This window comes from Canis lupus, chromosome 5, assembly GCF_048164855.1.
Source record: "Canis lupus baileyi chromosome 5, mCanLup2.hap1, whole genome shotgun sequence".
NCBI lineage: Eukaryota > Metazoa > Chordata > Mammalia > Carnivora > Canidae > Canis > Canis lupus.
The window spans coordinates 61,105,266-61,249,444 of NC_132842.1; the positions used below are offsets into that span (position 1 = coordinate 61,105,266).

The following is a 144,179-nucleotide window of genomic DNA, read 5'->3' on the forward strand; positions in this document are numbered from 1 at the left end:
ATTTCAAAGAGTAACCTATTTTTTTTTCAAATGATTATAGGAAATCACAGTGCATTTAACTAACTTAATGAAATTTAATTCCTAACTTCAAGTTCTCAGAGGAGAACAGCCTCTCTGAAGGAAATCTTTGTTACCATGGCCTAAAGAAGAGGCCTAGGCTGTAGGGATACTGATGATCATGACTGTGTTATCATACACACCCCACCAGACAAAAGTCAACTTCCATGAGAATACTAACTATTGCAACTTTGGCTAAAATTTGAGTTTTTCATTAGAGCAACATCATGCCTGACATTTCAGAAAGCTTAAATACAAACAAGAATGATTAATCGCAGTCATAAATATGCAAACACATTCAAACCACAATATTAAAAAGGTAATATTACCTTGGAGACAAAATGGTAAAACCAGAATTTTTTAATTGCCAAGAATTTCATATAGCAAGTTTGTTTATTCAATAACATAATAAAATAGGAATATTACATTGGCAGAAGTGGACTTAAGGAGCATAAAATATTATTTGAAAATGGGAAAACAAGGGAATCATTTTCAAGAGCCTCATAGAAAACTTTCAATTTACAATGCTACTTTTTCATAATTAATGGGAGTAATATGTGGCTTTTCTATGATAAAAAGCAATCATGGTACCTGAGTAGTACATACATATGCAGACACTATTATAGAGGTAACTTTTCTAATTACTTAGGCAGTTGTTTTCAGTTCATTCAATACTCTGTCTAAACAGCTTTAAGACACACAAAAAGCAAACGATCCTATACATTTAAGGATAAAACATTTTAGTAAGCAATTATCCAAATCCACTCATTAAATTAGAACACTCACAGCTTAACGTGTACAACTAGTTTGAAATGCTGACTCACCTCTCGTGACACTTCCCACCTTCACAAATGGCTTTAAAAAATGAATTTGGGGGTAATTCAGAAATACAACCAAAACAAAGAGATTGATTTCAAAGACAAAATTCAGAAATGAACCGATTATTTTTGTACACTGTATTATATAAATTGGTTCTTTGTTCAAAATTTCAAACACAGTGACATTAACAACAAATAAGTATGCTGTGTGACATCCAGTAAAAATAGCACTTGAGGGAATTATTGCCTGACCTAATGGAAAGAATGTTAAATTGCTGCCTCACCTTAATAAGGTTTTTGAGTTCTCTAGCTTTCAATACTTTGGGACCTTTTGTGTTTTCCCTGTAGATATCTCAGGCAAGCTCTAAAATTTGAGACGACACTTAACAAAATAAAACTCCCATTTGAATGGTAAAATGTATTAATTCTAATACTATATAAATGGATCAAATGTGACCCATTTGGTGGGCAAGCCCTGCCTTCCGAACTATCCAACTCAAACTAGACTCTGTGGCAAGTGATTCGTTTTCTCATTATGAAGTCAAGTTTACCTGCAATAAGGCAATTCCTACTTAGCCTTTAGTTATAGCCTTGGTCTTTAACACAAAGTTCTAAACTGTAGATCATGCAAAATGATAGTTTCCTTAGTAGGTGGGTAAGGAAATCTGCAATAAAAAGAATTTGAGTTCTAAGAAGTCTCATTGAATTAATGGGAACTCCCCCTTCCAATTCACATTTAGTGATCCAAGAAACTGAACTGGAAATGAAATAATGCATCTGTGAAGTCAGAGGCAAAGAATCCTGCAATGTTCTTATTTTCAGAATGGGAAAGTAACACTATTACTTCATTTCTTTAAAGGGAATTAGATTGAAAAGTGCACTTTTTACAACTCTTTACAGTGTTGATTAATGCTCATCAGTAAACAAGTGAGACCATTTCATTCACCATTATTTGCAAATTAAACAGATAAATCCATAAAGACATATTTATCACCGGGAAACCAATCATACAGCACACAATATAACATAATAGAAAGGGAATATTACTTAATAATATACATAGGTGAATAAAAGCATTTTGATAAGGCAATCTATCATTTTTATTTTTAAAAAGCTTTCCATTTTGAACATCATAATTACTCAGAAATCACTTGAAGAATGCTATCAATGAATCCCTTTACAGTTTCAAGGAAATGACTTTTCTGACTGTGAATATTAGACTTCAGTCATCTTTTTTGTCTGAGGTACTCTCATCATGATTTTCGGGGCTGACTTTATTACTGGCAACCGAGGGAGCTGGCTGGACTTCTTTTGGTAATGAGAACACATGGCACGTCTGGAGGTCTAAGTAGGTTGTAAATATTTTAGCATATTCTGGGTGCTTTAGGGCAAAACTTTTAAATTCCTCTAAAAGAGGGGGAAAAACACAAACAAAATTCAATAAATTGAGGCGAATCTTCTTTCAGCATAATACAGATTCATCTATGACTTTAATAATATAATTATTGCCAAATCCTATTACTTGACTCTTATAAACTGTCCAGGCACTTTGCAGGAGAGTTTTTCCATTATCTAGTAAAGCTGAGGATTCACATACTCCATGACCCATTAATTCTATCCCAGAGTATATATCCTAGAGAAATGAGTGCATGCTGTCTTCTGGAGGACATGCCTGAGAATGTTCACAGCAACATTGGTTATGACAGGTGAAAAATGGAAACCACTCAAGCTTGGTCAACAGCAGAAATAGAGACTTGTAGCATTTTCATGAGACATAATGGCTCCACGGCCATGAAGATGAAGGAACTGCTGTGTTGTAACACTGTGGACAAATCTTAAAGCCATAATGTTGAATGAAAACAGCCAGATACAAAACAACACATACTGTGGGAGTCCATTATATGAAGCTCAAAAACTCAAGCAAACCTAACACATAATATTTAAAGATTTTGTAGTGACATACTAAAAAGGAAATCAAGTAGAGATTCCTTTTAAAATCAGGTCAGCCATGCCCCACTTTAGGAGAGAGGGAGTGGCTGTTGCTGGGAATGAACACACAGATGTTTCCAGAGTTCTTAAAGAGTTCTATTTCTTGACCCGAGCAGTAGTAATGCAAAGTGCTCACTCTATGAAACCTCATTACACTTCACGTTTATGTTTCACTCAGTTTTCTATATTGCTATAATTTTTTTTGTAATACAAAGTGTTTAAAAATGCTATTACCTGTGACATTCTATTACTGGTTTTTAAAACCATTTTAACCCTTAATTCTGGTATACAAAGACACAGCCTTGAAAAGCTGAGCCCCGACTAATGATCAACAAAGGCAAGTAGAGTGTACAATATATAATAATCGTATTACAAGACCTCGGAGTAGCGGGCCTCTTTCTATCTTGGGTATTTTAGAATTAGGAATGGAGGTAGAGGTATAGAAGGCTAACTAAGTTAACCAGCGGAGTTTGAACATCAAGCCTCCAACAACCTAGAGTTTCTGAAATGTGTGGCTACCTTCCATTCTGAAATCCCTTTATCCTCTTCTGTTTGGACAGAGAAAAACTTTATTGAGCTGACACAGCATAAGGAGCCTAGACTTTGAATTAGCTACCTATTTGGTTCTATAGCAAAAGGATTTTTAACCCCATGTTCTATTTCTATTATTTTTTTTAAATCATCTGATAACCCAGAGTCTACTTCACAGCACGTTAGACCAACTAACAAGTCTTGAAGACAGAAATAGGTCTCAGTGATGAGGAAGCCACTGGACTGAGCCCGAATCATTTTTGCAACTGCAACATTATTTTACACTAATAGACCATTATATGTTTCCAAATCAGGCAAGCTATTAACATGGTCTTTGGATATTTTTTCTTGACATCCAAAATAAAGGTTCATCTGCATGAGCCAGTTCCAGGATGGAGGCACATAAGTGACTTCTATGGAAAGTAAACATGAGAGCTGATTTACTGAAACCAAGGTCTGTCTTTCAAGACTTGTGCTTTGTTCAAAAGATCAAGGTCGGGATCCCTGGGTGGCGCAGCGGTTTGGCGCCTGCCTTTGGCCCAGGGCGCGATCCTGGAGACCCGGGATCGAATCCCACATCAGGCTCCCAGTGCATGGAGCCTGCTTCTCCCTCTGCCTATGTCTCTGCCTCTCTCTCTTTCTCTCTCTGTGACTATCATAAATAAATAAAAAAAAATTAAAAAAAAAAAAAAAAAAACAAAAGATCAAGGTCTCTGCCTTCTTTGGAGAGGTTAGTGGCATTAAGAAGTGATTCATTTCAAAAAAAAAAGTAACTCATTTCTAGAAGAAGTTCTGTGAACTGGCTACTTTGTGGAATTAATTTGGCTAACAGAAAACTGAAAAGGAAAACAACTTAGATGGTCATATTCTGATACATTCCAACGGTTATCCTTTTATAAAAATCATACTTAAATACCTCCAAATATTCCTGCAAAAAAAGAAACTGACATAATATTGGGGGGGAGGGAGATATTCTGTGTATTCTATAAAGAAAAAGATTGAACTCCAAAAAAAGCAAAGCAGATTTCCCTAAAAAATCTGTTAAAATCAATGGGTAAAGTTATGACTACCTAACGAATCGTTTCTGGTATAACTTCCAATGAAATGGTTACTCTAAATAGTTGTTCCAAATTTTGCAGCTCAGAGCAATAAAGAGTCTTACTTGTGAAAGGAGAATGGTCAGAGAATTAGTACACAAAGGGTTTATGACTCATATATTTTATCTTCCCTTTTTCCCTCCCTTACTCCTTCCTCTCTTCCTTCCCTTCTTTCTTTCCTTCCTTCCTCCCTCCCTCCTTCTTTCCCTTCCTCCCTCCCTCCCTTCCATGAACTCAATAAAGTAAGTGCTGTAGGCCCTTAATTACCTAAAATGGAATAAAGGGCAGCAGAATGATAGTAATTAAAAACAGACAGTGAGAGAAGTATGTGATCTCATTCCCCTATCCCATGGAAATTAATAGCTGAAACTCTCTGAACACCATAAGGAAAGAGGCATTCCAGAGGAAACCCCATGTAGCCTGTGTGGGTGTGTGGGGGGAAGGCTGGGGAAGATAAGCCAACCTGACCTTAATGACCACATCAAAGCTAAGGCAAGGAAGCAGTCACCTAGGCCTCTCCACCCAAGTGGGTTTTTCTCAACAACTGTACTGAGAAATATGTGGAAACTGGTGTACCATCCTTCAGACAGGGGGGGTCTTGTTTTGATGTGTGGACTCAAGGCATACGGAGACAGCTTGGTCCCTGATGGATGGACCTGCTGTAGTCTTCTTCCACCATGATGGTCCCGACCTCACCGGGTGCCATCCACAGGGCAGGAGAAAATGAACCTATGTGACCTCACTGGGTGCTATCCACAGGGCAGGAGAAAACGAGCCTATGTGAAAGCTTGCCTAAGCTGCTAATGGTAAGTGTGATAATGGATGGTTTAGCTGCTGTAGTTATTGTTGGTACTTTACCTGTACCCCTCTATCCTTCAGAGTTACAACCACTTTAGTTAACTTGCTCAGTTTTGCTTGGCCACAGTGATAGCAGAAAGGAAAAGACTCTTCCAGGAGGGGCAGCAGATGAGAAATAAGGTGGGGAGGGCAGAGATCCAGGCTCTAGAACCAGACTCTTGGTTTTTGAATCCTGGCTCTGACATTCTCTAGATGATGTGACCTTAGGTAAGTTAAATTCCATGCATCTCAATAAATTAATCATTAAGAGTACTGATTAAATAGGCTTGCTGTAAAGATGTATTAAAAAGTGTTTAGAAGAGTGCTTAGCATACAAGTGCTCAGTAAGTAGCTCTTCTTATTTCACTACTGCTATTATTCCTGTCATCATCATCATCACTCCTGTTATTTCTATTGTTAATGCAATTAGTAGAGGGAAATCACATTCCTGCCTGAGGGTCTGTCTGTGGTCGGATGCCCTCCTTGCAAACTAAAGCCGAAACCAAACTGCCTACTCACCATAGGACACAGAATCCCCTTGGGCTATCTCCTTGAAAAGACCAGAAACATCCAGGTCAGGCACCCCAAGGGCTGCCTGTAAAATGGTGGAAAACTCTTCCTCTGTTATGTAGCCATCCTCATCAACATCAAACAGCTGAAAGAAAGAGTAGATAAATATAAGGATGCATGTGGGCAGAGCAATAGTGGTACAGAGAAATCTCAGAAAATAAACTCTTAAATAATTCACACATCTAGGGATCCCTGGGTGGCTCAGCGGCTGAACGTCCGCCTTCGGCCCAGGGCGTGATCCCAGAGTCCCAGGATCGAGTCCCACATTGGGCTCCCTGCAGGGAACCTGCTTCTCCCTCTGTCTATGTCTCTGCCTCTCTCTGTGTCTCTCATGAATAAATAAAATCTTAAAAAACAAAATTCACACCTCTATTGTGCCAGGGGCTAGGGAGCTGAATCTAAAGGAAGATTGGTCTCTGCCACCCTTGAGACATGTGGCTTGGTCGTGGGAAGAGAGAAAATGAAAATGGGGGCTGCAATAAGAGTAAGTCCAAAGGACGTGGGAGTCCTGTAGAGAGCAAGATGAATCCTATGAGAGAGGTCAGGGAAAGCTATACTGAGTTGACAGGTTGAGTTGGGTCTTCGAACACAAAGAACACACGAGGACTGGCAGTGATTGCCAGGGGCTCAGACCAGGAGACTGACAGACAAGCAGGAATCACGCCATGATGGCTATATGACGTCTCACCTGACCCTGTGGGATTATGGCTGTAGGGGATGTGGTGTGATTATATGTGAACTGAGAGTGTGGAGGATGGATTAGACTCAATGCTGGAAAGACTAGAAGTGGGAAAAACAATGAAGAGTATGAGATGGAGGAGCAGGGAGCATGGGAGCAGAATTTGGGAGGAAGCAAAGGCAGGGCCTGGCCAGCAATCGGGGCCTGTGGGGATGGCAAGGAGGAGTGAGAGTGGGCTACGGTGCTTGGGCACCTGGGGAGAGTGGGGTCCGTTCCCCAGAGCAATAGACCAAAAGCTGGACCTGGAGAGGTGAGACTTGAGTCAGAGGTGCCAGGGGAAGGTACGAGCCTGCAGCACCTCAGCTCAGGAGGGTGGTTGAGGCTCAAGCCATGACTTTGGGTAAGAACTGCCAAGTCTGGGGGCGCTGGAGCTTCTCTGTAGAGAATGTACAAAGTGATGAGACGCCCTGGGAATGGCATGAATTGAAGTGTGTGCAGAGAAGAGGAGCTGGCAGAGAAAGACTCGGAAGAAGGCATCAGAGAGAATGGGAAATGAGGAGTGCACCTCTTTCTGGAAAGAGGGAGACACCCTGAGAGTGGTAAGGGCCCAGGGAGTCAAACACCACAGAGAGGGCAGACAAGAAGCAAAGAGCATTGCTGGGCTTGGTAACCAGGAGATCTGGATGCCTTCGGGAAACACAGTTTGAGGGAATTGGAGGCCAGGTGGTCATGGGACACTGGGAATGAAGAGAGGTGCATGGCAGAGGCAACCAGCACGGGCTCTTTGAGAAATGTGGAATAACAGGAAGGAGGTAAACAGGGCATTGGCTAAGCACAAAAGGAAGTCGTCGCTAGGAAGGGAGACTCTGAACATGTTTATAGGCCGAAAGGAAAAGGAGGTAGGTGGGACGGGTTGAAAGTCAAGTGGCAAAACAGTGATAATTGTTAGATAATGAATATCTCATCTTCAAAATCTTCTCCTGGGCCTGGCATTAAGGTTTTTAAATGGATGCTGGCGCTGATTCCTTGCAGGCACTGATCCAGAGTGTTTGAATCACTTTCCTTGTGTTAACTGATTACTGTGCCCTCACCGTGGTCTTAGGCAGGGTAGGTGCTGTCAGTAGGTCTGTCTTCTGGATGACAAAGCTGAAGCATGAGATAGTTAGGTTCTTTTCCCAGGGCCACACAACTGGTTGGTGGTAGAGCCGGCATCCAAATCCAGGCAGGTGACATCTAGAGCTCCTGCCTTTAAGGCATCACTTCTGACCAAACACATGACCAAAACCAGAAAACCAGAGGCAGTAGATAAGGTATGATAATCATGAGCAGAACCACAAGCATAGTCTGACCAGGGTGGGAGGAGAACACTAGCCCTAAAGGTGGTTAATGTGTTGCCTCAGCTGAGGAAGCAGGGACTTTCCTATTTTTGATCACTTAGCCCCCAAGTGAAGGAGAAGACAGCCCCTGAGGAAAAAGTGGGTTAGCATTTGTTCATTTGCACAAACTGCAGCCCAGGGCTTTCTAGGGGCCTTGGACTTCTGGCAGTAACTGTGAGGAGATCCCGTCATACCCCACTCCTCACAAGTGTGAAGCTTTCTTGAGAGGCCTTCCATTCCCACACAATCCTCAGCAATTCAATGGTCATATTCGGTGCTCGGTGGCTCTCACTTCTGTGGAAATTCCCTTCACCAGGCCCAGGCTGGGTGTTTCTACTTCCTCTCTATCTGGCCTTTGTCACAACTACCCCAGGCTGTACCCCTCACTAAAACACTCACTTTTCCTCAATTACTCATCTCTCCCGATAATCTCTGTGCTACAGAGTACCCAGACCTCAGGTAAATCCCACACTCTGGACTCTGGTAGGAAGCTTAACACCCCAGTTGCTTTTGGAGGAACAATATCTGTCCACTACGTGGAATATGGTGAGACCCTGAGCCCATACATCCAGTCCTTCCAGCAAGCACATGGCTCACGACCATCTGAACACTCCCTGGAATGTGACTGTGGGCAGAGCTGGGGGTGCTCCCACTAATACAGAGCAGTCCCTGCAGTAGGGTCCTCTGGAGTCCCTGTCACCAAGTCTATTCTGGAGCCATCTCCCTGGCCTTATGGTAGATTTCTCGGCCATAGCATATGCTCATTGCTCACAGCTGAAGAACTCTACCTCTGCCGGTCTCTATGACGATGAAATGAGCTCAAGGATGGGGAGTTCACTGTGAAGTGCTTCCCAGATAAAAGGAAGCAACAGGATTCTGTGCATATAAAAGGATATGACTAAATGAAAAATAAAAGTGTGCCAAAGTATTTCCAAAAACATCAAACACTCCTGAAAAAGAATGTGGAAAAATAAGCAATGTAAAGCATGACCCCTGTCTTACTGGAAAAAGAGCTAATTATAGTTTTAGGTTCTCCTTGCTTCCCTCTTCTATACCAGACCAAGGTCTAGGCTAGAGAAAAATCTCACGACGTTTAAAAACAATAATTACTGTGACAGAGGGCCAAATTTTCTATCAGGTCTTTCATCGGTAAACCTAAAGTGACCATTTGCTCAGCTAAACTTATAATTAGGTATACAATCCCAAAACAGAAACAGAAATATCTGGATTGGAATAAGTTAGCTATGTGTATAATTTTAGGTTTTATGATGAATAAGTAAGTCTGTAAAAGCCAAACGTTTTAAACTTGGAAAAAGTTCTGGCCCTTGCTGTAGGACCATCTGCTAAGCATCAACCACTTAGGTTCTTTACAGGCCTCACAGTTAACTCAGTTTAAGCCAATCTGAAATTTAAAAAAAAAAAAAAAAAAGGTAAGCCTGGGGACTTCTCTGTAAATGACAAAATGCATGAGCATTCCTAAGGCTTGCCCTGGTGGCCTCTAAAACGTGAGAAAGGACTCTTGGAGAAACAGTCTGTCTAGATGACACAGGAGAGAGGAAATCTGTCAGAATCACAGTGGGATATTTTCAGAAACCAGGAAAAGAGAAGAGTAGGAAACAGGAATGGAGACGGTCCTCCGTCGTCATGGTGGATGGAAGCAGGGAGACCGCCAAGTGGCTGAAGGGTGAGTCAGTACATATAGAGAGCTTGATACAAAGACAAGCATGGAAATCAAGTTTTTGGTTCACTTGAGAGTAGATGACACAACTTAGAACTGGAAGTGAACATCCTACTTATTACTAATTAGATGAGGCACCTTTTATCTCTGAAAAATGAAAAACACACTTTAAGAATGGTTTCTTTCTCCTCCTCTTGGGCATGTGTGTGATAAATGGAGTCTAAGTCCTAACAGTTCAGACCTGCACTGAGTCCTGCTGGGGACGGGGCTATGGGTGTTATTCACCGGCCAACCCTCCCTCCCCCACTGCCCTTTGCCCCTATGTCACTGTGAAAATATATGCAATACTACAGGGAAAACAGACCTGGTGGGAACTTGGGACACGTATCATGATGCTCACCAGCCATCACCACAACAAAACAAATTCCATCCGGAAAAGAGCACTTAAAATATCTTTGGCACACAGAGAAAATAAGGGTAGATGGGAACTTTCCAGATGGTGAATTAGGATGGCTGGTGACAGGTGGTGTTTATTTATAAACTGTACTTTGGGGCTTCAAATGGAGAGGCTGGATAGAAATCACTTTTAAGACTAATTTGTTAAATCACCCGCTCTTCAATCTTGATGCCGTTAGCAGGGCGGCTCCCCAAGACGTCCCCTGTGCTCAAATGGGTGCTTGTGTTTTCTTTATTCTCAGTAGCAATTGCTTTAATCGCATTACCCTCATGGACACGTTACAGCAGATCTATAAATCCATGTAACAGATTTCACTGATTTTCAGATAATACACTTAGAGTTGACACTTGTTCATGAGACTGACTAGGAGGCTCTCGGTAGGGCTGACAGTACCTTAAATGCCACCTGGATGATATCCTCTGTATTGGCAGGGTTGCACAAGACAGCCAGGCCGATCACATACTCTCGGAAGTCAATACTGCCATCGTGGTTCTACGGAAGGAGGGGAGAAATCAATTAGCAGGCCCATTAATTACTATTAATTACAGCCCCAAAGGTGAAATCCAGGTACGTCACATGACTGAACATCATCATGCACTGAGCCTATTTAGAAGAAAGTTGGCACTGAGAGGGAAGAGCAAACAAAGGGCCTGCCTACCTATTCCCATTCAGGAGGAAGTAAAATATATTTGTTTAGTAATGAATATAAACATTTAATCAACAGAGGCCATTTGGTGGCTCTGTGGCACTCAGCATGGGTTCTTGAGCTCAGCCCCGGAGGAAGCCCTTCTGCGAGGCAGGATCTAGAATCTTGGTGGTGGCCCCGCCATGATGGCCAACACCAGCAGGTCACCAAAGGGGGATCAGGGTCACTAAACAACCCTATACATGTAGACAAGGGAAGGGAAGGGAAAGGGCAAACTGAGGCAGTGATTGCAGATAGATTCTTTCTTTGTTGCGGGCTCCCTCTGTAATAAACCAGGAGCAAGGGAATGAGCCTGAGCCATTTTAGTAGCGACCTGGTGATGAGAGGCCCCAGGAGATCCTGAACTTCTAAGCTTCTAACTAGTGTGATATGAGTATCTATATACCTCCCTACATATGAATTACTCTCCTAGACAGGAACACTAAGGACGAAGTGGGGAAAAGGAAAGGGAACTGTCAACAAGCCCAATGATGATGATCTCAGGTGTTAGAAGCAATTTGGCAGTAAAATCTGCAAGTGATGAATTCCCACATAAAGTGTGAACTAGGACCAACAAAGCTAGTGTGGTACTTGACAGATGAACAAACAATGTTTGGCATCAATAAGAGTGGAATTTTTAACTGTGACTAAGTATCTACATTTCAACCATTAGGAGTTCCTTTAGAGCAAGGACTGTTCTCTTTGTGTGGCGGTGTATTTCCAATGCTCAGCACACTTAGGTAGGCACTAAAAATAAATACTACCTTTTTCTCCTTGATCTTTACCTATGACACTGGGTTCACTTTAAAACTAAGGCAAGTGTTCTTCACTGGGGTTTTGTCGATGAGCTTGGGGAAAGGGGAGGCCCCTGATAGGGGGTGTGTACATTTTTGTGTGCAGTTTTGGTGTGTACATTTTTCTAGGGAAGAAAATTGCAGCTTTGATCTGCTTCTCAAAGCAACCAAGACTCCAAAGATCAAGCGTCCCTTTTACCTTACTGTTGTATCTTACCACAGGGAACTAAAAAGAGGAATAACTTCACTTCTTAACTTCAGTTTCCCACCAGAGGTGGAAGGTAGAAACAAAGATATTTTAAGATTTCCCTTTAAGGAACAAGGGTTTATGCCTAAGGCAAAACTCAGGTCATGTGACTTCCATTTTTGTTTGGTTACTTATAAAGGAGCTGTATTTCTACCATGCCCCCCTTTAAAAAAAAAGCTTTATTTATTAGAGAGAGAGAGTCAACACAGAAATGGGGGGGGGGGCAGAGGAAGAGGGAGAGAGCCTCAAGCACACACCGCACTGAGTGCAGAGCCCAACCCAGGGCTGGATCCTATGACCTGAGATCATGACCTGAGCCGAAATCAAGAGTTGGACACTTAACCCACTGAGGCACCCAGGTGCCCCTTTTCCTTTTCTTGAACCAAATTTTTTTTAAAGAAACTGATCTTTTTTTTTTTTTTTTTAAAGTATCATTTACATCCAATGAAAAGATCCATTTTAAGTGTATAGTTAATGTGTTTTGACAAATGTATGCACCAGGGTAACCACTGCCACAAATAATAGCTACAAGATTTTCATCACCCTAGAAATTTCAAAGACAGTGGAATTTTAAGTAACATGATTTCCTTCTTGTGCCACCACCATTCATTTCCTTACACATCACAGAAGGCTGTTGTTCATTAGCCTTAGAGGCCGAGCAGCTTATTGAACGATATACCTATTGCTCACTTAGGTGCATTTGTTCCTCAATTGACATTCTCTATGAAGCAACACAGAAGTCTTGAATGGAAGGTCTGAAGAACAGATAGAAGAATGAGCAGTAGACAATGAACCTACAATCATAGATTGTACAATTGGGAATATTCTTTTGAATTTATGTTGTCTCTTCATTGTGAGGCTCTAATTTTTATTTATACCACTGAACCCTATGTATAGCAGAAGTCAAGCATTATTACTCATTCTGTAGATGGAGAAAGGGAAATGTAAAGGACCTTTCATATTACCACTACTCACAAAACAAAGTAATATTCTGAACCTCTAATATTCACTAGCAGTCTTATCTCTGAATGGTTTTGGCTGACAAAAAGAAGCAGACCCTTGGTAATCAATCACACAAGAAATTATAGGTAAGTTTTCATCTTAGTAATGTGAAGGGGATAAAAAAGCAGTATGGAAATTATTCTCAGATATTTTATTATTGGATCAATAAAACATATATTGTTAAGTTTCCAAATTCAGAATAATAAAACTTTGAACTGGAAGGAATCTTTGAAGTTACCCATTCGACTAACTCATTTTGACTAAAGAGAGAAAGAGAGAGAGAGAGAGAGAACCCTATGACCCAGCGATTGCACTTGTAGGCATTTATCCAAAGGATAAAAATGTAGTGATCTGAAGGAGCACCTGCATCATAATGTTTATAGCAGCAATGTTCAGAATAGCCAAACTATGGAAAGCCTAGATGTCCATTGACAGATGAATGGATAAAGATATATATACAATGGGATATTACTCAGCATCAAAAAAATCTTGCTATTAGCAACAATGTGGATGCAACTAGAGGGTATTATGCTAAGTGAAATAAGTCAATCAAGAAAGTCAAATACATGATTTTTACTCATATGCGGAATTTAAGGAACAAAACACATGGACAAAGGAAAAGGGAGGGGAAAAATAAAATAAGACGAAATCAGAGGGGAGACAAACCATAAGAGACTCTTAACTCTGGGAAACACACTGAGGGTTGCTCGAGGGGAGGGGAGTGGTGGGACGGGGTACTGGCAGACGGGCATTAAGGAGGGTAGGTGATGTAAGGAGCACTGTGTATTATATACAACCGATGAGTCACTAAACTCTATTTCTGAAACTAATCACACACTATATGTTAATTGATTTTAAATAAAAAAATGAGACATAAACTTTATTTGAGGTCATAAAACTTGCTATTACCATTAATTACAATGAAAATTTAAGTGATCGGACTCCAAGTCATTCAAATTAAAGCAAGTAGCTTAATAAAATACATTCAAAAACAGATAATACAAAAGTATACAACAAAATGCACTCCTTTAATTTTTTAATTTCAAACCAGTTCCATGATAAAAACTGTACTTCAAATCTGTGGGGTTTTTTTCTTTAAAAATCTATTGATCTTCTCAGGAAGAATTATAAACTTAAAAATCTAGACTTGAAAATATTTCAAGGCCACATTTCAAAGGAGGAGCCCAGCTTTCTGGAAGGAGACTCTAATCCCTCCATCATCTGTCCTAATCTGGAGGCCAGGACAGTCCCAAGGAGGAACTATAGATTTGTATTGGGTTACTGCAAAAGACAGGGTGACTGAACCTGCCTGACACTCTAGATGGTGGGATCTAGTGGTGGTTGGCAGGATCAGAAAAGTGTGGAAGTGAAGGCTGGGGGTCACTGGGACCTCCTGGGGCCCTAGCACCTTGCCGTCCCCACAGTCACACAACACTGGCTTCTCAGACCAGTGGGAAGTTCCAGATCACATGTTCAAATGTGGTCCATTTAAAATTCCAGAAGGAGGGGCACCTGGGTGGCTCAGTGGTTGAGCATCTGACTTTGGCTCAGGTCATGATCCTGGGGTCCTGGGATCTAGTCCTGCATCAGGCTCCCCACAGGGAGCCTGCTTCTTCCTCTGCCTATGTCTCTGCCTCTCTCTGTGTCTCTCATGAATAAATTAAACAAAATCTTAAAAAAAAAAAAAAGAAAGAAAAATTGTCTAAAAAATAAATAAAATAAAAATCCAGAAGGAAATGAATGATGGTGTTCTTGTGTCTGATTCTCAGGTATCCATTCCCTAAGGCTTTTCCCAGTCCAATTTATTGAACATTTTTATTCCTACTGAGTTAAATGCATTTTATAACCTTTAAAATTGTAAGGATACTTTAAAACTTTAAATCTTAAAGTTTTAAGGATACTGTTCTGAATATCTTTTGAGATGGTAAACTCCCAAGGATGAGGACTATATTGTCTTTGATGTGTTATAATTTGTATCATCCCTGCAAATAAGGGATAATCAATGCCATCAAAACAATTTAGAAATGTTTATATAAAACCAGAACCTATTACGCAGCAGCCAAAGGGGAAAAGGCTTTGAGTCTTTGAAGATGCTTCATAAATCCAAAGGAGTACTATTATTAAAATACAGGAAATTCTCAGTTTTCCAGAGGAGACTGGGAAGAGGCATTCTGTTTACTCAAATATTCTTATTAAGAGCATGTTTCTACCCACATACACAATTGTATTACCAATTTTCTCAGAATTAAATTGCTTTAATCCACTTAACATTAAACACAGGCACTTTAAAGAAGTAATTCTGAAAGCACCTCAAGATTGATAGACATGTTAAATATCAGGGCCCTGCAGGTGCATCTGTGAATATTTTTTTAAGGCCCCATGATGGGTTAGTCATGCAATATTACTGACAAAATTGCTAACTTAAAAAAAAAGTTTTTAAAAATAAATGCACTACTACTCAAAAGATATTTAAAAAGTGATCTTTAAGATGATGTACCCATTCTGCATATTTTTGGAGGTCTGCTTTTCTTAGGTGTACAGCATGCGTGCAAACAGAACTACATTCTTTTTTCCTGCAGTCACAGTTTATGGAATCCAGGGGCTTGTATTAACATAAAGATGTTTTTCAAAGTCATATGGGATGTTTTGAAATTTAAAAATGTAGATGGTACAATTTCAAATGCTTTATAAGATCATTGAGTATTATTTTCAACTTACTACATCGATTGTATTGCTTAATGTTAGAACTAAAAAATCATGGGATGGAATAGGAATCATATAAAGTCTTAGCCTATAAGCAAGCTTCCACATAGAAATGGCAAAATTAAAAAAAATTACCATGTAAATATTCCCTCACACATTGAAAATGTCCCCTTAAAACATCAACTGTTAGATAAAAACTAAGAAATTCAATCATTCATTATGCTAATGGTTCCACACAATGCCAAAGTTTTGAATACTTAAAAAAAGTCCAGAGTTTAGACTGGATTTTCTAGTGTCTACGCTAGTGACTGGGGTTACCTATACAAGTTTTATACAAATCCAGAAGAGAACAGAAGAAAAATGTACGTAATTTCAGGATGTTTGCCCTGTACAGGCAGGAAGTGAATCCTAAGAGCAGATAATCCCTTGACCCTAGGAGCAAGAAAAATACTTAATATCACCTCCAGCATGAGGTAACCGTCTTAACTTTCATAAAATATTTAGAATTAACTGAGGAAAAAAAGGTAAGGCTCTGCTGCCCTTTCTACAACTGTCATATGGAAAGGTTAAATAATAAACTTAATATTCTGAGACCTTAAAAGGCATCTTGGCAGCTTTCCCCTTTCTTGGCTATATTCCTACACTCATGTCTGACATATGAATGGGTTGATTCTAAAATAAGGATCCTGATATTAATGTGTGGTTGCTGGCAGTGATCTCATTCTGATAGGACCATACCTGGTCTAAGTAGCACACCAGAGCAAACTTAAATTTACAAGTCCCTAGAGGAAGGCAGATGTGGTCTCTGTGCTTGGCTCAGTGCAGAATTATATGTGCGTGGTGTTGCATAAATATTATATGATGGTGATGATGGTGAGCGAGGAGGCCAAATGCCAACCTCTCCTGATTTCACTGGGGATTTCTCACATGCAGCTGTGGGCTGTTAACAGGAGAGTTACATCAGTTCCATAGTTAAACGCTCCTCTAAATGAGTCCAAAGAGGAAGGAAGAATTTATCTTCAAACTCAGGAGGACCCTCTAAAGTAGTCTGGGAGAGAGAAGGAATGCATTAAGAGCCAGAGAAGCAGGAGGGGCTACTTCAATAGCAGGTGGGGGAGCTGAGCACTTGCAGACGCATCCCCTCAGGCTGAATCTACTTGCTGGAGGATTCTGGATTATGCCCACCATAACCTCCTGATCAAAATGAGAGGGCCAAACCAAGGGCCATACACAAGACAGAGACCACTGCTCTGGCATGGTGACCTTACCTGCTTATTGGATCACCTGGGGATAAAATACTCATCCCTGGGCCCCACCTCTCAAGATTCTCTGTTTACCAGTTTGGGGTGGGACTTAGGTGTCAGTATTCCTAAAGAGCTCTCCCTGTGATTCTGAATTGCAGTCAGCTGTGAGAAGCACTGTAACAGTCAACAATATTTATGTATCTTTATATATCTCTATATTCCTTTATAGACTACATAATTGGTTACAATTCATGCAACCCTTCCTTTTTTTTTTTTTTCTTTTTCCTCCTTTGCTTACATTTCTTCTGTCTGCAGTTTTTCAAGAGGAACAACAACAACAAAAAAACCATTCCAAGCTCTGGGGCAGGGCAAGACATGACAAGAACCAGTCAGCCAACACGCGCCGGGCATGCCTGATTTTGTATGAAGAACATGTAAGAATGATTAAGAGCGACATTTTAGATTACGGATCCACCCTTTATTCTCCAATGCCCTAACCCTTTTTACAAACAAATCAAAGCAAAACAAGTTTGCTGCATGCTTATCTTACTAGAGAAACAGGACTAAAGAATTCTGGAATTTTAGACAGTTGCTCTACCATTAAAAATGTTTATCTACTTACCTTATGTGAAATTGCTTTTCTCATTTCTGAACCTGTTTCTATACGGTTAAATAGGTTTCCAGGAAAACACTATTTATTTATTTATTTATTTATTTATTTATTTATTTATTTATTTACATAATGGAAAGACCAGATGTGAGGAAAACAGATTTTGAACTTCTCTCCTCCTCACCTTTTTAAAGGGGGAAAAAAAATAGATCTCTTGAGGGCTTTCTTGATTTATTCCAAGATTTTTTCAAAATTTCATTCTCAGTAACAACAAATTTCCTGCTCCTTGGAATTCACTCACCAAATAAGCAATGCTCTATTAAAATCTACTCGACTGGGGCTCTGCCCCACGTTCCCCCGCCCCATCATATACATTCAGTATCTCAAAAACCTGACATACAAACCACCCGGAATATTTTTCATAAAAAAGATCTGTTTTTCATAAAAAATATCTGTTTTAATTAAGCGGTAAAGGACAGCCCCAGTTCGATGCATGCAAGCTGGTGTAGGAGCTCACAGGAAACGACAGCTCCAGGACAGCATGGCTGGGCTTTCAGGAGTCCCGTCCTCGGGGTGGGCGCTGGCTTCTCGGCACCCACTTCAGGAGTACATGGTCAGCTGCAGCCATTCTTGGATGGACACTTGAACTAGGCCATCTGCATCTCTATCCAGGGATTTGAAGACACGGAACATGGCATCCAGGCGGACCAGGCAGCTGATGAAATTGTTGAAATCCATGCTTCCATCCTCATCGGCGAATCGGCGGATGATCATTTGGTAAAGTTGCTCGTTCAGCTGGAACCCGGCTGCCTGCAGAGCCGCGCGCAGCTGAGAACTTCCTAGGGACCCAGAGCGGTCCCTGTCATACTGCTTATAAACGCACTGCCATTTCTTGATGTTGTTCCAGAGGTACTTAAATTCTTCGAAGCCCAGCTTGCCGGTCGTGTCACTGTCCATTACAGACACAATGCTCCGGCAGGTGTCAAGACTAAAGCCATCAGTCTTCAGATCCTTGTGTTTAGAAAGGACTTTGTTGAGAATATTCATCAGGTCAGTGGCACCCACCTCCATGTCCGGTCCTGCCAGCTGTGCAAACTGTTGCCGAAACCGACGAACTTCCTCACTTTCGTTGGCCTCCACATTGGTGAAATGCTGCTGAGTGGGAGGTGGTTCCGGGGTGTACTGAGCTGCTGCAGCCTCACTGATGAAATTCACAATTCCTCCAACTATCCCTCCAATATTTCTTCCTCCTCCTCCTCCTCCTCCTCCTCTTCTCTGACCACCTCCTCCAAGAAGGCCTCCAAGGGCTTCTCCAAGGCCTCGATCTGCCCCTTCCAATAAAGCCTTTGCAAGAAACATGCTTTTGGTTTAAGGAGCAAGTGTAGAAGCTGCTGATGTTTTGGAGATGGTGTGGAGAGAGCTGAGATGGAGTCTCATTAGCTTAGAGGTAGAAGAACTGGCTTTTCTGTACCTGCTTGCATGGTGCCACGCCCCATGGTGCAATGTCTTCCCTCCTACTAAAGGAGTGGGACTTCCATGAGGTCCTAGCACCTGCCAGCTTTTAGAGGGCCTCAATAAAATATTCATAAGCTACTGTGTATATGATGAATTATAAGAAATAATATTTTAAAATGTAATTTATTAAAATACTCATTTCTATATATCACTGATTTCTCCATACCTGAAAGATGATATGCATTTTCCTAACAGGAGAAGCTAAATGACTCAAAGATATCAAGAATTTCTTTTCTAAGGAATATTTATTGTTAGAGCAGAATGGAATTCTTGGCATTGGGAGACTATTTCCCTAGTCCCTCTCTTTTAGCAAAAATCCCCAAATCCAATGCTCTTACGAAAAACTTGGAAGGGAGGGTTTTAAGATGCAGGGTCCCCAGGTCCCATCCTCAGGGATTCTGATTCTGTAGTCTGCTGTCAGGCTGATGATCGACATTTTTGGAATCATTTTTTGGAGTGTAACAGGCACAGAGAAAACTGCACAAATCACAACTGTAGAGTGCAGAGAGGTTCACAAACTATACACACCCATGTCATAACAGCCAGATCAAGAGAGAGAATATTAGCATATCCTAGAAGCTCTTCCTGCTTTCTAGTTACTCTTCCCTCCCAAGGGTAACCATTATCTTGACATCGAACACTATCAACTGATGGCTGTGCTGTAAATAAACGAAATCATACAGTATATATTTCTTTGTGTCTTGTTTTTAAAATTTGAATTGAATTTCTAAAAACTGTGGTAAAATACACATGATATAGAATTTACCATCAGAACTATTTTTAAGAGTTCGGTTCAGTGGCATTAGATTCACTCACATTATCGTGCGATCATCACCACCATCTATGCCCAGAAACTTTTTCATCTTCCCAAATGGAAGCTCTGTCCCCATTAAACAGTAACTCCTCATTCCCTCCTCTTGCGAGGCCCTGGCAACCACCACTCCACTTTCCATCTCTGTGAATCTGACTGCTCCAGGGACATCACATAAGTGGAATCACAGAGGACTTGTCCTTTTGTGACCAGCTTATTTCACCTAGCATGATGTGTTCAAGGCTCAGTCGTGTTGTAGCAGGTGTCAGGATTTATTTCCTTTTTTAAAGCTGAATAATATTCCACTGCACGTATAAGACACATTTTGCTTATCCACTTATCTGCTGGTGGATGCTTAGGTTGCTTCTGTCTCTCGGCTTCTGTGAATAATGCTATGAACATGGGCATACACATATTTCTTCACATCCCTACTTTCAATTCTTTTGGATGTATACCCAGATGCAGAACTATCCGATTAAATATTAATTTGGTTTTTAATTTTTTGAAGAACTACCATACTGTTTTCCACAGTAGATATACCATTTTATATTTGTACCAACAGTGCACAAGGGTTCCAATTTTTCCACAGCCTGGTCAACACTCCTTCTTTCCCTCCTCCCCCTTTCCTCCCCTTCTCCTTCCTTTCTTCTTTTCTTCCTTCCTGACAGAGATCATCCTAATGGGCATGAGGTGGTAATAATCTCATCGTGGTTTTTATTTGCATTTCCCTAATGATTCATGATACATACAGTTGCTCATAGTACTCTCTTATATAATTTTACTTCTGTAAAATTGGAAGTACTGTTCTCCATTTCTGATTTTGTGGGGTTTTTTTTGGCTCAAAATTACATTTGTGAGGTTTGATTTTATATTTTTAAATAAGTATCTGCAGAAGTCAGTCTATGACAAGTAGTCTCAAACAATACTTTGAGAAACCAACCCAACCTTTGATACTAGATAGAGAGACAAGATACCAGTCTTTCAGAGGTTTCTGGAAGTTCTGCTGGTGAACTCAGGAAAAGGCGGCCAAGACATAACCACTAAGTCATTATATCACTTAGCATTTTGGAAATCAACTTCAAATCTGCCAAATGATGGTAATACTATCTCTCTGCCTACTTCATAATGATTCAATCTCACTAGTTAGGTATCAGGACTTGGATTCAGTATTTAGGAGACAAAGGTGAATACATCAAGATTGCTGCACTTAAGGATTGAGGGAGGACACCCACCAAAAACTAATTGTAATTATAACCTGACATCTATATTCACATTTTTACTTAATACCAAATATGACATTTGTGTGCAGCATTCTTTGGTATTTAAGTTTCATAGAATTCCTCTGAAAGACAAAGTATTTGTGATAAAGAAAGAAAAACTCAGGGAAGGCAAGCTACTGAGGAAAGGTAGTGTACTGCATTATTAAGCCCTGTGAGTGCCCAAAAGGGGAGTGCGATGAATTCTGCCAACAAGAAGATTTACCTACAGAAGATGATGTGCAGGCCAGAGTTCTCTAAAAGATGGAGGATGTGAAGGGACAACACAGTAAAAATACAGAGAAGCTAAAGGATGTGTGGTCTTTAAGCAACCATCCACTGTGATGATGGTCCACTGCTGGGCATGACAGCAGAGAGGCCAATCTGCAGAATAGACTCGGACTGGAAGGGGCTTTGAACCGCCATGTGACAATCTGTCTCACAGTGGGAACTACCCAGGCTCGAACAGGAAGTCAAAAGGAGATGAGATGTGAAATTACGCTGGGAGTTGTATAATTTCTAGAAGTGAATAACGATTGTTCTAGCTACTGTTAGGGAGAGAGCAGTAGCAGGGGACACTGTTCTGTTCAGGGCATGGGAGAAATGTCTCCTTCTGCCACACCCAGTGGTTTGGGTAAAACTCTCCAACCACTGGCTTTATGACACAATGACTCCAATAACTGGTCTCATGGGCACAATGAAATGGCCTCTGTGAACACCGAAGGCCAAATGTCTTTCTTCACCACACGGAAGAAAGAGCCACAAAAGGATTGTCTTCTTTTGAGGGGATCGCAGGGCCATCTGGCCTCAGACAGATGTAAACCCATTCATAAGAGCTTCTCTCAGAGGAAATTACATGGGCTTTGTTTTTATAATATTGCAAATTAACTTGATAGCAACCACTACCATATAAAACACGCCTCCTCATGCCCAGCTGAAGTGGTTTTCCCTGAGGTTTAAATCCAATTCCTCTCATTTATTTTCTGTGAAGATGGAGGGCATTTGGCTAACAGTTTCTCATAAGCCATCCTCGAATAAAAGACTGTTATTAGATTAGCAAGCCTTTTCTTCTCTGGACTATTGGATCCCCAGAGGCTATTTATTAGAACATTAATAGCAACTTTGGTTGCCATCTGGGGGAATTGACTGTCCAGATCAGCAGGGAAAAAGAGTAGAGGAAGATGACACATCTGATGGAAAATTTAGCCTCTATTCGAGGGGGAAAAGTCACTGAATTTAAAAAGTAGAGAAACATGATTGCTATTAGCAACATTATTCATAATGGCCCCAAAGTAGAAACAACCTGAGTGTCCGCCAATTGTTGAAAAAAAAAAATGCAATATGTTCATATAATGGAGTACTTTTTGTCATTCAAAGACGACAAAGTCCTGCTACAGCATGGATGAACTGCAAAAACATTATGCTACGTTGACAGAAGCCAGACACACGAGACCATCTACTGTATGATTCCATTCCCTGAAACGTCCAGAAAAACCAAATCCACAGAGATAGGATGTCTTTCTTCTAGACCAGGCCTAGAGTCACACCAAAGGACTGACAACTCTGTTGTGGTTGCCTAGGGCTAGGAGACAGCTGGTGACAGGAGCTAACACTTAATGCTACCAGGAGACACAGTGGGGTGTCGGAAATGTTCTTAAGCTGCTCTGTGGTGATAGTTGCACGAACTTGGCAAATTTATTAAAAAAAAAAAAATCACTGAATTGTAGGCTTGAAATGGGTGAGTGATAGGATATGTAAAAGATGCCTCAAGAAGCCCATATATATGTATATATATACAAAGTCAACAGAGACAGTTTGAAGTAAAAAGGATACTGACGAGCAGTTCTAGTCTCAGGACTGCAACTAACCAGCTGTGTAGCTTTGAGCATGTCACTCCCTCTCTCCAGCTAGCTGCCTCTGTAAAATGAGGAAGGTGGGCAGTTGGATGGGTAAGGTCCTTTTAGCTCTGGAATTCTGGGAGTCTAGATCCTCATGTGCCCTGAAATAGTGGCAGTGACATCATTCTTATCTTGCATTTCCTTTCCTTCTCAGGCCCAAGTGTTTTTATGCTATATGTTGATTTAATTTAATCTTCCTTTTTCTTGGGTCTGGTTCTACCACTTTTAAGGACATACTCACCCTTATCCCTGCTTTGACATATCATCTGGTTTTGACAAGTATTCCTGGTGGCTCCCTATCAAGTATGGTGCTCCTCCAAACAGAATGCCAAGGTGGGGGCGCTGAATCCAGAAGGACATACAGCTCCTGCTTGCAGCAAACCCTTTCTTGTCAAGGGAGGCTTTCACCTAACTGCAGCATGATCTGGACCAGACCTTTCTCATTTATTGATGAGGATGTCATATTGGATGAACTCAAAAGCCTTTCTAGAGCCCATATAGATAATATCTATTTCTTCTTTGTTATCATCTTGGACTGTCACTCTGTCATAGGAGAAAATTAAATTGGTCTGACACAATTTGCTCTTTACAAAACTCTGTTCTTTACTTCCTTATGCTCATGGGAGAGGCCCGTGATTGCTCACTTATGCTTATAAAGAAAGTTAAGCTTTAACTCATGCAGCCTCCTTTCTGTTCCTTCTAAGCATCTCCTAGGTATATTTGCACAGAGGAGCCAAAAATAAAGCTTATAATTCTCACACTTCAGTGGAGATTCCTAATGTAACAACACGCTGTGAGAGAAAATACCATCATGGATTAAGTGGAGGAGTTAAGACAATCTGAGACATGGACAGGGAAATGGTCAGGCATATAGGACCACCAAACATTTAGGCCAACTAGTACAACTGCATAGGAAAGTTATAGCCTTTTGCTGTTAATTGCATCATATAAGTTATGGGGACATGTCACATAACAAATCCTGATTAAATGAGATTGCAATCAATAGTTCTTTTCATGTGAACTATGAAATACTATATTACAAATCAAACCTGAACTGCAAATTTAAAGGATAGAAGGCTTCACTGTTGCTTAGTAGTTGCCTCTGCCATTGTAGACAAAGCAGCCACAGGCAATACATAGACCAATGGACATAGTTCGTTTCAATGAAACTTTATTAACAAAACAGGCAGCGGGCTGGATTGTGCCCACCAGCTGTTGTTTGCTGACTGTTGCTCTATTTCCTGAGCTGATGAAAACAGAGTATGTTGGTAAGGTTTAAGGACTGAGATGGGCTGCAGTTAGTGCTTCGAGTGGCCACTGTCAATTTGTAGGATACCCCACATCCGATTTACTAGCGATCACTCTGAATCTTTATTCTTGTCTGCTCTGTTTCTTACTGATACCTTCCCTCAGTTGTCCTAGTGTTGTACCATTTGTCTTTACAGATGAGAAAAACTGGTTTCTAACTCCTCAGTTATCTATCATCTAGCACGAACTCATTGCCTTTTTTTATCAACAACACTGCAAAACAGGCCATCACCCGATATAATTTAGATAGGTGGGGACACCTGGGTGTCTCAGCGGTTGAGCATCTGCCTTCGGCTCAGGGCATGATCCCAGGGTCCTGGGATTGAGTTTCACATCGGGCTCCCTGCATGGAGCCTGCTTCTCCCTCTGCCTATGTCTCTGCCTCTCTCTCTCATGAATAAATAAATAAAATCTTAAAAAAAGATTTAGATAGGTGGTTATTCTTTCCATCCTGTAAAATAATTTTGAAACTTGTCATGATTCTTCCCCTTTCGGCCTTCTAACTAGCACTTAGTTCTGACATTTACTATGTTCTTTGTTTAAATATTAGACAAGAAAAGTGTGTGTGTACTTTAGCACTTTGACAATCCAGCATTTGGGCTATTGTAAACTTCTATAGATCTTCTATTACTGCTTCACATTATGTGGAATGAATGCATCTCTTTATCCCGAGTTCTTTTCCTGTCTGCCTGGTTCTTGGTATTAGTTCCACTGTTAAATGAGGTCCAACAATAACAAGTATCTTTGCCTGCCCCTTCCTGTTGGAGAAGGTAGGGTGCTGCAGCATGCAGATTTTTTGCTCATGCTGACAGTCAGATCAGGGCACTTTTGTGGCTTAAGTGACGGCGAGTAACAGAGAAATCTTTCTGAGTGGGATAAGATGAATTTTTCTCTTTAGTTGTACAAGTTGCCCTGGAAGTTTGGGACCATACATGCTGCAAAGTAAAAAAAAAACAAAAACAAAAACAAACAACTTACTATCTGGCTCTATCAGAAAAAGTCTGCTGACCCTGAAGTAAGGCTTTGCCACTGGTGCATGTACATACTGTTATGGGGATGGGGGCTGATGAAATATTAGGCTGAGTATATCAGGAGATTCAAGAGGAGGATCGGGAGTTAGAAGAGATAGGACTTGGAGCTAGTAAGAAGTTCAAGAGGCAGATAACATGGTGCTTTGTCAAGCCAGCAACAAAGGCAAGCTGTGTCCGGCAGTATCTGAGGACTTTGTCTTATTGATACATCAGATAGTGCTGGTGGGGCAGCATATGGCTCTGCTCGGTAACACAGCTCTGAGGAAGAATGCAATGAACAGGCATGCTGTTACGGACATTCTGAGATGTTGTTATAACTGTAGAAATGACTGTGCTATGACTTTGGGTTTAGCCAGCATTGTTTCTTAATTCCATTAGGTATATTTCAATCGCTTCAGGAGTGCTGACAAAAAGTCTAGTATTTAAAACTGAATTAATGAATATCAACGATGTTGAGACACCACTGTTTTTACCCTATCATCTCAGCCTTCAACTCTGACTCATCTGGACATGTGACCAATCTGATGCAGACAGTTCAGAATATGTTTAAAAATAAAGAAGCTAAACTCAACACAAAGATGAAAAAGTTCTTTGTTCTTTTTCAGAGAGATAGGACCCCTCCAAATGACATGATCTCAAACTAGTGAACTATGCCGTGCTTTGGATGGACCTTACTCATCATCAGATACCAGAGAGTCTGAAAGGACAGGTCGGAATGTCCACAGGAGCTCAAGAGACAGTGCGATTTTTAGGGACAAACTGAGATAAGACCATTATGAAGTCTTTACAGACTAGCCAAGAATGTACATGGGAAGAAAGAGTAAGGGGATGTGAGGGAGGTCTTTCTCCCATCCCCCCAAATCCCAACACCACTTCATTAGACTTGAGGGGAGACAGAGAGGCTGAGGGCAGCTGTCTGCACTGCAAAAATGTACAGCTGCTGGAAGAACCACAGGAACACCCCCCGCCCTTTCTCGTTCCCACCCTTCCTCCTCCTACCCCCCCACCCCTCATGAAACATTGAGTTTAGCAAGATAAGCTACTCTGAGGGAAACAAACTATGGCATTACTGAACTTCTTGTCTTTCCCATGGAACATTCCCCAGCTAAATCACTTAAAGAGGTTGAGAAAACAAGCCTAGCCTGGAAGTTAAGTGGGTATGTGCATGGGGCGTGGTAACAATTGCATAATTCGCCTTCTCAAAACAAAGCAAATCTTCACAGGCGCAGACATGCAGATACATTAAAGACAGAAGAGGAAAGAAAGACAGACAAAGAAAGAGGAAAGAGGGAAAAAGGAAGGAAGGAGAGAAAGGAAGGTCATGTGCGTTAGTCCCCAGTTCTCCAGGCTCTTTTCTCTACCTTCCAGTATGTTGGAGAGCAGAAAGAAAAGTACTGGAAAGACCCTCTTACGATCTATAGTGAAAGCCAAGTCACGCTATACAAAGAAGTGACAAACACTCATGGTTGTAAGTGACGTGTGAACCAATGGAAGTGGTCCATGCGGATATGTGATTGGCCAACTTGGCTGCCAAGGCTCACTGCATCCTCTAGTTCAGAGTGAGTCAACCCCACTAACTGGGGGTTATTTTAATCCTTGTACCCTCCCTTCCCCACTTCTAAATCTTCCCATACTTAAAAGAGTGCCAGAGAAACACTGGGGATTATCAGTCACCAACAGAATGGGTGTCCTAATAATCCTGGAACTGCTAGCGATGACAGTTTGATACCTGCAAGGGAGGGCAACCTCATAGATATTAGTGCTAATCTTGATTGAAAATCCTGATGAGCACAAAGTCTAAGATGTGCTCTAAGCTTCCTCCTTGGTTCCCATTCCATGTCACTCCCCATTTTCCCATCTCCTTTCCTTAATTGTATATTCCTGCCATATTCCTTCCTGTCACCACGTTCCTATTCATAGAAGTTTCATTTAAAACTACTTGCCTGGTTCCTAGAGCCAAAGAGGGAGATGGTACATAAATCTCACAGAGAGATTGGTAATAGTACAAGTAAGAAGCTCTTCTGTTTTCCCAACTTGCACAGTTACAGCCAATAATTTACTTCTCCTTTCTCCTAAGTCTTCATTACATTTTCTAGTAGTATGACTGCAGTGACACAACACGTGATCATTTCACAGACAAAGGAAGATGATCTGTACACTGCAAGCAAGCCAAGGAAAGGGGACTGGGTACTACAGAGAGAAGAAGGTTGTTTTACTGCATCAGGTTAAAGGATGGTTCATCTTAAAGATCACAGAATGAGTCATTAGGAACATCAGAGTGCTCTGGGTAAAGAGAAAAAGAAGCCCTGTCTTGGTTTCTGTCATCAAGCTATAATTTCTTTGAAAAACATCTTTTCCCAGTGGTCAACAGAGAACCGGGACTTCTGGAGCCAGCCAGGATAGAATAAGCCCAATCGAGCCCATCTCTCCTTATGAGTACAAATTAGAAACTCTAATCGAAATATGAAAAGCAACTATCTCTGGACAAAATACCAGAGCAGGAGAATTGGTGAGGAGAGCCAAAATGAAAGAACAATCAGTAAAGCAGGATAATCATGGATGACTTCATTATTAAATTGTTGAAAGGAAGAACCCTCAACTCTCTTCTATTCACAACGATATATCCTAGGAATGAATGCGAAATAAAGTCATTCTCAGATAAGAAAATAACAAGAGCACAATCCTAAGTATGTACTTGAGTGAAATAAAAGCCTAGATTTACACAAAAACCAACACAGGAATATTCATAGTTTGTATTCATAATTGCCCCAAATTGTAAACAAGTCAAAATGCTCCTTAATTGGGGAATGGATATACACCAAGAATGGTGCGTCCATACAATGGAATACCACTCAGTAAGAAAAGGGGAAACTATTATTGATACATGCAACGACATGGCTGAATCTCAGATGCATTTTGCCAAGTGAAAGAAGCCAAACTCAAAATCAAATAGTTGATTCTATTTATATGGCAAGGGCATAGAGATGGAGTGATTGCTGGGGGTTAAGGGTAGGACAAGTATTTGACTCGCAAGGGATGGCTTGCAAGGACTTGCAAGGCAAGGGATGGTTAAAGGGGATGCTATTTTGCAACTGTTATGTGTCCTGAATGGAGTGGTAGTTCTAACCCTCAATGCATTATTACTCGTAAAACTGTAACCAAAAGAGTAAACTTTACTGTCAACGTTATATGTTAAAAAACACATTAAAATTGAGAATCTGAAATCTTGGTATATTTTTCCTACGGGAACTTCCTGACAATTCAGTTATCTAACTGCCTGTACTTACATGTTCATAAGCAGAAAATCCAATAGAATGGCCAACAGCCAAGCTTTAACTGGAATCTTTGTCTTAAAATGTTACTTGAAAATACAACCTACTTGGTTCTCATACATTTTGGGGGAAGTTGTGAACTCTTCAGGATAGAATAGTACCACCCTTGTCATCACTGATTGAATTTTGACATAAAGATTTAGATTCTTGATAGTTATGGCAACCTTTCCAATTCTATATTACAAACATGGTTTTATGGCTACAATATTTATTTCTGACCTAGTGTTTAAAATAAGTAGATACCTTCATAACTGTTGTAATACACACAGGTGCACGCATGCACACATACACAATTACATTACTACTACTACTACTACTACTTAAGGGGAAAAAACAAAATCATGAAATTAAACCATGGGCTCTGTCTTGCTTCTTCTAATAGTTACCTGCCAAGTTTTTCTAATGCCATACTGATTTATGCTCTGTAGAGACCAGCAGAGTAAAGATGTTGGTGTGTTAAAGACGTTTTAACATACCCTGTCAAAGAGTGCAAAGAGTTGTCTCAAGACATCTGAAACAGGCAGCTTCAAATACTCTGCAAATTCTTCAATTCCGATTCTTCCTCCTTTTGAAGAACTTGCAATTGTTGCATATTCATCCAAATGCTTACGAATACCATCCCAATCTAACCTGAACCAACAAAGAATCATAAATATGTGTTGTTAAACCTTTAAAATCTACACGGACGTTTTATGAATGGTGTTTTATTCATTTGTCTGAGGAAACAATATTTTAAGTGTTACATTTGAAAATGAGAATAAAATGAGTATTTTAGAGTACTTATGGAACATGTATATAGGCTTCTGAGTTTTTTAAAGTCTATTAGTAAGACTAATTTTCCCAAATTCCTGAGGGAGAGAAAAGTAGTTGAGAAGAAGAGCAATGTGATAGAATAAGAAATGATTCATGAAAAGAAAATAAGAAATCATATTTTAATCTAAATTTTACTTAGTAAGTCAATAGTACTAATTGGGTTGTGAAAAAAATATGCAATTCTTGCTTTCAAAGGAGCTTTCAGGCTGATAATGAACTAACATTGCACAAAATGTTGTGACAGGGAGATTCAGTAGGCAATACACACTTCTTCCAATATTATAAATATTATAAAACACTGAAACACCAAAACACCCGAAATGTACCATAGCTCACATCATATCCTGTCTTTGTTTTATACAATTAAACAGGTGACCTAACACATACTGCTTTCTTCTGTATCCAATTTCAGTAACTATCCAAACTTTTCAAATTTATATGAATATTATGAACATAATATCAAAACACATTTAATTAGAAGATATGAATCATATTTGCTTTATTCAGTTATCAAAATATTATCTTTAAATATTGACCTTTAGTACAATAACTAGTTGTGCAGCTTTCTCCTATGGAGGATGCCAAAGCCTACTAAATCAATACATTCTGCAAATCCCCAATGGGGCTGAAAAGAGAATGAATGGTAATAAGAAGGGAATCGAAGGTTATACCTTTCATAGCAGATGGTTCAAAGCGATTGTTCATAAAAGCACAAAGGAGTGTTTTTGCCTTAAAAAAAATCTATGCACCCAGAAGAAAAAGGAGACCTAGGGTAAGCATTTAAAATTCAGTGGATGGTCAGAAGTGCTTCTCTACAAGTCAATTCATATTTCACATGAGAAGGTCTGACTACCACATGCCGGTACCATCAAATCATGCGATCCTTCTTGCAAGAGGACAGCAGGAACACTAACTGCTCTGAAAGCTCTGTGCTGCTCCACATTTACTGTCTCTCAGGCTCCTCCTGTGACCAATACACTTGCTTCTGACTTGACAATCTTGAAAAAACACAACTAGATAAACTAAATGTGAGATAAATTCACAACTCTGGCTTCCTTAATAGACACCATGTAGATTCTAGAGCTGAGCATTAATGAAACCAGAGAAAATAAACATACAGTATTTTAGATCTCTTTGGGACGTCTTACTAAAAGTGGAGCAATTTAAAAATACACTTACTTCAATTTCCGGCTAATTTTGGTAAATTCCACCAACCCAGCTTCCATAGGCAATGTTAGCTGTCCTGCTGAAATCATCAATCTGCAGTCTTCATAGGTATGATCTGTTACTGGAATTCCCAAAGTTCTAAAGGCATTTGAAAGCAAACAAATTCCAATTTTTTTAAAGGTAATGAATTTTTCATCAGGTCTCAACTGGTCAACAAACAACAGTAAATGGGAAAGTATTTACTACTTTTTAAACCAGTAGCTTTGGCTTATTATTGCCAAAGAGACATATTTCTCCTCTGCACAGACTTCCTGTGGTTGAGTTAATCCCCTTATGTCTGCGTGCTTTGGTCAGGTGGTCATTTTGTTTTGTGTTTTAACTGTGACAGTGATACTAGCTGACTCCAATCTCCAGGAAAGCAGTATATTTGTATTTCATTCCACTGGAGTTTCTTCCCAACCACGGACCTTTCAGCTCTTAACTAAGGCTCACTGCTGTCTGTACATAGGAATAATTATTTACTACACAGCATTCTTTATTGTAAAGACAAACTAAAGAGGCCTGTGGAAGTGCCATTTGAACAGATAAATGGCATCTATTCATCATGTAAGGGAATAATCCAAATGGCTAGCTATCTATGTTTTTCATCTCTCAAAACTGGCTATCACTTCTTGCTAACAATCTTCTGAAAATACTAAAGAGAACAGAGAATAAGCTCATTATTTCTTCCAAATCTAAACATCCTCCATACTCAAAGGAGTGCATGATGTCTACTGGCTCCCTCCTGCTCAGAGGTCTAGTAATGAACTAGACTTGACAAAAATACATTATCAGTAACAACTTGAAAAACCACTGAGTACTAAGAAAAAAAGCCTGTGTAGTACATAAAATAATTTCTTAAAGATTCTTCTTCACAAAACTTTTATTCACAGGTATTCAGTGAGAATCATAGTTCTATCTTCAACTGTATCGGATTTTGTTGAATTCCGGCTGAGAATATTATATTTTCAGTGGATGTGATGAGAATAAAACATTTTTTTCCTATCTACAGCGAGGCTATTTTTGAGTAACAAATATTTTAATGTAAGAATATTTTCATTTGGAAAATAAAATTTTTAAATATTTCAGGAATTTATTATTTATGATAGAGAATAGTAGAACATGCCCATCAAGAGCTAGGACTCAGGTGGATTTGAGTGCCAGCCCAGACCATCACTACCTGCCATGATCTTGGGCAAATGACTTCCTCTGAGTCTCAGTTTCCTTGCTTGGCTCCAAGAATTGCTGTGTAGATTATGTCAGATAACCCGAGTAAATCGGCCTGGCATGGTACTTGGTATATATTCATTATAAGTCACAGTAACACCACCAGCTTGAGTCTTTACCACTTTCAAATGCTCCTGTCATATTCTTTCCTCTGTGAGACTCATGATCACCAAAACCATGAGAAAGGCAAGGCAAGGATGGTAACTACGACTTTACACACTAGGAGAAGGAGCCTCAGAGGGACTTGTCCATGGTTAGGCGGCCAATAGAGTCTTTCTTACTCTTTATCCAAGGCCCTAATACCTCCATGCCTCCAAATTCAGATAAAGTCTGCCTCATCAAACCCCTGCTCTGCTTTTAGGCACATTTTGGGAAGTCAACTATCTGGTATAAATTCCCTCAGTTCCTAAAATTTATATGAGTTTCTAGCTTCTGGTATGAAAACAGAAGGAGAAAGGGAAGAAAACTACCTCAGAGCAAATTCTGTAGCCAGTCTAGAAACTGGGAAAATCAAGTACGTGTACATACACATAGTAAAAGATTTTTTGAACTTTTGTTCTGTTGTGAAAATAAAGTTATTCTGCTGTGAAATATAAATGTATGTATATATAATCTTGCTTCTAATACTAAATTCAGCTATGAAGCTGGATTCAGATTTCTCATCTGAATTTTTGCTAGGAATACATGTTGCTGGCCTATCAGCACCAAGCCCATTACCAGAACGACACAGGAGGGTGGTGCCTGGTGTGGAGTACATACTAGGAAGGCTCTAGAGCTGCCTCGGTGGTAGGACAGCATAACACACATTCTTTCATTTATCCAATCAGAGTAATGGCCAGTTAAAACTTTCTTAAGCACAGGAAAATATCTGCCTTATGTTTGTGATTTACAAATTCTAAATTTACAGCCATCCCTTAACGAGATGTACATCTTGCATTCTCTTGCAAACTTCTCCTTTTTGTGACTATAATCATCAATGCCTTTGAAACAACCAGCCTTGGCAGCTCTATGGAGGCTGGGGCACAGAAGGTGAGCCACGAATAACTTAGAGCATCACAAGGCTTTGTCTGACAGCGACAGGCCAGCTTAGGAGAATCCACCCTGTGGAATCCGCTGGCTGGCTGGTCTCTTCTGCTTATTGAATCCTCTCTGCTCCCCATCTGGCAAAAACATATTTCCATTAGTTTAGGGCTGCATCTGGGGAAAATATTTATAGATTGTTTTACTGACCACATTTCCAGGCACATCATTTTACTTACCAAAAGGAGTTAGGGAACGAGGACCTCAGAATGAAAAAAACAAAAACAAAAACGCCTAAATTCCAAAACTATGAGAAATGTCATTGACCAATCCATTTAAAAACTATTTACTGAGTGTGATCACATAGAGATACTTACTCTGCCATTAAATTTCGGACTCTACCAGCAAAAAGGATGGGGTCGTTTTTTTCTTCATCATTTGGTACTTGAACAGGCATGAACTGAAAGACAAATATACCTTTCCATTACAACAGCTAGGCCTAAGACACGAAATGCTACATACATTAATTTATAAACTATCTATCTTTTTTTTAAAGATTTTATTTATTTATTCATGAGAGACACAGAGAGAGAGGCAGAGACACAGGCAGAGGAAGAAGCAGGCTCCATGCAGGAAGCCCCACGTGGGACTCGATCCTGGGTCTCCAGGATCACACCCTGGGCTGCAGGCAGCGCTAAATCGCTGCGCCACCGGGGCTGCCCTAAACTATCTCTTTATATTAAATCCCCCACCACCTTTCCAGCACTAGGTTACATGCTATAGTGGAAGGAACACAGCGATCTGCAACCAAGCCCTGAGTCTTCCTGTGTGTTCACTAGTATAAGCCTCAAGTTTTATTCCCTGTCACCCGGACTCTGACAAGAGGCCTACCATCACCCAATCCCCTGGTTGTGATGAGGATGAACTGAGCCAGGGCTCAGAATTCTGGAAGCTGTAGAGCTATAGGTACAGAGATCTTATTCTCCATGCTGCATTTCCTATGGCTTACGATGCTTTGTGTGAAAATGTTAGCATCAGTAGTAACTGGTCTTTTATAGTTTATCTTCTCTTCCCGCTCCTGTATCAGCTGCATTTTTATCATTTGTTCAAATGTCACGTTTTGTCATTTTTCTGGCTTTCTTTTAACTCTTAGTGTTGGCTGTTTGGCTTTTGCTGAAGAAGACTGTGTTTTCCTTTATTATTTTAAATTTTACTGTTCTCCCCCCTCCCCCCTTTGCTGTTCGGTGGTGCCTCATTTGTGCTGTCCTGGTTTTATTTATAGTTTTTGAACACTAATGAGATTTTTGGTGCTATATTTAAGTCATTACATAGTTTTGAGCACCTACTACATACCACATCCAGATTAGCAGGGCTCTATTTCTGCTCCAAAAAAGATCCCTATTTTAATAGGATAGACCAACACAGCATGTGCTAAGTATCATTGCCCTCAATGACAGGGCTTACAAGCTTCATTAGGTTAGCTTAGAGTCATACAGGTCACATGACCAGGACTCAGCCCAAGTTCTGTCAGATTCTAAAACCCTTGTTTTCCCCACTAAATCATCCTTCCTAGAGTATGAGAGTGAGGGAGAAGAAATGATTAATTTGGCCAGGGGGCAGGGAAAAGCAGCCAAAGAGGCTTTATAGAAGAGCTAATACTTGGTCTTGGCTTTTTAAGGATAAACATGATCTTGCCAATAGCTACTATTCATTGAATTTTAACTATGAACCAGGCACCATGCTAGGTGCTTTATATGCATTATTTCATTTCACCAATTCTCCCAATTTTAGTCATTAGGACTGGGGTTCACAAAGATTAATGACATACTCAAATATTCACGTACTCAATGAATTCATTCATTGAATTCACTTACATTCAATGAGTGTTGCTTATACACCTACTGAATGCCAGGCACATGACAAAGGAGCCCCTGCCCTCGGGAGCCCCCATGTGGACCTGTTTTCAAATCTCGTTAACCATGTTAAGAAGCCTTTGGGCAAGGGGATATAGAGATGAAGTCTGAGCAAGGGAGCATTGTAACCAAGTCCAAGCTTTTGAGTGGAAACCTCGGTGGTAGGGAATAGCTTAACCAAAGAGGAAAAGGCTGAGAGCAAGGAGCAGCCCTGGAGGTTACCACAATCACCCTGTGAGAGAAGGTAAGACCCTGAAGAGAGGGTGTGAGGATGCAGAGGACAGCAAGGGTGCAAGCGGCATTTTAGGATAACACGGAGAGGAATCAGAGGAGAGCGTGCTGTGTGATACGCATTGTCATTAACATTCTCTCTCAGGGGAGCAGTGGCAGGTTGCAGAAAGAGCCCTCAACCTGGTTGTGGCCTTGGCTTTGCCGAGATCCTGGAAGAGTCATTTGGCCTCAGTGGGACTTAGTCCCCTCTCTTGTCAAATGAAAAAGTTGGACTCGATGATCTCCAAGGCCCTCTCCAATGGGGATTCTGCGTCTAGCTTTTACTTAGTATCGTTATTCTTTAAGATGGAAAAATACTCCGGGTCCCGCCGGGTCCCGCCGTGCGCGCTGCAGCCCTTAGGGAGCTCGGCGCACTCTCCTGGGTGCGCAGTTGCTGTTACTGTCCTCGGGAGCCCGAGGGCATCCTCACCCTCCTGGTTCCTGCTCCAACTCCCCGCGAGCCCCTTTCCGCCCGGGAAGGTCGGTGCAGCTCCTGCGTCTCCGGGACGGGGCTCTCCTGCACCCCGATGTTTCTAGCAGCAATGGCCACTATAGCCAAACTGTGGAAGGAGCCTCGGTGTCCAACGAAAGATGAATGGATAAAGAAGATGTGGTTTATGTATACAATGGAATATTACTCAGCTATTAGAAATGACAAATACCCACCATTTGCTTCAACGTGGATGGAACTGGAGGGTATTATGCTGAGTGAAGTAAGTCAGTCGGAGAAGGACAAACATTATATGTTCTCATTCATTTGGGGAATATAAATAATAGTGAAAGGGAAAATAAGGGAAGGGAGAAGAAATGTGTGGGAAATATCAGAAAGGGAGACAGAACGTAAAGACTGCTAACTCTGGGAAACGAACTAGGGGTGGTAGAAGGGGAGGAGGGCGGGGGGTGGGAGTGAATGGGTGACGGGCACTGGGTGTTATTCTGTATGTTAGTAAATTGAACACCAATAAAAAAAAAAAAAAATAAGATGGAAAAATAAACTAAGCCACCAGAGGTCCCCACATCACTTATCTATCCAGAGCAACAGCCCTTCTTTGCAATTATTTCTTAAAATTCCCTCCATCCTATTCTAGATTTTAATCTCTTGTATTTGCTTGGTATGAAACCCAAGGTAGAAAATGGCATGTCAAAATCAGTGTTCACAAAATCTTTAACAAAATAAAATGGCATATTTTAAATTGCCATATAATTCTTCATTATTTAAGAAAGCCACATGATCATTTGTAACACACGTAATTTGTGGGTCATAAAAGCACATCCAGAAAACCTTGAAAAGAAATTTCTACTATACTGTTAGACAAACATAATGCAATGAACTGTGGGCTTAATTCCTTTTGGTGCGGGCAATATTTTCCACAAAATGATTTTTAATAACTCTCATGTTGGCACAGCCTTTTATTCTCAATGAAGAAAATTCCACTGAGAGTACAAAATAATTAAAAGCCTGTATTTGACCCTCACGGGCCTTTGAAGCCCCCCCACCATGCCTCCTGAGAAGGAATGCAATGGAAATTCTTATAAAAAGTTGTGTCTCCTTGCAGCAGACCTTGCCTTCTTTACCACATTTCTATTTTGTGTGCATTCATTCAAGACACAGCAAAAACACAGCCTCTCCTTGGGAAGGAAGATTGGCCCAAGACAGGGAAATGTGACTGCCATTGTCTGCTTATTACTGTCCCCTGACACATAGCTGATACCCCAGTGACTTCAGAACACCAAATTTTCCTTTCCACATCCATCTTCTCTCATTATCCAGAGTAGCCACACGCATGGCTCATCTGACATGTTGAACTCACAGCCTCTTCACCTGGCCACAGGTGTTCTCATCTGTGCCTTGGCCACAGTGACACACATATGATGCTAATCTCCTGTGATGAGTTCTTGTTACTTCTCTGACCTGGTCCCTTGCAGACTGTGAGAACCTGCTGGTTTCTCTTAGGGCATGCTGGTCTCCTTTCATCCACTCCCTCCCAGCAACAGCTGACTGCCTGTCTCTATGGGACTTGAGGAGTCAGCTACTTCCATGTAGACTGTCACCTAGACTGTCTTCCTTTTGCCACACCCACGGTGCCAACTGCAGACCCGTGATCACCTCTCCTTCCCCTGCCTTCCCATGCCTGCGAGAGACCATGGAGGGATGCTAGAGAAAGGTATACAAGCTCATGGGTTGAGTCTACTACAAATTCATGGTAAGCTCCATGGGGTCTTCACAGCTGTTTAAAAATTATGTTATTTTCCCAAGGTCATCACACCATCTCCAGACACAAAATAGTCCTGTTTACTTTGTTGAGCATCTTCCTTTAGCCTTTCAATCATGCAGCTGTGCCCCAACGTGTGATCTTCATATGGAGTCTGTTTCCTTAATGTCTATGTGACGGGTGAGGATCAAGTTACTGAACCGGCGGGACCTCGCTGCTGCTCAGGTATACCTTCCGGACCTGCTGCCATTGTATTTTAATGTTTCAGACATGGTTCATGCTTCTCAGGTTTCAATTCTACTTTCACCTCAATGGTACTTCACATTCAACTTTAGAAAGGAGACAGTGAAGGAGTCAAGGACAGGCTACCGCATAGTGTACCACTTCAGTATGTTGATTATTTGGAGTTAGAGGCATTTGAAGTATAGCAAATGCACAGAGAGGCTTTCTCTCAATTTTCCTTATCTACCTAAAGGCAGCTCTTCCAAAAGGAACTCAGTTGTCATAAATTCCCTCCTGTGGAGTCTCCTCAAACAGGGAAGATGGACCCTTATCAAAGGAGATGCACATGCAGGTCGGTATCACACCCACACAAATTTTATTGCACGCTATCACAGCCCCCAGTCTATTCTTCCCAGGGTCCATTTGTCATTTCTAAAAATCATTGACTTGGGGCACCTAGGTTGCTTAGTGGTTGAGCGTCTGCCTTCAGCTCAGGGCGTGATCCTGGGGTCCTGGGATCAAGTTCCGTATCAGGCTCCCCGCAAGGAGCCTGCTTCTCCCTCTGCCTATGTCTCTGCTTCTGTGTCTCTCATGAATAAATAAATAAAATCTTTTTTAAAAAAATGACTGACTCTGCCCTGAGTAGCCAACACTGTCCCTCCCCTTCCTCATTTTTTTGGGTATTCACTTTTTGTTCACTAAGATGCTCTTGTGCACATATTAAAAAGTTAATAAATCTGTATACCTTTGGCTCTATTAATTTGACCGTTGTGAGGTTATTTCACAGATCCAGCTATGGAACTTAAGTGGGTAGAGGGAAGGCTCTCCTCCCCCACAAAAGTCCACGTGAATCTCTCCAATGCTTTTCTGTTGCCCCTGAGACTGGCTCCCAGCACATTTGCCCTCCTCCCTTTCGTGTGCTCTGTTCCTTCACTTGCTGGCTCGGCACCATCCTGCCCCATATAAGAGGGCAGCTAACTGACATGCTTCCCATAGGAATGCCTCATTTACCCTTCTGGTCCCAGAGTGCCCCACCATCTTTTGGGCCACAGGCAACATAGAAGAAAAAGTCAGAATTCTTCAGTCTATTTTGCAGGCGATCTGTTATCCAGAGCCAATCCTTCACATGAATACTTGGGACCAGTGAAACTGCTTTTATTCATTGTTTCCTGACCATATCGGGCACATTCCTTTCTACTAAATAAATGATTATAAAAAGGAGAAAGACTGATGAGTGACAGTACTATGATCAGCCTTTTCTTTTTCCAAGTAACAGAAAAGGATTTTGATGAGTCAGTCTCAACAAATACACAGTTCTGGTTCTTCCCATGATTCTTCAGAAAGAGCAAATGTGAAAAAAGGAAGGTATTTATTAATTAACATTTGCTGCTTTCTTCCCAAATTCACAGAACAATTTAGATGGTAAGGGAAATGCAAGTGACTGCTTATTAAATACCTACCATGTGCTAGCACTGAAATCACCTTATTAAATGCTAGCCACCCTATAAAAGAGGTGTTAGTATCCCATTTTACCAGTGAGAACACACGCCAGGGGAGGCTTAAGTCATTTACTCAAGCACATACTGGTTGATGGTAGCAGAATTGGAACAAAATCCCAGCTAATACTCTTTTTTTTTTATATAACACTCCATTTTTCAGGGCACCTGGGTGGCTCAGTTGGTTAAGCATCTGATCTTTAATTTCAGCTCAGGTCATGATCTCAGGGTCATGAAATTGAGCCCTAGGTCAGGCTCTGTACTGGGCATGGAGCCTCTTAAGATTCTCTCTCTCCTTCTTCCACCTGGATCATGTACTCTCTCTCTCTCTTTCAAAAATATATTTATAAATAAAAGTAGATATAACACTCCATTTCTCTACTACTACTACTACGACTACTTAGAAATTTCAGAATTCTACTGAGTTCCAGAAGAAATTAGTTTTGTTAGAATAAGCACATATATGGGTTTTGTGTGTGTGTGTGCATGTGTATTCATGTGACAGAGGTTTTTTAAAAGGTCTGTTCATTTTAGATTCAAAACTACAAATCATTTGAGTATATTTGGATATTTAAGTAAACTATATAAATATATTTGGACCTTCCCTAACTAATAAACTTTTTGGAGATTTAAAAAGTTGGATCTATCTACAGGTGTTGATCATAACACTCATTATGAAAATCCTTTCCTAAATCAGAATTGTTTTTTAATGAAAAACAATCCCTTTCTACTACTTATAGGAATTAGACCCACCACAAAGTATTATAGGTCTAATGCTAGCCACTAGAAGTTCCTTTTAAGCTTTGCAAAGGAATTTTACTAAAACAAAGTATGTCTGTATGCCCTCAGATAAATCATTTGTATGCGCCTGTATTATAATGGGTGGTTCTGAATAGAAACTGAGATCTAGCCTATGAAAGAGGAAACAGACTAATGGTCACTGTGAAGGCCCTACTTCCATTCATAAACCAGCTGCTGCCCACATAATGCCTTATAGTCTAGTTTTGTGTGGATTCTCTCTCATGAGATACAACTAGTAGGCTGATGATTTATGTCACATTCTGGGATGTTTCCTACTAGCTATCTCTTTCCATATGCCCCTAAGCCACTTGCTTATAATGACATGCTTGTGAAGTAGCTGGCCAATAAAAGTAACCACTAAAAGACACTTTAAATACACCCATTATGCCACTATGATCCAGAGAATAACTTGCAGTAGAACCTCTTTGGACACACATAACATCATTGTTCAAGAATGCCAGAAGACCAATTACAGAGGGCACGTGCTTTGGGACGGATTATATTTTTAAGATTCAAGAGTCAAGAAAATAATGGCCTTTTCAAAAATAAGTCTCTGTTGAGGAAGCAGAGAGGGATTGGGGAGAAGAGACAAGAAAACACCCCTCAATATTATACACCTAGATTTTAGCTATCCAAAGATTCTGGTAACTACGGAGTTGGAAAATCATCCTCAGCGAAGGATGACTTGTAAAAGATGAAAGAATACTATGGCCTTCAACATCCTGCGATGTCCTACGACTCACCAAGGCAGAGTGTCTAAAAGACACCAAATGATCCATTCAAAGTTCATTTTAAAAAGCACAAAACTAAGACCATATACTTGAATAATATATCTTCAATTAGGCTTATCTAGTTAATATTTAAGAAGTTCTAAAAACATATGTAAAAAAAATAATAACTAGGATTTCTATCAGTTTTTTGTTTTTAGGTAGGCTTCATGCACAGTGTGGAGCTCCATGAGGGGCTAGAACTCATGACTCCAAGTAAAAGACCTGAGCTGAGATCAAGAGTCAGATGCTTATCTGACTGAGCCACCCAAATGCCCAAGATTTCCATCAGTTTTAAAGAACACGAGGGTGAGGAGTGGGGGTGCTTCTGAACAACCAAGACACCTGATGTTGGTGCAACTAAGTACATGTGTGGCAGCTCAAGCCAGGCCTCCTCGGCCATAGTAAAAAGCAAGAGCCTTTATGCAGTGCCCAGTTCTTGAGAATCTTGAGCCAGGGTGTGGATACACCTAGCACCTGATAGGCTGTGGGATACATTTTTCAGTTGCACCCAACTAGGGGGAATTAAAATATTCAAAAGTCATAAAGTAGTGAGGAGTGCCCTGGGTGAAAGGTAGCACCATAAATGTAAAATAAATATAAGCAAAATAAGAACACAAGGCTTGAACGCCACAAATGCCCATCCGCTTGCCATAAGCCACAATTCTAATACACTGAATCTTACTGATTCAGCTCCTTTAAACAGGTTGTTAGCCATTTTGTTTGTGAAGTTATCAAAGGATATAGTCTTTGCTAGGAAATATTACCAAGACAGGTCTGGGAACTGGCTAGAGTTGTAATCAAAAGGAAAAAGAGAAGGAAAGAAGGAAAGAAGGAAAGAAAGAAAGAAAGAAAAGAAAGAAAGAAAGAAAGAAAGAAAGAAAGAAAGAAAGAAAGAAAGAAAGAAAGGTAGGTAGGTAGTCATGCCTGCCATGACACAGAAAGGAAATGTGGTAATAATGTTCAGGGCAAAGAAAAGAGGACTTTGCCTACCTCTGTTGTAACAGTTTGACCATGGACACATGTGCTAGACAAAAAAAGTAGAGTTCTCCTGCATTTCCACATCTGTTGCTAGATCTTGTTTTAGCTGGGGAAGGCAACATATATACTATATACATAATAGCTTTCAAGTTTGCACAGAAGACAGAGTGGCTGTTTTAAGTAGGAGTTTCTTCCTTTCATTTTTGTTTTAGAAAAAGAACACAGGGCTAGTCTACCTGAATAGCTATCAAGAACGGAAGAACATGCTCAGAGTACTTAGAAATAATATAATATTTCTTCCTGACAGGGTTTCCCAAAACATATTCTATGGAACACTGGCTCCAGAAGGAATCCAGAGAAAAAAAGAGTATTGTGGCCAAACCATCTCAAAGGCACTCACAGGTCTTCAGAAAAGAAATCTGATTAATTTTGTTTACCCTAGGATTTCTTAAAGTGATTATTAGGGCACAGATTAGTGTTTTTCTCTAGGAACATCTATGTATATTTCAAGAACTAGTGTTTTTTCGTCACACTGAGTGATACTGAGCTGGTTTTAAACGTGGGGGAAGTGTGGTATATAATTAATAAAAAGATCTTTTCTTGGTAGGCAGACAACCTGCAAATCTCAAGAAAAATCTCAACCAAAGTGAAATTCATTTTGAAATATAATTTGCCTTCCTACGTCATTTGGAATTGCTGACAAGCTCTGCGTGGCTAAATGACTAAGCTATGTAACAAAGTGAAAAACAGTATTCTCATTACTTAAATTCCCTGTCCTGTCACTTGGAGTATGGGCCCTCATTCAGGACTCTGAACTACATATGCAGACTTAAAGTTCTCTTTACACAATCTATGGATGCAATTGCAAAATGAAGTTGAGAGCCTGACTTACTATTCTGACCCTCTCTCTTTAGAGGCCTCCTGAGAGTATCACTAAATCCAACTCAATTCTGCATATGGGGGTCCATTCCACATCACTCTAAGGTCTAAGAACGGTTCTGGAACCAACTTTCAGAGTCTTAAAAATCTCATCAGAATTTTCAGAAAGACCTAATCACTGCCCTACTCCCAGCCTGCTACTGCAATTCAAGCCGAAAGACTGCCCTATGAGTGGCCTCCAGATACGATTTTCTCAGGCCTTCTGTGTGCAGAATGATTCCAAAAGGGAGGGCTTCTGACCTCTGTGCCTCTCCACTTTGACAGAACATACTCTTTAAGGAGCTCTGGGGCTCCATCGCTCCTTTTGTTAGGATGTGAAGCATAACATCCAATTGGGCAGAGGTCAGCATTAAAAGGAATGAGATAGAAAGCAGTTACATAAATCTGGTGGTTACATATGGAAGTTCTCACAAGTTAGGGCTACTTCCTGGAATTACTGTAAGGGGGGGAGCAGTGGGAATCTGAGAGCCAGGTGGACAATGTGTCAAAGACCAGGGCTTATTTTAAAGATGGTGGACTTGGGACGCCTGGGTGGCTCAGTGGTTGAGAGTCTGTCTTTGGCTCAGGTCTTGATCCCAAGTCTGGAGATCAAGTCCCATATTGGGCTCTCTGCAAGGAGCCTGCTTCTCCCTCTATGCCTCTGCCTCTCTGTGTCTCTCATGAATAAATAAATAAAATCTTTAATAAATAAATTATATATATATCGTGGACTTAACTTCCAACCTTTGTACAGCTGGGTTCTCTAGATGAGAAGTTCAAATAAAAAGGAAAGGTCAAATCTCCAGTTCTAAGGCTGTGTTTTGAATGACTTACCTCAACTTCCACTTTTGTGAAGGGCTGGCAGAAAGTAAGCATACAAAGCTGAATGCTGAAGAGAAAAAATAGAGCAGCACATCTTTATATAGTAATACAAGTATTATCTAATATTATTACTCAACAATCCTTTCTTTATGCACAAGCGCTGCCATGTCACACTTCATATATATTCTGCATTTATAAATGTCACACAGCAGCTACTACATTCCTTGGGCTTGAACAAGCATTTGTGATATTCAAAAGTTAAATCACCAAATGCAACACCAAATAATTATTTGTGAGTCAGAGCTGCAGCTCAGCACACTACCCCCCAAATGTGAAGTCCCCTGGACAACTCAGACTTGTAAGCCTAAGACCCTAGAGAAACAAGGCCACATTTTAAGGTACATAAATGTGTTTGTAGGAAAACTCTGGAGCAGAACATCACATTTTTAAACTCATTTCTGATATTAAAAAAAAAAATCAGTGGGCCTTTCCCTAAAAGCAGAAATTTTATCATAATTGTCCCAATTAATAATACATGTTTTAGTTATAGAGAAATTTTCTTTCATTGTAAACTAGGCAAAGAACAAAGGCTTTCTTTAAAGTGATTATAACCAACCCTCTCAAAGATAATTTTTGAAATAGTTGTTTCTATGTACAGCTTTCTAATACATATTTAGACTCTCTGGATAAGACTTCTATAGGATTTTTTATTTCACCTCATTTAGACAGATGACCCAGAATGCTGACAGAGTGGATTAATCTACATGTTTAAGGAAACAACCAACCAGTTGCTATTAAGAAACTAAAATAGGATTTATCTATAAAAAATTAACTTAGTTTACACAAGAAACTTAGAAATTTAAAGAAGGAATTTAGTTAAAAGAAGGAATTTAGGAAGTGGATATACCAATTTAATATAAGTATCAGTTCTTAAATTTTCCATCTGAGAGGAAAAAATCTTTTACTATCAACTCCAAGCAAACAAAATCAATACACATTATTTACCATAAAATAAATTGTTTTTGAATTATTTAAATTGAGCTTTGGAACTTAGTGATTCAAATAGATAAATCTGTTCTGAAAATTCTGAATGAATGAAGAAAGAAAGAAAGAAAGAAAGAAAGAAAGAAAGAAAGAAAGAAAGAACAAACAAACCAGGTGTAAGATCTCATTAAAATTATGTTGTCTTCACTACACACAAACCAAACACCACTTCTTGGACCCAAACAAAACAGCTTTTCTATAGCTGCCCCTTCTCTAAATGCATTTCCTAAGTTTATTATCCCTCTCCCTTAGGCTATCTGCCTTAGCATATAGACTCTCTTCCTTAGAATCTGTCTAGACTCAACCTTGGAGCAAGGGCAGTTGAGAAAACAGACTTAAAAGTAACAGACATGGTGCTCAATATACCACGAAGCCCATGAGAAGATAAAAGCGGAAATGCGAGTTACCACAGGCAAGTGCAACGTGGCATCTGGACAAAACAAAGTTGTGCCTTTTGAGGTCTTCGTGTTTTTCAGCCCTAAGATATCTTTAACTCTGGGAAAAAAATTTCTCTCTCTTTTCTGAATTGTCTCCTATTTTCTTTTTCCCTTTATCACACGCTTCCTGGGTTAGAAGCCTAGATTACCAAACCACTCCATTTTCTACCCTGATCATCCTCCTGGGAAGGCCTTCTCCTACTTGACCTTCATGCCCACCTGGACTGCCACACAAGTTTAAACAAGTCATACTGACTGCAGAGAGAGCCTGATGTCACTGTCTCTGCAAGGAACTTAAATTATAAAGGGCCCAAGGATGACACATCTTGGGACATCTAACGACGTTCTGTACCCAGTTTCTAGGCACTTCCTTTTCTAAAATTTCTCATAGTATTTGTTTCTCCTCACTTGCCCTTCTATGAAAAGCTGAAAACCAGGATCAGTAGTGACATGAAATGTATCCCAGCCAAGATCACATAACGCCCAGATACCCTTTTCAATTTATGGTCTTTATTTCCAGTGTCTTTGACTTAACTTCGGGTACAAAGGACCAAAGAGTAATAGGAATATATGTGTCTCACATGTTAATAAACAATAACATATGTCACTGGCCCATCAGTTACCCACTTTGATTTAAATTTATTATTTTGATGCAATTCACACACACAAAATAGAGAAAATCGGTATGCAGTATAAAAAACAATCTGACTTTCATATGTTGTTTGGATGATCTAAGGGGTATGTAAGGAAGTCACAAGGTACTTGAAGGCAAATGATCATTCCCTTTTAAACACGTCCAAGCGGCTGTCTATGCATCAACAACGTTATGTGAACTCTCTTCGCTCAGTATCAAAAGACACTGCTGGGTAAGCCCCCAGGCAAAGTCCTCAAATCCAGTCATTTTACATGGTTCTCTCCACAGTATAAACTGACTCAGACCTATCCAGGGGGAACTGGACAAAAGATCTTGAGGGAAAGTAAGATTCTACATGTTCTTTCTGAAGCCTGTTTCACTTCAGCTTGCTTACTGGTGAGCTGTATTCCTCTTAAATGTTTATAGAAACTGCTGATCCCTATGCTTTTACAATCCAAGAACGGAACTGAAAGCTTAGCCACTTTCTCAGCTCAGATCAGACACATCACTGCTATTTCAGGCCATATGACGCAATGGCTCTGGACTGCTTAAACCGATAGAGCAAAGCAATAATGGAGACACCAGCTAATACGCTAAAATCTGCAATAGAAATAAAACTATGAGATTAAAGCTATGAAGGCTGAAAACCAGGTCACTGGACTGGTTCTTGAGAATTGGTAGACACACACTTGAGACCCATAAGAACATGGAAGGCATCTAGAATTCTGCACATGGGAGGGGCCGGGGGCTATCAGGCAAGATAGCGATGCTCTCCAGAGACTTCTCAGTGACAAGATTTTAGAATCTGACTAGAAATCTTTACTTTTAAGGATGCCTGGGTGACTCAGTCAGTTAAACATCTGACTCTTGATTTCGGCTCAGGTCATGATCTCAGGGTCATGAGATGGAGCCTTGTGTGGGGCTCTGTGTTCAGTGGGCAGAGTATGCTTGTCCCTCTTCTTGCCGCCCACCCCCCCGCCCTTGCTTGCACATACACACATTCTCTCTCAAATTAATAAATAAATAAATTCTTTTTAAAAAAGAAACCTTTACTTCTGCAAAAAAAGGCTTTTTTTTTTTAAAAAGGCTTTTTTTAAAAAAAGGAATAAATGATCTTTTTCTTCACCCTAGTAAAATTTAAATAAAACAGCAGAGAGAAGTGACTTACAATGTATATCCTTGCCACGTCCACGTCACAGTATCCTATAGTAACAAAAGTATTTAGACTCTTAGTTCAGAGAAAAAATGCCAAATAAAACCAAAACCTTATTTCAATATTGGTAGTCATATACTTTCCTTCTGAATTAAAAACAGTATGTTGAAAAGTAAAACGAACCTATTAAATAGCAGTGAGCTGCTCTATGAATTCTTGGATTATATATCTACACAGCAAAAATCTGTTTTCCATATGTTACCCCTATCTTTTTATGGAATTAAGCTGTTCTTAATTTTTAATAAAACTATATGCATGCATAGCTATTTTTCTCCTAATATGAACATATCTGGATAATTAATTTGCTTACAAAACCCAGAATATATCCATTCTCAAAAGGGGGCATGAGTATTTGGGAGAAAAGATTAAAGTAGTACATAGTGAAAGAATTTGAGTAATGCCAAATAGGCAGAAGTATAATAAGTATATTTAGATAGATTTTAATTTTTTTTAACTACAGATGTCTAAAGTCAAGAAATCAAGATGTCTAAAGTCAGCCACTAAAAGAAAGCTGAATTGAGCAAGAACTCTTGATCTCAAATAACATAGATAATTAATCATGGCAGCCTGCCTTTTTATGTAAAGTCTCTAGTACTGAAAGTTCCCCTCAAAACCAAAACAGATTCCAAAAAAAAAAAAAAAAACCACTTTTTTTAGGAAACTGGTGGCACAATGAGTATCTAGGAGTCAGTGGTGTACCTGGCTAGAGCAGAAAGACTGTTTCCTAAGCCAAATGTGCACTTTCTATAGGATGACAGATTCTTTTCATATATCTCCTAAGTTAAGTAAGACAAGACTCACACAGCTAGTAAGTACTCAGCCAGTAACAAAACACCAGGTCAATCCCAAGTTTATCTTGCGATACCAGTTATCCTTCCAGTAAAAACCATTGAATCAGGAAAAGTCTCCTTGTAGGCTTAGTGAAAATCACAACTTTATGCAAGTTTTCTGCTATCCAATCTAATAAGACTCTGAATCTGAAGCTTAACTGTACCATTACCATGACAACAGAGTAGAAACTAAGGGAAATGCCTTCCTGGGGCTTAGGAATAACAGAGACAAAAATGTAATACTCCACAAATATGTGCCTATCTTGCAAACTTCTAAACACTAAATGTGTCAAGGGGAATGGGTTCTACCCATGTTCTTCTACCATTTGTCTATTCAGAGCTTTATTCAAAGATGAAAAGGGGTGCTAGAGAATCTGTGCCATTCGGAATGTCTGAGATTTTTCCCACAGTGAAATACTACGCTTACCAGCTTGTTTGGGTATCTGAGGAGAACAGGCTGTACTGGAACTCCTGGAATGAAGGCTCCTACAACCACATTGAAATATTAGAACATCTTCCTTATACGACTTTAAGGTTTACAATGAAGAAAGTTAATAATAAATGGCATACCTATCCTTACTGGTTTAAGAGTATACACAAACTATTTGCTAAATGTTGGTAAATCCCTAGCACTTACCAAAACGAGAGTTCTAAAATTCAGAATGATAAAACCAAAATATTAAATGTTACGCCCAAGTCACTGAAAATATCTCCAAGTGTTTTCATTTTCCAAATACTGATCATTCAAAAGGATTTGTTAGAAAAGGTAATGACAAAGTCAAGACCAAGAGAAACTGAGGGGAACAAAATCTATACAAAAGTGAAAACTTGTAGTAAGAACTACCCCACTTGCTAGATGTGAGTTCTAACTTTGGCTCTGAGCATTCTAGGAGCCGATACAAAAACACGTTAAACCATTATCAGTTACTAGGAAATTCCATATGAAATTACACATTACTATGAAATTTGTCACTTTATAATATTAAAAAAAAAGGAGTGAAGCATAGAAGGCATCTGAAAGCATCATGATCACTGAAATAGTTTTCTACTAGATAACACAGGACTTGGGGTGTTTGTGAGGGTATCTTTGGAGGAAAAGAAAAATCTGCCAGTGGTTTCTATGTGTGTGTGTGTATCAAATATGGTTCATACACACTCGCTCACACACACACACAACAAACCAAGGAAGAAGGGGTTATGATACTATAAGAGAATGTAAAGGAGTGAGTTCTGCGGATTTACAATGTTAAAAACTTTTTATTGGAAAAGACGCCCAGGACAAACTAACAAGTTGCTTTGTGTATTAGTATTCAATCATTTGAGAAATCGTCCATACTTTGTTATAGTACATAATTTAATTGATCTCACCTGGTTTAAAAGTAATCAAACAGGAACGATTAGTACAAGTACCTTCTGGGAAAACTAGTATCTTGGGAGAAAAGGAATACGTACATTTAATATTTCAGTCTAATCAATAGATTATCTCTTTACTCACTTTCTTATGACTTCACAAATAGCTGCCAATTCTTATAAAACAAAAGTGAAATAAAAGGCTAATAACTCGATTCTACAGAAACCTAGAATCAGATTATCCAGTTTTCCTCAAAAAGAACTGTCACCTGACCGTTGAGATAATGAGAAAATGGATTAAAGTTCTGAATAGAAAATGCACTTAAGTAAATGTTTCTTAATGACAATGCTGATGATGTGAATAAACTTAAAAGAAAATGCAGACCCAAAGTCATAGTCAAAGAGCATATTAAATTCTTTCCTCTACTGCTATACATCCTTAACCAAAACATTCCTCCTTCCTTGTTTCTGTTTTCCCATTAAAGGATATTCACTTCTACAACATACAGCTTAGGGATATATGGTGGAGGGGCAAAGGAGGAAATACTTACAACATGCTTTATGCTTACTTGAGCTAGCAGACATATGGAATATGATTTAGTACCTTTATTTGAGAAAGTATTTTAGCTTTTAACATAGTCTTTTACGTTCTTCATGTGAGAGACATGCAGTACAGTTAGTTTCCCCATTAACTGAACAGGCTGGATTTTCTGAAACTTTTAGAATCAGCAATGAGTAAATCGCTAAGTACGTAAAATAAAAACAGAAAATCCCTGCACCCACAGCGGTTAGTATGTGCACTTAGTTGGTAGTCGTATTTTATAATTAGAAAGGGGAAACGTTATTAGGTGAAAGTGCCACCACGAAGGGTTATTTGTAAAATAAAAATGGTAAGTGTATGCAATTTCATCCCTCAACTAAAAAACAGAATGGGTTTCCTATCACAACTGGATACGATATCTAATAAGGTTCAATCAATGGAAACTCTATAGCTACTCTATTAACAATGAGTGGATACAGAGTAAATCATGAAATCTCAGATCTGGAAGGAGCATTAAAGGCCATCCAGCACTGCCAATGCTTGAATTCTTTCTACAATATCCCCCCCAAGTGGTTGCTTAGCCAGTGTCTGAAAATTCTAGACAAGGATTTCAGATCAAACCAATCTCCATCTGGCCAGAAAGTTCCTTGAGATGAGTGATATGGGCTGAAATCTTACCTGTTTGCTAACTTTTGCCTACCAGTCCTAGATACAGTCCTTTGATCCAAAGAGAAAAATTGAATCCTTATTCCAAGTGCCATTTCTTCCTGGTCACCTTTTCAATCATTTCCTCACATGCCCTGGTTTCTAAAACCTCCTGGTGAGTCATACTCCTCTTGGTATTTTAACATCTACACATCACCATGGGTGGCCAGCTCACTGCAGGACATTAGTCCTGCTGGAGGTCACCTGCTTACACCTGGGTCAAGGTAGAGTGATACTTATCAGAATTACCCATGAGGCTCCCTTTATCCAATCAATGTTGCCCCTTCTTCACCTCCGAAAAACACTCTAGGGGATGGGGGTAGTGAGATGGTAAAGTCTGAAAAAGTTCTCTAGGTGATTCTGATATAATCCCCTGAACAGAAAAGCCCTGTCTAAATATACTTTGAATAAGATTAAGATCATAATCGCTTTTTTTCTAATAAACCTACCATATTGTTGAGTATAATTGAACTTTGATATTTTGTCTTTAAGATAATACATGAATTCAGTGGTAGAGAATTACTTTTTCTGACACAAAGTAAAAATTATTTCAAAGAGTTGGGAAAATAAGAAAGAATGACACATTTAATCCCATGGAGTATCTCACAGGGAAGAGGACTTAATACTCATACTGAGGACACCTAGCATAGGTATCCCCAGATGGTGCCATCTGTGGATCCAAATAATCTGCACGTATACAATAAGTAAACTCACAATATATCTAAATGAACACTCTTGTGTTTTGTTTTGTTTTGTTTTTTGGTTTTTTTTTTGGTGCCGTGACTCGGATCAGCTCTTGTGTTTTACCTGTGGCCACTGCCCTCTTGATGTTGCTCGCCTTACTATTTCATTTATTGTGTTTTTTCGAGAATCCGGATCTATACGGGACACCAGCACTGGCTGCAGAGCTCGTAATAGTCCTTTAAAACAAACAAAAGGTCAGAGCCAAGTCATTTTTTGTGTGTGTACAGCTACCACAGCAATGATAGTGGATAAATCATAAAACAAATTGTATGTAAAGTTAAAATATAGCAAATCAAAGAGAACCTAAAAAAAAAAAACCCTCTAATTCAGTTTATTAGAACTTAGCTTCTGGTTTCAAAAGGAGATTCTTCATACAAAGATTTCATTGATATAACAGAAGTTAGCAGCAAGAGTATAAGAGGAAGCAAATGCAATTTTCTCCCTAAAGTTCTTCTTCCTCAACTGACTTAAAGCTTTGGAAAATATACTGCAAGATGATCTTGTTTTATTTTAGAAATATGCTGAAAACTGATTATATGAATTCAGAGTACAGACGAATAGGGAGCCATTATTAATTCTACTAAAATTTTCAGCATGACAGTAGGTAGGTTCCTCACACATGCAAAAGAAACCTCAATATACCAAAAGTCTATTGCTAAACAGCTTTTCAGAAAATGCCATGTTACACAAAGCAAGGCGGTTACACTGAAGAAAAAAAAAAAAGAAAGAGAGAGAGGGTGTGTGTGTGTGTGTGTTTTTCTTAGCTGAGTGATAAAGTGGCAGGAACTACTGCTATTTCTCCAGAGTGCCAAGGCAACATCAGGCAACTTCCACACCCACTCTGCCACCACTAGATGCTTGCAATAACCTTGGGACTTGGGACGACTGAGAGTGGTTACTTAGAGACCCACACCCTAGGGAGAAACCAAAGCATCTGGTGGGATACATATCTCACTTGCTTCATTATTTTTTAAGACAGGAGGCACTTATTCGTTCCACATCATAATTTTCAGAGTTTCATGTTGGTCTCTCATGGAGATTCTGGGGCAATAATAAGAAAACAGAGTTAAGACGAAAGACTTCGTGTGTCTATCAGCATAATATCCTAAAGAGAAATTAGTGAAATAGCACGTAACCAGTGTTTTCACAAATTCTTCCATTAAAAATGCTCTCTTGGAAAAATCAAGCATGTTTGGTACTTGAAAGCTGGTCTTTCTAGCTACACAGAAGAATGAAAAGAAGTGATGTTATAGTGATAAAGATAAGAATTTGAAAGAATTGTAAGGGTACAGATAGAAAAGTCTCTAACCTTTATGTAAATTCATTCTTTTGGTATAGTTCCTCATTAAAAGTAAGGAAATAGCTTTGAAGTGTTTCATTATTTTAAAGCTTTTTAAAAAGCCTATCAATAAACTATGGATGGTTTTTTAATATTTATTTATTTATTTATTTATTTATTTATTTATTTATTTATTTAGAGAGAGAGAGAGAGAGAGAGAGGGCATGCACAAGCAGTGGGGAGGGGCAGAGGGACAAACAGACTCCCCACTGAGCAGGGATTCCCCATTTGGGGCTCAATCCCAGGATCCTGGGATCATGATCTGAGCCAAGGCAGACACTTAACTGACTGAGCCACCCAGGTGCCCTTAAAAGAAATAGATGATCTTTTTTTTAAAAGGTGAACCATAAGCATGAAAATATCTGTGTTGTCTTACAAGTACTTACTGCCAATCAGAGGGACCTGTACATTCTCCTTTCGAGATACCATAGAAGGCAATCCAGCTACGACACAGGCAATTCCATCAAAGAATGTTGAATGAGGGGCAGCAACAAAAATTGGGGCCTCCGCAGGACTTGCCACCTTTCCCTTCACAGTAACTATGAATCCCATTGAAAAGAACATGGCATGACCTAGAAACTTCAAAATTGGTTGAGTAATGTTCCTTTGGAAATTAAAAAAAAAAGAAAGAGAGAGAGAAAAGACACAATCAGCCTTGCTAATCTCAGCTAACAGCAGGGCTTTACTCTAAACACCAAACAAAATCCCAAACATGTCAGAACACTTCATTTTAAAACATGAACTAAAATAAGAATTGCTATCAGTTATATGTGGGGTTATTTCCACCAGGCAATATTTTAAATTCTTTACATATGTTAATTTCTTTAATCCTCAGCCCAATTTTGTAAAATGTATATTATTTATTAGCACCTTCATTTTGCAGATGAGAAAACTGAGGTGCAGAGAACCAAATTTTCCAAGGATGTATGGCTAATAAGTGGCTCTATTATTCTGTGACTATAAAGGGATAAAAATGAATTTTCAACACACATCCCCTACTGAGAAATCCAAATCAGTACTGTTCTTCAGAGGAGTCACCTTGGGAATGTACATTTGGGTAACAAAGATGCTATCTACCCCAAACACTTTTAGAACTCTCATGCTGAATCTACCCTCAGTTACTTTAGGAATCATTTTCTAAAGCCTTATTACCTATACCATTATAGCTCTTAGACATCATCAAAAATCTTTTTTTTTAAATTTTAAAAAATATTTTATTTATTTATTCTTGAGAGAGGCAGAGACAGACAGAGAGAGAAGCAGGCTCCTCCCAGGGAACCTGATGCAGAATTCGATCCCAGGACCCTGGGATCATGCCTGGAGCTGAAGGCAGATGCTTAACCACTGAACCACCCAGGCGTTCCTCATCAAAAATCTTAAATGGTGAATTCTCCATCTCACGTCCCTGGAACATAAACGCACTTAAACAATTTCAGAAATCGAGCTGCTTACTTTTAAAAAAAGAATTTGTGTCATTTAAGATTAATCAATTCATCAAACTGTGCCAGGACCTGTGCTGGACACACAAGACACACACAGCCTCTGTCCTTGAGAAGCTCAACTGAGTAGAAAAACAGAAACACACTTCTAGAAACTCAAACACAGAAACTCAAACTCAGTGGACAACTAAGTATGTGAATAAGCATACAGCTTTTCATGAAAAACAAAACGTGTATTTCCCATAGGATATCTAATGAGAGCTTTAAAAAATAGGCTTCCTGTCTAATTCTCTCAACAGTCTTGTCATAATACAGTGAGGGGCTGTGAAGCAACTAGCCACCGAGGAAGTTTCTCTGACTTTTATTAGATAGTGAGAAGAGAGAAACAGAAAGCCAAAGCACTTTTCCAGGGGGCACAGGGAAATGACTGTATCTCTCCTTGCTCTTTCGAGTTCAGATGTCTATTTATATAAGGATAAAAAACTCACCCTTTACTGAATTTCCACACCACCTATTTTTGATTTACAGTGATATAGATTCTGACAACCACATTCTAAAATATCCCAAATTCAGAGCTGTTAAACACTTCTATTTAAATGATTTATAAAAAACTAAGTTTGGTGTTGCACAAATACCTGTTGGAGAGGAAGTAGAGATACTTGCTTAATTGACAGAAATAGAACATTTTTTCCCCTAATATGTGTTACATCTGTTTTCTGGATTCTCAAAGAGTGTTCCCTCCATAATTACAGGACTCCATAAGCCATTAACAATAGAAACCAAAGAGGTAATTGAAAGGGATGGCATGTCATGAAAAAAATCTCTCATAAAGTATTTTTTAGTGCCATGCAACCTTGAGTTATAATACAAAGGAGTATGATTTGCAAGGATTGAAGTGGTATTTGTTCTCTGGGGACACTGCCAGACTTGGATTCACTTCCACTTCAAACCAGCCTTGTGTTGAATATTGACGTTTATTTACTAGAACATGAACTGAATAGCAAATTGCATATTTCCTTAAAAGTTCCTAGAACAGTGATTTTCAAAATTTTTGGAGGACATTTTCATTTGAGATTTGGATGAAAGGAATGGATCCTGTGTTCAAAGAAAAAATGTGAACAATTTTAGAGAGTTCAATGGTGCCCTGAAACTCACCTATGCCTTCCTATTCCAAGGAGTCCACAGTGAAAGGCTTTACCCTCAGGACCTACATATGGCAACAAGTTGGCTCTGCCAAATGGGAGTGAACTTTTACCAATAACTTTGTTAATTTGTGATGAATCTGTCCTCTAATACCCTGCTAATTAGATAATGCTCAAGAAGCAATTCCATTCTGCCTTAATGCTAATGTTTTAAAAAGCTAGGCTATATTAAGAATTGTTATGAATAATAATCACTAAAGCATTAGTAAATACACTATAACTGATCTCCTTAATTATACCACTGCAGAAAGTATGTAGTTACTATTGAGGGACAAAAGCAAATGTCAAGAATGAGGGAGAGCAGAAGAAAGTCAGGTATTTTTCAGCTATAATGCTTTCAGGTATACTAATTGGGTCTTCTAGAACCATGGACCTATCACTTTTCGGCAATAACTCAGAAAACAATGTTTTAATATTAGGAAATTACAACTTCAACAGAAGATTATCATCATAAGGCACTTGGGCAGATTTCTACATATGATGAATTAGGAACCATTTCATCTGAGAAATAGAAATAAATGGTAAATACCAAGTAGGCAGCGGTAGAAAAAAACTATCAATCAATGACTAATGTTAAACTCTTATCCTTATTTACCTAACATTTAGACATTATTATTTCTTACCTCTTCCAACCAGTTACTGGATGGGTCAGCTTTTCAGGACAGCAAGCTGTTGAAAGTGCAGCAAATGGCCATGCCAATAATATAATTAATGCGACTAATAAGGCACGGATTGGAAGCAGGATAATTCCAAGAAAGAAAATCTGAAAGTCAAAGTTGATTAAAAAAAATATATGAATGGAGAGTATTTTAATGTTCTAGCTATCAAACAGAAACATGTAAGAGGAGAGTTTTGTGTTACTCATGTGTTCATTAAAAGATGAATTGAACATTACCCTGCACCAGATATGAATCTAAGCACAAAGAAAAATAAAGTACTGTATCTGGCGACACAACACCTACAATGTAGCAAAAACAACAGTGAAGAAATCCAGGTACTATAAGACAAGTCATCTATTTATCAAGGAAAGTGACTAGAAGATGCTGGGAAAACAAAGCGTCTGGACTTAGCAGTCAGGGAAAGCTTCCTAGAGGAGCCAAAGGCTGAATGATCTTGAAAGACAAAGAGAAGCTAGCCAAGGGAAGAGGGGAAATCACTTTTTGAGAGATGCCAGTAGAAGGAAGAGTGTTAATGAAGGAGTTAGGAGCGTGAAAGAATAAATGCCGTTATTTTATACACCTGCTGGTCCTTTATAACTAACAACAAGGAGATGGAGAAGGAAAAAAATGAAATAAAAAATCAGTAAGAATAAGAATGAAAACTAATAAGAATAGCCAATAATATATAAATGCTTACTATATAGCAGCCACTAAAAGCACTTGGCATATAGCAAACTATTTGATTCCTACAACCTTAAGCTGGAAAGGAAAGGAATGGCACACAGGGAGTTACGTGATGCTGCCGAAGATCACTGTTACTAAGTGATAGGACCAGGGCTTGAACCTATCTTGGTGACAAAGCCCTTGCTCTTAATCCTATACCATTCTCACTTTTAAGTGAAATACACTGTCCTTATGCACACCAAATTATATTTCTTCTATTAGCCAATCACACTACTCAAACAGCACTGTCCTTCTGCCTCTCCTGGCCCTTACTGTGAATCTGAACATCATCAAATAATTTATGAGGAACACCAAAATGATTCTACCTTTCTGTCAAATGATTTAACATATAATTTGATCCTGTCAAATTACTTTATGCACATGTGCATGTTTGAAGTCAAAATAACATATAAAGAAATGTACAGATCTTAAGTAGACAGTTCAGTTTTGATAAATGTCCATCTTGAACCTACCACCCCAACCAAGACACAGAACATCCAGTCATGTTGCACCTCTTCCAGTGAATCCCTACCCTCTTAGGCAACCAATGCCGGATTTCTATCACCACAGATTATTTTGTCTGTTCTTGAACGTCATATAAATGAATCATACATTATGCATTCTTACGTGTCTAGCTTCTTCTGCTTAACATAATGTTTTTGGAATTCAGCTATGTGACTTTGTAAATGAGTAATTCATTCTTTTTGATTGCAGAATATGATTCCACTGTATGCCTATATGACAATTTATCTATTCCCTCTTTGATGAATCTTTGGGTTGTTTCCAGTTGTAGGCTCTTATGACTGAAGCCCCTATGAATATTCTTATGCAAACCTTTTTGTGGATATGTGTTTTCATTTCTCATACTTGGGAATGGAATTGCTGGGTTACAGTTTAACTTGATAAGAAACTGCCAAACCAGTCTTCACAGTGGTTGTATCATTTTAAAGTGTCCCTCCCTGGCAATATATGAGAATTTAGGTCACTTAGACATCCTTGCCAACATTTGGTCTTAGTATTTTTTAAAAAATCAACCTTATCAAGGCATAATTTACATAAAATAAAATGCACCTACTTTAAGTGTACAGATTATGAGTTTTTCAAATATATATCCCTATGCAAACACCACCACAATCAAGATAGAGAATAGTTCTATCATAGTGAAAGGGAATATAAGGGAAGGGGGAAGAAATGTGAGGGAAATATCAGAAAGGGAGACAGAACGTAAAGACTGCTAACTCTGGGAAACGAACTAGGGGTGGTGGAAGGGGAGGAGGGCGGGGGGTGGGAGTGAATGGGTGACGGGCACTGGGGGTTATTCTGTATGCTAGTAAATTGAACACCAATAAAAAATAAATTAAAAAAAAAAAAGAGAATAGTTCTATCACCCGTTAAAGTTCCTTTGTGCCACTCGGCAGTCAGTATAACTTTCCTGGCCCTCGGCAACTAGTGACAGGTTCCCTTTCACCACAGTTTTGCCTGTTCTAGATTGTCACAAAGAAATCACACAGTATGTATTCTTTTATGCCTGGCTTACTTCCCTTCACGTTTTTGAGATTTTATCATGTCATTGTTATATATCAGGAATAAAACTTTTTCAATTACAGAGTACTATTCCACTGTATGAATATATCATGATTCATTTATCCATTCATCTGTTCATGGGCATTTGGTCTATTTTAAGTTTTTAGCTATTATGAATATAGCTCTCATGGACATTAATGTTCAAAGTCTCTGTGTGGACATATATTTTTACTTCAGCAGGAGTGAAACTGTTGGGCCAGGGTATGGTTAACTTTATAAGAAACTGCTAAAATGTTTTCCACAGTGGTTGTATCATCTTACATCACCAACAAAATATGAAAGTCCCCCATTTTTTTTTAAGATTTATTTGTCAGAGAGAGAGAGAGAAAGAGAGCGGGCGCGCATAAGCAGGGGGAACAACAGGCAGAGGGAGAAGCAGGCTCTCTACCGAGCATGGAGCCCAATGCAGGGCTCAATCCCAGGACCTTGGAATCATGACCTGAGCCGAAGGTAGATGCGTAACCAACTGAGCCACCCAGTTTCCCCTAATTTATCAATTTTAATTTTTAGTTTTCTGGGTCCTTTCTAAGAAATCTTTACTTACCTCAAGGTCATGATGATATTTTATATTCTCTTCTTCTAGAAGCTGTATGGTGTTAGCTTTTGTTTCAGTCTATAATCCATCTTAAATTACTTTCTGTGGTGGCATGCATTAGGGATCAAGGTTTGTTTTTATCTATAGCTCTATCTAGTTGCTCCTGATATTCCAGGAAAAGACCTGATATTCCATAATGAATTTTCTTAGCAACTTTGTAAAAAATCAATCAAACACATATGTGTGGGCTCTCCATTATGTTTTATTGATTGGTTCATCTATTCTTCTTCTGCTGATACCCCATTCTCTCAACTTCTGTAGCCTTTTTTTTTTTTTTTTTTTTTTTTAAGTAAGTCTTGAAATCAGGTACTGTGTGTCCTACAGCTTTTTCTTCTTCAAATCTTTTTTGGGCTAATTTGGATCCTTTTCATTTCCACATACATTTCAGAATTAATTTGTCAGTTTCTATGCAAACAAAAAAGCCCATTGGGAATTTTACTAGGCTATCAATGAATCTATAGATCAATTTAGGAGGAATTATCACCATAACAATATTGATTTTTCCAATTTATAAACATGATATATCTCTCCACTTATGCAAAGCTCCATTAATTTCTCACAACAGTGTTTGTGGTTTTCAGTGTTTTACATGTTTTGGTTAAATAAATTCCTAATTGTCTAATGCTATTTTATTGCTATTATAAATCAGATTATTTAATTTTATTTGGCAATTGTTTGCTACTAGTATTTAGACATGTAACTAATACTATGTTTTAATCTTATTTCCTCCAACCTAGCCAAGTTCACATATTAGTTTTAGTTGTTGGCCATTTTGTAGATTCTTTAGGATGTTCTGCATATAAACATGACATCTGTAAATAAATACAGTTACACTTTTCCTTATTTTTAACTTTTTAAATTTTATTTTAAAATCCAGTGTAGTAAACATACAGTGTCATATTAGTTTCAGATATGCAATATAATGATTCAACAATTCCATGCATCACCCAGTGCTTATCAAAACAAGTGTATTTCTTAATCCCCAGATCATCTCTCTTGCCCATCCTCCCACTCACTTCCCCTTTAGTAACTATGAGTTTGTTCTCTATGGTTATGAGTCTCTTTCTTGGTTTGTCTCTCTTTACCCCTTTGCTCATTTTGTTATTGGTTTGTTTCTTAAATTCCACATATAAGAAATATCATATGGTATTTAATTTTCTCTGACTGAGAAAACTCCCTTTCTAATCTTTATGTCTTTTGTTTCTTTCTCTTATTTTATCGCACTGGCTAGGATCCTCAGTTCAATGTTGAACAGAAGTGTTGAGCAAGATTATCTGTCTTGTTCCCAACCTTAGGGGGAACAGCTTCGATATTCACTATTATGATGCTAGCTATAGGTGTTTCATAGATGCCCATTATTAGATTGAGAGTTCCCTCTTTTTTCTATTTTACCGAGAATTTTTTTTAAACATCAGTGGATGTTGAATTTTGTCAAATGAGTAACAAAACTCCTGCATCTACTGAAATGATCATATGCTTCTTATCCTATGTTTGGCTAATATGATAAATTACATTGAAATATAAATGTTTGTATGTTAAACCAACATTATATTCCTGGGGATAAACCACCAAACTCAGACACGATTATCCTTTCCACATGTTGCTGTATTTGATGTGCTAATATTTTGTTAAGGGTTCTTATATCTGTGATCATGAGGAAAACCGGTCTATACTTTCCTTTCCCTATAACATTTTTTTCACATTTTGGTATCAAGGTAATGCTAGCCACATATGTTTTTGTATACGGTCTTCATTTTCATTCATCTCAAAGTATTTACTAATTTTTCTTATGATTTCTTCTTTGGCTCATTGATTATTTAGGAGTAATTTAATTTCCAAATCTTTGTGAATTCCCCAAATTTCTTGTTATTTTTTTTATTGCAATCCATTGTGGTTGGATAACAGACATTATATTATTGTAATCCTTTAAAATTTTTTGAAACCTGTTTTATGGCCTACTATAATTGTCTGTCTTAGAGAATGTTCCATGGCACTTGAGAAAAATGTGTTTTCTGCTGTTGCTGGAGGGAGTTTTTTTTTTTTTTTTTTTTTTTTTTTTTTTTTTTTTTTTTTTTTTTTTTTTTTTTTATGATAGTCACAGAGAGAGAGAGAGAGAGAGAGAGAGGCAGAGACACAGGCAGAGGGAGAAGCAGGCTCCATGCACCGGGAGCCCGACGTGGGATTCGATCCCGGGTCTCCAGGACCGCGCCCTGGGCCAAAGGCAGGCGCCAAACCGCTGCGCCACCCAGAGATCCCGAGTTCTCTTTTTATATACTTCTTAGGTCTAGTTGAGTGTTATTCAAGACTTTCCCTTGTTTATATTTTGTCTCTTTGTTCTACCACTATTGGTAGAAAAAGTGGGGAACTGAAGTCTCTAACTACTATTGTTGAATTGTCCACTTCAATCTGTTTTGCTTTCTGTATTTGGGGCTCTGTTGTTAGGTGCACATATGGTTCTAATTGTTATATTTTCTTGATGAAGCAACCCTTTTATCATTATAAAGTGTCTTCCTTTATCTCTAGTAACAATTTCTGTCTTAAAGTCTATTTTTTAAAAAGATTTTATTTATTTATTCATTAGAGACACACAGAGAGAGAGGCAGAGACATAGGCAGAGGGAGAAGAGGGAGAAGTAGGCTCCATGCAGGAGCCTGATGTGGGACTCGATCCCAGGACTCCAGGACCACGCCCTGGGCCAAAGGCAGATGCCCAACCGCTGAGCCATCCAGGGTTACCCGTTTTAAAGTCTATTTTATTTAATATTAATATAGCCCCTCCAGTTCTCTCTTGATTACTGTTTGCATGGTATATCTTTTTCTATCCTTTCACTTATTTTTTTTTAAGATTTTATTTATTTGTTCATGAGATACACAGAGAGAGGTGCAGAGATATAGGCAGAGGGAGGAGCAGGCTCCATGCAGGGAACCTGATGTGGGAATCCATCCCAGGACTCCAGAATCATGCCCTGAGCTAAAGGCAGACACTTAACAACTGAGCCACTCAGGCATCCCTATCCTTTCACTTTCAACCTATTTGGGTCTTTGAATACAAAGTGTGTCTTAGATAGCATAGAGTTGGATTATATATTTTTATCCATTCTTCTAATCTCTGGCTTTTAATGTGTTTAATCCATTTATATTTATGTGATTATTGATAAGATTTACATTTGCTCTTTTACTACTTGCTTTCTATATATCTATGTCTTTTTTGTTTCTCTACCTTTCCATGATTACCTTCTTTTATGTTAAATAGATATTTTCTAGTGAACCATTTTAATTCTCTTGTCACTTTTTAAAAACTTTATTTTCTTAGTGTTTGCCCTAAGTGTTCCCAAATTCATTTACAATAACCTAGTGTGGATTAATACCAACTTAATTATAATAGTAATTGTGCTCTTAGAGCTCTATTTCCTCCCTCCTCCTGTTTGCTATTATTGTCATATAAATTACATCTTTATACATTGTATGTCTATCAACACAGATTTCTAATCATTGCTTTATGTAGTATTTTTTTAAAATAGATTTATTTATCATAGAGAGCGAGCTTATGTGCACACAAGCTGGGGAGAGGGAGAGAAGAAGACTCCCCACTGAGTGCTGAGCCCAATGCAGGGCTCAATCCTAGGACCCTGAGATCATGACCTGAGTTGAAATCAAGAGTTAGATGCTTAACTGACTAAGCCACTCAGGCACCCCCAGGGAGTTTTGTTTTAAATCACTTAGAAGACAAAAAAAAAAAAAAAATCACAAATAAAAATGATATTTATAGTCTTTTATATTTATACAGGTAGTTATCCTTTTTTTTTTTTTAAATGTTTTTTTTTTTGGTTTTCTTTTTTAGATTTTATTTATTCATAGAGACACAGAGAGAGAGAGAGGCAGAGACACAGGCAGGGGGAGAAGCAGGCTCCATGCAGAGAGCCTGACGCGGGACTCGATCCAGGGTCTCCAGGATCGCGCCCTGGGCCAAAGGCAGGCGCTAAACCGCTGCGCCACCAGGGCTGCCCTACAGGTAGTTATCCTTAACAGTATTTTTATTTCTTCATGTGGACTGGAGTTACTCTCTAGTGTCCTTTCAACCAAAGGCCTCCCTGTAGTATCTCTTTCAAGGCATGTGTGCTAGTGACAAATTCTCTCAATTTTTGTTAATTTCTCTTTATTTTGAAGGATAGTTTTTCTGACTCTATAATTCCTGGTTGACAGTCTTCTATTTTCAACACTTTGAGTATATATCATCCTACTGCCTTCTAGCCTCCATGGTTCCTGATGAACAATCAGACATTTATCTTATTCAGGATCCCTTTGCGTATGATGAGTTAGTTATTTCTTTCTGCTTTCAAGATTCTCTCTTTTTCTTTATCTTTTAACAGTTTGATTATATGTTTAGGGACGAACATCTTTGGGTTTATTACATTTGGAAGTCATTAAGCTTCTTGAATGTGTAAATTAATGTTTTTCACCAAATTTGGCAAGTTTTCAGCCACTTTTCCTTCAAATATTCTTTGCCTCCTTCTGTGACTCCTATTATGCTTATGTTGATAGACGTGATCATGTTCTACGGGTCTCTGAGGTTCTGTTCACTTTTCTGCATCCTTTTTTCTTTCTGTTCCTCATACTAATTAATCCTAAATTGATCTATCTTTAAATTTACTGATTCTTCTGTTTGCTAAAGTCTGCTGTTGACCCCTCTAGTGAATTTTTCATCTCAGCTATCGTAGTTCTACTTGGTTCTTTTTTATAATTTCACTCTCCTGATAATTTCTATTTGGTGATTCAGTATCTCATATTTTCCTTTAGTTCTTTTGACATGGCTTCCTTTAGTTATTTGAACATATTTCAAATATCTGATTTAAAGTTTTTGGATAGTAGGTCCAACATCTGGGCTTCCTTGAATATAGTTTGTATCAACTGCTATTTTTCTTATTTATGGGACACACTTTATTGTTTGTTGTATAGCTTACAATTTTTTAATTGAAAACCAAACATTTTAAATAATATAACAACTCTGAAAATCAGATTCTCTTCCATCACAGGATTTACTGTTGTTGCTGTTTGTTGTTGTTATTTTGTTCAGTGACTATTATGAAGTAATTCTTTAAAGGCTGTGGTCTTTGTCATGTGTCAGGTGTGGTTACTTAAGTCTCTGACCAATTAGTTTGGTAGTCAGCTAATGATAAGATTTCCTTAAATGCCTGGAAGCAGTAAGTTCCCCAGCATTATGTGAAGAGTCTCTGTGTGCATTCTGGAGCATACCTTCAATACACAGCCAAGTGGAAGTTCACAGTTATCCTTTAACTTTTACCTCCTGTTTGTACAAAGCCTGATGGTTAGCTAGAGGTGAGAGCTTAGAATATTCTCATTTTTTTGTTGTTGTTGGGTTTTTTTCAGGTCATGTGCATAGCCCTGGGTATACACAGAGACCTATACATGTGGATACCCTTTTAGATTCCCATAAATATGACAAAGCTTTTCAAAGTCCCCTATGGACATCTCATCCCCTAGCTTCTTCTTGCAAGATGTTTGGTTAAGTCTATTGTTTGCTTCAATCATCATTCACTGCCTCAGACAGTTGTCATGTTAAACAATCACCTCTGATTGTTTCTGACAAATATCCCTGGAGAAAAGACTGTTTGCAATGGGTGACCTTCAAGGCAGATTAAATAAGGCTTGCAAACAGCCTTGCAAATTACCTAGAAATAATCTTTACTGCAAAAAAGGACCATAGCACAGACTCTGAAAATAGAGTTAGAATAAGGTTATACTATATTCATAGAAGATTTACTCACATTCACAATGAGTAGCTAATATGGATTTTAATTCAGTTGTCAAATATTGGACAACTTTTCTTTCCTGTACCATTTCCAGGTTTGCAACAAATAATAGTACGTAACAGTAAATAAACAAATTTGGAGTAACTCTTAGACAAATTAAGACGATTCTCCCTTGTATTTCCATTTGGTAATACATCATCTCTGTAGGAAGGCCTTCTTTCAACACTGTATCAGGGTTATCTTCTCTGGATTTTTTTCATAGTACTATTAAAACAGAAAACTGCATATTTTTCTTCTTGTCTGTTTAACTTTTTTCAGTGAAACTTAAGCTTTAGATAGGCAGGGTTCTTATTTCTCTTGTTCACTGCTGTATCTCCAGAAATTAGCATTGTGCTTGGTATATAATAGACATTCAATAATTTCTTTTGGTCTGGTAAGTGACCCACAATTACTACCAAACACTTATTTCAATTCCATATTCTATTGAGGAAATGAAAGCTAGACTACTTGTTTCTACACCACTAAGTAGTAGACCTTTAAATTGTCAAAAAAAAAAAAAAAAAAAAAGAAGGGGAAGGGCAAAGCTAAGTTCGACAATGAGATACAAAATTGACAACAGTCCTTAAGCAAGATGATATTGATCATTATTCAAGGCTAAGTTTAGTCTGTATTGATCAGAGTAAGTCATACTTAAATGAAAGGATATACATCTTTTAAGCTTGATAATACAAGTTTAAAATACAAACAACATTGTTTTTCAATCATGTTTAGTTAAATACAAGTTTAAAATACAAACAACATTGTTTTTTCAATCATGTTTAGTTAAATCTTCCCTTTGCCCAGACTGTTCAAGCCATTGAAACCTCTTTGGTATCTCTAGTCTATATATTTTTTTTAATTTTTTGTTTTTTTATTTATGATAGTCACAGAGAGAGAGAGAGAGAGAGAGAGAGAGAGAGAGGCAGAGACATAGGCAGAGGGAGAAGCAGGCTCCATGCACTGGGAGCCCGATGTGGGATTTGATCCCGGGTCTCCAGGATCGCGCCCTGGGCCAAAGGCAGGCGCTAAACCGCTGCGCCACCCAGGGATCCCTCTAGTCTATATTTTTAATTAAAGAACAAACAACCTAGACCTATTCAATTCCATTCAATATAAACGGTAAATTTTAAGGACAGTATAAAATTTGTAGACAACAAATATCTTAATCAATATTAAGATCAGCAAACAATCCAGATTCTTTCATGCATTATCTCATGTAATTTTAACCCTTCTTTGATGTAAGACTATTCCAATTTAATAAAGGAGGAAAGTGAACTTCAGACAGGTTAAGTGATTTGGCCAAAGTCATACTACTAATAAATGGCCTGAGCAGGGTTTCTGACTAAGACTGGTGATCTTTGCATTATACTACAGCTCTTGTAGCGTTATTTGAAAGTGCTCTCCAAACAGTAATAGGCCATGCTAGGTGTGTATGCATAAAACCAACAATTCCCCCCCTTTCTCTACACACACACACACACACACACACACACACACACACACATATATATGCCACTTTGACCATCTCTCCAAATATGAAGCCAAATAGACATACTTTCATTTAAGGATGACTAATTTGACCAAATCAAACTAAAATTAACCTTGAGTGATAGTCAATGCATTTAGAAGTGCTTCAGAAGTTTTAAGATACAAAAGAGATATCTATCTATTTAAAGACATGAAGGTCAAGTTTTTAAACATTTAGTTTCTTTGCAAAGAGGTATTTCTACATTATCTTCCTCTTCCTCTCTCACACCCTTCTTCAGCAGATGCACATTTACCGTTACTCTAACCTGCCTCCATTGTTCAGGACAATGGTCTCAGTGCACATAAGTGGGCTATGCAAAAAATAACACTATTCCAAATCCAAGGTAAAGAAATGCATGAGACGGACAGGAAGACATCAAAACTTTTTTTTGTCATGCAGAACACACAGGACAAATCCAGCTTGCACCCTCTATCTTGTTCTTTGATCGCTAATTTCACCAAAGAGGAAGTCCACAGAGCACGAAGTTGTAACTGCTAATGGTAAAAGCAGCGTTTTACAAGAAAAAGGAAAGAAAAGGAAACTTCCTTTATGTATTCAGCAGTTTTTAACAGTCGAAGAAAAGTTTAGAGAAGTGTTGCATCTAGCAGTGTTTGAGTGAAGACTGATTAGGGACTGATGCAGGGTGAAGACTTCTGAACACCTTACACTGACCATTGTCCCTTTCCTAGGTTCTGAATTCCTCCCCTCCATGCCCCTTCTCCCCAGCTCATCCCCCTAGTCTTGCTTGTTCTAATTCCAGACCTGGGTTCTATGCCTTTGCCCTCACATTTCATCCTAGACTGACTCCTCTCCTTCCCTGAGACAAAAAAAAAAAAAAAAAAAAAAAGAAAAAAAAAAAAAAGACTTCCCCAATTCCATTCTCCTATAGATTGCCCACCCCTCCAACCTAACAAACTCAAACTCAAACTGAAGCTCTGTCACAGATTCCTCTCCCTTCTCAACATGGCATGTTTCCTCTTCCACTGGTGTGCTCCCCCTCTCCTGTTTAGGACCTGCCTCTAAGGCCCACATGCTCTTTGCATTTTCTCTTCTCTTACACCCTCACACCATCCTCCGGGCCCTCAATTCTCATACCCACATCTCTTCCCCTTCCAGGGTCACCGTCCCTTCAAAAGCCCTCGCCTCCCAGATCTGCATCTGTTTCTTCTACTAGGCCTTGCTTTTCAGGCTCCCGCCCTCCACCTTGGATACCTCCCCATCACAGGAGTACTCCCCTTGGACAAAAGCCCATAGCAGATGCAGGCCCCTTTGTTGGATCTGCCTCCTCTCTCAGACACACATCTCTCCCCAGAATCTTCCTCCTCTCTCAGACCCACCTGCCTCCCCTAGATCTTCCTCCTCTCTCAGACCCACATCCCTCCCCTAGATCTGCCTCCTCCCTCAGACCCACCTCCCTCCCCAGAATCTGCCTCCTCTCTCAGACCCACCTTCCTCCCCTAGATCTGCCTCCTCCCTCAGACCCACCTCCCTCTCCTAGATCTGCCACCTCCCTCAGACCCACCTCCTTCCACTAGATCTGCCTCCTCTCAGACCCACCTCCTTCCACTAGATCTGCCTCCTCTCAGACCCACCTCCTTCCCCTAGATCTGCCTCCTCTCAGACCCACCTCCCTCCCCTAGATCTGCCTCCTCTCAGACCCACATCCCTCCCCTAGATCTGCCTCCTCTCTCAGACCCACCTCCCTCCCCTAGATCTGCCTCCTCTCAGACCCACCTTCCTCTTCTAGATCTGCCTCCTCCCTCAGACACACCTTCCTCCCCTAGATCTTCCTCCTCTCTCAGACCCACATCCCTCCCCTAGATCTGCCTCCTCCCTCAGACCCACCTCCCTCCCCTAGATCTGCCTCCTCCCTCAGACCCACCTCCCTCCCCTAGATCTGCCTCCTCTCTCAGACCCACCTCCCTCCCCTAGATCTGCCTCCTCTCTCAGACCCACCTCCCTCCCCAGAATCTGCCTCCTCCCTCAGACCCACCTCCCTCTCCTAGATCTGCCTCCTCCCTCAGACCCACCTCCCTCCCCTAGATCTGCCTCCTCTCAGACCCACATCCCTCCCTTAGAGCTTCCTCCTCTCTCAGACCCACCTCCCTCCCCAGAATCTGCCTCCTCCCTCAGACCCACCTCCCTCTCCTAGATCTGCCTCCTCCCTCAGACCCACCTCCCTCCCCTAGATCTTCCTCCTCTCTCAGACCCACATCCCTCCCCTAGATCTGCCTCCTCTCTCAGACCCACATCCCTCCCCTAGATCTGCCTCCTCCCTCAGACCCACCTCCCTCCCCTAGATCTGCCTCCTCTCTCAGACCCACCTCCCTCCCCTAGATCTGCCTCCTCCCTCAGACCCACCTCCCTCCCCTAGATCTGCCTCCTCCCTCAGGCCCACCTCCCTCCCCAGAATCTGCCTCCTCTCTCAGACCCACCTTCCTCCCCTAGATCTGCCTCCTCCCTCAGACCCACCTCCCTCTCCTAGATCTGCCACCTCCCTCAGACCCACCTCCTTCCACTAGATCTGCCTCCTCTCAGACCCACATCCCTCCCCTAGATCTGCCTCCTCTCTCAGACCCACCTCCCTCTCCTAGATCTGCCTCCTCCCTCAGACCCACCTCCCTCCCCTAGATCTGCCTCCTCTCTCAGACCCACCTCCCTCTCCTAGATCTGCCTCCTCCCTCAGACCCACCTCCCTCCCCTAGATCTGCCTCCTCTCAGACCCACATCCCTCCCTTAGAGCTTCCTCCTCTCTCAGACCCACCTCCCTCCCCAGAATCTGCCTCCTCCCTCAGACCCACCTCCCTCTCCTAGATCTGCCTCCTCCCTCAGACCCACCTCCCTCCCCTAGATCTTCCTCCTCTCTCAGACCCACATCCCTCCCCTAGATCTGCCTCCTCTCTCAGACCCACATCCCTCCCCTAGATCTGCCTCCTCCCTCAGACCCACCTCCCTCCCCTAGATCTGCCTCCTCTCTCAGACCCACCTCCCTCCCCTAGATCTGCCTCCTCCCTCAGACCCACCTCCCTCCCCTAGATCTGCCTCCTCCCTCAGGCCCACCTCCCTCCCCAGAATCTGCCTCCTCTCTCAGACCCACCTTCCTCCCCTAGATCTGCCTCCTCCCTCAGACCCACCTCCCTCTCCTAGATCTGCCACCTCCCTCAGACCCACCTCCTTCCACTAGATCTGCCTCCTCTCAGACCCACATCCCTCCCCTAGATCTGCCTCCTCTCTCAGACCCACCTCCCTCTCCTAGATCTGCCTCCTCCCTCAGACCCACCTCCCTCCCCTAGATCTGCCTCCTCCCTCAGACCCACCTCCCTCACCTGTCTCACCTGGCTCCGCCCTCCGTCAGCTCCACGCCCCTCCCCGGGATCTGCCTCCTCCCTCCGTCCCCATCCCTCCCGGTGATCTGCCCCCCGTCAGCCCCACGCCCCGCCCGCGGTTCCGTCTCCTGCCCTCGGCCCACGCGCTCACCTGGAGGCGCCTCGCCGCGCCCATCCGCGTCTGCTGCACGAAGGGGTTGGGCACGGGCGGCGGGAAGAAGGACGCCTGGCGGGGCACCATGGGCGGCCGCAGCCCGGATTTCCCCATGCCCGCGCCGGGCACCGTGGCGGCCACCGCCGCCGCCTCCGCGCATTGGCTCATGGCCGGCGTCGGACCGGCCCCGGCCACCCAGGCGGAGCGCGCAGCCGGCGCCCGCGGAGACCCAGGGGGAGCGGCACCCGCGTCCCAGCGCCCGGCGCTGCTGCCGGGCGTCCGCGCAGGCGCGAGCCACCTCGCCCCGGCCGGCCCCGCCCCGCCCCTCCCCGCCCCGGCAGGCCCCGCCCCGCCCCGGCCGGCCCCCTCCTCTGGCTCCGAACCCCTCCCCCAGCCTCCGCTCTGGCTCCACCCCCGAGCGCTAGCCACGCCCCCTTAGGTATCAGGCTCTTCCTCCCGGGTCCTACAGCTCCGCCCCCTGGAGGTGTCTTTCTCTCTTGGAGCAGGGCACCCCAAGGACAGGGTGGGGCGCGTTCTCTGCCTGAGGGTCATGCCCACCTGGAGTACCATTCTCTTTTACGGGCTTTGTGACAGACGTTGGCTAAATCGGTGTCTCCATGAGCCTCAGTTGGCCTCTTCTGTAAAATGGGGATAAACAGAACTCAGATAAACAGTTCCATTTCTCTCTGAGGAAGGTCTGGGACCTATCTGGACCAATGGGGGTGGTGTTGGTGGGGAAAACAGGAAGGGAGGTCCTGAGGTCAGTTGGTCAAGCCCTGAGTGCTGAGAAGCAGAGGCTGGAGATGGGAAATATCTTACAATTACCGGTCAGCTGCTCACATCAGGCTGGAGGGCACGGCGAGATTCTGAATCTGGGCCCTTGGACAGCTGATGCTTCACACTTAGCTCCTGCAGAATCTGAAAATTTTCCAACCCCACCAGATAGATGTGTGGCTTTCTGCTCCTCACTTAACCTCTCTGAGCTTGTACTCTCATCTAAGAATGGGAAAAGATTAATTTCTACCTCATAGGGTTGTAGTAACAATTAAAAGAATGTGTAGGGTTCATAGAAAAGCAGTCAAGAAATGGCACCTTAGAGGTCTCATGTTGTGGAGCAGTTGAATATTCTCGGTGTAATGTTAATAATAGTGTATTATCATCATCATGATATAAGCGTGGGGGTCTTCAAGTAGGGGCTGACAGTCCCTTGTGGCTCTTTAGCCAGAAACTTGCCCCAAAGCGATCTCTTTAGGACCCTCGAGGATCTGAGCCATTGGGCAGGCCACAGGAGGAGGAAAGATGCCTCCTGGTCCACTAGGGTCACCTCCAGAGAGTCCTGTCTACTCATCCCGAGAGCCCAGCCATGAGAGGCCTGAAGCAGAAAGTCTAACAGAGCCAGATGGGGCCTCTGAAATAATCCCAGGCCTTAAATTTGTTTTCCAGCAGCTTCAGGATTTCTGTATCAAAGGGGCTGAGGAGAGGGCAATATGGTGGGAAGATGGGGATAAAGAGCTTAATCATTAACAGAAGCTTAATCATTAACACATGCCTTCTAAACACAGTGGAGGGTAATGCTGCGGATGGAGACTCAGGCTGAGGGCCGAAGCTCCTCCTCTAAGTCATCTTTGGCCTTGACTTGGGCTGTCACCCAACAGCTGCGGTACCCTGGGCACATTTCTTTTCTCTGGGCCTCAGTGTCTTCATCTGTAAGCACTGAGCGAATTGTAGTTTCCTCCTCTAAGCTTAGGTTGTTGGAAAGGTTACACCAGTGATGCATGTCAAGTGCCCGGCCCCCATCAGCACTCTGTTAATGGAGGGGGTGTTACTGTTGTTCACTGTTGGTGGTATTAGTGTTAGAACGGGTGTTATTGTCAATGAGAAAACTGAGAGTCAGGAAGGAAGGGAGCCTTGAATGAGACCCTTCCAGCAACATCAAAGAACCACTGCTATTGCAAGGCTCTTTCCACGGGACAGAGGGACTCCAGCTCACCCACTTGGAGGGTCTCTTGCTATTTATTTTGGCAGCTCTGACCTTTGCAGCAAGTCACCTGAGCCCTGGAGGGAATAGAGATTTAAACTTTTTGTTTTTTTTTTCCTCTGCCTGGGGCCCAGGGGCCATCGCCCCTCCCCAGGCTCTGCAAAAAAAAAGCCCACAAACACCCGCCACTCAATTGGTGTCTTTATTCATACTCTGTTGACATTTCCCATGGGGAACTGTTGAAGGGGAGGGGGCGGGGCTGAGCAAGGAGCCAAGGCTGGCTTTTTCCTCCAGCCAGTGGAGGAATGGATGGGGGAGGGCTGTACTAAATAGAGGGAACAAGAGAACCATCCCTATGTGGGCTGAGATGCATCGTGGAGTGACTTCAGACAACCTGAGTCCTTCGGTCAAGAAATTCAATCACAAAGTGGAAAAATAAACATCGAAAGAAAAGAACAAAGTGCATACAAAGCAAACTGCTAATGTAGGAGAGGTCCTAAGGCAGCCAGCAGTGAGAAGCCAGGTGTGTGGGGCGGCCACATCCGCGCCCCTGTCCCACTGCCCCATGCCACGCCGGGCTGTCAGGCCACCAGTGCCCTCTTGAGACAGTTTCCGTCTGTTGGCTCCGAGGGTGCTGTGAGCCACAGAAAATCGTGGCAAGGTAAGAGCCTGAAGTGTGTGACAGCACCAAGGCAGCCCAAGGCAGGGCTGCATTGAGAATATCAAGGCATCTCTTTGGGGGTGGCTCTGGGGGGGGGTGAGGGCAGTTGGGAGGGGTACAATCAGCACCGTTCCTTGGGCACAGGGCAGAGCCACTCTCCAGAATCTTAAATTACCAGGTAGGGGTGAGCACGCCCATTTAACTACAGAGCTGAAGGCTGCCAGGCCCATCCGGGTCCTTCCCTGGCGCTCAGGGCCCGGTGTGCAGAAGGCAATGTGGCGGGGCAGGGCCTGGGGGAGCCAGAGCCTGCTCAGCAGCCCAGCCAGTCGGATTTGATGCTTCCAAATTTCACGCTTTTCAGACTTTGGTTCTCCAGCTTCAGGTAATACGCACCCTTGAAGAAGTAGCTATGACCTGGGATGAGAAAGAGGGGAGGCTGTCACCACCCCACCCTGAGACATGGAAGGTTCCTGGGAGCTTTGAGAGCCACCGGCCATAGGGCACAGGCTTTTCAACCAGAGAAGATCCCTCTGAGGCCAGAGGGAAGGGAATGGCTGGGGAAGTCCACTCCCTGAGTCCCTGTTTTTCATCTTGAATGGGAATTAAGATACCGACCTCTTAGAGCTTGTGGCGAGGACTACATCAGATAACATATGCTATTATGAGTATAAATAACAGCATTCCACTGAGCATGGGTACAAACTAAGCAAGTCCCAGAGACCAGAGGGAGCAAACTAGGAGGCTTCTCACTCCATCAGGCCTGCAGAGGGGTTTTATTTGGCTTGCACACATATTTTGTTTTGTTTTGTTCTGAATTCTAAGTTGCCAACACATAAACATCTGGAAACTTCATACGAAAATATACATTTCTTGCTTCCTCTTAAAACAGCTAGGATAGGGACGTCTGGGTGGCTCAGCGGTTGAGTGTCTGCCTTCTGCTCAGGGTGTGATCCTGGGGTCCCAGGATTGAGTCCCACATCAGGCTCCCCACAGGGAGCCTGCTTTCCTCTCTGTCTATATCTCTGCCTCTCTCTCTGGCTCTCATGAATAAATAAATAAAATCTTAGAAAAATAAAATAAAATAAAGCAGCTAGGATATCTAGCAGCACTGGGTCCCGTTCTTGCAGCAGCCTCAAGAAGCAGATGATTGTGAAGAAGCTATGTGCCTTCTGGTTCACCACAGACCCCACCCCTCCCTCCTGTCTGCCTTGTCTGCTTCACTCATTGGTGCTACTGGCCCAGCCCCTATGGGCTTTAAAATGTGTGACTCCTGACATCGATGATCTTGTTTGCCTCCTTTAAAAGCCCGGCACGTGAGAGGGACTCCATAGATGTTTATTCTTGAAGAGAACCCTTAACCAGGCCCCTGGATTATACTTTGCTCTTTCTTGGACATGTGAGACCTTTCGCCACAGGAGGTTTGGGCCGTGTGCTTCGCATATGATAGGGGCTCAATAGAAATCTTTGTGGAATTTAATTGCAACCTCCTCTGAAAAGCCAAACTGGACTCATTCCCAGGACCCTGCAGACCTCACAGAAGCCTCCTCAAGAATATGTTTTTCCAACCCCAAATCCTATCCCTTGCTGACACTTGGTTGTATTTTACTCAGCGAGGGATGGAGTTGAGTGGGACATCTTTGCCACATCAGCAACAGGGCATGACAAAGTTTGTCCTGTCTCAAATGGAGCCATCCTTCTGCTAATGGGAGGCAGTCACAAGGCCTCCTGTGGAACCTGAAAGGGCCTGGACCAAACCCCAGAATGAATGCAGGGCACAGAGCCATATTTCTTGTTCCAGCAGGCCTCCTGCCCTCCCCTTCCCTGGCTCCAGGCCCTGCAGCTGTGAGAGGCCTTTCTGGGTCTTACTGCCTGGAGCCGGCTGAGTGCGCAGAGGTCAGGGGTCTGGATGCCTTCCCAGTACTGGGCTGAAGGGGCTGATTTGTTCCCCGCCCCCGCCCCAGCACCACTTGCCTCCCTACACAATGAGGGAGTGTGTGCTTGTGGGGAGCTGGGCCCTGGCTGGGGGTGGGGAGGCCTGTCCTAGAAAGCGGACAGGGCTCTGGGCAGCTCACCACTGCCTTGCAGGTCCACCACGGCGTCCAGGTTATCCGGGATGGCGTTCCAGGCATCTGCGATGAGCTTGGGGAAGCCAGGATCCATCTTCTTCTTGACTTCATTGTATCTGCAAGCAAGCGGATCTGAGGGACCAGTGGGACCTCCTGGAGGCCAGCCCTCCTCCCACCTTGATGGGAGGGTCCAGCCCAGGGAAACCAGCCCTAGCCCTGCCTGGAGGCAGCCGGCTGGAGTGGAAGGCCAGGGAGTCAGACTGGGGTCTGGATCCCAACTCCACTACTCATTATTAATTACGTGACTTAAACAGTCCCATAAGAGCAATCTTGTGATTATTGCTAAAGTGTAACCGGTGTATTAACCACTTTCCATATACTTTCTCAGTCAATCCTTGTGACAATCGCAAGGACACAGTTATTACCTTAATACCAATTTTACAGGCCAGAGGCTTAGAAAGGGCACCCAGCTTCCAAGGAGTAATCCAACCCAGGCCTGTCTGGCTCCAGGGCTGTAAATTGCTTTCCAAACCTCCACTTTACCAACTATAAAATGGGGTTGTAGTTAATGTTTTTAATTGACATATATAAGAATTGAAAGAACATATATGCAAAGTGCCTATCTCCATATCTGATACTTAGTAGATATTTGGGAAATGTTAGTCCCTTTACAAACTTCTGATCCCTGCTGTGGTATGAAGAGCACTGGACTAGGAACCTAGGGACAAATTCCAGCCTTAGCAACCTTTCACTGAGAGGCTTTGGACAAACTGCTGCTTCTTTATCCATCACGTGGAGGTAACAATCTACATCCTGGGAGATGATCTCATCTGGGATGGCCAGGTTAACAGTGCAGGTATGTGGGTGGAAGCTCACTTAGTCAGGGGGCAGGCCTCCCGCCACTGGAGTCCCTACTGCTGCTAACAGGGTGAGTAGTTATCCTGGGCTGTGCCTTTTATCCAGGTAGTTACCTGGGGTATTAGCTGGCATATTCTTCTTCCTGGCTAGCAATGTCTCCATCTTTTTCAATTTGGGGAGAATTTCTTAAATGCTAGGCTCACTTTGATTCCTTTGCTTCTCTATTTACACTCAACCTATTATTCCCTAAATATTTAATGAGCTCCTCCTCTCTGATTGTCAGTGGATATTGCATTAATCAAGATAGTGCTCGCTTCGACAGCATATACTAAAATCAAGATAAAGTCTTGCCCTTGTGGAGCTAACTTTCTAGACAGATCCATGGTTGAATGCCATTCTAGTGACAGCCAGGCTTTCTTCTGCTGTGCCTCAGAGCGGATCCTCTTCCCCACGGCCACCCCAACACCACAATAATTTCTCCTGTAAGTTCCCTTCTCCAGGGGGGTTCGCTTCCCCCTTTCTCCGTCACTCTGAGAAACTGCCAGAAAAGCCTTCCTTGATCCCAGCTGCATCATAAGACTGCTTGCAAAACCTAACATGCTTCCTCGTGACCTGGTGTACCAAAGCCAAGTTTGCAGCTCAAAATCCCAGCCCTCCATCCACATCATCCACATGGCCTTCACTGAAGCCCCACCCCCGACCCAGAGCTATGTGCCCTATGTTTGCATCCAGCCTAGCCACAGAGGGTGGGCAGGGCAGGAAGCCACCTCATTTTACAGATGTGGAAACCGAGGCTCAGGGGAGAGAACCAATTTGGTTCCAAGTTCTTTTCCTCTGGGAAGGGCCCGACATCATGACATCAGAAGGTGCTGGCTCTGCAGGGGCTCGAAGCTCTTCATTCGGCTCTCTGTCCCCAGGCTCCTACAGTGTTCCCTGCTGGCTGTCTTAAATGTTTCTTTCTCTGCGACACCCTGTACTTCCCCGCAGCTGTGGAAACTGGCAGTGTAGAGCAGGTGTTAAGAACACAGACGCTTCCGCCCTAGCTTTTCTTCGGGTGTATCCTTGAGCCAACTTCAGCCTCAGTTTCTACACCCAGAAAATGGGGCTAAAGATAGTATCTACCCTACGTGAAAAATAAAGGCGAAATGCACATATGTCTATTTCCCTCATTCTACCATAAACTTTGCAAGGAAAAGTGTGACTATTTCTTGACCACTGTCTTCCAGCCCCTGGCTTTATATAGAAGATATCAAATATACATTTAGAAGATAGAAGATATCGAATATACATTCGTGGGCTTAGTGGGAAGCTTCCAGAAGCAGGGGCTGATTACTCCCTGGATTAAACTAGGGGATGTCAGGCTGGAGGCAGCAGCTTTGTCCTCTGTCATTGGGGGTGTCTGTCCTTCTCCTGCAAGGAGGCCTCCAAGTCCCCTGCACACTCAGCTCCAGTAAGAGATGTATCGGTCTCTTCAGGAAACCCAGCCCTGAGATTCCGATAAGGCCTTTGGCTCTGCTGCTTTTAAGTAAGTTTCACTGGCCTACAGCAACGCATCCTGGACCCCAGCTTTGGAAGGTGGGCTTATTGCAGAGAAGGACTGAGAAGCAGGTAACCCTGCCCAAAACCCAGCCAGGCTCCACCACAGCTGAGCGTCCTCGTGTATGTGCACACATGTGCATGTGCTCACTCGCATTCACATGTGGTCGCATCTGTCATATGTGTTTTTATCCACGGGGGTGGGGAACATTGGAGGGAGATTATAGAAGTCCTTCCAATACCCTGAATCATCGACACCAGTGCTTGAAGATTCTAAGATTCACGTTTCTATGTGTCTGCGTCTCTCGCCGTCTAGGTTCTAAGATTTAGAAATTCAGGGCACCTACCAGGCTGAGAGGCCATTTGTAGTATGTGCTAGTGCTGAGGAGTGTTCCGGAGCCTCTGGGCAGAAAGCCGGCCCCGAGGTTTCCTGGCTGACTGTGTTCTTTCTTGAGGTTTGAGATATCCATCAGTTTGAGCTGCTAAGTATCTTAGAAATACGTGTGGAATTCCTCCTAGACACAGGCAAATAGCTTCCGCATGCAGAGCCTCTGGGGGCAGGGTGGTGGGGAGCAGGGCAAGGGGAGAAGAGAGTAGCCTGGGAGGGAAGCTGGAATGTTCTAGGGAAGGCAGACAAAGGGCCCCAGATGCAGTTGCAGCCACAGGAGGAATGCAGGAACCACCCCCTGCACCCGCCATGCCTCCCCACTGCCCAAATGACCCTCAGGGTCCCGTGGAGGGGTGTGGGGTTATGGGACTAGAGAAGCAGTTATCATCCCGGCTCTGTGGTCAGCACACTTGCACTTAAATAATGTAGACCAAGTTATTTCTTTTCTTTGGGCCACAGTTTCCTTGTCTGGGAAAAGTGAAGAATTATAATCAAACTCCAGAAGTCTGGATGGCCTTTCACTGACCATTCTTGGACACTGGGCTCCCTGACCCATAGCCCTGATCATGGCCTCTTGGAACTGAACCCTTCCCTTTTGATGACCTGGAGCAGGGAGCTACCTGCTTCCAAACTAGCCCCCTGCCAGTCTGCACCCAGAGACACTGGGCTGGTGGCAGACATGCCAGAGAGTGCCTGCTGCTTCCCATGGGACCTGATTTGGAAGTTCCTGCCAGGTCCTCAGCGCCACCCCCCGCCTTCATCACCCCTATTTCTTCACACCCCGCTATCTAAGGTATAGTAGGGAATAGTGAGGAATAAATAGCATAGTCTCTGGGAGCCAGAATTCCAAGGTTCAAGTCCCAACCTGCCACGACCTGGCTGTGTGACTTTAAGCTAGATGCTTCCCCTCATCTGTAAAATGTGAATAGGAGTAACGACATTTATCTCGTAAAGTCCGTGGAATAGTGTCTGGTGGAGAGTGTGAGTAGTAGCAGTAATTAGCTTTATTTTTATTACCGCCTTCTTCAGCGAGTCACCCCCAAATGAGAGGTTCCAGGCAGGCAGACAGGGGCCGCATCCAAAGACTTCAGAAAAGGAAAGGAGGTTCTGACCACCTTGCACCAGAAACGTGCCCAAGGATGGTTGATCCTTCGGTGACCTCTCAGAGGCCGGAGGGGGAACCCACGGCCCCAAACCACCGACTCTGCCCCAGGAAACAGGAAACCGCAGCACGTCTTCTCCACGTCCACACAGCTGGCTGTGCTGTCCCCCTTTCTACCGCCCACACCACCAAGCCCTTACCTCCAGAACTTGTCTCCGGCAAAGATGTAGGTCTTCTTGTTCTTGCTCCAATTAAAGGCAGCATCCACGCGCTGAACGTCAGGGGGCAGCCCCAGGCTGGTCAGCGGCTTGGGGTACCCTCGCTCCAGGGTGCTGGCTGAGTACACCCAGTACTCATTCCCTGGGGAGGGAGCAAAGCGGGCGTTGGTGGCTGGTGCTGAAGCCCCTCAGCCTGGCCTCTTCTGCCTATCGTCTGTCTGCCAGGGATGCCACCGTGGCCGCTCTCGATGGGGACACGAGGTCCTGCTCACTTCTGCTTCAGTGCCCAGGATCGGGACTCACATATATGGTTTTACAACCTGCCTCTAGAAGCAGCCCTTGCTATTCACACGCTAAGTGCCACACTTGCCATGAACACCTTCTCCTAATTGGTGCCACTGCCCAGGACCACTCTGGGATGGAGGGGGTGGGGAACTGGCTGGTGGAACACGTACCTGTCTGATGCCCCAGGAAGCCGTCCCTGTGCCCACACCTCAGACCAGGGCAGGGTCCAGTTGGTCCTCCCTGCCCTGCCATAGCCCTACTGCATTTCCTCACAGCCTGCTTTTCTGTCTCCCCCGCCAACTTGTGAGCTCCACGAGGGCAGCGGCTGGATCCCCGGCACGTGGTAGGTTCAGATGCTGAATGAGCAGGTTTCCCAAGTGTTAGCCACATGACCCTACCCCTGCTAATTTTTACCATTTACAGAGACTTTCCGTCCTCTTATGGACCTCCTATTCTGTTTTCGAGGAATTCATCTTGAATTCATCTTGAAATCCACGGAGATAAATTTTTTTGGAAATCAATTTATTTTAAATGTTATAAGTGAGATCATCTTAGAAAAAGTTCTAGCTAAAATCTTTGTCTGCCAAAGGCTCCAGCATTAGAAAAGTGTTAGGGACACCAGCACACAGGCACTAAACTGTGATTTTCCTTCTAGAAGAGGATCAGGATTGGAAATTAAAAGGTAATGGAATGTTCACTCTGTGGGCTAGTGCTATTTGATGCTGGGTGTCTGAGCCAATCCCCCAGAGGAATCCCATGCTTTTGGAACTGATGGTTGAAAGAACAGATCCTGAAAGGACAGGGAGTACCCACAGGTACACAGGAACCATGGTGCAGAGCCCCAGGGATCTGAGGGCGAGGCAGAGACCTTCCCACGCACCTGCAAAGAATACAGCCTTCTCCTCCTGTGGGGCCTCGTACACAGCATCAATCTTTTCCGGGAGCTCAGGCCAGAATGTGGCTACCAGCAGGGGCCCCATGGGCTTGTTCCGTGGTGTCACTGTCCGCCAAATGAACCTGCGGTGGGGGCAGGGGACACAGGAAACCACACTCTGGGTCACTCTGCAGCTGTTACCACATGTGCCTCCTCAAGCCCACCCAAACACTTCCCATTGATGATGCCTTCAGACAGGAAGGCCAGGTCAAGGGCACGTGGGGGCAGGACTGGAGAATGAGCAGAGCTCTGCCCACCTGCTCTGCAAGATGCCAGGGCTGAGGAGCCACGTTGTTTGCCCCTGTCTTGCTCCTTCCTCCAGGAAGCCTTCCCTAACTACCTCCATCATACCACATTCTTCCTCCTCAACATGAGTGTCTGCAATAGCAGTTTGATGATTTTTTAAGATGGTTTATCTCTCTTATTAGCTCAGATGTCCATTGAGGCAGGGGCTGATGGTACTCCAATCATCTCCTGAATTGAAATGGAATGGACTCGTGTACTTTGGCAGGGGCGAGAGCTCTTATTTACGGACAGCCTACTAAGCACCACGCCCTTTGTGTGTCTTGTAAAATGAAATCTTCACAATGTGACAAGATAATATGCACTCCTGGTGGTCTATGAGCATCCATGATACATTTATTTCCCTATCATCCTTCTTCACACAACTTCCATATTTATGATCCGAGCTTGCCCACCGGCAGACCCATCCCCATTCTGATGAGCTTAAGCCACTGGTCTCGAGGTACGATTCCCAGGCCAGTAGCATGAGCATCATCTGGGAACTTTGTTGGGGCCCACTCGAGACCTATGCACCAGACTCTCTGGGCTTGGGGCCCAGCAATCTGCTTTAACAAGCCTTCCAGATGATCCTAATGCATGCCAACATTTGAGAACCACTGGTCTAAGCCTATCAGAGCTTAGAGTTTCCTAGAAATTGGCATGGATTCAGCAGTTACTGTATGATTCATGTGGGCCCAATGAGATTGAACAGACAGACTTGTAATTCACAGCTGGGGAATCTCTCACTCTCTCCTGCTGGATATGGCCAAGGAAGCCTGCAGCCCCCACGGCCCCTGGTAGTCATTGTCTGACCATGAGGGACCCAGCCTTGAGAGGATGGCAGTGGACAAAGATATCATTAAGTCACTGAGCTTCTTTCTGCCCTTAGAGGCAACCCTACCCCTGGAGTTCATACCACGTGACAGCAATTTCTGTCTGTTGTTTAAGCTGGTTTGAGCTGGGGTTCCCCGTTATCTGCAGCCCAAACATCCTGCTGCAGGAAGGTACCATCAACTTTATTGGGCAAATGAAGCTCAGAGAGATCACAATATTATCAGGATTTGAATCCAGACCTGACTCCAAAGTTCTGGGTTTAATTATCTTGCAATATTACCTTTCTCCATCCCCCATTTTGCATCTGATCAGGGCTTAAATATTTGCTGGTTAATTCAACAAACCCATCAAACACTCATCACTTTCCTTCTGAAATTATGCTGTGTCAGGCCAGGGATGGCTTTAAACCTAGGCCTGGGCTCTGTACCCTTTTCTAGGTCTGCATTTCTCAGATCTAAATGTGTGGTCAGGGTTTCCTTACTGGGAGGTACTCCAGGCTAAGGACAGTCCTGGGGAGTGGGGCCCCCTGACTCACCTCTTCCCCATCCCTATAACAGGGGCTGCTGGAAAGCACTGGCATCTTTTGTTACACTTCCAGGTTTGGGCATTCAAGGCCTGATGGTACCTGACTTCTCACTGCATTCTGGGTCTCCTAGCTCTCTCGGCATTTTGGCCATCTCCCTGTTGGCCAGAAGACTCTGCAAAAAGCAGGGCATCCTCCCTGCGGCACTGAGCCCAGTGCCTGGACCAGAGGAGGACGTGCTTCACAAAAGTTCATGGAACATCTTCCAGCCTCATCAGGCTCTTTCCATCCCTCCCCTCTGCAAGCCAGGAAGTCTCACATCTCTACGGCTCTGCTCTGATCTGCTCCTGTGGAGCCCCCTGCTCAAATACCCTTCCAACCTGTCAGCTCGTCACTCCCACATCATTTGGTTCTTCTTTAAAGGCCCGCTGAAGGGCTGCTTCCTTTTCAGAGCCTTCCCTGACTTGCAGGTGTCCAGGCAAGCATTTTCAAAATACTTCTGCAAGTCCATTCCTTTCATCCCGCTGTGGATTGCTGTCAGGTCTCCCTGCCTGTTTCCCAAATCAGACTGCTGCTGCTCACACTTCAATGAGTATAAGAATCATAGGGGAATTTGTGAAAATGCAGATGCCTGGGGCCCACTCCCAGAGATTTCAGAGGGCCTGAGGGTGGGCGCAGAAACCCACACTCCTAATATTTACACCCTTGGGGGCTCTGGTGTAGGAGGCCCGTGGACCTCTCTAGGCATTAGGCAGCCCATCTGCTCTCAGCAAGCCAACTCCCACAGCTCCTAAAGCAAAGTAGTTGGCACAATAGATGCCAAGTAATTGTTTGCTGATAATACTAGCTAGTATGATCCAATACACTTGCCTTGTGTCAGGCATGAGTCTAAGCATCTAATCTTACAACACCTAATCTCTACAACAGCCCCATGATGCAGGTTAGAATACTATTCCCATTTTATAGATGAGAAAATGGAGGTACCAAGGACACACATAATTAACTTGCCTATAATCGTGCAACTATTAAGCACGATTTACCACACTTTCTGAATGGTTGGATGGATGAAAGGATGGAGGAATGACGACAGGCTAATGGATAATAGATAAAGAATAATAGATGGATAGATGACGGACAAATAGATGAATGATGGATAGTGTATGTATACATGCATATATGTACAGTCAGATGATGGACAGACCCTTCAATGCGGTCCTAGATACTGTCTGCCATTCTCCGGGAGGGCTAGGGTGAGTTTCAGCTCTTGGTTGATTGAATGGGGGGCCTTTATCTATAGCATGAAGGATACCACCCCTCCCCTGTGGTTACTTGCTCCCCATACAAAGCACGATTTGGCTATCCGGGGTCAAGGCCATTCCAGGGGAAAGCCTGTGGGAACCTGGATTGTTGTTCCCAATTCTTCCCTCCACCCCTTTTTAGAATGACACATCCACGTGCATTTGCCATGTGACCTCACATATACTACCCTCTATAGCAGGTGTTGGGCTTGGCCATGTGATTTGCTTCAGTCAATGGAACATTCTCAGCCGTGTTGTGAGTGAAGGCTTTAAATGTTCTAAATATTTATTTTTATTTATTTATGATAGAAATAGAGAGAGAGAGAGAGAGAGGAGGAGGAGGAGGAAGAAGCAGGCTCCATGCCGGGAGCCCGACGCGGGACTCGATCCCGGGACTCCAGGATCGCGCCCTGGGCCAAAGGCAGGCGCCAAACCGCTGAGCCACCCAGGGATCCCCGGCTTTAAATGTTCTTGTGTGATTTGATTTGGCCTCTTGTGCTTGTCATCTGCCACGAGTAGCTGCTAACCCCAGGAGAATGAGTGACACGCAGAACGTTCCCGAACCCAAACCACAGACTGAAGCCAAGACACCTAGCAGACCCACAGACTAGGATAGAGCAAAAGAAATGTCTGGTGTGGTAAGCCACTGACATCTGGAGGCTGCCCAATACACGGGACAAACTGTCTATACAGGCCATTCTGTGAAGCCTCCAGTGGGCTCCCAGACCACGGGAATAACAGAGGGAATGGGCAGAAGGCAGGACAAGAAGCAAGCTCCTGCACTCACCGGTCCTTGAAGAAGAAGATCTCCCCACGGATCTGAGAGATGCCATCAAAGACAATGTCTTGTTTGCAGATCTCAGGAGTGACAGGTCCCAGAGTTGGGGTGGGGCCAGTGCCCGTGCCAGCATCAGGGGAGGCCCCTGGAGGAGGACATGACCTCAGACTCTCCCCACCAGGCTGAGCCCCCCGGGGCTGCCCACTCAACCTGCTAAGGGTCAGAAGAAATAGTATTCTGGCCTTGGATTGAGCCCAGGTGAGACACAGAAATGAAGCCTGGATGTGATGGGTGGGGGACAGGAAAGAGAAACCAGAACCCCCAGCACCTGGTCCTTTACAAATGCTCTTCACCAACATCACCCGAACCAGTCCTCATCATAATACTTCCATTTTACAGATGAGGAAACTGAGGCCCACCAAGGTTAAATGATTAATGATTAATCATTAATTGGTTAAAACCCAATCATTCAACTCCAAAGCTCGGGTCCTTAAGCCCACAGGAGAGTCAGAGCCAGCAGTGGGCACTTTCTCAAGGACTCATCCCTTTGCTCCTCATGACAACCGGCCACAGTGCAAACTGAGTCCAGGGAGGTAAAGACCTGCTCCATCACTTGTGAGTGAGTGGCAGAGGCCCTCAAACTCCGCACCTCTACCTCGAGCCGGTGTTCCTTCCCAAATCCGTGTGCCCCCAGCTGTCACCCAGCACCACTTCCACTACTTTGACTTGGTCCAGGACCATCTTATAGCCACTTTTTTTTTTTTTTTTAAATGGACCCACTCTAGCCTCATTGTAAGTATTAGTAAATAAATCACTAGTTTCAAGCTCTGGTTCCATTGTGCCCATTACACATTAAAATAAAAGAACAGGTAGGAAAACTAGACATTTTTATCCCTCCATATCATCAGGGTCTTTCCACATGCTGAGCAATTCTGTCCTGGGTTTTAGCTCATTCTCCTGAATTCTAAACCTAACTTCGTGGCTCAAACCTGGCGACCCTGTGCCAGAAGGGAACCTTAGTCAGGCCTCAGTGTACCCACCTTGAAAATGTGGAGCCAGTTTTTCCCTGCTGAGCTCACGGAGTGGCTCCGGGAAGCCAAGAGGGACATGAATATTGATATTATTTGGAAAGGAACAGGACCATCCAAAGGAAGGGGACTAACCCTTGAGGAGCTGCTCTGATATGCTCAGAACAGATCAACGCTCCTGCCTCCATCTCCTGCAGCTCTGGAAAGATGGGACCTTGCTGGTTCCCAAGCCCCAAGCCTCCACCCCAGGCTGCATAACCTCCCCAGACTCCCATCCCGAGACTCCCACGCTGCGGGTTACCATAGAGCTCTTGAATGCCCTTGATGTCGTCTTGGGACAGACGGAAGTTCTTGGTGTAGGTGTAAATGGGTGCCATCAGGGCTCCAGGGTCCTCAGAATGCTCCAGTCCCATTGCATGGCCAAACTCATGGGCTGCGACCAGGAATAAGCTGTACCCTAAGGGCCGCAGCGGGGGAGAGCGGTAGAGAGACAGGGAGAGAGATGAGAGAGGAGCGAGGCTCTGGCCCCAGTGATGCTGACTTTGAGGACATCCCCATGGTAGGGGGCAGAGAGCCCTGCAAGTGGCACATATTAATTCTCTCTTCTCCTGAGAATTCTAGGTCTGATAGACTATGCCCATTGCTTTCAAGGAGGGTCAGCCAAAGTTCCTTTGTCCCTTCCAGGCTGGGCTTCATGCAAGCTCTACAGGAGACCAGGAACAGCTGTAAATCCTCTACTTAAAGTCTCATTTGTTAAAAATCTGGTTTTTTGCCTTTATGTTTTTTTACAAAGAGTAGGGTCTCCAAGAGGTAAGAGAGTGGGTCCCCTGTTTCTTCCCCAGAGGAAGCCATAAAATCCAGTCTCACTTGGAGTGGCTGCCCAGGCTCAGTCACAGAGAGCAAACCCCATTTCATACTCTGTTGTAGGATGAATTGAGTCTCCCCAAAAGATAAGTTCATTCCTAACCCCAAGCACCTATGAATGCGACCTTATTTGGAAATAGCACCTTTGCAGATAAATTAAGTTAAAATGAGGTCATACCAGGGTAGGGTGGGCCCTTAATCCACTGTGACCTGTGTCGTTCTAAGAAGAGAAGATACTTAGAAGGTCACGTAAGAACAGAGGCAGAGATTGGAGCAATGCAGTCTTCAGAGGGAATGTGGCCCTGCGAATGCCTCGACTTTAGACTTATGGCCTCCAAAGTGCATGAGAATAATTTTCTGTTGTTTTAAGACACCCAGTTTGTGGCACTTGGTTATGGGCACCCCCAGGAAACTAATACATGCTATGAGTGTGCCACACGAGCTCTGGAGCCTTAAGCCCTCCCAGCAGATGGAGAATCCCACCTTTAGGCAGAAGCTGGAGCAGAGCACGTAATACCAGGGTATGTCCTAGCATGGCATTCGGTAGGGGTTAAGGAAAACTCTTTTGGCTGGCCTCTGGCAGTTGATGCAATCCAAACTCCATCTCATTGTGAGTAAACAAGAAGAAAAGTAACCTAGAAAGAGGCTGATCGAATTCTGGCCAGCCCTGCACCAACCCTCTCCCCTGTCCATCAGGGGCCATCAGGGAGCTTTGGGCCCAATGACACCCGGCCCTGCAGACTAGAGTGGGCATGGTGCCCCCAGGCACCCCTCTACAACCTGCGTTGACCACATAGTAAGGTCATGGCCTATCTCCTGGTCACTCTCTTGCCCCAGCCTGTGTACCCTGGAGGGCAAAGAGCTATGTCAGGCAGCTGTCCTCAGCACTCAGCACTGTCAGAGACCCTCCCCACCATTAACTTGGCAAAGGGACAAGGAGGGCTCTGGGGGCTCTCTCGTGCTGCCTGGAGGGTGGCTTTGGACGATGAGGCTACTTCTGTTTTCTTCACGTCTCCTGCGCACCCAGCTCCTTGAAGGCAGCTCTCCATTGGAGAGGCAGGAATGCCTCGTAGGGGAATTGTTCTCTGGTATAGGATACCCTGTGCCCAGCACTGAATGTTTTGGGCAGGAACCACCCCATCTAGAGGGGTAGTCAAGGTGGAGGGAAAGCGCAGCGTCTCCAGGGATGGGCAGGACCTCAGTCAACATACTGTCTCTACCAGCACAGGTGGATGTGTGGGGCTGGTGTCTGTGCCTGAGGTGGGTGGCCAGTGGGGCAGTGGCGAGGAGGGCAGGAAGGTTTCCGGTGCAGGGGCGGGATGGGGTCTGGTGTTTCTGCCCAATGGTCAGAACCTTGTACCTTGGTCAGGGCAGAAGCCCCATTTGCGGTCATCATCATAGTTGGCCGTGGTGGCGCACCACACCTTCCCGTCGCTACGGCCCGCGCTGGTGCAGCTCTCATGCTTGTTGCCCAAGAAGGTGAAGGGGAAGACACAGGGGGCGCCTTCCGAGTTCCCACCAATAGTGGACATGGCTGTGGAGTGAGGGACATGGGTCAGGGGGCAGTGAGGAACCCGAGGCTACCACTAGGGAATGACACGATGCAGACAGTTAACAAACCATGATTACTGAGTACTCACTTGCTCAGGCCTGGGCACTGGAGCAAGCACTTTATACATATTTCTACAACCCTGTGCAGTAGGGAGCATAACCTACCCCTTACCCCCATCCCACCATTTCATGGATGGGAAACTGGAACTCAGAGAAATGAAAAAACTTGCCTGAGCAGCTACTGCTAGAAGTGTCAGGGATAAGATTCACACCCACGCAGCCAGATTCCAGAGCTTTGATTAGCCTCCCATGGACGAGGCCAGAGGGACCAGAGGCAAAGGGGGCTGGGCAGAGCTAGAAGCACCCACATACTCCCATAGACCAGGAGCTCCCTCATGCAGGGTCCTGCAAAGACCTACCCGTGTCTCCTGCAGAAAGCAGGTGCTCAGTAAAGATGGGCCAGGGAAGCAAGCAGGAAGCAAGGAAGGGAGGGAGGAGGAAAGGAGGCAGGGAGTCCTTACTGAAAAACAGACAATGAAGGCCAGAGATGCAGACAGGAGCAAAGAAAGGCAGGGAAGAGAGACTTCAAGAGGAGACAGAGAAAGAGAAATGACTGCAAAGGAAATCGACGGAAGGTGGGCCATTCAGACCAGTCCCGAGCTGGTGGGACATCAGGCATTTCCCAGACGGCTCAACTGGCTACGGGTGCCCGCCGACCGTTCTGACTTGGGTGCCCAACTGTCCCAGCTGCTAAGCACTCTGACTGCCACCCTTGTCCTGGGAAAGGGGGTGGGAAGTGGGGAGGGCGCTCTGGGAGGTTCTGGGTGCAGGGCAGGCTGCAGGCCGAGGCGAGGGGCGGTGGGGGGGAGGGGAGGGCAACACCCACCGGTCTCGGGGCAGAAGCCATACTTCTTGTCGCGGTCATAGTCTTCCGTGGTCCCACACCAGCGGTAGCCGTCCGTGCGGCCCTCCGTGGTACAGCTGTCGTAGGAGGTGCCCTGGAAGCGGAACGGGAACTTGCAGGGCTGTCCGTCAGCGTTGCCACCCATGGTGAACAGGGCTGGGGGCGGGAGAGAGGGGAGGGGGTGAATGTGAGCGGCCACCGCCTGCCTGCCTGGGGGTCAGCTGGCCGCCGCGTGGGCCCAGCCCTGGCTGGTCGCCATCCTCCGGGTCACGCCGGTGAGGTCACAGCATCGTTAAAATATTCAAAACCCATCTCTAGCCGTTGGTCAACTGCTGCTTCTCTGGGCTCCTGGAGAGTACTCCTGTCCCCCCTGGCCACCTCGGCCCCTCCCCTGGGACCTTAAGGACACCTCCCTCAACCCACCCAAACTCCCTCCTCCCAACAAGGAGATGGTAAAACCTGAGGCACGTGGGGCTTCCAGAGCCCCGCGCACACCCAAGGGTCTCTGTCCCCGCTGCTTGGTCCATGCCCACGCCACGTAGATCGTGGTTGGCAGGACCACAAGAGGCTTTCCATTTGAGACCTAGGAAAGCAGTTCTGCGAAGGCTCACTCTGGAACTGCTCGTGGTCATCTCTCTCTTGCTTACAGTCTTTGTCTCTCTCTCTCTCTCTCACACACACACACACACACACACACACACACAGAGGAAGCTTCACCTCCCTTTCAACCTCAGGCGCTTTCCTGGATGGCCCTGCTGTGGTCCCTGCAGGGCAGAGAGGAGGAGAGGGGGAAAGGATAACATACACTTTGTTCTCCCATTCTAACTTCCCCAAGATGTGAGGCTATGACTGGAGAATTTGGGGAGAGTGGGATTCGGAGTCTGGGTTTTGGTCTCTCTTAGGTTCTTCTCCTGCTCCCCCAATGCCTTCATCCACCCTAAAGCTACAAAATGGTGTGTCTCTGAAATTGCCAACTAGCAAAACCACAAGTGCGTAACAAGGACCATCTGTGCGCAACGGCGCCAGAGGTGACCTCATCAACCCCCATTAACTCCACCATGACCAAAATGTGGGCCAGAGATGGCAGGATCAGGGCCCCATATCCTCACTACTCTCCTCTTCCCAACCAAGAGACCTTCCCCCACAATGCCAGAAACAACAAGACTCCGAGAGAGCCAAAACTGAAGCCACATGTCTTGGTGGCCTCAGAGAAGGAAAGGCACAGTGTTAACCTCTGTGGAGGCCAACAGCTGCATTTTTACCACCCAGAAAGCTCCATCTCCTTTCAGATCCTACCCCCAACAAGGATAAAGGGAAAAGGACACTGACTCAGCAGTCAGGAGGGGCTGAGTAACCAGAACCTCTATTCCAAGACCCAAACACGCGCGTGTTGTACGTACTTGCATCTGGCTAAAGATCAAGTATATGGCTAATGTCCAATGCAGGGAAAAACCAAACTTACGAATTACAGCTGTTTCCACTTCTACAATCAAGGCATTTTGTTCTAATCACAGGGACTGACACATGGCAGGGTTAACTATGATTGAATCCCTATTGGGAAATGCAAGATACATAAAATATTTTTGTTTAAAAATTTCTGACTTATTAATGGTCAGTGGTTTGAGCTCTTACTTAATACAAAGTATTGTGTGAGCTTGGTATTAAAAGCATAAACAGGAACAGATTAACTAGATCTTTGTTCCTTTCCTTCTGTTAAGATGGCTGGTACTCAATGTCCAGTAGCTATGGGGTCAGAACAAACATGTAAAATTACAGCCGAAAAAACACAGGGATATATAGATCAAAGAGTCTTTATGGGGATGGAAAAGAAATAAATATTTACAAAATGAATTTTTGGATTTTCTCCCATTTCCCTCCAGTTTTCTGGGCTTTTGACTTCTAGAATCATCCAGTATGATGATGTGACAAGTATAAAAACGTACATGCTGTCTCCTTATGATTTCCGGTTATGAAGTGTGTCTCATGGTGAAGGATATATTAAAAAAGGATTGAGTATGTCAATACCTTGACCCCTTTAAAAAACTTTTCCCTCTGTATGGTTTCAAAACATCTGAAAATGTTATGTCTCAAGCATTGGCAAAAACACATACAAAAATACTGAGTCAGGCCTAATGCCTTTGCCAAGACACAGAGATGCAGACACAAGCAGATACAAAAACCCAGAGAGGCAGATAAGGAAGAGGCCCCACACCCAGACATGTGTACACACCCAGGTGTGTGTGCAGGAGTATGGGAGTCCGTGTCCACATGCATGCAGACACACACACACACACACACACTGGAAAAGTCGGTCAGAACCGGGAACAATGGCTGAAATTCCCAGGGCCGGTGTCCCCAAACCAGGTTGGGTATCAGCCTCTGTGTCTGAGTCTTGCTTCCCAAGCTTGCTAGGCTTCCAAGCCATCCTCCACAGCCTCTTCTTAAGTCCTTGAAGCCCCCATCCTGGCCTGGGGCTAGAGACTGGTTCTAGAGAGAATCACTGGGCATTTTAGTAGTTCTAAATTCATTCTTATGCACATTAGAAAAAAAGTAATTAGTACAACAAGCCAGTGATTTGGGGCACCCAGGTGGCCCAATGACTGAGCATCTGCCTTTGGTTCAGGGCGTGATCCCTGGGTCCTGGGATCCAGTCCCTCATCGGGCTCCCTGCTCAGCCTGGGAACCTGCTTCTCCCTCTGCCTAAGTCTCGGCCTCTCTCTCTGTGTCTTTCATGAATAAATAAAATATATATTTTTTTAAAAAGCCTGTGATTTCACAAATGCTATTGCTAATGACAAAACAAACCGATTTAATGAAAGTATCGTGTAAATAATCATGCAGATGAGGACACAACCATGGCTCACACGAGGGTGGTGGGCCTGAATGAATGGAATGGAGGCATGCTGGCTGGCTGGCAGTGTCAGGCCTGTGGAGGAGTAGGGAGGGCAGGGGGAGAGCGGGGAGCCTGGCAAGGTAGAGGCTGAGGAGGAAAGCCTGGGGCCAGGTGGAACCTCACCTTCGTGGGGGCAGAAGCCGTATTTGCCATCCTTTTCAAAGTTGTAGGTGGTGGAGCACCAGAGGAAGCCGTCACTGCGGCCAGTGTCTGTGCAGCTGGTGTACTCTCTGCCATTGAACAGGAAGGGGAACTTGCAGTACTCTCCGTCGGCATTCCCATACTTCACACGGACCACTGCGTACGGTAACACGGGGTGGACTGTCAGCGTCTCCAGACCCTTCTTTAGAGACCAGGATTCTGACTCAGTCGGGCATGTGACCTCCCTCCCATGGCCAGCTCTCTGATCCCATCGGAGCAGATGGAGGTGTCTGGGGTTGCCAGGGAAGCCACGGTCCTTGTTGCTAGGGACAGCAAGGCATGCAGAGGACCCGAGAGGAGACCCGGCATGCAGATGTTCGCTCTCTTACCTTGTCCTTCTCCCAGGGTCCATAGCTCATCGTCATCAAAGTGAGAGTCTCCCCCAACACCAGGGCCCGGGGCAAAGGCATGAGCCAGGAGCCCATCCTTGCCATCAAAGGGGTATCCATCTCCATGCTCTGCAATACACAGGGTCTCAGCTTCTAGCTGCCCCAGCGGGGCCCTAACCCAGCCACATCCCTGTCCATGGTCCCTCAACCCTAACATCCATCCCTTTCCCTGTCCTGGTACGGTCATCCAGCCCTGGGAACACAGAGCCTCAGTAGAGTTCCTGACTTGATTATAACTATCCTATGGTCTACACTACCCACCCCCCCAAGTCTATACAGTCCCCAGGATCTCTACCGCTGACTTTCATTGTCTATACTACCGCCAGTGACATCATACCTATCCACATACTAATGTGCCACACCCTCATCCTCACCACTCTCTCATTGTCCCCACGTCTATACCATTGTCCAGATCACCTACCCCACATCCACACTGTCAATTTAACCCTATATCTGACCCTCAACTCATACCATTACCACTATCCGCAATGTTTTTTTTTTTGTTTTGTTTTGTTTTGTTTTGTTTTTTTCACTATCCGCAATGTTAACCCACAAGTCTACTTTGCCACCCAGGTGCATACCACCCTCCCACATGTTAACACTGTTGCCTCTGCCATTCACCCACATCGCAATACCACTCACAATCTCCACATTATCTACCTTCGTGTCTATACTACTGCCAGTGTTCATAGTACCAACCCACATGGCATCCTTGATGCCAGGTTCTAGCCCATTTCCTCTCAAGTCTACACTACTCTGCTGTTTCTGACCCTCTCTCACATCTAGAATTCCTCAGTGTCCACCAGCTTCAGCCAACAGAACTTTCTGTGACGATGAGGAGATTCTTTGTGCCATTCAATTCAATAGCCATGAATCTCATGTGGCCACTGAGGAGCTGAAGTGTCGCTAGTGTGACTGAATTTTAAGTTTAATTTAATTTTAACTAATTTAAATTAAAATGGCCCAATGTAGCTAGTGACTACCACGTTGGGGGATGCAGGTGGACCACCTGCTTTCAGGATTACACTGCGTCCAGGATAAACTCACTGTCACATCATCTGCCCCCACATCAATGTGGCTCTCCAGTGTCTACACATCTTCTACTTTCCTGTCTAAGCTCTGCTCAGGAACCCCGTGCCCCTCCAATGGCCAGACTGCCTTCTGCTGACCCCTCTTCTGCCTACCCCAGCGGCCAAAGTTGATCATGATGTCAGCCTCTCCATCGTGGATACGAGAAAACCGCAGCGGAGTTACATCACTCCAGACTTGGAAGGCACGAGCAAAGGCATCATCCACTGTCTCAGGGTCCAGATCAGGTGTGTAGCCAATGATCCTGCAGGGGGTGGAGATGCATGTGAGTGTGTCTGGGTGTACAAGGGAACGGGAGTGTGCATATGCACACAAGCATGCAAGTACATGTACAAGTGTGCGTGTGTGACCATGCATGAATGTGTGCAAATGTGCGTGCATGTATGCAGGTATGTAAGTTTGTGCCTAAGCGTGTAAGGGGTGCATAGGTTTCTGCAGGCATGTATGAGTGTGCATGAGTGTGTATGCACAAGCAGGTATACATGTGTGCATGTGGAGCAGAGCTAAGAGAACAGTCCACCCAGAATGCCTTGGGCTTCTGTGAAGTCCTAGACCAGCCCACATCTCCACACCTGGCTCAAGAGTCTCCTTTCTCACCTCCGGCTGGTGGGTGGCGGCGGGGGGGCATGAATAGCGCATTGAAGGCTATGAGACAGAGATCTCACCCTTGGAATCCAACATGAGTCATTCAGAGGGAGCTCTCAGCCCAATTAACAACCGATAATAACAACTCTATAATACCATATAAAACTCAACAACCAATCATCAAATCCCTTCACCCACCCTATGAGCCCCTCTAATAAGGACAGTGACTGGCGTTCCTTACACTCTCACTGTATGCTGGGTGCTAGGATATCCCTTTATATCGGTGACCAAGCTTAGTTTCCAACAAACCTAAGAGGAGGTTGTGTTTTAGCCCCATTTTATAGATGGGAAAGCCAAGGCTCAGAGCACTGCAAGCCAAGCAGCCTGCTGCCCCCAGGCTAGTGTGAGATTCAAGTCCTGGTCTCACTCCAGTTCCTAAGAACTTTGGACTCAACTTCTGAAGATGCCAGGCTGTCACTGGATACACCCTGGGTCCCCACAAAGGAGAAGGCAAGGCCCAAGGACACTCAGTGTCCCCCAGCTCTGGGACCCCACTGCCTGCAGCCCTGCCTCCGCACCTGTATGTGATCTGGTTCTTGTCCCACTTGGGCTTTCGGGGGAAAAAGTTGTAGTTGGCCACATCAGGGTTGCCACAGCGTGGCTTCCGCATGGTTTCGATGGTGCTCTGGTCAAGCTCCCCAGTCTGGGGCAGCCCAAAGAACTTCTGCATTTTCTTCAGTGTGTCCTTTAGCACAAACAGGTTGCATCTCTCTTTGGGGCAGCCGTAATAGGTGTTCAGGTATTGCTGGAAGAAACAAACAGCCCGAGGCAAGCAGCCATGTTAGGATAACATAATGTTGACCAAAATAGTCAGGAACCTAACGGCACTGGGATAGAATCCCAGGTTCCCAAACCAGCTCTGTCACTCACTGAGTGACCTGAAAGCTGTAACGACACATGGCTGGGGGCACGTGTTGGGAGCTTACTAGATGCCCCTAGAGCAACTCTGTAATGCAGTTACTCTTGCTATCTCCCTCATACAGAGAAAGAAATTAAATCACAGGGGAGGGGGCACCTGGGTGGCTCAGCAGTTGAGTGTCTGCCTTCGTTTGGCTCGGGTCATGATCCCGGGGTCCTGGGATCGAGTCCCGTATCGGGCTCCCCTTAGGGAGCCTGCTTCTCCCTCTGCCTACGTCTCTGCCTCTCTGTGTGTCTCTCATGAATAAATAAATAACATCTTTAAATAAATAAGTAAAGCACAGAGAGGTTGGGAAATTTGCCTATGATCCCCCAGCTCGCAAATGGTAGAGGGTGGATTTGAACCCAAGCAATCTGGCTCTGGAGCCCAGGCTCGGAAGTATAACTCTCTGCCTCTCCTCTTTACCTCCACCATCTCTTTTAATTCACCTAACTGCTGAAGACAGAGGGATTTGGTTTTCTCACTTTCCTTAGAAGGATATTCAAGGCTTATGTGCATGGATTCCTGTAGCAGACAGACCTGTGTTCAAATCCTAGAGCTGTAATTTCCAAAAAGAAGATCATCCTGTCCTCATCTGGCTCCGTGCTCGCTGAGGCCTAAACTAAACAGGCCCCTAGGGAGTTTCAGGGACCAACCAGCTCAGGTTTTTGCCTCCCTGCCATGTGCCAGGACCTGTGCCTCAGTACTCGGGAGAGACTGGTGAACATGACAGGTGTTTCTAGTCTCCAGGGTGCAAATCCCAGCGTGGGGAGGTGGATGGACCACAGTCTGTGCAAAATTGAATGTGTGAGGTGTGTTATGTTGGAATGGTGAAAAGAGCCCGGAGACTTTATTACAGAGGCCCTAACCCTGTTTGGGTGGGGGTAGCTAGGAAAGGGAAAGAAAGAGTATAATAATAGTAACAATGAGAATAATGACCACGGTTATCTCCCATTGAGGCTTTACCATGGGCCAGGGGCCCTTCAAGGTTTCTATGATGGCCTCACCCTTAACTCTGAGACCCCACTCTCATGCTGTTTGCAGAAGCAGCTGAGACTGTGAAATGAAGTCACTTGCCCAAGGACGCTGGCCACTCATGACCCCCTGATGAGAGGCCAGGCAGCCTAAGCCCAGAGGCTGCCCCTCAAGCCTCCTACTGCATGGCCTTGGGGCAACATGGACTTCCGCATGCTGTTGGAGGTGTGGGGACCCGGGGAGCTCTGTCAGTGTTGCAAAGCCCAGCCCCAGGCAACAGCCACATCATCAGGCATGCCAGCTCCAGATCCTTGAAATGAGTAGCCCCCTAAAAATGTAAGGTCTCTCGGGGCGCCTGGGTGGCTCAGTGGTTGAGCGTCTGCCTTCAGCTCAGGGCATGATCCTGGGGTCCCGGGATCAAACCCCGCATCGGGGTCCCCAGAGGGAGCCTGCTTCTCCCTCTGCCTGTGTCTCTGCCTCTCTCTGTGTGTCTCTCATGAATAAATAAATAAAATCTTAAAAAGAAAAAAGACAAGTATGATCTCCCAACCTATTTATCCAGCAGGGACAGAAGCTTATATGCAGGGAGAGGGAGTGGTGGCATCACATTCTGAGAAGGGGTTCCTAGGGTGACCAGGGGGTGCAAAAGTCCTGTCCTGGGCAGGTTGAGGGCCAGGATGAAGGAGAATAGATTTCTGGGGCGTCTGAAGCAGTAAAGAAGCAGATGTCTCGTGGGCTGGGAGGTACCCCTGGAGGCTCCAGGCGCCTACAGGGTGAGAGGAAGCGCCCCTCTGATGCCCCCAGCCCCCTTGAGTAACGCTGCGGCCGGTCCAGGGAGCTCCTGGGCCAGGCGAGCGCGCTGGCAAAACAAGCTCTGAGCCACAGCCCGGAGCCCCGCCAGGAGGGAGGACTGGCTGGCTGCGGTCCCACCAGCACGGGGCTCAGTCCGCCCCCGCCCCCGCCCCACGCGCCGGGGCCCCTCGTGCGCCTGCCCCTCCCGGCGCCTGGCCCGCCAGCCTCTCCCGGGTTCTCCAAGCCTCTGGAGAAGTTCGAGGAAACTTTCCGAGGTGCAACGCTTGACCCTCCGAGCCAACTGTCCATTAAGCCAGGTGGAAAGGATGCGCTCTTTGCTTCCCTCCGGCCCACGAATACTTGCCAAAAGATCCCCTCCAAGGCCTCTCTCCAGATGTGTGCGGAAGGTTCCCTGGCGGTGGCCAAGCTCTGCTTTGCCCTGAGTTCCTATCCGTATGTGTGCCAAAGTGAACCCAAATTGGGCGCCAAAGGACCCTCTTCTCAAAGTCTCACGCGGGATCAAGAGATCCTCCCTTTTCAAGAGACCCCTTTCAGACCGCTGGCCAAAGGCCGAGCAAGACGCCTGCCAAGGGCCAAGGGCCCGTAGCCAACCCCCCAGATGTGTCCAAAAGTTGTTTACAAAGCGGGCCCCCTTGCCAAATCCCCCGGTTACAAGACAATGCCCCTTTATTTACAAAGGAGGTCCCTTCCAGCTGTTGGCCAAAGCATCCCGGCCCTGCCACCGCTGGCTCCTCGCCCACCCTGCGGGTCCTCAAAGTTGCCAAGTTGTTTACCCAAGGCCTTCTCCGATTACCAAGGGGCTGCAAAAGGGATCCCGCCTTCCGCCGGCCAAAGACCACCCCCCACCGAGCGGTTTCCAGAAGCTCCTCCCCACGCCGCGCGCCCACCGCGGCTGGGGGGCTGTTCCGGAGACCCCCCCACCCCACCCCACCCCACCCCCACCCCACCCCGAGCCTCGGCCTCCGGAGTTTCTCCCAACTCGCCTCCCTCCCGGGGCCGGGCCGCAACTCACCACAGCCAGCTCTTTGTCCGTCTTGGGGGCGACATCTCCGGGGAACTTGATGATGGGCGACGGCGCGGCGGCGGCGCGGCCCAACAGGCAGCCCAGGACGCAGAGCGCCCGCAGCGGGCCGGCCAGCGCGCCCCGGGCCCCGCGCTCCGGGGTCATCGCGCTCCGGGGCCCCGCGCGTCGCCCGGGGGGTCGCTGGCTCGGTGCGTGCGGCCGCGGCGCCTCCTGCCTGGGGCTGCGCTGCGCTCCGAGGGGCCGCGCGACTCGGTGGGCCCGGCTCGCCCGGCTCAGCGGCGCATCCTCCGCCCCGCGCCCCGGCCCGCGCCCCTGCCCGCGCCCCTGCCCGCGCCCCGGCCCGCGCCGCCGCCGCCGCCGCCCGTTGCCGCTTTGTACGGCTCCAGCCCCAGATGCGCAGCCTCCAGCCGCCGCCTGGGGAAGTCTGGATGCAGCGGAAACACGGGATGGGGCGGCCGCCAGATGTGGCCTGCGGGGCTGGGAGGGCGCGGGCGGCGCAGGGAGGGGGCGCGCTCGGCCCGCCCCGCGCCGCCCCGGCCCGGCCCTCCCCCGGCCCTCCCCTCCTCCCCCCCATCCCCTCCTCCCCTCTTCCCCTCCTCCCCCGCCCCGGAGCCCCGCGCCCGGCCTCGGGACCCCCGCCCCCCGCGGGAGACAGCGGGCGCGACCCGCCTGGACCGTGGGCGCCCGAGGTCGGGGAGCAGCGGGGCTGGGAGCGCCGCGGCGGGGGCGAGGGCGAGGGGCCGCGCGGAGACGGGGTCGCCAGCTCCGAAACGGACGGTCAGCGGCGCCGACAGAACTCTGAAGATAAGGACAGAGCGGCGAAGACAGGGGCAGGAAAGGAAAGAGCAAGAGATGTGGCAACAGAGAAGGTGGAGGGTCGCGCCCTCTCCCCTCTCCTTCCCGCTTCCTTTCCTTCCTTTCTTCCCACTGCAGATATTGGAGCGTTTGCTTGGCGTCCGGCGTGATGCTGGGTGCGAGACGCATACTTGGAAGCACAGGGGTTATGGTCCCTGCCCAAGGGGGATGTCCCCTCCCTCCCTCGGGAAAGACAATTAAGTGCTAAGGAGGAACTCTGGAGGGCTGTGAGAACATCTGTCCTCAGCCCCTAAACTAGTATAGATGGTCAGGGGAGGCCTCCTGGGAGAAGGGACTTCTGAGCTACCACCTACAGAGACACAGGAGTGTTGGGTGGGGGTTGCGGTGGGAAGGACGTTTCAGGCACAGTCTGGGGCACCCTGCGTGCAGAGGTCCAGAGAGGGAAGACCGCAAGCCGCCCTGGAGAAGGGAGTTTCCCTCTATCTAAAAAGGGTGGCGGTGTTGAAGGGCAGGGTCAAGAGATGGGACTGGGATCAGCAGGGACCAATTTGAGGCCCAAAGCCATGGGCTCCGAGGGCCAGGAGCAATCTTCCAGTGAGGGCCTTCAGGGTTCATGGTGACAAGTCTGGACTTTTCTCTTGAGAACCGGAAAAGCCTCGGAAGCTTGGGTCTCAGTGGGCTTCAGACATGCACAGGCTTGCCTGGCAGCGTGCTACGTGCCTGCCAGCACTCAATCTGAAAGGAGGCCTGAGGGAGGGACTTAGCCCCACAGGAGGGAGCCAGGCCCATGGGCCTGACCTGAGCAGAAGCCCTGGCTATCTGAGGGAGGGTGAGGCTGAGGTCAGTGGGGGAGGGGGATTGTTCCTGGCTCTGCCCCCTTGGACACATGTCCATGTCCCGTGGGCAGCCAGAGAGTCAAGCTGCAGAGTGGACAGCTGGGAAGATGGAAAAAGTTGTCTCACAAAAGCCGGGCTTGCAAACTCGTGGCCTGTGGGCTGAATCCAGCCTGGACAGCATTTTGAAACTTGGGAGACTTCATGTAGAAATCTGACTTTCTGGTTTTCTTTCAAAAATGCCCAAAGATCTGGCAATCCTGGGTGCCAATTTTCACATGGCAACCGGTAGCTGGCGATAAATCACAGCTGCCCCGTTTAGATGAGGCGTGGGCTTTGGTTTGCCACAGTCTCCGCTGTTCCCTGTTGCCTCGCATGGGGCTTGGCTCAGTTGTGCTCATAGATATTGCTGGCCCCATTCAGGGTTTAACCGTTTCCCAGAAGGCTTTGTAAGACACTGCAGCCTAAACAACATAGCTTTGGGGCTCCTCTGCAGAGGGCAGCTTTAGCTGAGCAACTTTTTTCTTTTTTTTAAGATTTTATTTATTTGAGAGAGAGAGAGAGAAGGTGCACACAAGTCAGGAGGAGGGGCAGAGGGAGAAGCGGGCTCCTGACTGAGCAGGGAGCTGATGCAAGGCTCGATCCCAGGACCCCAGGATCAGGACCTGAACCGAAGGCAGATGCTTAACCAACCGAGCCACCCAGGCGCCCTGACTGTGACTCTCTACAACATGCATGGCTTTGGCATTCCAGGGCGTCGGTGTCCAGTGTAGGTGCTTGGTGCGCATTTAGAAATGGCATCAGCTGCAGAAGTGAGGGAGGAGTAGCAGTGCCCGGCAGTGACTAGGGGCCCAAGGTGCCTGGAGAGCACAGGCAGTCTAGTGGCAATGGACTTGTGGGTGACCACATGAGATCCCTGTGTATCCCTTTCACCGCCTGCCATTAAGAGCCTGCCTTGGTAATCCCAGTAACCCCATGTGGATGTGGGGGAACCATTAAATGAAAGCAACCAGACAAACTCTTGCATAATAACCACCAAGATCAGGTATTATGTTTGAGACTGCAGCATCTTTTAGCCAGTCTTAATGCCGGTCGTGTAAAGGGGAGAACTGTGCCCCCCCAAAAGGATATGTTCAAATCCTACCCTCTAGTACCTGTAGTAAATGTGTGCTCCCTCAGATATATAGTTGGCTCATGAACATGACCCTTAAACTGTGTGGATCCACCATTGATATGCAGATTTTTTCCCAATAATACAGTGTAGGGCTGTAAATGTATCTTCTCTTCTTTATGATTTTTTTTTTTAAAAAGGGTTTTATTTATTTATCAGAGACACAGAGAGGCAGAGACATAGGCAGAGGAAGAAGTAGGCTCCCTGCAGGGAGCCCTGATGAGGGACTCTATCCCCAGACCCCAGGATCACGCCCTGAGCCCAAGGCAGACACTCAACTGCTGAGCCACCCAGGTGTCCCTCCTTTATGATCTTCTTAATGACATTCCCTTCCATCGAGCTTACTTATTGTAAGAACATAGCACATAACACATAGAACATCAGAATAGCTTTCATTTGTTGTCTATGACATCAGTAACGTATCTATATCTGTAGCATCTATGATGACGGTAGCGGTGAGTTCTGTGGGGGGCGGGGGGAGTCACAAGTTGTACTCAGGGTTTTGACTACACGTGCGGTCGTTGTCCCTGCCTGATCCCAGAGCTGTTCATGGGTCAGCTGTAGTCTTTGCAGATGTAATCAGGTTAAAAGTTTAGAATGTCTTGGTCGCATGATAAGGAATGCCAAGAATTGTCAGGAGCCACCAGAAACTGGAAGAGGCGAGGAAGGATTCTTTCTGGAGCCTGCAGAAGGAGCATAGCCCTTGCCAACACCTTGATTTTGGATTTCTAGCCTCCAGGACTGTTCGAGAATAAATTTTGGATGTCTTAAGCCTCCCAGTTTGTGCTGCCTTCTTACAGGAGCCCTAGAAAATTGATACAGGCCACGCTTAGGAGTCACCAGGATGCGGCATGAATTTCTGTAAGCCCTTTATTCATTTAGGAAAACTTTCCTGAGCCCAATTCCAGGTGCTGGGATACCAAGCACCAAGATAAAGGTGGTACTGAGGAAGAAGGAAAACAACAATGTGAGATTCCAAGGCTAGGATGGGCCTGGGGGAGGGGGTGGCCATCTGTGGAATGTGCCTTCCAAACACCCTAACCTCTCTTAGTTTTGGAAGCTGGCCCTTCATTTTTTCTTTGGGGAACTTCTACTCCTTGGCTCTAGGTCTGTGAGGTTCAGTGGACGAGACCTACCTTCTGGCTCCTGGGCCCAGTACCACTGGCTGGGTGATGGTTCAGAGATGGGTTTCTGAGTCCCTCGGAGCTAATGAAAATGAAATCTGAGACTTTCACTGGAGATGTTTGAGATACACTATGTACTATTAAGGAGGTTGGCGTGACGTAAGGGTGGAGGTGCCCTTAAGGACAGAGGCTTCTTGAGATGAAGCTATATCAAAGAAAACAGAAATGGTGACCCTGAGCTCCTGCTGTCAGCAACTGAACTCCTAGATCCAGCTGTGCCTGCAGCTGGAGTATCCTGAGCTTTCTTTTTTTTGTTTGAGCCAGTACGTCTTCTCCATCAAACTTTGTGTTTTGTTTTGCTTTGCTTGAGCCTGTCTGGGTTGAGTGTCCGTCCCTCACCACCGGAGAATTGCTACTGACGCGGTGGAAGACTTAGCCGAGAACCCAGGACCCGTGAGCCCCTCTGCTTGAGATCATGGGCTGTTCTCATTTTGTACTGAGTCCTGGTCCCGGGAACATCAGAGAAGCACTCTGGGGGGCACATGGGTGTGTCAGCATACACAGCCCTAGAGGGGCAGAGGCAGGACCTTTCCTGGGGCCAGGAAGTCCGGGTCCCTTTGGGTTTTCTGTCAGGACCCCCACCCCAGACCCAGGCCTATGGATTCCAGGTTCGGAGGCTCAGAAGGCTTTGCGCTCTTCTCTGCTTAAAACCCTTTGCCAACTAACCCACTTCCTTGCCACGGCCTGCAGAACCCCACGTGACCTGCTGTGGCCTGTCCCTGTAGTCAGGAACCCAGGAGGGAGCAGATGGCACCCCTGGGGAGGATAATTCTAGGAAAGCTTATTGACAGAGGAATTAAAACCAAAGCATGTGGGTGGGGTGCTGGGGAAGCCAGCCTGTGGTGCAGGAACCAGACCAGATGCTCCAGCACTGAGACCACTGCAGGCCCAGAGGGGTGACAGGAGACCTTTGGCTTGCAGGAGCCAAAAGGAGAGAGACTGGCACAGAGCAGGTGCCTTGAAGCACACAGCCAGCCCGAGAGCCCCTCTGGTGGTGGTGGGAGCAGGGATCCAGGAACTAGTTCCCTGATGGTGTTCTCCTCCCTCCAATACCTTGCTGGGCTCCCCCAGCCCAATGCCAGGGGCGCAGAGCTGGGCCGCGAATTCCAGGAGGGGGGGGGGGCGGAGCATGGCGGGGTGGCCTGCAAGCTTCTGTTCTGTTAGGTCTCAACTCAAATGCAGCCTCCTCTGTGAAGCCTTCCTGGACTGACCAGAAGGATTCCCCCGCCTGCCGTTGTGACTTAATTTTAAAATTTTTTTAAGATCTTATTTTTATTTATTCGTGAGAGATACAGAGGGAGAAGCAGGCCCCTGTGGGGAGTCTGATTCGGAACTCGATCCCAGGACCCCAGGTCACACCCTGAGCTGAAGGCAGACGCTCAACCACTGAGCCACTCAGGTGCCCCCATTTTTGTGACTTTAATTTCTTATTTGTTTCTTGATTCCTGCACTAGAAGGTCAGCTGCTGTTCCGAGACCTAGAATAGGGTTTTTCACAAATTAGGTACTCAATAAATATTTGTCAAATAAATGGTTGAATTAATTTATGAATTACTCTTAGATGCGGGGAGGTGGGAAGAAAGGCTTAGTAAGCAGGGGAGGCGGTGGTGGGGTGGCCCCCGGAGTAGAAGGAAAGGCCAGAATGAACAGCTGAGGGCTCCGAATTGGGTTATCTCAAAGTCGTTTTGGATGATTCAAAGCTCTGGGGCTTCCCTTGTCTTACAAAGGCCCGGACTCTGCCCTAGGTTCTCCTGCCACTGGAGTGAGGGGAGGGGAGGACAGACCACCTGAGACTCGGGGAATCTGTGGGCACAGTTGTTAAATGGTGACCAACAGCAGGAGACATTTAGGGCAGACTTCAGGTAGGACTTTGCAGCACTGAGAAGCATGGAGCCAGGCCTTAAGGCGCCGGTGAGGGAGGCCGAGGCAGTTGCCTCCGCAAGAGGCAGAGACGGAGGAGAGGCTAAGCCATGTTTGGGTGAACACAAGGGCCTTCAGATGGACTTAAAGATCCCGACCGGGCAGGGGCGGACAAGTGGGCCGTTGGGTTCCTTCCCTGCCGCCCCTCGCTGCCCGCTGGCCCTTCCTTCTCTCCCCCCACGTTGAGGCCCACGTTGAGGTCTCTGAGGCCCTGAGTCACTGCCTCCCCGGGGCGCCCTGCCCACCTCCCCCTCTCTCCCCCTGTGCTTTTAGCCACAGCCTCTGTTTTTGTCCAGATGTGTGGTCTCTGGCTGGGACGGTTGGGGCAGGACACATGCTCTTTCTGCTGCTCTGCATCATTTCCAGCCTTCTGCTCACAGCACAGCGAGCTCGGCTTGGGGCGCCCCAACCCCCCCCCCACGCCCCGTGGCCCAGGCCCGGCCCTGGGGGCAGGGAGCCTCTCCAGGCCAGGGACCGCCTGGCCGGCTCTATCCGAGGGGGCAAGGGCTGCCTCAGGGCGGAGGGGGCCCTGTTGGAGAGCCCAGATCTAGCTTTACCTGAAACCCATACCGCCTTGGGTGTCTCTTTGAGGAGTCCTTTTCCACGTAATCCGATTTGCGTAGAAGCTCTGTTATTTGTACCTAAAATCGTGGCCCCCCACCGGGCTGCTCCCCGCCCCCCCCAAGCGGCCCAGTGGGGGGGCGTCCTCCGCGGGCGGGTTTGCTCAGTGCCCCCCCCCCCGCCGCCTCCCCGTCCGGGGTGGGGTCCCCCCTCCCCCCCCATCCCCCCCCCATCCCCCCCCCCCCCGCCGCAGCAGGCGGCCCGCGGACGCAGTGCGCTCCCAGTGCGCTCCCGGGGCGGGGCGGGACGTGTCCGGCGTCGCGGGGGCTGCGGGGGCTGCGGGGGCTGCGGGGGCTGCGGGGGCTGCGGGGGCTGCGGGGACCGCGAACCGCCCTGGGCCCGAGCACCCCCCGCGCGCCGCCCGCCCCCTGGGGCCCGCCCGGCTCTGGGGCGTCGCCACCGCGCCCCCCGCCCCCGCCCCGCCGGCTGCCTCCGCCGGGCGCGGCCCCAGCTCACACCCCGACACCGGAGCCCTTGCACCCCACCGCCAACCCCAGGGAGAGGTGGGGAAACTGAGGCACAGCGAAGGATTTGCTGCGGCCACGTTACAAGGGAAAGAAAGTCAGCGACCCCGCGGGGCTCACTTTGAACCGGGAACCGTAGGTTGTAGGTCGCTGTGCTCAGGCCTCGCGACGCACCTGTGAGCACGAGGACCGACAGGCAAGGTGAGCTCCACGGAGGACGCGCAGCCTGCGGGCGGCACCGGAACCTGAGTCCATTGACCCCCCCCCGCCCGCGGCTGCGTCCTCGGCCAGCAGGCTCTGCACCCCCTGCGGCACCCCTGCAGCCCAGCATCTCCTGCGTCTCCAGCACCCTCAGCACCCTGGTTCCCCCGTTGCTCAGGGCTGTTCTCCGACGCCCTCCCTCTGCCAGGCCACGACTACCGCACTTTGCAGCCTGCGCAGAGCTCACCTCCAGGAAGCCCTCCTTGGTTTCGGAGCCCTTGCTCTGCCGCGGCGCCGCGGTGCTGCCCACGGCTCCCTGAGCCCCGATGAACCCCATGGGGCCCCCTCCGCCGTGTGTGTCCAGTAATCACAATGACCACCTCAGGGCTGTGGCGGGTGGCCGAGGATCCGTTAGAGTGTGGTAGATGCTTAACACAGCGCCTGGCATGCATGCAGTAGGCACTTAATAGGCGATGACGGTCTTCATCACAGAGGTCACCCAGCAGGCCTGTGTGTGTCTTCCCAAGTGATCAAGTCTTTATTGAGCACCTGCTGAGTGCAGCGCCTTTACCCGGGGAGCAAGGGCTAAGACCACGGCAGGCGGGACGCTGTCGCACAGGGGCCGGGCCCCCGCGGCCCGAGCTAAGCTGGGAGGGAGCGAGCGTGCGCACCACCGGCTCCCCTCCCGCCCCCGCGGACCGGCGGCTCCTTCCGAGGACGGCTTGCGCCACCTGCTGGCCACGCGTGGCGAAGCAGCCTCGGGGCCCGGCGCGGCGCGGCTCGGACCAGTTCTCTGGGCGCGTGGCTCCATCTAGTGTCCATCATGCGCAATCACAGCTCATCCGTTGGGTCCTGAAACTCCGGGGAAGCTGTTCTTGGAACCTTCCAGGATTCCACGTGAGAGCCACGGAATCGGAATTGGTGATGGGGGCGGTCGGGCCGCCGCCGCGCGCAGAGGCGGAACCACGGCCGTGGAGCTGGGGCTCGCGGGCCGCCGGGCGCTCGTCACCGGGGCGGGCAAAGGCATCGGGCGCAGCGCGGTCCAGGCGCCGCACGCCGCGGGGGTGCAGGTGGTGGCGGTGAGCCCGAGCCGGGCCGACCTGGACAGCCTGGTCGCGAGCGTCCCGGGGTGGAGCCCGTGTGTGTGGACCTGGCTGACCGGGAGGCCACCGAGCGGGCACTGGGCAGTGGGCCCCGTGGACCTGCTGGTGAGCAACGCTGCGTGGCGCTGCTGCGGCCCTTCCTGGAGGTCACCAAGGAAGCATCCTTCGACCTGAACCTGCGGGCCGTCGTCATCCAAGTGTCCCAGATGGTGGCCCGCGGCTTAATAGCCAGGGGAGCCCCAGGGTCCATCGTGAACATCTCCTGCCAGGCCTCGCGGCGAGCAATAGCCAACCACAGCGCCTGCTGCTCCACCAAGGGTGCCAGGGACATGCTGACCTAGGTGATGGCTCTGGAGCTTGGGCCACACAAGATCCGCGTGAACACGGTGAACCTCACAGTGGTGATGACCCCCATGGGCCAGGCCAATTGGAGCGACCCTCAGAAGGCCAAGACCATGCTGGATCGAATCCCACTTGGCAAGTTTGCAGAGGTGGAGAACGTGGTGGACACCATCCTCTTCCTGCTGAGTGACCGGAGCAGCATGACCGCGGGTTCCGCTATGCCGGTGGATGGGGGCTTCCTGGCCACCTGAGTCTCTACTGACACCCTGCTCCATGCAGAACCCCCCTCCCCCCGCCCAGTTTCTCCAATAAACATGAGTCTTCTGCTTAAAAAAAAAAAAAAAAAAAAAAAAAAGAATTGGTGATGGGGGCGGGGGGGGGGAGGGAAATGCTTCTTTAGAACCTACCTTTTAGACGACATTTCCAGGTTATTATAACTGTGGGAAACGTGAAGTTGGAGAAGCATGACTTTACTTTTTTAAAAAAGATTTTATTTATTTATGAAAGACACACACAGAGAGGCAGAGACACAGGCAGAGGGAGAAGCAGGCTCCCCGTGTGGAGTCCAATGTGGGATTTGATTCTGGGACTCCAGGATCACGCCCTGGGCCAAAGGCAGATGGGCCCAACCACTGAGGCACCCAGGCGTCCGGAGAAGCATGACTTTAAAGGGACTTCTGCAAATGTATTTGTAGCCGCTCCCACCTGTTCAGTCATTAAATAGTCACTCACTTTAGATCTGGAGTTCTCTTTTCCAAGATGAGGAGACTGAGGCACAGTTAGTGAGCCCTGACTCAGGCAACCTGCTATGGAGCCCATGCCCCTAGCCAGCTGACACTCAGTGCCCCAGAGCAGGCAAAGTTTGGCTTTTGCACCCTACGTTTCAGGCATCCTTGGCCAGACCACATGCTCCTTGTCTGGGATTCTTTGTTCCTATATGCTTATTTAGCTGCTAAAGGCTTATTAAGCCCTGTGCCAGGCCCTGGATCTACAGCAATGACTAATTGAAGTCACTGCTTTCATGGTGCTTCCACCTTAGTGGAAGGAGACAGAGAACACAGAGCAGACACATTCATAGAAGAAGTCATCCTGGATGGTGGGAAGACCTGTGAAGGATGGTATCAAGATGATCGAATAGGGAAAACTTGAGAAAAGGTGGTGGGAGTGGGAGGCTTTGAGAGGAATTGATTTCTGAAGAAAGACAAGGAAGCAGACATGTGCAGAACTAAGGGAAGAGTGTTTCCAGTAGAGAGAATGGCAGGTGCAAAGGCCCTGTGGCAGGTGCAAGCTTATTGTATTTGAGGAACAAAAGGGACAAAAAGAAGAGCATCATGGTTGCCATAGAGTGAGTGAAGGGCACAGTGGACGTTTGTGGGTTTGGTCACCAAGCACGTGTCTCCTCTTCCTCTGGAGGAGTTCTGTCCTTTCCATTGAGGACAGTGTTACTGGGAAGGTAAACTGGGGTACTTGCCTTCTGTCTTCAGCAGCCAGGTGGGTCCTTGAAGCCTTCTTGGGCCAGGGCTTTCCTCTGGCTACCCTATGGGTGGGCTTGTGATCTGGGCTCAGCCAACGGGATGCCCATGACATCTTGAGTGACATAAACACAAAGAGTGCTGGCCACCCAAGTGTGCTGCTGCAGGGCCCATGGACTGGTATCCCTCCTCCCCTCTGTTGTCACCCTAATAACCCCCATTGCCCTTAAGTGAGTCAGGGTGTATTTCTGTTGCTTGCACCCAAATAATCCTAAGGGTTCAGTGTGGTAATACTGGAAGGTGAAGTTGGGGTGGTGGTGGCTGTCAGTGGGGCCAGGTCACGCTGTTTGGCTGAGCTAAGGAGTTGGGTTGTGCTCTGAGGACAATGAGATGCAGCTGGCTTGGCCCTTCTGAGACCCTAGGACCGGGTGTCGGTGGCTTCTTACCTGCCGGGATGGCCTTATCCCACCAGCCCCCAACCAGAATGCCGTCCTTCCTCACCCAAGCCCAGGCCTGTCCCCACTCTACAGCTAGCAAGCCGTTGCCTTCAGCAGGTGCCCAGGGTCCTGCTGTGGGGTGTCTGCCTGGCTCCTGGAAGTGCCTCTAAGGCTTTATCCCCACCACACACCCCAGCAAAAGAAGAGCAAAGTGAGAAGGAAGGAGAAACAGGCAATCAGAACATCTTATACATTGTGAGACACCAGGGGGGCTGGGGAGAGGGTTAGGGGGCCCAAGGGTCAGCCGGTGTCCCCAAGTGCCTCCTGCCCTCAAATTCTGAAGCATCAGGAACCAATCGCAGTACCAAAGAGCCAGCTGGTGACCCCAATCCTTCTGCCCCAGCAACAAGCCCTGGCTATTGTTTTTCTAGGAATCCAGAAAATCCCTTTCCTATAAGCAGCACCCCCACCTCCACCTCCCCAGGGCTGGCTGCAGATGCCACTTGTCTCCTCTGTGCTGCCCGGTGCTCCAGCTCCCTCCTGCCCCTCAGCTTGACTTCTATCCACTGTCCTCCCCACCACAGCCCAGAGACACACAGACCCCATCCGGGCTCCTGGAGCCACGGTGATCCTCGAGTCAGTCTCCAAATCTGGAACATTCTCCATGTCTGTTCCCGCTCGTCAAACTCGCCTGGTCCTTGCCTCCCTTACTGGTGGAGGCTCGCTGGAACAAGTGGCTCTGTGGCAGGATCCAAGAGGGACTTAGGGCGGAATCGCAGATGAGCAGGCCTCGGGAAGGGATGGGGGGTGGCCACAGTGCACCTTACAAGCCACGCCTCATCCCCTTGGGGAATATTCGCCAGGTATCACCCCCAGCGGGGCAATGTGGGAGTGAGGGAGGCCGCCTCCTTCTACGCCTTTAGGAACCAGCTTGATTTGAATTCCCAGAGGACCCTTGCACCTGCCATTTCTTCAGAGGCACCACCTCTCCTCCTGACCCCTGTCACATAGCCTGTGGGCACCCATATGGGTGGCAGGTGAGCACCCCTCCTTGCTCACGTGGTATGGTGGGGAGTGACAGACAGCTGCCAAGGGACACTCAGGACAGGGTAGAAGCTAAATAAGGGGGCTCCCAGGGCTTCAAAGGTTTCAGAAAGAATAATCTCAGTCAAGGGAGTGGATCCAGGAGGACTTTGCAGAGGAGGCATCACTAGAATGGAGCCTTGAAGGCCGAGGAAGGGGAAGGACATTTCAAACTGGCAGACAGGTCCATAACACCTAGGCTGATTCAAGTTCTGACGTATGTCACGCTTAGCCTTGAACCAAGGGCCCCGGCTGGGGTGTTGATGCAGGGCACATCTAGCTAAGACAAGCCCTGACGCTGCGCCTGCCCGCAGGGAGCCGTTTCTAATTCACACAGCAGCAAGGCCTGGTGACAGGGGGAGATGGAGCTGCAGGGTCCAGCTTGAGAGCCCGCCCGGAGCCCCGAGGCTCGCTGCCCTCTGAGGCAGGGATGCAGGCCCGGGGTAGGAGTTCGTGGACGTACCGGGGGCTGGAGGACCGGGTGCCACCTGCCCGAGTGCTCTGCTCCATCCGCAGAGGCTTCCAGCCACGCTGTATGCCCAGGGGAGAGGTTGCAGTTTCGAGCCTTGGGGCTCAGAGCTCTTGGGGATCACAGACCCAGACACGGAGCTGGGGGTTGGGGCTGGGGAGAGACATCTGGGTTGGGGCCTGCTGAACACACAGGTGGGCCCCTGGTCGTGGGTGAGTAGGGGGACTGAGCACTGAGGCCACAGAGGCCCCTGCAGTCGGCCCCACCTGCTGCCCTCCTGCCCTCCTGCAGGAAGGTCAAGGTCGGAGCAGGTGGCAGATGTGACGTGCTTAGGTGTCCTCTCCTCTCCCTGACCCAGCAGCTTAGAACTGAACCCTCCTTGATGCCTGGTGAGCCAGAAACGTTTACTGAGCCTCGGGTCCCTCTATTTGCAGGTATGGGGGGTAGGGGCGGTGGTTGACGAGAGGAGGGATGACAGCATAGAGTTGCTTTTTATTTTTATTTTATTATGTATGTATGCGTGTGTTTATTTATTTATTTATTTTAAAGATTTTATCTATTCATGAGAGACACACAGAGAGGCAGAGGCACAGGCAGAGGGAGAAGAAGATTCCCCACAGGGAGCCTGATGCGGGACTCGATCCTAGGACCCCGGGATCACACCCTGAGCTGAAGCCAGATGTTCAGCCACTGAGCCACCCAGGTGCCCCTATTTTTATTTTTTAAAAGGTTTTGTTTATTAGAGAGAGAGAAAGAGAGCGAGCACGAGCAGGGGGAGGAGCAGACGGAGAAACAGACTCCCTGCTGAGCAGGGTGCCCAATGCGGGGCTCGATCCTGTGACTCCGGGACTGAGCCACCCAGATGCCCCTGAAGTTGTTTTTTAAAATAGGAATTAATTATTGTATCAGTTAGCTATCACCACCTAACCAGTGACTCCAGAACTCAGTGGCGTGGAACAAGAGACATTCCTTATTTTCCCTTAGTCTGCAGGCTGGCCGGCTGGCGGGTGGGCTCTGGGCTCCTTCTGGTTTCTGCAAAGCTGCAGGCCAGCCGGGGGGGCTGCGCTGGTCTAGGTGGGCCAGGCTGGGACTCGTCCTCAGGGCGGAGACAGACTCCCAGGGGTAGACGGTGGAAGCGTGCGAGGTCCCTGAAGGCCAGGCTCTGTCACAGTCCAGGAGATGTCGGTGAGCAGATTCGGTGGTGGGGGTGAGGACTCCAGCACGTCACGGGAGGGGCTACCAAGTCACGTGTAAAGGGCATGACGACAGCAAAGGGTAGGACGATTTCTGCAATCAATCTACAAATTTCTAGCTTCTTATAACAAGCTGGGGGGTCCGGAATCTCTGTCCACCGTGGGCTGGAGCCAAGTAGTGGCTACCCCTTTAGACAGGGCGTGCTTCCTCTGGCTTCTACAACCTCTCTGGGCCTGTGTTACCTGTCTGTAGGCAAAAGAGTTGCCTACGTCTTTCTCCAAGACCACTGACTCATGTTCATGAACCATCGGTGGCTCCCCATTGACTTCAGGAGAAGGTCTAAGCCCCTCAGCTCGGCTTAATGGAGAGAACACCTCGAATATACTTAGTACGATGCCTGGAACATAGTAGATGCTCAGCAAATATTTGTTGTGTGAACCAGCGAGGCTCAATCCCAGGTCCTTTGCAGCTCTGCTGCCTCCCCCCACGCCCTCCCCAGCGATACCCATAAAACCCTCTTCAGTTCCTCCTTGACAACAGCATTTCTGTTCTCGGGTCCATGTCAACTTTTTAATCACTTTGCGAGGATGGAGGGAGGGATGCAAAACATGCCTACAAAGTAATTTAAATTATTGCCATTCAGGGATCAGAAGACAAAGATTAGTTGTCTGTTTTTGTCTCACAAACAAATTAACGGAGTGGCAGCTTCTGGTGCAAAATATGATTCTTGTCGAAAGGATTAGGCATACTAAATCCAACTAGAATATGCTATGATGTGTGTGTGTGTGTGTGTGTGTGTGTGCGTGTTTCAGCAAAGCCGCAATAATCATAAATTTACAACTAATAAATTGGGTCTTTTAATTCCTCTGCAATAAGTCTTTGAAATATAATCTGTCATTTCAGTCTTACAGAACATGACTTTTCATAATTATAATTCTCCGGCACACATTACTACTTATAATTAAATTCACTTTTAAGAAATCCAAAATGCTTTTTTTAAAGATTATCTATTTGTACGATGTCCTGATGGTAAAATTAATGTATAACCTGCTGAATAAATGCAGCTAGTTCTTATATAAGGTATACGCGCTCTGCTATCGATCAAAAGCTGGAAAGCAGGTAAGATGAACAAAAAGTATGCTATTTCTTAGCAACAGGCTCACACAAAAGCAGAGCAAGCCCAAGCCTCCCTCCCCATCCCTGCCTCTCAAAAAGAGTGGCTAGCCCCACGAAAGGAGATTGTTTGACTGAATTGAAAGAGCACAAATGTTAAATTATGGCTGAGTTATCTGCTAAAGAAGAGGCAGAGCCACGAGTTTGGAAAAAACAGTGGAATAAAGACCTCAGGCTGGATGATCAGAAACCACAGCCTCAGAGGCCCCAAATCCGTGAATACGGGCAGGAGTGTAGACCTACAATCTATGACACACAGAAAAAGATAAGCAGGTGTTTGTGGTGTAGTAGGAGCATCCTGAGCTCTTCATACAGTAGAATCACCTAGAAGCTATGTTGCAGTTTTACAACCCCAGACATAGTTAAGCCAGTGCTTTATTAGACAACCCAAGGTCAAAGCTGGTGGCACCCACAAACGGATGCTCCCTGTTCTTACGCCTCAAGGGAAGTAAATGCTTTCTCAAACATCAGACTTCCGGAATGATAGGAATTGTTGGTGCAAATGTCTTTCCAGAGAGAGATCCTGCTAAACAGTGATGGTTTTTCCCAAGGGGCGGCTTGAATGACAGTCAAGTATTTAGCATGAACTGGGTTCCTTGGACAGAGGTGTGAGAGAAACAGCATCTCCTGCACCTGGGACAGCAAGTTTGAGTGGGAGGCCTGGGTGCATTGCTGTACGAGTGGCATCTAGGAACTGGAAGCTGAAGTGGGGGGAGGCGTGTGCGTGTGCGTGTCCATGTATGTGTGCATGTGTGCACATGTGCCCGTTCTCCATGTGATGGTGCGTCTGCATGTGAATGTGGGTCCGTATGTATCTGTATCTGAGAGTGTGTGTATGCATGCATCTGTGTGTCTCTCCGTGTGTGTGTGTGTGTGTGTGTGTGTGTGTGTGTGTGTGTGTAGATGGTAAGAGGGAGAAGAGAGCAACAGGCTTCAGATGAATCCCTTCTCTTCTCTGATTCTTAATTGCCCATCAGCAAAATGGTTTTTCCCCCATTAGGCCAGTCACTCTGCAAATGTTCACTTACTATGTGCAGCCTCTGTGCTGGGTACTGGGAATGTAGAAGTGACAAGTCAAGGTCCCTGTCCTTGCAAGGTTGTCAGCAGCATCAGGTGGGGAACAAATAGGACTGGCATCTTCCCAAGGGCTTGGCCCCAACAACGAGGAAGCCCACCACCTATAGAGCAGGGTCTGCCTTGCTTGTGCTGTTGGGGGCCCCACACCCCTGCACCCCCACCCCTGCCATACACAGGGACAGATGGGCACGCCAGGACACAGCAGGAGTGTCCCTCTTAGCAAAAAGCTCTTCTGACTGTAGTCCAGGGAGTCACTTATCTCTGAGGAGACGATGGATGCCACTTCCCCATGTTCTCCTTTGACTAAAAGCATAAAATGCAGCAATTCAACAAGTACAGAGGCATTTCCTGTGGTTATGGTCCAGGCAGGACAGAGGCAGGAAGTCCTGACAGATTCAGACAGGTGAGCGTCACCAGAGGTTATATTAACACAAAAGTTACCGTGGGCCTGGGGCCTCGAGTGAGGTCACTAACCAGACCAGAAATGGTCACTGTGACAATTTAGAGTCTCATAAAAGATTCTTCAGCTTGTGCTATGAGAAAGAAGAGAAGGTATTAATCCAAGGTCATATGCAACTTTGAAGCCAAGATAGATCCATTGAAAAAGGTTGCCTTTTAATTCCTGGACTGTACTTAACACACACACAATATAATTTAAATACTGGATCTGGCTACCTTGCTCTCTCAAGCCAAGAGATAGGACCAGAATGGGACTGGAGATAAGACTGGACTTGCACTTAGAATCATTTGTTTTCTCCTATTAGCTTGGCACCTGGAAGCATTAGTGAATATTCAATGGCTGGATGCATGGATGGATATAGAGATTAAGGAAGGGACGTGCCTGGGACCTCATAGTCCCCTCCCAGGACTGAAATTTATCCACACATGTTTTATTTTGGTCATACGTTGATCCATGCAGAAGTTTTAAATATTTAATAAGTAGCCAATACAAAGTCATGAGACTTCACATTTGAAAAATGCAGATTTCTGGATTTTCTTTAAAAAAAAATCAGAAGGGGGGCACTTTGGGGCTCAGTGGTTGACCATCTGCCTTTGGCTCAGGTCATGATCCCGGAGTCCTGGGATCAAGTCCCGCATCGGGCTCCCCTCAGGAAGCCTGCTTCTCCCTCTGCCTGTGTCTCTACCTGTATCTCTGTGTCTCTCATGAATAAGTAAATAAAATCTTAAAAATAAATTGGAAGGCATAGTGATACCAGGTTTGCACTCCCACACGTAAACAATCTCTAAACTGAGTAGCAATTGTTCCTTTTGAAGGGAAAATGATTTCTAGCTCTTGGCAATCCCCACCACCCCCTCGTACTCTGCACCTCCCCCACTTCCTCAATTATGTCCTTTGTCTAGCCCCATAAGTATCTGCATTTTCAATTCCTGAGTTAAAATTTTCCTGGGTTCACTGATGCTGCACCCAAATGACCTGAAGCTGAAGTTTTCTCTTATTTCCCCCTACCTTTCCAGCCCACCCCTTGTTCTGCGGTTCTGGGTTATGCACCCAGGTAATGATCGTCCATCCCTTCAACTCGGGCAGCTCAAGATACAGAGAAGCCTCAAGCAAGAATCTGCAGCCCACCTTCCTCCAGTCTCCCATGGGGATGGTTGGGGTCTGGACGAGGGCTCCCCCATGGTAGAGTAGAAGGGTGGCTTGAGTACCTGCACTAAGTGGCCAAGCTGGTGAGCTTGAGGGAAGGAGCAGCCAGCCAGCCGGAAGTTAAAAGGAAATGATTTCTGAGAATGTCCCCCATGCACTTTTGTATTTCATTGACATTTTAATTAAGACTGGAGCACTCTTTGGGGAGCTCAGCTCTGAAGTTGAAATCACTTTAATATGCTGCCCTAGCATAAAGCTAGAGATGAATGGAAGCCTGGGGTTCTCATATGTTTCATGGTACTTAGCGATTCTTTTTCACAATGCATTATGATGTTAAGACGGTTTATGAGTTTCTATTGGCTACGTACAGCCATATCAAATTATAATTTTACCCAGTAGATTTTGCTCTAAGAAGATCAAAGGGCACTCAGGCCTTTCCCTGTGGGAAGGAGGTCCCAGGATCATCTGGAGCTCAAGGAAAGTCCCAGGAGTTCACATTCTGCTGGTGAGAGGAACTCCAATTGAGAAGGCAATTGTCTGGTTATGTCTATAGGGTCACAGTCTTAACAGATGTTCTAGATGGTGTGAATCCACATGTCCTGGGACTTTAAGCTTCTATGAGAACCTCTTCTGTCCTTGGGTTACAAGTTTTTGTTTACAGAACTATGCACTTTGATGTCTTGTTTTAGTATTCAAATGTAATACTCCCATCTAAAAGCTGAACACAACCAAAGGTTCATGATGGGAAGTATTCCCATCATGCTTTTGTTGATAGCATCGGTTTGGTGTAGCTCTCTGGTGGGTGCATCCTCGCAGTGCTTCTTCCTTATCAAAATTGTTTTATCTGTATTGCTTCCATCGTGTGCAAGATGGTTCCCACAAGCATTGTGAATGACATTGGAATAATTATATAGCCTCTGAACAATGAGATAAATGTAGAATGTTGCAACAGTCCAAGGTTTGGGCATTTCAAAGCAGTAGGGGGAAAGATGGCTTTATTTAATAAATGTCTTTGGATTAATGAGTGGTCATCTAGAGAAAATATTAAATTGGTCCCCTACCTCACAACATATATCCCAAAAGATTTCAGATGAATCCATGTTTGCATACATTCAATAATACACAAATGAACTGGAAGGAAATGTGGAGGAACTTCAAAAAAATATCAGAATGGGTAAGAGTTTTCAAAATATGGCCAAAATACCAGAAGCTATAATAAAATTGATCAGTTGGCCTACAAAGAAATATTTTTAAGCCTACATAACAAAAAAACCAAAGAGTAAGGGTGATCTAGATATGTAAAAAATATTTGCATCTCATATCATACAGAGTTGAATTTACTGAATATATGAGGAGTCCCTATAAGTCAATAAGAAAAATCATATGACTGAACAGAAAATATTTGAAGATTATGAACATGCAATTCAAGAAAAATACTATTTTTCTTTTTTAAAGAAAGTTTTTATTTATTTATTTGAGAGAGAGAGAGAGGAAGAGAGAGAGAGAAAGGATAAGCAGAGGGAGAGGGAGAAGAAGATTCTCCACTAAGCAGGGACCCCAATGTGAGGCTCAATCCCAGAACCCTGGGATAATGACCTAAGCCAAAGGAAGATGCTTAAAGAACTGAGCCACCCAGGCACCTGAAAAATACTCTTTTTCATTGATCAGAGTGGCAAATATAATAAAGTTTGATAATATTTGTTTTGGGAGGTTCTGGAGAAATAAGCACTCTCTTGTTTTGTGCTTTACTTTTTCCAGATGGACTTATGAGAACATTAGGCCAATGTCTCTGAGGAGAGAAACTGGGTAGCTGGCTGAGACATACTTTTTATGACTTAGAAGTTTGGTGGGTTTTTTAAAACCTTATGTATGTATCACCTACTAAAATAGAAGATGGATGTCTACATCTAGACTTCCAGGTACATCTATATCCATGGTACTGCTCGCTTGATGCCTGAACTTATTTTTCTAATAATGGTTGACAATAGAAGCTCTAGTTCAAGAAAAAACATTTTTGGATTCAGTTACACATTAACCCACACAGACTATTCTCCTTTTTCTTTTCCTCTCTGCACTTCCAACACCTCATAACCTCAGGCTGAAGAGAATAACACCACTTTCTTCCCACTTTTAATAAGGATAGGACCTGAACATCCAGCCTTCCCAGTTTCAAAATGAGAAAAATTGAGTAGATGCCAATGTCAGGCCACTTAGTCCAGAGATGGACAAGCAGAAATGGTGAACTCTAGCTCTACAACTTGGGACAAGTTACTCTCTCTCTTTTTTGAGATATAATTGACATACATCATTGTATTACTTTAAGGTGTTACAACATAATTGTTTGATATATGTTTATATTGGGAAAGAATGACCACCCAAGATTTTTTTTTCTTTTTTTTTTCCACCCAAGATTTTAGTTAATAACCATCACCCATCACCATACAGTTACACATTTTTTTTTAAAAAAGATTTTCTTTATTTATTCATGAGAGACACAGAGACAGGCAGAGACATAGGCAGAGGGAGAAGCAGGCTCCTCGCAGGGAGCTAGATGCAGGACTCCATCCCTGGATCTGGGATCACACCCTGAGCTAAAGGGTATGATCACTCAACCACTGAGCCAGTCAGGCGTCCCACAATATTTTTTTTTCTTATGAGAGATGAGATGAGATGAGATGAGAACTTATTTTTTTGAGAACTTTTAAGATCTCTTCTCTTAGCAACTTTCAAATGCACAGTGCAGTATTGTTAGCCATAGTCACCATGCTGTGCATGATATCCCTAGGCCTTATTTACCTTATACCTGGAAGTTGAATCTTTTGACCCCCTTTACCCATTTTTGCTTACTCCCATCCCCCATTACTGGCAAACACTATTTCTTTATGTTTGGGGATTTTTTTTTTTTTTTTTAGGTTCTCATGTAAGTGAGATCATAGATTATTTGTCTCTCTGTTTGGGTTATAACATAAGGTCTTCAAAGTCCAACTATGTTGTTGCAAATGGAAAGATTTCCTTCTTTTTTATGGCTAAATAATATCCCAGTGTGTGTGTGTGTGTGTGTGTGTGTGTGTGTGTGTGCTCTCTCCATTTGCTTTATCCATTTATCTGTCAGTGATCACAGGTGGTTTCCATGCCTTGGCTATTGTAAATAATGCTGCAATAAACGTGGGGATATAAGTATCTTTTTGAGATTGTGATTTTATTTCTTTCAGATAAATACTCAGAAGAATTGCTGGAGCATGGGGTAGTTCTACTTTTAGCTTTTTGAGGTGCCTTCATACTGTTTGCCATTGAGGCTATACAAACTCTTCAAGTCCCTGTTTCCTAGTCAGCAAAATGGGGAAAGTGAGCACTGTCTCTTAAGCGTGAAATGTTGATCAAATTGAATGAGTTCTTATCAACAAAAGGAAGAGAAACCTCTTGGTCACCATGGAGATTATAAGGGTGGGAGGCAGGAAGGGTGTCAGCGTGGTGGTCTAGGATGGGCTACAAAAGAACAGCTGGGAGCAGACATGTTGGGGTGGGTGGGAATTGGGGTTTATTTCATAAGGGGCTTATAGATCTTCAGCCCCTGCCTTCATTCAGAAACCTCTACTCTCAAGTCCAAGCAGCTTGTGCCAAGATGAATCCATCCCTGCATTCAGGTGGGTGTGTAACCTTGGGCATTGTGATTGGTTTCATGATGGGCAAGTGACTCCATCAGAGCCATAGAAATGTCCAATAGCTGCTGTTTAGATTTCTGGGCAGAAGTTCATGATGTTTTTTCATAGGGCCCAACCTTAGAAACATGTGTGGCTGGAGCTGCTGGCAGCCATTTTGTCACCATGAAGGAAGCATCTGTTTGAGTTTGGAGCCAACACAATCAGAAGTGAAGCAGAGAGATAAGAGAAATAGAGTCCTAGGGACCTTGTCAGAGCACCTGGATCCACCTCTATACCCTCCTGTTGCATGAGCTAGTAATGGGATTATTGCCACCATTATTTGCTCAACCCTATTTGACTTGGGTTTCCATCACTTAGAGTCCAGTGACTTAGTTTGACTTTACACCATGATCATTAGGAGCCTTTCAGCACAGGAATTCCAAAGCTTCATGGCTCTTGCAAGACTCTCTAAAGTAAGTGGGGCTGGCTGTAGGAAACTGAGTCGCAAGACTTCCACCATAGATGCCCTCTTCTGCCAGAAGACATTCCCCACCTGCCAACGTGGTGAGGGCCTACAGACCCTGGTGCCCTATGGGGAGAAGGAAGTGGTGACCAGTCCTGCGATGCAGGGATATTAATGAGTTTGACTGTGTCACATTTCTCCAGAGCCTGCCCAGGGATGTCAGGTAATAGATGGCAGTTATGTTGTATAATCTCTTCAAACCTGAACATTTCTGAGTACTGAAATATGTCTGGACCCAACAGTTTCAGATAAGGGTTTGTGGCCTAGTGGTGCCTTCTATTTGAAACATGGAAGCCTTGACATAAAAGCGTTCCACCATTTCTGGCTTCCTTGAAGAAGTGGAAGGTCTGGCATTGCCAGTGCCATTGGCATGCACACCTGTGGTGACAGATGCCCGACTCTGAGTTATCCTGCTTCCTAGATGGGGCCCATCCACTGCTCACAACCCAGTATCAGCAGAGAGTAGGGACAATTTGGATAATCCTCTTTGCATGGGGTGGGGAGGGGCAGTCTGCAGAGGCTCCTAAAGTCATTCCTGGCTACCTCTGCAGGACCGTGGCTTGTCATCCTTCCAGGAGCTGTACAATACTAACAGGAGCTCAATTTGTGGAGAGCTGCCTTAGTGCCAAGCTCTCTCCATGCATCAGCTCATAGCATCATCATCACAACAGTCCTGGGTGGGAGTGATTCTGTCCCCTTTCAGATGAGGAGACAGAGGGTCCAACAAGCTCTGTGTCTTGCTCAATGCCACACACCCTTAGGAAGTGCTGGGGCCGGTCACATCTCCTTCAAGCTTCTCTGGACCATCACCTGTGGGTCAGTCAGCAGAGGTGACTGGACTATAGGATCCCCAACCTGGTCTAGGTGTGGAGGGAGGGAGGGCAAGAGGAGAAGTAAGAGGACAAGTATCAGGAAAGCCAATATTAGAGTAGATGGAACATGCTAAAGGGAGAGGCTTTCAGATTATTTGGCTCAATGTTCTTGTTTTCTCTGGGGGAATGTGGGGAAGGTTCTAAGTCCACGCTCCACTGCTGGTTTGGAATAGAGAGAAGGGTTATCACAGCTGTTATGGGGAAAGGATTCTGGAACCTAATAGTTAACTCTGGGCTTTGCCATTTGACACCTCCCACCCCCTGCAAACCTCATTAACTTGCTTTGCCAGAGGGAGGGGAACTGCCTGGTGCCTGGGGGTCTCAGCTCTCTCTCTCTCACTTCCAGAACAACAGGCCCACAGGGGAGAAATTTCTATCACACTTATCCTCCTTGGACTTCGGAAAGTAAAAACCCAGCCCCCCTCCCGCTGGTGTGTGGACACACTTGAGCCCGGAGGAGTGTTAAAATTCAGCCGGAGAGGCACCCAGCACTACAGAAGCCTAGATAAAGGGAAAGGATTTCAGGCAAGAGGAAAAAATAAAATAAAGAGGCAAGACTTAAAATGTCCTGTGAAATGGAGAGCATTTGGCCCTCGGCACACATGTCTGCGGGAGATGACTCAACTCCTTTATAAAGTGGTGAGTTTTGTGTGAGCACAGATGCATTTTGTTTTCCTAGGAGGAATCAATGATTAAATTATCAGAAACCAAGCTAAAAACCAGGCTGCTTGCATATTTCCCACACCTCCCCAGTGTCTCCTGCTTATGAGGTACTGGCTTTATCTTGGAAGCTTTAGTTTAAATGTCCAACACATCTTATTAATGAAAGTAATAAGCTGTTGTTTATTATATGTCATAATGGGGAATATGACTATTTAATATAAATCTGACATTTAAATTCCACTTAGCTCTGCGATGTGGACGGTATCAAGGCATAACTCTTTACCCCAGAGTAAAAACTCCCTGGGTCTGCATTTTAAAGCATTGAAGTTTTCAAAGTAATCAGGTTCCTTTTTTTTTTTTTTTCCAGAGGAACCAAATTGTGAAGACATCTGTTCTGTTATTAATTTCACATAAATCTTAAGCTCCTCAAGGCCAGAAATGAGGCTTCATTCACGTCGAATTAATGAAACATGATTGTAAGTCCCTTGCATGGAAATGCTGTCACACAATTCTGAGCCGCTTATAAGCACCCAGTAAGCTCAGAAACTGCCAGGGGACAGCCATGTGAAATCCGCCCTCCCCTCCCCCTGCCACCCGAAAACAATATCTGAAAATATCACAACACTAACTATATCCTGAAAGATTAATAGCAGATGAGCATTTCTGGGAAATGAATCAGACTTTCTCCGTAAAGGATACCGGGTAAAAGCAGATTGCACAATATAAGAGCTCTTTGGATACAGTTTAATAACTCTGCAGCCCTACGTGCACCTGACAGGAGTGGGGGGGTCCTGGGGTGTCTGGCAGAGATGTCTTTTGGGAGGATGTTGAAGGCATAGGATTGAAACAGGAAACCTGGACTGGCCAAAGCATGATACACATGTGTCACGCGTGTGAGAGAATGTGTGTGTGCACGCTTATGGGTGAATGAGTGTGTGTGTGAGTGGCTTATGGGTGAATGAGTGTGTGTGTGAGTGGATGATGCACGTGTGTATGTATGGATATGAGTGTGAGTTTGTGTGCATGTGTGAAGATGTGTTTGTCATGGATGTGTATGAGAATGTGTGCACGGGGCACCTGGGTGGCTCAGTGGTTGAGCGCCGGCCTTCAGCTCAGGGCCTGATCCCGGGGTCCTGGGATCGAGTCTTGCATCGGGTTCCCTGCATGGAGCCTGCTTCTCCCTCTGCCTGTGTCTCTGTCTTTCTCTGTGTCTCTCATGAATAAATAAATAAATAAAATCTTAAAAAAAAAAAAAGAGAATGTGTGCGCGAGTTTGTGTGAGTCGTGTGTGATTTTGTGCATGTGTGTGAATGTGCATGAAAGTGTGTGTGTGAACGTGTGCATTTAATGTGTGGATGTGTGAAAGAGTGTGAATGTAGAGTGTGCGTTTGTATGGACTTACGTGTGCATATATCTGTGATGTGTGTGTTTGTGAGTGCATGTGTGTGTGAAAGACGTGCGTTTGTATGAGAGTGCCAGTTCGTGCATAGACACACACACATAGATAGAAACCTCTCAGGATAGACACGATCAGTCAGTTGGAGATGGATCTTTAGGAGCTCAGCACAGTCTTTTGCCCGTTTGAGCTCTTCTTGAAAGGAACTTGCTTCTGGGGTTTTGAGTGTGTGGGGCATGATTTTTTGTCAAATAACCGAAATTGCCAGCAGAAAGATTGTCTGGAGGGAGGCCTGGAAAGGGGAGCCTGAGATTTCTTAATCAAACTTCCAAGTGTTATTTTTGGTCTTCCGCTGAGCTGGGACCCAAAAAAGAATCTGCATATGATATTTACATCTCGAATCTTCAGAGCCTCATTAGCTTTGATATTTATTTATTTATTTATCTGCAAAAAGGAATTTAAATCAAACGGAGAGGCACAAAAGCAAAACCTTTGAATGCAGTGCAAAATTAATTAAAACAGGCAGCCGATGGGTAGAATGGAATACAATAGAACTCAGAGAGAAGACAATGAAACTAATTAGACTCTGATGGGAAAAATCTCACTGTGTTTAGTGATCATCCATTGGTAATTAATAAGTCACAAGTCTTGGTGTTAGAAGGAATCGCCAGAATTTTCTCCCTCTTATTTTCTAGAAGTTTCTTCCGTTTCCTTTGATGCCGATCTTTCCAAACTGAGCCAATCAAATTATCGGAGGAGGTTGCGTTTTTTTTCTTTTGGAGAAAACCGTCTGGTTGATACCAGCAACTGGTTAGCCCTCACCAACAGTCCCCAAAATAACACACAGGTGGGCTGAATTTAATTGACAGCAGATAAGGACACATCCAAACACCAGAGATGTTGAACTCCAACGGTGAGCAACTCACCCAAGTGGCAGAACCAATTTGTGTATATGAACAGATACAGTCCCAGATACATTTTTGCTCCTGGACATTTTGAGGCTTTGTTTTACCATCCACGCTTTGTAGATCTGTAAAAAACATTTCCATCCACCCAGTCAAAAAACCCTTGACCAACAATCTAAGAGAGGCTTTTAGCTTTGTTTAGCATAAGACAGCATCAAGGGGTCTGGCTTTCTCGTCGGAGTTCTTTTGAATGAAATGATCAGTTAGTATTTATGCTTTTTGTCCTCCTGTATTATGCAACAGCACAAACGTACAACTGTCACAGTTGAACAATTTAATGCCTAGCTCCCCTGTCACAAAGTTTTAAAGTCGGCCACATGAGTCTTTCAGCTTCTTTTAGAATCTCCTTCCTACCACCCCCTTTCTCCCCGTCCACCCAGCACTCAAGTCTCTCAGGATGACCCTGGGTCACTGCCAGCTTAAAGAGAGTGAGCTTTGAGAAATACCTTGTAAACCTGTTTGATTTTAAAAGATGGTTAAAATGCTAATGGTGGAATTTCAGGCTCTGTGGCAGTTCTTGATAAAAGGGATATTTTTGAGCAAGAAAATCTTTCCGATGATTCCTCAAAAGCATTCTCCTCCAATGCAGAGTTGGCTGTGTTGAGATAAGTAAGTAAATTAAGCCAGATCTCAGCTTTCCTTTGGGTAAAAGGGAAGGAACTGAACTAGAACTGGAATGATCTTTATGATTTCTTTTTTTTTTAAGATTTTATTTATTTATTCATGAGAGACACAGAGAGAGAGAGAGGCAGAGACACAGGCAGAGAGAGAAGCAGGCTCCCCGTGGGGAGCCTGATAAGGGACTCAATCCCAAGACTCCAGGATTCTGCTCTGGGCCGAGGGCAGACATTCAACCACTGAGCCACCCAGGTGTCCCATCTTTATGATTTCTTAAAGTTGATGTGATTTGTGATTCTAAGACACACATCACATATGTGTGTGCCTATATATGTGTATATGTTGTGTATATGTGTATATATATGTATGTATATATATGTGTGTGTATATATATGTGTATATCTATCTATATCTATATCTATCTAGATATATTTATATCTACATCTATATATATATATATAGAGAGAGAGAGAGAGAGAGAGAAGAACTTTGCTATTTACAAAGAAAACAAAAAAAACGAAAGCTCTTTCTAATAAGTAGGATATGGATTCATTCATTCTCTGTGTGTGTGTGAGATCTATAGTCCAGGTCCTGAATCAGTCAGTCTTCCACATCATTTCATTTAACCCTTAAACAACCTTTCAAGATGGGTATTCCTAACCGGAGTGATAGTCAATCCAGGTAACGATCCAGGAACCATGACACCTGCCAACCAGAAAGGACCCCTGGCAGCACACAGGATGCCCTTGTCTGTGCCAGGTATTCGAGGCAGCAAGATGAGAAGTGGTGGAGTCTGGGGGACGTAGGGGAGGAGCCAGGGCGGTGGCAGAATGACAGTGTGTGTGTGTGTGTGTGTGTGTGTGTGTGTGTGTGAGGCTGTTGAACAACTGGCCTGGGAAGTGCTCTAATTTTTAAATAACCAGGATTTTTTTAATCCAATGTCCCATCAGACTGATTTTCAGTCTTCCCCGTTCTGCAGAGGACAAACATGGGGAAGTGGGAGGCCAAGGAACCTCTCCAAGGTCAACCCTCAGTCACTGCCCTGAATTGGAAGCCACGCTAAGACTTTAAGACTCCAAAGTTCACGTTCTTAACCACCGTGCTGACTGTGAGGATCCCTCTAAGCTGACCTCAAAGTGTCCCAGGCTGGCCCAGCATTTCTTTGTAGGGAGAGCTTCCAGAATCTTGTTTGAGGGGTGATAGAGCTGCCAGATTTAGCAAACAAATACAGGACACAGCATCACATTTGAATTCCAGATCAACAACGATAATGTTTTTTGTATCTTTTTATTTTTTATTATTATTATTTTTTAAGATTTTATTTATTTATTCGGTGAGAGACACAGAGAGAGAGAGAGGTAGAGACACAGGCAAAGGGAGAAGCAGGCTCCCTGCAGGGAGCCTGACATGGGACTTGATGGCGGGTCTCCAGGATCAGGCCCTGGGCTAAAGGCGGCTCTAAACTGCTGAGCCACTGGGACTGACCTTTTTTTTTTTTTTTTTTTAAGATTTTATTTATTTATTTATTTATTGTATATTTTTAGTGTATTGCATGGGACACAGTTACACTGAAGAACTATTCATTATTCATCAGAAATTCGAATGTAACTGGACATCTTGGATTTTATCGGGCAGTTCTAAGGGGTGAGGGCATGGCCACGGGGATGCTAAGACATGTCTGTCTGCAGAAATATTTTCTTTTCTAGAAACTCCTTCCTCCAAAGCCGATGGGTCTCGCCTGCAGTCACCTCATTCCCTGAAACTTTCTGATTCTCAAGTCAAAATGCCAGGGCAGGGGCCATTTAAGCCAACGCCCTGCCTCTCTTTGTCCTCCTTTCCACTTAGGAAGGCAGCACCCCAGGCCCGGTGGCTTGGCTTTGAAGCGGGGAACATGGTCCACCAGGCGTGTCCTCCTCTCCGAAGCACATGGAAACTATTCCCTTCCAGAAGGCCTTCATGGTTTTTCAGCTACAGTTATAATTTCTGTGGCACCCCCGCCCCAGCTCAGATGGTATTTATTAGAACACATTGCTTTTGACAAGAAAACTGCATCTTAATTAAAGGTTGGCGATCCAAAGCCTGTTTGCAGATGAGAAAAATGAAATAACCCTATGAAGCAGGCAGTGCGTCTCCTCTGTTGGTGGGAACACGGTCGTCTACACTCGGGGAGGGTCTCCGGTGTCTCAGCCACCCATCTTCATCGGAGTGCGGGGTGCGTCGCTGCACCCCGAATGGAAATGAGCCTTTGAGAGGAAGGGCTTTCAGCGCAGGGATGCCGACGGGCTCCACGGGCTGTCTTGGATCTGAGTCACTTCCTTCTGCAGGCTGCGGCACAAACCCCACATCCCGGGGCCGGGGGGTGGGGTGGTGGTGGTTAAGGATGGCTGCTCGGCGTCCAGAAACCACTGTCCATCCAGTGGGTCCGAGTCTGGGTTCAGGTGGAAGTGAGGAGAATCTGGCTCTGCCTCACCCCTGAGCCAAGACTGGAATAAGCTGGCCGAGAGGGGTGCCTGGGTGGCTCGTAGGTGAAGTGTCTGCCTTCGGCTCAGGTCATGATCTCAGGGTGCTGCGATGGAGGCCTGGGTGGGGCTCCCCCCTCAGCAGGGAGTCTGCTCGCCTCCCTCTCCTGCTGCCCCTTCCCCTGCTCGCACATGGCTGGTGGAGGATAAAAATGCTCCTTCTTGGGGTGGGGCTCATTAACTTGGGTTTCACAGAGGAGAAGACCCCTGAAAGATCCATGGAGAAAATTCAGGGAGTGCATGAGCTTGCATAGGAAAAATTTGCACACACCCACACACACATTTTTTGGGGTGTGAGTTTCTAACTGAAAGTTAGCATTTCCTTCAGTTCTGAATATGGGCAACACACTACAACTGTGTCAATGCTACTTGTGTGTCTTTGTCATGAATAGAAATCACAGGGGACACCTGGGTGGCTCCACGGTTGAGCGTCTGCCTTTGGCTCAGGGTGTGATCCCAGGGTACTGGGATCAAGTCCCACATCGTGGTCCCTGCATGGAGCCTGCATCTCCCTGAGCCTGTGTCTCTGCCTCTGTGTGTGTGTGTCTCACGAATAAATCAATAAAATCTTTTTAAAAAAATAGAAATCACAGATATTAAATGCCACGTAATAGTTGTTATAGGATATCTTGAAACAGACTCATTATAATACTGAAATTATAACTACTAGACCCACCTCTATATCCGGTTACTTAAAGGTTAACAGGAGCACGTGGATTACTGTATCTTTTTAAATTATTTGGATAACTGTCATTCAATAGAATTTGTTTTCTTTGCAATCCTATTTTTTATTGTATCCTTGTGAAAATGTTATTCTGTGATGAAACGTGAGGACATGAAGCTAAGTGGGATGAGCCATGCACAGAAGGACAAATGCTGTGTGATTTCACTCAGATGAGGTACCGAGAGAGATCAGATTCACGGAGGAAGAAAGCAGAATGGGGCTGGGCTGGGGGAGGAGGGACGAGGAAGTTAGTGTTCAATGGGAACAGAGTTTCAGCTTGGGAAGACGAAAAAAGTTCTGGAGATGGATGATAGTCATGGTTTACAACAGTGCGTACTTAATGCCACTAACCCTATGCTTTTTTTTTTTTTCTTTTATTACTAACCCTATGCTTAAAAATGGCTGCAATGGTAAATGTTTTATTATGTGCATTTTATCACAATTTTTAAAAATCCATGGGAACAATACAGATATTTTCATATCACATTTAAAATAAAAGATATACCCTGTAAAGGGGTTCATAGGCCTCACTGGAAGCATCCATATCACAAACTAAGCTAAGACCTGTCTCCCCCCCACCCCCAATTCTAAGGGAATTGCCCTTCCTCATGCCTGCACACTGTCCCATGCCTGTTTCACTCCAAGGAACATTCTTCTCTCTTCAGGGCATGGCTCAAATGGTGCTGTCCCCATGGAATCTGTTCTGTTCCCAGGGCTCACCTGAGGACATATTCTTCATATCCCTCTAAGCACGCTACTAGGATCCCAGCTGGACCTCGCTCCGTGGCAAGAGCCCAAAGCTTTGCTCTCTGCCTCAGGAAAGGGTTATTTGGCAAGTGTCAGAGAAGTGTTCAGGCTATGTTAGTACCAGACTGAGATTGCTCCTTGGTGCAACAGAGAAACTCGAGTGACTATTACTCAATGCTTTGTCCACACATCATTGATGTGCATCTCAGGAATCATGCTCCCACATTTGGTGAGACTTTCCATAATCTTAGTGAATCTATCATCCCTATGAGGTTGATATTATTAAGAACAGCATTTTGCAGGTGAGGAAACAAGGATCAGAAAGGTGTACCTGGGAGCACCTGGGTGGCTCAGTGGTTGAGCGTCTGCCTTTGGCTCAGGTCATGATCCCGGGTCTTGGGATCGAGTCCCACATTGGGCTCTCCATGGGGAGCCTCCTTCTCCCTCTGCCTATGTCTCTGCCTCTCTCTCTGTGTCTCTTATGAATAAATAAACAAATAAATAAATAAATAAATAAATAAATAAATAAATAAAATTAAAAAAAAAAAAAAGGGTGTACCTCCTGACCGCAGAGATTTTCTGCATCAAATATTTTTCTGTAGTGATGTTCCTCAGGAGAAGCCCAGGGCTACATTACATAAAGGTCACATCAGAGAAAGATGGACCCATCAGAGAAAGATGACGGACTAAACACAAGCAAGGATTGTCCGATCCTAGAATTGGAAAGGCCATCCAGCTGGTCCCACCTGTTTTGCAGGATTGCTGAGGCCATAGTTTTCTGGTGCCAGTGTGAGTGACTTTCAGTTTCTTCAGCCTGAATTCTGGTGATGGAGGGGACGAGAGAGGGGGTCTGGGTTTGGGACATGTCCTCCTTCTCAGGATCCATGGCACCTCCTGAATGGACACCAAAAACAGCAATCATAATCACTCTGCTAAACCCCTGATGTGGATTATGTCAATGATTTCAGAACTTCCATCACTTGTGGCTCTCTTTATAAATTTGGCCATATCTGAGTGTCACTGAAACTTATCTACTTAGTGATATCCCCCCTCTTTAAATGAGCCTGCTTTTTTTAATAAATTTTTATTTATTTATGATAGTCTCACAGAGAGAGAGAGAGGCAGAGACACAGCCAGAGGGAGAAGCAGGCTCCATGCACCGGGAGCCCGACGTGGGATTCGATCCCAGGTCTCCAGGATCGCGCCCTGGGCCAAAGGCAGGCGCCAAACCGCTGCGCCACCCAGGGATTCCTAAATGGACCTGCTTTGAAGACCTAGATCTATTTATTTACAAAGCAAATTCCATATCACTCCTATAAATAGACGTGTAGTTAGGAACCATACAAATCGCTTTAATCAAAAGAAAATAGTTCTTAAATTCTACCTTTGTATTGCCACCTGGAATAGATTCAAGGCCAAAGTATACTCCCTTTTTTATTAAAACAGGAAGGAAACAACAAAAATACTCAGTATCTGTTAGGTATTAAAGACACAGTGCCATCCAACAGACACTTGTGTGATGTAATTAAGAGGGTCCAAAGGGAGTTTAAAAAAACATAATGGGGGCTGGCCTGGGTGACTCAATTGGTTAAGTATCCGACTCTTAATTTCAGCTCAGGTCATGATCTCAGGGTCGTGAGTTCAGGTCCTGCTCTGGGCTCCTAGCTGGGTGTGGAGCCTACTTAAAAAAAAAAGGCATAATGTATGCACCATGTGAATCAATGCTATTTAATGACCTATCACCTAAAATCATTTCAGGTACTATGTGTGGTCTCTGTAAGCTTCCAAACACTCCATTACTCAGGTTCATCCTTGCACCAACCCTAAGCTGGTGTACTGGTTACTAGTTAGCACTACTCCACTTGATGGATACAGAGAGGCTGCTCCACTAGCCTGAGGTGGCACAGCCAACCGGGGCTCTCTCCCCCAGGCTGCTGAACTCCAGAGTGGAGTTCTGTGTCGGGGTTACACCTGCCCCTGGGATTTTGTGGTGTTCTGTGAATCCCCAGGAGCTGCCAAGGCTAGGTGTCCATCCAGCCACAAAGTCCCCTTGGTGACACCAGCTCCAGGCTTGCAGCCTCACATTCCTGTGATAGCAGTGTGCACCCAGCAGCCCCGGGACTGCTCAGACGTGGCACATGAAGATGACATTGATGCGGGAAAGGAGGAGTGGACAGGAGGGGAAGGACACGGAGGCAGGGGATGGAGAAAAGGAGAGCGGCCTCAAGTCTCCATCTGGAAAATGGGTATACTAAAAGCGACTTTGAGGGATAGGTGACTGTCGATTTGAGCACATAGTAGGGGCTTCCCTCCTGCTCCGCTCCTCTCTCTCCTGTCTCATACACCCCCCTGCCCACCCGTACGTGTGTATTATTTAGAGTGAAGATAGGGAGTTTGTAGCCAGGGTCTGCGCTGACATGAGAATCAACAGGACATGCAGGACAAGCAAGGCCCGGTCAGCCAGAGTCCCTTTGAGCTTCAAGGCAACTTTGTCAGAAACTGGAGCAAGGGGTCCCTCGGGAGGTGTCCTCTGGCACGAACCAGGAATCCCTCCCAGCTGAATAGTCTGCCATCCCCCCATTAGAAGCCAAGTGTGGCATTGCCCCTTCTTCTGGGTTCCCGAGGGAGATGCAGGCACCCACCGGAAAGCAGAGATGCGGGTTTCAGGTGTTTTTTCCAACAGTTCCCCTCAGGAATGGGGGGACCCCCCCAAAGAAAAGGAAGGAAGGGGAGAGGACAGGACCCAGCAAAGGTAGAGATGCGTCTCCCTCAACATGGGCTGAGCGGCACTCGGGCGTCACTGTGCCTAAGAGGGGGCGGACAGGCCAAAGGCGTCTGTCCCCTCCACACTGGCCTCTTGTCTGCTGTGGGCGGGAACGCCGGGCCTGACGAGAAGGCCAGGTTACACCCCAGCGAGGCCTGCTGCTCATCGCGGGCCCACCACTCCCTGGGCTCCCCGGAGCCCAGCACATCTGGCAACCTGGTGGGCTTTCCTTTTGAGACCAAGGAACCTCATACGCAGCGGTGCGGGGATGCAGAGCCAGGGTAGAGCGAGGGGGGCCGGGAGTGGGGGTTCTAACCGGCTCTGGGGGCCTCTGAAGCCTGTCTCTCTCTGGACCTCAGTTTCCCCAAACTATAAAACTGTGGCGTAGAGTCCAACCTCTCTGAGGTTTCAGAGTGCTTCTCGTTCTTAAAATTAAAAGACAATGCTCTGGACGCTGCTCTCAGGTGAAACTACAGATGCACAAGGAATGCCCAGAGAAATACTCGTGAAGATTATTGCCTGCTGAAGCCCCATCTCCCGCAGAGCCAAATACTCCAATCTTAAGAAAAATCCAATTCAATGACAGAATCTTAATTCTCAGCCAAGGAGTAATGCGGACTTAAGGGTCATATTTATTTGGTCTGAATTTAAATGCGCTTAGTCTGAGCCTGCACATCAGAGCTCAGACACTGGTGGCCTTCTTTGTTTTGTACCGTAGGATTAAAAAAAAAAAACTGAGCAAACATTTTAATAACAAAAGATTTCACATGAAAATGCCAATATCTGACGCCTCTAGGAAAATCCGGATCTGGCTACCATCAGCTGGAGCTGAGCGGGAGAGTGCCAGCTGCGGTGGCCACAGCGTGCTCATCCTATCCCTGCCAGGTGACATATTGGTGTTTGAGTTTGAGGCTCTGGTTTATAGGGAGAAGGTCTGGATGTTCAATGCACAAAGGGGGACCTTTGTCACCTCCTGCTGTGGGTGACAGAGACACAGCCATGGGCCTGCTCTGCCTTGAAATGATTAGCCTGCCAGCCGCAGCCCGGAGCCAGCCTTGCGTGCGCACCCCCCTCCGCACTAGTTGGCCAAGAAGGAGGCCCTGTGTGTGGCTGTCGGAGCCCTTCGGAAGCGAGTGTCAGCCTGGTGAGGGCTGGGGCCCATATGTGGCCCAGAAACAGCCCAACCTCCCATTCGATCTGGGTTTCCTGCTCAGCCTCTGTAGCACCTACTGCCAACTGGTGGCTTTTCATTTCTTCTGCCCTGGGCCTTTTTCCAACATGCGAAATTGCTTTCTCTTTCTCTCTGGGCTGGGTGGGCTCTGTGCTTGGTGGCAGAGTTCTCCGGGTTGAGGCTTTTGCAAAATGACTTTCTGGGTTGAGGCTTTTGCAAAAGTGACTTTTCGGAAAGGCTTTTCTCTGTTTAACTTTCAAAACCTCACCTGTCTCACAGTTTTAATTCTCTAGCCTTGTCTCCCCAGTTTGTTGTGTCCCAGGAGGGAGGGGGGCGCGACAGCCAGAGAAACCTTCCCCAGAGACTGCTTGAGCCTCGCCTTGGATTCACAGCTGAATGCAGCAGGTAGATCACACAGGAAGCTAGAGGGGCCTGTCCTGAGGCAGGACAGTGCCAGGCATGTTCGGGGCTGGGAAGGCAGGCAGCAGGAGCAGAAGGTGCCTGGGAGCGTCTGTTTTAGGGACGGTGAGAAATGAAGGGTAGGCAGGGCCAGAGCCAAGGGCCTAGGACACCCTGCTTTACTGTGGCCAGAGGTCCATGGGAGCCACTGCAGGTTTAAAGCCACAAACGATGCTGTGAGATCTAGGTTTTGGAAATAGCAATGTACTGACTGGAAGAGAGGCAGGAGGAACAGAGAGAAAGCAACAGCAAGGGTCCATGCAGCAGACAAAGGCTGAACGGGAGGGTGCTGGTGTGACTCCGGGTATCCAGGGTGGGGTGTAGGAAGGGCGCTGGTGTGACTTCAGGTCTCCTGGGAGGGGGGGATGGGAAGGGCGCTGGTGTGACTCCAGGTCTCCCAGGTAGGGGGTGGGAAGGGCGCTGGTGTTGACTCCAGGTCTCCTGGGTAGGGGGCGGGGCAGGGCGGGAATTGAGGACGGGGGACCTGTGAGGGATGCTTCTTGGGATGGGGAAATATTAGGCAGACCTAATCTGGGCTCCAGGGCATCAGTGACTCCAGGAAGACAAAGCTCGAGGTTGGGGGCTGGTGAGGGAGAGACCAATGAGTCTAGTTTTGTGGATAAGTGATTAATATGCAAAAGAGAGCTGCGTTTTTGGGGTTTGTGATATCAATTTGCCCAGTCTACAGCCTATTTATGGATATGCATGCGTGCTTTTTTTGAACTCATAGAAGATCTTGGGAATCAAGGGAAAGTCATTTGCTTTCTGCTTGCTCCCATGAGAATCACATTCAACCTGGTTAAAATGTGACCTCTTCCAGGCGGAGCTGCGGGCTTTCCCCTTGTGCCCCTGGGTTCTTATCTTATGGCGCTTATCTCGTGGACCTAGAGCTCACAGTTCTTGCCTCTATCTCGATGATAAGTGCATTGATTTCATCTTTGAGTTCACCATCTGGGGGGCACCTGGGAGGCTCAGTGGTTGAGGGTCTGCCTTTGGCTCAGGTCGTGATCCTGAGGTCCTGGGATCAAGTCCCACATTGGGCTCCCCTTAGGGAGCCTGCTTCTCTCTCTGCCTATGTCTCTGCCTCTCTCTCTGTGTCTCTCATGAATAGATAAATAAAGTCTTAAAAAAATTCACCATCTGGCACAGTGTTTAATATATAGAAAACAGTCACTAAAAGTTGAAGAAAGATTAAATGATGCTTTCTTATGTTCTTCTTATGGCTTTAGATTCAAGGCACAGAGAAACCTAAGTGTTTGTCCTAGGTCACACAATGGTCTTAGGCCAGATCCTGAGGGACTTTTTTTCTCCAGCTTTGCCTTCCACATTTTACAAAGCATATATTTGCCCTACACAGGTGTTTATAAGTTAGAACCCATATAGAAATTGAGAGACTTCATGCTAAGTTTGAATTTCTTGATTCTTTTGATAAATCAGATCTGGAGACATTGGACGGTCTCTTCTCTGTTTACCACACTCCCCACCATTCCCCAAGATGACCCCAGCATTAGGGTGGGAGGACCTGCATTCTTCTTTTGACATTATTATATAGTCATGGCTTTAATTACATGTGGAAGCAAAATGAAGCTAGAGCAGACCTGATGGTTTGGAGAAAGAGACAGGATATATTACTTTAGTGGAAGTAAAGACTATGTGCTAGCTTTAAGGTACAAATGACCTCCTCCTTCACTCACTTTCACTGTGACCCTTGTGCCCAAGGATCCAGGCACCAAGGCCATCCCACAGAGGCAATAGGGTGCAGTGGTTGGGAGCATGGCTTTTCCAGTGACCTGGGGCAAGTTCCTCAAACTCTCTCTGCCTGTTTCATCATCTGCAAAATGAGGTCACGATGGTAACCATACCTATTCTGTAGGTGGTTGCGAGACTATAAGGCAACAAGTGTGACAAGCTCAGAACAGCCCATGCTATCTGATAAACACATATGAGAAAGGAGAAATCCTTGTCATGATGGTGAGTGGCAACTCACTGACTTATTCACTTATCAGTTAAATCGTTTGATCAGCATTGATTGATGCCCTTAGAAGATAGATGCCCTTGAAAAATGCCAGGCTGTGAAAATCAACTCTAACTCAGTGGTTCTCAATCATGATGGGCATGGAATGGTCTGGAAAACCATGGTAAAATTCTGATTCTGGGGTCCACCCAAGACCAAACACTAGACCCTCTGTAGGCAAAGTCTGTGGCCCCCATAATGACGAATTATGTCAAGTTGTGGTCAGGATGGGGCACAGTGCTCAAGCTAAGACTAGGTACACATGACCCTGACAGTGACTACCTTCTTAAATTTTGCACCCTGGTGTGCCTCATTGGCTTGACCTAGTTTCTGTCCCCTCTCAAACTTCTGGAATAGACATTCCACAAAAGCAAGGATTTTTTGGTTTATTTTTCCCCCCTTTCTGAGTCTCCAGTACCTAGAACAGCAGTGAACATATAGAATGCCCTTGAGAAATGAATGATTGAATGAAGGGACTTATCCTCCTAAAGTTCAGGCTAGAGCTTCCTCTGCTGGACACAGCTGCTTCTGCTCTGCACAAACCAGAGGTGTGTAGTCCTAGATGTCACATGGTCAATGGTGCCAGAAGGGACCTTGGAGGTCAGCTGGGATGGTTTTCCCCAAGCCCAAGGCATTTGAGTCTCTCTATCAAGATGTTTGCCTTATCTACATCCCTCTTGAACTGTTTATCATTTCTATTATCCAAGTATACTTTTGTCTGACAAGGAAACCTTTAAAAAAATGAGTCCTGTAAAGGAAAAACTATTATCACTTGCCATAAATAGGTAACTGTAAAAATAAATACAAGGGAAAGAAATCATGTTGTTACCTTTAGCTGAATGCCATGCCTGAGGAGGAATGGGAGCCTGAGGCCTCCCCTCTTATAATTATGAAAAGAGGTTTAGAAACAGAAGGGTGGTGTTAAAGTACCTTTGGACTGAGACTTGCTCTTATAGGGACTCAGACAGCCCAAAGGATAGTTCAGACTGATCCCTTTCTCTCTCTGTGCATCAATATGATTTATTGTCATAGTCATGTTTATCACCCAGTCCCATCCAGATGGTACCCAACCATCATCGTACCCATCCCACTGGGAAAACCCACAACGGGTCAAAGCCTCTCATGTTTGCAAGACTCATGCCCCAAAGGAGAAGGGTTTACCCAAGGTCACATTCACTTCTTCATCCATACATTTGTTTGATGTCTATCCATGGGACACCTCCTATATGCCCGGCGCTGTGAACCAGACGGGCAAAATCCCATCGTCATGGAGCTACCATCTTAGAGACTGTATTTCAGGTCCCCTGACTCCCCATCTAGTGCTCCTTCCCTGCCCCTTCCCATCCAGTAGAAGGTGTTTTCATGGTTCCTGTCCACTGCCTGCCTGCATAGGTGACTTGGGCCCTTGGTGTTATATTAACATCTTTTCATTTTAATCAAACAACTACATTTTCACCCCCTCCTGGGTTCCCCGTCCCTCCGGCACGCACTTCAAGAATGCTGCTAATTTCAGCGTCTGGCTTCCAGACCCAGACGTTAAAATGACTACCTTTCATCTCAAGTTCGTAACATAGAAAACCTCCAATATTGGGAACAGATAGCCTCGAAGGTGGGTTCATATCTCTCAGCAAGATTGCTGTAACTTTACTCTCCTGTGCCCGATCAAGGCTTTTCTCTCTGCCTCGTAGGTATTTTAATACAAATGTTCCTTTCATTTGACTGATTGAAGGTCTCCAACCTGCAATAAATGAAACATCTGATCCCCTTGAATCCAAATCACTTTTTCTTTGATTTTCTTTTACTTCTATTTCTTCATCCTTTGTTCTGCAGCTCGAGTCAAATTTCCCTTTAGAAATTGAAAGAATGTGTGTGGGTTTTTCCTGCCTTTTTTTTTTTTTTTTTTTAAACCAGGCTCTAGTGCAATGCTGGCTTGTGGACTAGAATATTAAGGTCGAGTTCAATGGCTGACTGTCTCCAGCAATATGCTTTGCGTGTCATTGTCCTGCCCACCCCATCCAGCCCCCCAGTTTTAGGCAATGGGTATACAAATTAGCCTCTGTGTACAAGTCACAGACTCTGGCTTTCTGAGTCACCCTGGGGCTTGAGAGAAAATAAGGCTAAAGATTTTTTTTCCTCCCACTAAAGGAGTTAAGATATCCATGTACAAAGCCCTACATATTGGCATTTGGCCGTGGAGGTGAGCATTTAATTGCCTCTATAATGACTTATACCTTCTGCATGATATTGGGTCCCCGGTGGTTTCAGGTAACGGGCTGCTGGAGACTGTCAGTCTCTGGAATGACTGGCTCATCCATATTCGCAACTTCAAATCGTGAGCAGTAGTCTTTCAGGAGCCAGCGGAGCCCTCTGTGTTTTCACTTCCCTGGTTGTGCCCTGTGTCTATACTTAGCTAGGATGTTTTTCCATGCAGTGGTCTTGCCTTTGCATTGGTGGAGACTTAAGGGGAAGGTCTTGTGGGTACCAGTGCTGCTTCTTATGTCCTAGTAAATCTGCCTTTCTCCCTGAACTGGTAAAATAAAAAGGTTTATTTCATAGGGATGATCGATGGGTAACCAGGGGGCAATCCCAAGGAACTTTCTGTTGAGCTCCTTACCCTTTGACCTGCTGCTGTCTGGGGCCAGTGAGTCTTCCTGAACCTGTGTAGTCTGTCAGGCTTCAAGAGACTCTCTATGCTGGTGATCTGTGTTTAATCCCTGCCTCTTGTTTACCTACCCATGGTTGGTAGGCATCAAGATGGCCCACAAAGATCCCAACTTCTGATATTCACACTCTTGCTTAGTTCTCTCCTGCTTTGAACCAAGGTAGGGCTGTATGACAAAAAAAAAAAAAAAAAAAGGCAGAAGTAGTGGTGTATGTCGTCTAAGAATGGGCCATAAAAGACTGGTTTCCATCTTGGGTGCTGTCTTTTGCTCTGGGGAAAGCAAGCTGCTAGGTTGCTAGAGGCCTTTGGAGAGACCCACCCTGCAAAGAACTGAAGCCTCCAACTGATAGGCAGTGAGACGCCAATAACCATGTGAATGAATCTTGAAGTGGGCACCCCATCCTCAGCTGAGACTTCAGATGACAGCAGCCCCGGCTGTGTGTGAGAGCCTTTTGAGAGACCCAGAGCCACTCAGCCTAGCTGCCTGTGGATCCTGACCCTCAGAAACCACGTGAGACAACACATGCATTGTTTAAGCTGCTAAGGTTGAGAATAAGTTGTTATGCAGTGACAGATCGCGGATACACCAGTGAACTAGTCTCAAGGCTCTCTGGGGGGTGTTCTAGGTCGGCTTCCTCAGTGGGTGTGGTGGAACCCCCTTACTGTCCTCTAATATGCATTTTCTATTCTCTCTCCATAAGAGATACCCTGGATTTAAATGGCTGCTTGGCTGCCTGGAAGGTCCATTGTTCAGCTTCCCTTGCAGCTAGGTGTGATTACATGACTACCTTCTGGTTACTGGGCATATGTGGAGGTGGTGAGTGCAACTTTTGAAGAGTGCTGTCACTGTCTTACATCTTCCTTTTTTTTATAGCTTCCTCCTTCCTGCAGGCTGGAACTGTTCCTAAAGGCTGGAGCTCCAGCAGCCACCTCTGATGATGACTTCATAGGGGTCCCCAACAAGGAGGAGTGACAAATCAAATCCTGACCACCAGCCCTAGAAGTTTTATTTATTTATTTTTAAAAAGATTTCATCCATTTATTCATGACAGACACAGAGAGAGAGACAGAGACATAGGCAGAGGGAGAAACAGGCTCCCCACAGGGAGCCTGAGCAGGACTCAATCTCAGTACCCTGGGATCACAACCTGAGCCAAAGGCAGATGCTCAAGCACTGAGCCACCCAGGTGCCCCCACTCCTGGAAGTTTTAGATGGGAGAGAAAAAACCCTTTCCCCTCCCTGTGTTACTGTGACGACTAAATGAGTTAATGATGTACAGTGGTTAGAACACAGAGGCAGAGCCACGAACATAGAAAGTGCCATGCAAGTTTAGACTCTAGAGCTCCCACAAAGTCCTTGCTTTGATGGAGAGGCCCAAATGGTTCCTTGGAAGCTTTCTTCTAATCCAGAAGTTCAGTGCTCCTACTGAGGCATTCTCTCTTAGAGACCAACATTCTGTTCTCCTATGCAATCTCTGCTCTGTATGATTAGTCTCAGGAGGCCCATTCCACTCACTCATTCTTTCCAGTTGCTCACTCTACACCCATGAGTTCAGATCCGTTGGTCCCTTCGGGCAAGATCTGGTCTTAAATTTCTGGACTTGTCAAAAAGATACCTTCAAAGCATTTGGCCGGATTGACCAGATGAGTGGTAGTGTCATTGTTGGGATAAGAAAGACCTGGGGGTTGGTCTGGGAGAAGGCTTGGAGAGGAAATGTCAAAATCATAGATCTGGCTGTGTTGAGTTTGTGATCTATTGACCATTTAAGCCAAACTGTTGAGTAGTGAGGTGGAAATACAAGTCTAGGGAGTTGAGGGTTGAGGTCAAGGATGGGGAAATAAATGTGAGTACAGACCATGCTGGTACTTATATGTATGTCAACTCCGGAAGACCTTCACCTTGCAACTTTGCTGGCAGAGTAGACAATGTTGACAAATTCAATCCCAGTCAGGTACCAGGTCCAAGTTACTTTAATATCATTTTCAAGGAACATCAACTGGACAATGCTTTCACAAATGCACAGGCTGTCAGGGAGGGGTCACATGGGTATTTAAAAAAAACATTATTTATTTGAGAGAGAGAGAGAGGAGAGGAGAAGAGAGGCAGGGTAGGAGGGGGAGATAATCCCAAGCAGATGCCTTTGCTGAGCACAGAGCCCTACACAGGGCTCAATCTCATGACCCTGAGATCTTTACCTGAACCAAAATCAAGAGTTAGATGCTTAACCCACTGAGCCACCCAGGCACGCCCATTAAAAAGGCACATGGCCATTTTAAGATGAATATGAATGGATATTTCTGAAGGACCTCAGGTTTTAAAGTCAGAGAGCTCTAGGCTGGAGGTCTGGCCCCATCACTAATAACCTATTATCTCTGGGGGCACCTGGGTGGCTCAGTGGTTGAGCATCTGCCTTTGGCTCAAGGCATAATCCCAGGGTCCTGGGATCAAGTCCTGCATTGGGCTTCCCACAGGGAGCCTGCTTCTCCCTCTGCCTATGTCTCTGCCTCTCTCTGCATCTCTCATGAGTAAGTAAATAAAATCTTAAAAAAAATATCTATGCTTTCTGGGCAACTCGATTACCTTTGCTGAGACTTAGTTCTGCCACCTATAAAATAAGGACAATAGAGTTGTTGGGATTTTGAGATTTAAAAAAATCAAGCCACAAATGATTCAACTAAGAGAAGAGACTAATGCATCTTACTCAATCCCCTCACCTCCTAGAAGGAAAAATCTATTGCTATTTCTTGCCCATATATGTTTCTTCTATAATTCCTATATAATGTTTTTGGCCAATGGTTAATGAAGGCAGCAAGGTGTTGTAATGGTACAAGAGCTTGATCTCCAGTTGGCACCTTAGAAGGCTCCAGTACTTCTAATGCTAAAGAATAAGCTTGAGGTGATTTGGGAGCCACACATTACCCTTCCACCTCACTGCAATAAAAATTTGGGGAGAATGAGAGAGAGATCAATCGACTGGTCCTTTCCCTTAGCACCTAAATGCAGCCATGATTTGTGGCCATGTCACGCACTGAACCATAAATACCAGAGTCTTTTTTTTTTAATTTTATTTATTTATTCATGAGAGACACACACACACAGAGGCAGAGACACAGGCAGAGGGAGAAGCAGGCTCCATGCACCGGGAGCCCGATGTGGGATTCGATCCAGGGTCTCCAGGATCACACCCTGGGCCAAAGGCAGGCGCCAAACCACTGCGCCACCCAGGGATCCCAATACCAGAGTCTAGCATGAGAGTTTCCAGATATTTATATTTATAGACCAGGTGCCCTGACTGGTGAAAGGGAGTATGGAAGCCGGAGGGTGGCAGCAACCTGAGCAGGCTCTCAGAAATCCCAGTTCAGGTGCGTAGAGGAGGGCCTAGTGTCCCCCACCTGGAACCGCCCCAGCTCAGGCCCATGCTCCTGCTGATGTGCCCCCAGGAGCTCAGCCCAGCGCTTGTTGGGGGTGTTTGTAAGCTCTCTAACATGTCCTGTAGTCAGTTTTAAAGGGTCTCATCGTCCTGAAAGCTTTCTAAGCAACAATCGTCTCTCTCCTCCTCCTTGGCTTCCTTTTTTTTTTTCATCTCTGGATTTGTTTCAAGCATGATTGGAAACCTGCTGTTGTGAGTTTGCATGGAGGAGGTGGAGGCTTCCCATGTCCTTCTGCTTGTTACTTGCAGGAAGGGAAACATCAAAAGGCCCTGCGCCCACTCCCCACGTGGCCCAGATCTTCCTGTATAATGTGGAGAGGAAACTGGGGCCTTTGTGCTTCCCTCGCTCAGATCATATCAATTCAGTTTTCCCCTTCACTTAATTTGTAGTTGGAGTTGTCCTGGCAGGCATGCAGAGGTGGGTGAGGAGGAAGGTCAGGACGGGAGAGGAAGCCGGCTGGATGCGGGCTGGTGAAGACGCCCCAGGATTTGGAAACAAGGGGGAGGGAATGGCCAACATAACCAGGGTAAATCTCTGGTCAAAGGATTGCAATAGGACTGCGGCACTAACCTGGATGCTCCCAGCCTCCTTGGACCCCCCCCCCGGGCCTCCCCAGGACTTGGCCGCTTTCTGTTTTGAATCCATAAAACAAGGCGCTGGTAAGCTGATGAGCCTTAGAAACCTCTCCAGACATTAGTTTGTGATTCCACATCCAGTTCTGTCTCTTAACATCTGGCCTTGTCCGTATCACTTCATCTCCAGAACTCTGTTCCCTCCTCTCTACAGCGGAGCTGTGAGGGGATGCGATAAGGGAATTATCACAAAAGGGCTTGGCAGGTGCCTGAAGCCTGAGAGGAGCCCAATAAATGCTACTCACATATACACCCCTTCTCTACACCTCCCGTGCATGCATGGGGGTACCTAGGGGACTCGTAATTTTTAAAAAAGATTTTATTTATTTATTCATGAGAGACACACAGAGAGAGGCAGAGACATGGGCGGAGGGAGAAGCAGGCTCCCTATGGGGAGCCTGATGCGGGACTCGATCCCAGAACCCCGGGATCACGACCTGAGCTGAAGGCAGATGCTCAAACACTGAGCAACCCAGGTGCCCTGGGACTCATAATTTGACATATTTATTCTAGTAAATATTTTATATTTTGTGAGCCAGGTATGGTCCTGTCACATATCTTTCCCCCAGCTATTTAAAAATGTAAAACCATTCTCAGTTCCCAGGCTGTACAAGAATACGTAGTGGGCTGGAGTTGGCCTATGGACCATTGTTTGCCAGCCACTCTACTCTTGAAATCCATAGTTTGTATCCAAATCCTAGCTATGTGACATTGGGCAAATCATTTAATCCCTCTGATTATCATTTTCTTTAGCTACCAAGTGGGGCTTGTAACTACCCTGTTCACAGTGGCACTTATGGGAATTATGCACACAGATACGACATTTAGCTGAAAACATCTGGGATACAGTTAGCACCTAGTGATTATATTTAATGTTATTAGGCAGCAGCTGGGAATTTGGAGCTGGATTCAAGAGTTCAGCTGGGGATAGAGTTTCATTTTTCTTGCCACAGGATCAAGGGAAAAGGAGTCTTTGAAAATAGGGTGCAGGGTATCTCTGGACCAAAGACTGGCTGATTGATTGATTCATTCATTGCTTCATTCACTTACTCACAAACATTTACTGAGAGCCTACAGCATGCCAGGCACTGTATAAGAATTGGGAATACAGCAGAGTACAAAGCAGACCAAATCCCTGCCCACAAGGAGTTCACACTCTAGTGGGGGGAGATGGATGATACACATCTAATACACTTCAGAAAGTGATAAGGGCTATCAGAAAAAAATAAAGCAGAGGAGAGTGTTAGGAAGTGCTTCATAGGGATGATTATTTGTTTGTGCTGAGGTCAGAGAAGGCCTCAGTGAGAAGGTGTTACAGGAGCAGAGGTTGGAATGAAGACAGGGAATCGACCACATGGATGTTGGAGAAAGAGAATCCCAGGCACAAGGAGTAGCATGTGCAAAGGTCCTGTGGCTGGAACATACTTGGTCTGTTGCAGGAACACTGAGGAAGCCAGAATCCTAGGAAGGACAGTGAAGCCAGAGTTAAGTGTTCCAGAAGGAGATGGCAAATGGATGTCAGTGAAGGAGGGAGGCCGGGGAAGGATGCAGACCATGCATGTCAGGTCTCACAGGCTGTTGTGAGCTCTTTCACGTACAGGGATGCTGGGGGTGCAGCCAGCTTCTCTGCTCCTTCCCTTTGCAGATACTCTTTTTCATTTAACTCACACCCATGTAGCACTCTCTCTATCATAGTTACACACCATCATCTAGTTGTCTAAGGTTTCAAAATCAAGCGTGGGAGGGGGAGACAGCTATTAATTCAATAAAGATACAAAAATAAGACCATTGCCCAGGTTATAAGGAAAATTGAGTCTGGAAACCAGGGAAGACTGCTCTGAGGCAGGAACAGTGGAGGGGAGAGTGGGCATCTGGTGGGTGGCAGTAGGGTCCCTTCCCGGAGCTCGGAGAAGGCTGGTGTGGCTGGGAGGTGGCGAGCAATGGGGACCGTGGCCGGTGCATGAAGTTGGAGCAGGGACATCTGCTGGGTCTTCCCAAGCCTTATGGACCCGGTAGGGACCCTCATTTCTCCTGAGAGCAAGGAAGACTCTCAAGTGAGCAAAGCAGAGAATGACATGATCAAATATGCAGCTGGACAAGGTCACTTTGGCTGTCGCCATGGAAGGGAAATCGGACTGGATTTGGGGTCACCTATTAAGAGGTCATGACAGTTATCAAGCTGAATACTTATAGTTTGATAAGACTGGAGGCAGAGGGGACAGAGGGAAGGACCCTGGAAACGTTTTGCAGGTAGTATTGGGAGGACTCAGGGGAAGATTAGTCTTGAGGTGTAGACAGAAGGCACCAAAATGGCTTTGAGGCTTGGGTTCGTGTCTCCAGATGAAGGGTGGGCAGGGTGCTGGCTGGAGGGAGGAAGCCTTGACTCTTCTCACTTCTGTGATCCACCCGTATGGGCTCCTTGAAGGTAAGGACCATAGTTAGTTCCCTCTCGAGCACCTGGCTCCCGACCTGGTTACAACAGGTGCTAGGTCAGGGTGACATCAAGGTCCCTTCAAGCCAGGCTTCCTCCAGGGAGTTAGGATAGAACCTGGAAACACACCAAACTGGCCAAAGTGGAGTGACATTGAAGTTGTTTGGAAGTGAACTGAATAGGACTAAAAAATCTGTGCAGGGGGCGGCTGGGTGGCTCAGTTTGCTGAGTGTCTGCCTTCAGCTCAGATCATGATCCCAGGGTTCTGGGATCGAGCCCCACATTGGGCTCCCTGCTGAGCAGGGAGCCTGCTTCTCCTCTACCCCTGCTCATGCTCTCTCTCTCTCTTTCAAATAAACAAATAAAATCTTAAAAAAAAAAAAAAAAGTCTGTGGAGTTTTGACAATCAACTAGGAAAGTGGCCCCTGATCTTACCTGGCAATTTCCCAAGGTGACTTTGGACTGCCTCAGTTTCCTTCCACTCTGGCTCCTTTTCCTCAACCTCTCTTCTCTGCCTTCCTCTCCATTCCCAATATAGCCTATTTCTGGAGGCCACACTGGAGGGGACACTCTAAGCTCCTCCCTACCTCAGGGCCTCTGCACAGTCAGCGCCTGCTCTATTGGGAATGCCTCTCCTGTCCGCCCCATCTCATCTCCGTGAGTCTTTCTCATCTTGATGTGCCACCTGTCACTTGCTCAGGTCATCTTCTCAGATCTCCTAAGCTCTTCATTCCCGGAGCATCCTGTACTTTCCCCAGGTGGCCCTGCTCAGAGCTGTCATTACTTACTGTCCTTGTCCTTTTATATCCCTCTGGGTGGTCTGTGATCCCTGGTGCCTAGGGCTGTGCTGGCCAGGTGCTGAATGAATAGATGGATGAATGGATGGATGCCAAGGCTTATGCAGTCTCAGGTTTGGGTGAGCCAACAGCAAGCTCATATTGTCCAATAGTGTTTTAGAAAGAAGGATTTTTGCTTTCCATCTTCTGGGCATATCTGCATTTTATGAGCCGAAATAAACCTTAGGCTAAAGGAATGCACCTCTTGTGATGGAGAAAATATTTTAAAAATATTAAATGCCTGTGGTTTTCATCCAAGTCCTCTATAAATCACATTGTCCACAACCATTCCACCACACTTGCTCCAGTGAAGGGTGAATGCCACCTTGGGAAGGAGTGTGCTAGAAGGTAGGAGAAGTCCCTGCAGCTGAGAAGAGGAAGTGGAAAGCCCTTTCCTGGCAGGGGAGCTGTGAGAGGAAAATGCGAGGTAGGGACAGGTAGGGGGGCAGGCCAAGTGCTGCTGGAGTTCTGACTGCTGCCCTCAGCAGGAAATGCTGGGGTCACATTCTCCACATAAGCAGCACCCTGAGTGTCCAGGTGGGATAGATCGCCAGGAGGCTCTGGTCCTACGGGCAGAACTGACTCCAGCAGGTGCGAGTGAGGACTCAGAGGGCACAGTAGGGTAAGAGGTCCCTTCCCTCCAGTCATAAACATGAGGACCAGATGAGAGGATTTGAACTGAGAGGAGATGCTTCAAACTCTATCTTTAATGAGCAAGCTGACACTGTCCATCCCTGAACCTCCTGCCTAACACATGCAACCAGTGGCAAGAGGTTGGGGGGAGCTGATAAGACCAAGAGCCTTAAAGAAAACAGTGGCATTGTCTCTGTACATCTGAGTGGTAGTTGGACTGAAATCGTGACACCAACTCCCCTCCACACTCTGTAGGGTAGCACCCGGGGATTAGGCAACTTGATATTATTAATATCGTCTGCCCTTTGGCGCCATCGCAGCCGCCCTACCATCTGGAGCGGGCTTTTTCCTCCAGGTTGACCTCCTCTGCATCCTCTTCCATCTCTTTTGTAACAAAGAAGCCCAACGTTGAAAGATTACCATAGTCCAGTAGCAAACAGGAAGTGGGGATCATGGGGCTGAGACTCAGCTCCCTGGCTCCCAGACTCTTTTATGTGAGACTCTGATGGACAGGAATCAGCAGCAGGACGGATGCGTGTGCTTGCATCCCTCCCTGCTCTCCATGTGCAGGATGGGTTGTCTCCATCTCACCTGTCCACACACAGAGGCTGGGGCCTCGGATGCATTAGCCAACACCCCCCGCCCCACCACAGGTTCTGTACCCTCGGACTCCTTAACCGAGCACACTTAACCCTTATTCTGTGTGGCCACTCTCGCCCACAGATCCCATGCTAACCGAACGGTTTTTCAGTTCCTGGCTCATCCCCCAGCCCGTTGCAATTACCCTCTACTCCTCCTAGGAGTTAAATATTCCTGTCATGACTTGACCCTTTTGAAAATGTCTGATCATTGTATCATAAAACAATGGCAAGGCAGTTTAATTGAATCCTTTTTTTTTTTTTTTAAAGTGCATACTGACATCTGATGCAGAATAATAATGCTTGGCACTCACAGAGAACTTTTCATCTTCAAAGTGCTTTGTTACCATTAAAGGCCACGTGTGCCGAAGACAGATTCGCTTTCCTCTGTGTCACACCGGATCGCATCAGATTGAATTTGGAGGGGATACAGAGCAGGGGACTCTGTTGGAGTGCTGAGTGGTGCTTGAAAACAGCCTGAAAATAAGTGTGCGAAAGCTCAGGATAATTGTCATTTTCATTCTCATTCCTCACAACCGTGTCCCCGTCGTGCCTTCTTATTTCTTTTGGGGGGGGGGGGCGGCACAAGCTGGGTTATGCTGCAATAAC

General features: G+C 45.4%; 3 protein-coding genes and 1 pseudogene across 5 annotated transcripts; 1 reads left to right on the forward strand and 3 right to left on the reverse strand.

Moving 5' to 3' along the window:
• Positions 1 to 399: 399 nt before the first annotated feature.
• LPCAT2 (lysophosphatidylcholine acyltransferase 2) lies at positions 400 to 69,244 on the reverse strand. Of its 3 annotated transcripts, XM_072827025.1 has the most exons (14): positions 69,048 to 69,243; positions 55,296 to 55,435; positions 52,418 to 52,635; positions 50,756 to 50,868; positions 48,721 to 48,781; positions 47,780 to 47,838; positions 46,478 to 46,512; positions 43,207 to 43,261; positions 33,169 to 33,251; positions 30,518 to 30,643; positions 29,002 to 29,155; positions 10,483 to 10,581; positions 5,849 to 5,984; positions 400 to 2,282 (listed from the first exon to the last, which is right to left on the reverse strand). In XM_072827025.1, exons 1-14 carry the CDS (start codon positions 69,216 to 69,218, stop codon positions 2,098 to 2,100), a joined length of 1,635 nt encoding a protein of 544 aa, XP_072683126.1. In that variant the 5' UTR covers positions 69,219 to 69,243; the 3' UTR covers positions 400 to 2,097. The 3 variants fall into 3 exon arrangements, with proteins under 3 accessions (XP_072683126.1, XP_072683127.1, XP_072683128.1); XM_072827026.1 differs by lacking the exons at positions 43,207 to 43,261; positions 46,478 to 46,512; positions 47,780 to 47,838; positions 48,721 to 48,781 and having other exon boundaries at positions 69,048 to 69,244; XM_072827027.1 differs by lacking the exons at positions 46,478 to 46,512; positions 47,780 to 47,838; positions 48,721 to 48,781; positions 50,756 to 50,868; positions 52,418 to 52,635.
• Positions 17,459 to 20,321, reverse strand: CAPNS2 (calpain small subunit 2). Its single transcript, XM_072827028.1, has one exon. It carries the CDS (start codon positions 18,731 to 18,733, stop codon positions 17,975 to 17,977), a length of 759 nt encoding a protein of 252 aa, XP_072683129.1. The 5' UTR covers positions 18,734 to 20,321; the 3' UTR covers positions 17,459 to 17,974.
• A 1,973-nt stretch (positions 69,245 to 71,217) lies between the features above and the next one.
• On the reverse strand, positions 71,218 to 96,213 carry MMP2 (matrix metallopeptidase 2). The gene is made up of 13 exons (XM_072827023.1): positions 96,054 to 96,213; positions 92,874 to 93,100; positions 91,806 to 91,954; positions 90,562 to 90,690; positions 90,155 to 90,328; positions 87,121 to 87,294; positions 86,044 to 86,217; positions 84,121 to 84,276; positions 82,801 to 82,936; positions 79,023 to 79,159; positions 77,840 to 77,999; positions 73,762 to 73,871; positions 71,218 to 72,103 (listed from the first exon to the last, which is right to left on the reverse strand). The coding sequence occupies exons 1-13, from the start codon at positions 96,207 to 96,209 to the stop codon at positions 72,000 to 72,002; spliced, it is 1,986 nt and encodes a 661-aa protein (XP_072683124.1). The 5' UTR covers positions 96,210 to 96,213; the 3' UTR covers positions 71,218 to 71,999.
• A 7,534-nt stretch (positions 96,214 to 103,747) lies between these two features.
• LOC140634486 (L-xylulose reductase pseudogene) lies at positions 103,748 to 105,032 on the forward strand (annotated as a pseudogene).
• Positions 105,033 to 144,179: the final 39,147 nt, after the last annotated feature.

Bases quoted from the DNA above. Each gene is read 5' to 3' on its own strand.
- CAPNS2 (XM_072827028.1), bottom strand. From the start codon at position 18,733: ATGTTTCTTGCAAAGGCTTTATTGGAAGGGGCAGATCGAGGCCTTGGA.
- LPCAT2 (XM_072827025.1), bottom strand. From the start codon at position 69,218: ATGAGCCAATGCGCGGAGGCGGCGGCGGTGGCCGCCACGGTGCCCGGC. The intron at 48,782-50,755 runs GTAAAACACAAG...TTTTCTCCCAAG, and splicing joins CAAGAGGGCAGTGGCCACAG to ATACTAGTTTTCCCAGAAGG. The intron at 29,156-30,517 runs GTAAGTGTATTT...TTGTTGGTTCAG, and splicing joins AAAATTAGCCGGAAATTGAA to GTTAGATTGGGATGGTATTC.
- MMP2 (XM_072827023.1), bottom strand. From the start codon at position 96,209: ATGACCCCGGAGCGCGGGGCCCGGGGCGCGCTGGCCGGCCCGCTGCGG. The intron at 86,218-87,120 runs GTGGGTGTTGCC...CTCACTCCACAG, and splicing joins TGGCTTCTGCCCCGAGACCG to CCATGTCCACTATTGGTGGG. The intron at 79,160-82,800 runs GTGAGTGCAGGA...CCCCCACCGCAG, and splicing joins ATCTTCTTCTTCAAGGACCG to GTTCATTTGGCGGACAGTGA.